Source organism: Aedes aegypti, chromosome 1, assembly GCF_002204515.2.
Source record: "Aedes aegypti strain LVP_AGWG chromosome 1, AaegL5.0 Primary Assembly, whole genome shotgun sequence".
Taxonomy (NCBI): Eukaryota; Metazoa; Arthropoda; class Insecta; order Diptera; family Culicidae; genus Aedes; species Aedes aegypti.
In genome coordinates, this window is record NC_035107.1 from 144,889,913 (window position 1) to 145,034,091 (window position 144,179).

The 144,179-nt window shown below is 39.7% G+C and overlaps 6 protein-coding genes and 1 long non-coding RNA gene across 9 annotated transcripts; 3 read left to right on the top strand and 4 right to left on the bottom strand.

The window, feature by feature from the left end:
- Positions 1–7,465: 7,465 nt before the first annotated feature.
- LOC5565039 (tRNA (guanine-N(7)-)-methyltransferase non-catalytic subunit wuho) lies at positions 7,466–9,359 on the bottom strand. Its single transcript, XM_001649348.2, has 2 exons — positions 8,725–9,359; positions 7,466–8,183 (listed from the first exon to the last, which is right to left on the bottom strand). Exons 1-2 carry the CDS (start codon positions 9,267–9,269, stop codon positions 7,520–7,522), a joined length of 1,209 nt encoding a protein of 402 aa, XP_001649398.2. The 5' UTR covers positions 9,270–9,359; the 3' UTR covers positions 7,466–7,519.
- A 1,969-nt stretch (positions 9,360–11,328) lies between these two features.
- LOC5565063 (putative OPA3-like protein CG13603) lies at positions 11,329–28,850 on the top strand. Of its 2 annotated transcripts, XM_001649347.2 has the most exons (4): positions 11,330–11,856; positions 11,919–12,061; positions 28,420–28,536; positions 28,595–28,850. In XM_001649347.2, exons 1-4 carry the CDS (start codon positions 11,546–11,548, stop codon positions 28,660–28,662), a joined length of 639 nt encoding a protein of 212 aa, XP_001649397.1. In that variant the 5' UTR covers positions 11,330–11,545; the 3' UTR covers positions 28,663–28,850. The 2 variants fall into 2 exon arrangements, with proteins under 2 accessions (XP_001649395.2, XP_001649397.1); XM_001649345.2 differs by having other exon boundaries at positions 11,329–11,856; positions 28,420–28,850.
- A 12,394-nt stretch (positions 28,851–41,244) lies between these two features.
- Positions 41,245–50,369, bottom strand: LOC5565067. The gene is made up of 2 exons (XM_001649343.2): positions 50,060–50,369; positions 41,245–42,021 (listed from the first exon to the last, which is right to left on the bottom strand). The coding sequence occupies exons 1-2, from the start codon at positions 50,201–50,203 to the stop codon at positions 41,557–41,559; spliced, it is 609 nt and encodes a 202-aa protein (XP_001649393.1). The 5' UTR covers positions 50,204–50,369; the 3' UTR covers positions 41,245–41,556.
- Positions 50,370–53,651: 3,282 nt separating this feature from the next.
- On the top strand, positions 53,652–82,413 carry LOC5565050 (coatomer subunit beta). Its single transcript, XM_001649342.2, has 7 exons — positions 53,652–53,780; positions 54,026–54,140; positions 71,250–72,759; positions 73,586–74,403; positions 80,823–81,096; positions 81,157–81,262; positions 81,996–82,413. The coding sequence occupies exons 2-7, from the start codon at positions 54,053–54,055 to the stop codon at positions 82,068–82,070; spliced, it is 2,871 nt and encodes a 956-aa protein (XP_001649392.1). The 5' UTR covers positions 53,652–53,780; positions 54,026–54,052; the 3' UTR covers positions 82,071–82,413.
- Positions 82,414–96,529: 14,116 nt separating this feature from the next.
- On the bottom strand, positions 96,530–102,774 carry LOC5565037 (bombyxin B-1 homolog). Of its 2 annotated transcripts, none has more exons than XM_001649341.2 (3): positions 102,339–102,774; positions 96,840–97,178; positions 96,530–96,795 (listed from the first exon to the last, which is right to left on the bottom strand). In XM_001649341.2, the coding sequence occupies exons 1-3, from the start codon at positions 102,345–102,347 to the stop codon at positions 96,697–96,699; spliced, it is 447 nt and encodes a 148-aa protein (XP_001649391.2). In that variant the 5' UTR covers positions 102,348–102,774; the 3' UTR covers positions 96,530–96,696. The 2 variants fall into 2 exon arrangements, with proteins under 2 accessions (XP_001649391.2, XP_001649390.2); XM_001649340.2 differs by having other exon boundaries at positions 96,530–96,779; positions 102,339–102,768.
- Positions 102,775–127,219: 24,445 nt separating this feature from the next.
- Positions 127,220–128,156, top strand: LOC110677896. Its single transcript, XR_002501270.1, has 4 exons — positions 127,220–127,516; positions 127,579–127,682; positions 127,747–127,860; positions 127,918–128,156. It is a non-coding gene; the product is annotated as an uncharacterized LOC110677896 (long non-coding RNA).
- LOC5565032 (glycolipid transfer protein) lies at positions 127,752–136,438 on the bottom strand. Its single transcript, XM_001649339.2, has 4 exons — positions 135,887–136,438; positions 135,738–135,793; positions 135,413–135,682; positions 127,752–128,409 (listed from the first exon to the last, which is right to left on the bottom strand). The coding sequence occupies exons 1-4, from the start codon at positions 136,017–136,019 to the stop codon at positions 128,242–128,244; spliced, it is 627 nt and encodes a 208-aa protein (XP_001649389.2). The 5' UTR covers positions 136,020–136,438; the 3' UTR covers positions 127,752–128,241.
- Positions 136,439–144,179: the final 7,741 nt, after the last annotated feature.

A 144,179-nucleotide genomic window follows, 5' to 3' on the forward strand; every position in this document is an offset into this window, starting at 1 on the left:
CTAGCTGAGTCTCCAACAGACACTTCATTTTTACTCAATGCATTTGATAAAAATATAAATCGCAAATGTTTGCCAAATGTAAAACTATTAGATGTTTCTGCCAATTTCATGGAATTCTAAGACAGTTCATCCAAAAACAAATTTATGAGCTTATTCAAAATTTATCAACAGTTTAATGTAATATTAAATATAAGGGAATACTCAAGCTTTAGCATGGTACTTCTTCAATGTTTTGGTAAAGTTTATATAGACATAGATGTAGTTTTTGAATTTTTAAAGAAACCTTTTGGTTTTTTATGGTATGTTTAACGCAATTTTGTTTCATGAAAAGAAATCGATAAATTTTGAATTTGACTTTGACAAGGGGGCGCCCAAATGGAGGTTCGCCAAGGGCGCCATGAGGTGACGCTACGGCTCTGCAGATACCACTGAATCAGCAATGTAATGCCATAATGCTCGGTTCGTGTCCGCATCTCTCCATCTACGGTTCTGCCTCACGCTCGCTAAACCGAGGGTTATTCTCATTGCGCAGTGCCGGGCCGGGAAGTTTGCATTTCGCGACGGGTCTTTTTCGCTCAGTTCACTCTGCAACCGTGCTTACCGGGCGTGTTTCGGGTTTTCATGATGCGAGTTTGAACGCACACTACGACGAAACTGTCAAATGGTTCTGTTTTTACAAATTTTGATTACGTCCTAAAATGTATGCTTCTGTGGAAATTCAGAGATAAATGAATTACTGCAGGATTTATTTATATAAGATTTAAGGTGCGGTTTTTGCATGTCAGGCGCACTTTTTTCTGGTATTCTTCAAAAATTTTTGGCAATGTAGTGCAATATTTTGGCAAAAAATACGTAGTTATTTGGTCAGGAAAACTATGTGGTGGTTGGTAGCGATTTATGCCTAGGTTAGTAGGTATTCCTTGTTCAATCTGATTTCCCTCTAGTTAGCACATACTGGATTATATAAGAAGGGCATACAACTTAACTTTTTCTGCAGTGAAACTTTTAGATTTTTTTTCCAAAGACATGCCAGCGTTCCTTTATAGAAATAATTAGGCGTCCCTAAAGTAGTATTTTGGGGGATTGTTCTAAGAAACCATGTGGAAATCCTTTCAAACTTTTTTGTTGGCGTACCAGTATATAATATCCTAGTAATACTTCTAGGCATTTCTACCCTTTCCCTTTCAAGAATTCGCCGAGAAATTACTTGAAACTTTTATTCAAATATACTTTAAAATTCAAAATAATAGTCGAAGATGATCCAGTAATTCTTACAATTGATCCTTATTTAATTTCTTAACTAATTATTTGATAAATTTTCCTAGTATTTATTAAAATAAATCTGAGAAACTTCTAGTGAAAATAAAAATATTATGTTGAATGCTTGTAGGAAAATTGGAAGGCATATATTTAAAAAATAATGAAACTTTTCCACGAGAAGAAATTTTGTGATTTCAATAATCAATCTATCTAAAAAAAATTGAAAGAACTCCTGAAATAATTTTGGGAAAATTCTTGTAAAAACGCGATTTTACTGATAAATTTCACTCATCGTATGTATGGGATAATGTATAACAACGCTTATACTATTATTATCATCATACTATAGTAATCCATGTTGGAATTTCATAAAGATCGTGTAGATACCATATACTTATTTGATGCTTGAGTTTTGCAAGGAACTTTAGAAAATTTCTGGAGCATTTTGGAACAAAACTCTTTAATCATACTTATTTTTTTAATCCTTGCAGTAATTTTGGACAGAAGCCAAGAGATTATGAGTGTTTGTACAGTCATGTTTGGTTTAGAGCCTGTAGTGGATGATCTTGTGGAGGAATACCTGGAATAATTTATGAATATTTGTATGGTGTAATGTTTAGTTGGATCAATTCTGAAAATATGAATGCAGTTATTTAAGGATGTTTGTAAGAATTTTAGGATAATGCCTTGAAAAATATCAAGTGAAGTGAACATTAGGGCGATTTAAATTTTAAAAATGTTTGAAAATCCAATCTCCCACATGCTCCTTACCATCCTTATCATAAAAATAGTATTCTGTGAAATTTTCAGCTTGCTAGATGGTGATTTAAAGGAGGCCCACGAAAATTACTGTAACGGGAATTACTATAGAGAAATTTTGAGAAACGTTCCAAATACGTTAGTACTGTAATGTAAGTAGAAACTTATCATATTGAAAACTCATTCTTCAAACTTTAATGAAGGATGTTGCTATGCATATGAGAGATTGGATTCTCAAACATTTTTACATACTATCAAATTAATTCACTACGTGATTTCTTGTAGCAATCCAGGACAAAAAATAGAATACTCAGTGGAATACTTGAACAATCCTTATGAGAAATTCTATGATTATCCCTCTAGAAGCCCATCTAAATCTCTACAAGGATATTTTTATTAATTTTCTTGATGGATTCCTCCGGAAATTCGACGAAAAATCCATCAAAAATTGCTACGGAAATCCTTCAAGGATTCCTACGAAAACCAAGAAGATTCTTCCGGGACAATCCTGCAGAGAAGCATTTAAATAATTTTCTGAGGATTCCCCCGAGAATTCTTTCTTCAGTGATTCTATCAGAAGTTGATCGTCTTCCAGGATTTTAGGAAATTCTGAAGGAATTCCTAGGGGAAATTTTGGAGGAACTCCTAGTAGTATCCCAGGAAGAACTCCTGGAGGAATCCATGTAGGAACTGTTCGAGGTGTTCCTGGTCAAATATATTTAGAGGAATGCATGTAGGAACTCCAGGAGGAATCCCTTAAGAAACTCCAGGATTCCCCATGAAGGGAATTTTTCATTAAGGAGGAATCCCTGATGGGAACTCTTGGAGAAATTCCTGAAGAAACTTCAGGAGGAATTGCTGAAGGGATTCCTGGGGCAAACCCTGAAAGAACTCCTGAAGAAACTGCTGAAGGAATTCTTGGATTATTTCCTTAATGAACTCCTGGAGGAATTCCTAAAGGAGTTCTTGGAGAAATTGCTGATGGAAATCCTGGAAAGAACTACTGAAGGAAGGAACTCCTGGGAGAATTCCTGAGAAAAATCCTGGATAAATTATTGAAGGAACTATTGGAAAAATTCGTCAAGAAACTCCTGAAGGACTTTTTGGAGCAATTCCTGAAGGAACTCTTGAAGGAATTGCTGAAGGAATTCCTGGTGGAATTACTGAAGAAACTCCTGGAGAATTTCTTGAAGGAACTCCTAGAGGAATTCCTGAACAAACTCCTGGAGGAATTCCTGAAGAAACTCCTGGGAAATTTCTGAAGAAACTCCTGTTAGAATTCGTTAATAAATTCCGGACGAGACTCTTGGAGAAATTCCTAAAGAAACTCCTGGAAAAAATTCTCAACCCTGGAGAAATTTCTAAAAGAAAACCTGGAGGAATTCCTGAAGGATTTCCTGGAGGAATTCCATGGGCAAATACTATAGAAACTTTTGAAGGAATTACTGAAGAAACTACTGGAGGAATTTCTGAAGGAAATCATGGTGGAATTCCTGAAGAAACTCCTGGAGAAATTTCTAAAGAAACTCCTGGAGGATTTCCTGAAGAAATTCTTAATAAAATTCTGTAGAAACTCCTAGAAAAATTCGTCAAGGAACTCCTGGAGGAATTTCTGATGGAACTCCTGGAGGAATTGCTTAAGGAAATCCTGGAAAAATTCGTGGAGAAACTCCTGGAGAAATTCCTGAAGGAATTTCTGGAGGACTTCCTGAAGGAACTTCTGGAGAAATTCCTAAAAGAAATTCCTTGAGGACTTTTTGGAGGAATTCTATGAGGAATTCCTAAAGGAACTCTTAAAGGAATTGCTGAAGAATATTCTGGTGGAATTCCTGAAGAAACTCCTGGTAAGTATCCTCAAGGAACTCCTGGAGGAATATCTGAAGAAACTCCTGGAGGAATTCTCGAAGGAACTCCTGGAGGAATTCTCGAAAAAACTCCTGGGAAATTTCTGAACAAACTCCTGTAACAATTCCTGACGAAACTCTTGGAGGAATTCCTGAAGAAACTGCTGGAAAAATTTCACAAGGACTCCTGGAGAAAATTCTTAAAGAAAACCTGGAGGAACTCTTGGAAGAATTCCATTGGGACTTACTGAAGGGACTTTTGAAGGAATTGCTGAACAAACTACTGGAGGAATTTCTGCAGGGAATCCTGATGAGATTCCTGAAGAAACTCATAAAAAAATTCCTGACTGAACTCTTGAAAGAATTTCTGAAGAAACTCCTGGAGGACTTCCTGAAGAAACTCCTGAAGAAATTCCTAATGAAACTGCTTGAAACAATCATCAAGGAACTCCTAGGGTAATTTCTGATGGAACTCCTGAAAATTTTGCGGAAGGAAATCCTGGAAGAATTCGTGGAGGTTCTCCTGGAGGAATTCCTGAAGGAACTTCTGGAGGAATTCCTGAAGGAATCACTGAAGGAATTTCTGGAGGAGTGCCTCAAGGAACTTCTGTAGAAATTCGTAAAAAAACTCCTGGCGAAATTCCTGACAGAACACTTAGAGGAATTCCTTAAGGAAATCCTGGAAAAAATCTTAAGGAACTCCTGGAGGAATTTCTAAAAGAACTCCTAAAGAAATTCCTGAAGGAACTCCTGGAGGAATTCTATGAGGAATTACTAAAGGAACTTGAGAAGGAATTCCTGAAGAATCTCCTGGAGGAATTTCTGAAGGAAATCCTCGTGGAATTTCTGGAAAAATTCCTGACGGATCTCTTGGAACAGTTCCTGAAGAAACACCTGAAGGACTTCGTAAAGGAATTCCTGTATTTCTGAAAAAACTCCTGCAAGAATTCCTGAAGAAATCCTTGGAGAAATTCTTGAAGAAACTCCTGAAAAAATTCCTTAAGGAGCTCCTGGAGGAATTTCTGATGGAACTCCTGGAGGAATTCCCGAAAGAACTCATAGAGGAATTTCTGATGGAACTCTGTAAGAATTCCTGAAGGAACTCCTGTAGGAATTCCATGCGGAATTGCTGAAGGAACTTTTGAAGGAATCCCTGGGGGAATTCCTGAAGGAATTTCTGAGGGGCTTCCTGAAGGAACTTCTGGAATAAATCGCGAAAGAACTCCTGCAGGACTTCCTGCAGAAATTCTATGAGGAATTACTAAAGGAATTGCTGCAGGGACTTCTGGATCCCTATAGGAGTTCTTCCAAGGATCATTCAAGGAGTATTTCGTCGGGATTCGAGGAACTATTGGAAGAATCCCTGGAGGAACTAGTAGAGGAACTCCTGGAAGATTTCCTGGAGGAAATCCTAGAAGAATCTATGGAGGAATTACTATTTGAATAGGGTCCTAAAATTTATAATGAATTTTTTTTTTAATTTTAATAATACGAAAGAGCATGTTCTTGCAACCACTTTGGCAATTTTTCCTGTTCAAATAATAGTTATATCACATTTAAAATTTAATTTTAAAAATAGGTTCAAATATGAACCTTGACACTTTAGATCATGTTTGACATTCACTGAGTAGGCAAAAACGCCACAGGGGCTCATCTTTTTAACACTGGGGTTGTTCCTATTTGACATTTTGGAAGGGACACGGGAAACGAAATACACCCTAAATTTGAGTTAAAACCGAGGGGTGTGACAAAATCTCAAAAATCAGAAAAAAATGTTTTTTGGCCTAAACCAACCAGTGTTGATAGACTCACACTCAAATCTCAATCAATACGCTCTCCCGTGAGAGCAAACTCAGTAGAGATCTGCTTCGCAAATCTCACGCTTGAGATTTTGATGCAAAATCACTCAATCAACTCAAACCGTAAAAAACGATTCAGTCGCAAAACCCGCCAAAAACTCGTAAAACCCAAATGGTGATGTTTATGTTAGAAAGGATTACTTTAATTTTAACAGGTTAACAAGAAATTATTGCGGTTTGTGCGTAAACTGTGGAAATACGAGGCAATGAGTCAAAAAGGTGAGCCAACTCATCCATGATTTTTTGACTGCTGAGTTGCGTGATTGACAACTCACGCATGAAAAATCTCAAGTGTGAGTTATGAGAAATTGAGTTTTTCACAACACTGAAACCAACGAATGGCATTCAAAAATTGTGTAAAAATGTGTTTCTGGCCTAAACTTAACCGTTTGGTACTAAAATTAGGACAGGGCTTTAGGACTCTATTCTTGGAGTAATCCCTGAAAGGCTGTTTGTAAAAAAATGAATGTTCTCAACCATGTTGGAACGACAACTAACTGAAACTGGGAACTGTACTTGCATTCATGAAATCTTAAGTTTTACTTCATTGTTTAAAAATACTTTATATTGATTAACTGAAAATGACTATAAAATTGAAGTACAAAACATCCTTTAATTAAATATTTACTTTTTGTGTCACAAAAAGGACATATTCTATTATGTAGGTATTACTAATTCGATTCCCTGAGAATTCCAAGTTGTTTCCAGGTTGAATAAAATTCCCTGATAATTCCAGGTTTTTCACATTTTTTCAGGTAGTAGACACCCTGAGATCTGTTCTTGTCCTTTAAGATTCATAGGTCTACGCGGTCGTTGATGCTGTCGTTAGCCGCCCTGCAAACGATGTGCATACAGGTGATGCGTTAGGAACTAGTATTTACGACGTTTTTGAAGGATTTGCCGTACAGTAAAGATCTAATCTGTTGTCAATTAGTTATGAACGAAGCCGGCTTGATAACTTCCTACGAACTCGTTTACTACAGATGACAGACGATGGAAGATGGTCTGCAATAATCGCATTTAGAATAGTGATCACTCGAAAGCTCTCACAATTCAACTTGTCGCCTTCCTAGTAGATCTTTTACCCCTGTCTTCCACTCTTCCGTTAGCTGTTCTGTATCCCAGTTTGTGCCTATCCGCCGATGCAGACAAATGGTGTTCATCGCTTCAGGTGCTTCCACCTTTCGATCTGCTTACGTTCGTCTGTCAAGATGCTCCCATCCGTATCCATGCACATTTCGGCTAGCAGCACTAAGCCATTGTGGAATGCGTTGAGCTTCTGGTAGAACTTACACGGTTCTTAATACCGGCACAGTTGATTCGTCTCCTCTGAGTGATGTTTCTCCAAAAAGAAAAGCGGGTCTGCCTTTGCCGTTCCACGTTCTGTCGGGTCCCTTGCTGTAGCTTGACCACTCGCGCTGTAAGAATCTGGCTACAATCTTCGCCGAACCACTCGTTCCGACGACTCTGTCCTACGTACCCGACGTCCCTCTTAACTGCATCGTTGATGGCTGATTTCACTGTACGCCAACAGTCCTCAAGAGACTACAATGCAGCTTCGAAAACCTCGAGAGAACTCGTAAACGCAGAAGTTAACCTGAATTCGATTTCAACTCAATACTCAAGAATTAGATGTCCATCCAAACACAACGCTTTCTTTTTTTAGATTTTCTGGAATTGTTAAAACTTCCACTCGGCTGGATAGCCGTAAACACGATAAATCATAATAAGGAAACAAAGTAGTTGTGGATTCAATCCGGTTTATTTCATCCATCATCGCATCCGTCCACCACAGTTCTATTTACCACCTTCCTCAATACGCCTTCTTTTACGTTCCTGGTAGTCTTTCAGATTGTCAAACTTCTTCTTGAACAGGAATGAAACTGAATCTACGTAAGAAATCTTATCGTTTTCCGTATTGTCGAAAAACAATTTCTCTAAAGGATTTGGAGTTAGATCGTTGAATTTACATTTTTCCTGCTCAAATTGATACCATTTTAAAGAAATCTTTTCAGTTACTTTATCTACAACTAACGACAATAAATTATTCCGCTCGTCAAAGGAAAAACTCGAAAATACTTCATTCTGGTTGGTCTTCAGAGTTTGTATAGTTTCAGAAGTTAGACTTCCAACTTCGGTCAGCTTATAGATCGCCATCTCTGTCGGTTCATAGAAAAGAACTGCCACGAGTAAGGTACCGTCCAACAATTGTTTTACAGCAAAGCGATTCCCTGGATGGCTCAGTTCTTTTCGAGCTACCTCTTTTCCAGTTTCGTAGTCCCATAATCGTAAGCTTTTATCTCCCGAAAGGGACAGTAGTCGCGATTTACCATCCTTAGCCGTCACGAATTCCAACTGCGATACAAACTCTCCATGGCCAAGACAAAACGTTTCGATAGAATGACAATCCGGATGGTTGGTCACCCGAATCTTCTCGTCGCGATCGCTTGTGATTATGAATCTGAAAACGGAACAAAATTTCAAACAGTTTGTTACTCAGCTACTCAACTCTTCGTCATTCAAGCAGGGATGCCAGGTGATTAATTTCAATGTCTTCCAGTTTAAAATGTTCTATTATTAGGGGAGCTCAACTCAGTGATCTAAGAAATAAAGTGCAAATTTTGGCATGTCAGGAAATCAAGCTATATTTAAGGTGAAACAGTTTGGAATCAACTTCTAAGATTGCACTAAAACTTCAAAGGCACAAATCTCGCGAAGATAGCATCCAACAGCAGTGCACTTTTTATTTTGGCTTTGTGCACTAGCAGAAAGCTTAAAATAAAATCAGAAACGTTTGCCTACTATTCTCCAGTTTAGTGCCTTTGAAAACGTGAGTAGGGGCACAAGTCGGCCATTGTGCCGGCCATCTTTGGATTCCAAGATGTTTCACCTTAAACGTGGTATTAGTTTTCACATTCGCCCTAATTCGGACTCTGTATTGATATGTCATTCAACCTGACATCCCAGAATCAAAGTGATAAGAAATCAAGATTTATCCTCACCTCTCATTGTCCGGAACCAGCACATCTAAGACCTGACTCATGTGTCCCAACAACCAACGGCCTGGTTTCTTGCAGTCATCGTCGTCGCAGTCGTACCGATAGCAATCGCCGCCTTTATCGCAAACGACCAGAAACTTCCCACTGGCGGCAAACTTCATACAACTGGAAGTGCGCGAAACCATCCTCCGGGATAGCAGCTTCAGCCTATCCTTATTCGTTTCATCGCCTTCGGGGTCAATCGCGAATAGGAATAAAGATTTGTCACTGGTGGCCACGGCTAGCAAAGATTTGCCCTCGTGCACTTCCAGGGCCACTATTTGTACGTTGTCCGCCGTTCCGTTACCGTTGGTGGGAGGTTTCTGCGGTTGCTGGGTGGATTCTTCATCGCTGTCACTGTCGGCGTCGAAATACTTTTTGGGGCGGCATTTCTCCAGCGGAAGATCCGGCTGGATCTCGTAGGACCAACAGGTCGTCTCGCTTAAGAACAGTAGTTTCTTGTTGAACCCAGTTACAACAAATTGCTTGAATAACTTTAAAAACGACATCGTTTTCTTTAAACACAGTGCAGCGCACGATTTCGAACAGGTGAATAATTCAAAATTATTTTTGTTTTGAAAATAATCGCGCTGCGGAGAGCACGCACGCGGTTCATATAGTATTGGGCATTTTGGGATAAATGGAAAATCTCGAGTAACTTCTGAAAAAGCCTAGCAGCGTTGTGAACCAAACGAATGCACCCACAAAACATGAACGGTAGGCGCACCTCGTTGCGTATACCCCCCCTGGTCGCGGTACCATTCAGTGAATGGAATAAACCTGAGAGAGACTCGCGAATAGGAAAAATATCAACGTCATATGCAGCCCAGATTCCCCTCTCACGAAACGTCAAATGCAGCCCACCGTTTTTATGGCTGAAAAAGTGAAAAGTATTGTGTTCAAAGTAAACTGTTATTAAAAACCTCAATCAGCGGAGCAGTTTTTTCCAAAGATGCTGATAAATCTAAGCAGAAGAGGTTATCTGCTACGTTTTCTGGCATGAAATTTCACTCAAACGGCTATTTATGATTCGATGTGATGCAAACTCAATCATTTTTTGCTGAGAGGTTCATGTAAGGATTTGAACAGCATGCGCATAATTGGTATAAACACAAAGTGGAATAAGAAAAAAACTCAGCAATCACAGAAAAAGAAGACCGTCTTCGCGAGTCTCGTCTCAGGAATAAACCAATAGGGCTCCACAGACAAACAGACGTAACACTTTAATTATTTCCATCGTACAGCAGAATAACGCCCAATTTCAATATTTGGTAGTTGGACGACTGGCCACTCGTGGCGCTCGCAACGCTTTTATTCGAGTTTGACGTTTGCTCACTACCGCCACCTAGTTCCACGGTTGGCCAAATGAAGTATTTTTAGCATTGGGCGTAAATGTTCACGTGACTATGTTTTAAATTGATATTTGTTCTAGCTGTTACGTCTGTTTGTCTGTGATTAAACGTACACTTGGCTGCAAATCGTTATATGCATACGTCACCAGTTCGTATAACCCCATAGGGATGTATCTTTATAGTTTTTCAGGGCCTCCAAGAGTATGAGTTGTTTTTAATCATATTTCTTATACAAATATCACTATCTCCCTCCAACCAATTTGGCAATAATTGAAATATGCTGCGTTAAACTGAACTGTGTGTAAAACCACCTAAAATAATCGGCCCTTTATTAAGACCACAGACAAACAGACGTCACACTCTCACCGATGTCTATCGACCACCTTTTTAACGGCTGATTCAAATATATGGTAGGTGGCCAATCCACCACCCGCAGCGCTCGCATCGTTTTTGTTCGCGTTTGACGTTTACACACTACCGCCATCTGTTGGCCCATCGGCCAAACACACCGATTTTAGCATTGGGTGTACATGTCATCGTGACTATGATTTTGATCGGGATTTGTTCTAAGTGTTACGTCTGTTTGTCTGTGTTAAGACCATTTTCGAAACCATATCCTTTTTGAACCAGCCTACGGTTATCCAACGTCAACATTGCGGTCGTGTCTTGCATAAAACCCCATCCAACTTTTTTTTTCAACCAGCGAATATCCAACCAAAAACGGCCCACTTTACCCTAACAGGCCTACACGGAGAAATCAGACTACCCAAAAAATAAGTTCTTTTTACTCAAATTTCGGTAAACTGCATTTAGTTTTTACCCACGGTTGGGTTGTTTTGCCTCTCTCGCAACAGCAATGTTGTCAAAAACAGAGAGAGACGCACCGACCCAGCGTCGAAGTTCAATGGAATAAGCCAAATTTGGGTTCTTTCGAGTTTACCTAACGTTAAGTTGTTTTAACTCATCATGAAGACTTTGAAAGCTAACGCTGGGTAGATTTTTTTTGCACTGAGTTGTTTTTTTTTTGCCGTTGTCAAATGAAAACAACCTAACGATAGGTAATTATCAGTTAACCCAAATTTGAGTTATCCCACGGAAGAGCCAAATTAAGTCAAAAGAAGTCAAAGTTGGGTTGATTAGCGGCTCCGTGTAGTCGATAAAATGCAAACTATTCGCCCAATGCTGCTAGTTGACAAACGAAGAAAAACGTCAACAGCACGGCGCACAGCTGCTCATCTGTCAGTTTACGCCAGACGGTGTGCAAAAAGTTGTGAAACGGTGATGGTGTTAAACAAAGTATTGCATAAATAGAACGTTCGTTCATAGTAATTCTTTATCGGATTCTTCGGTTCGGTTCGCGGATCTTGCTAGTCACAGGGAGGAGTTCCTCTTGTATTATTCAACGCGCGTGATAGCATACCAACTACGCCAAAATGGTCGTAGGGGCATTTCCGGCCGCCAAATTGGGCGTCCTTGCCATGAAACAAATCTCAAAACCGATCGCCGCTCTGCTAAAGGAACGAGCCAAGAATAGTCCATTCTTCCGGAAGTATGTCTGCATGCCACCGGCACAGTTCTACAACTGGATGGAAGTGAAAACCAAAATGTGGGCCATGAACCTCGGGAAACCCACCAACGTTCCGGTCCTGAACGAAGCCATGGCCATCGAACTGGGGGCCAATCTATTAGGTGAAATAGTGATCTTCACCATCGGTGCCGGTTTACTCCTGTTAGAGTATCAGAGGTTCGCAAATGGATAATTCTGTCCTTTGTATCTATAATCTAAAACTGACCCAATTATTGCAGGCAAGTCCGAAAGGAAGCTAATAAAGAGGAAATGGTCATGCAGGAGAAGCTGGAACTGCAGGCCACAATCAACGAACTAATTTTCCAGGTGCAGAGGCAGGACACACAGATCAGGGAGATGGCCAGAGTTGTGGCTGATTTAGGTAAGATTGGTTTCTTTTTAATTTCCAGGCATGATTGTTTTTCCAGGCGTGACAGTCCTTTCAGACGAAAAACTTTCAGGGTTGGCAGCAATTGGGTGTCTTGAAAATGGGAACTTTAAATTCCTCGTGATTCAGGATTTTTTCTAGTGATTTCTTCTGGAACACTTTCAGGGGCTCCTACAGGCATCCCTGTTAAAATTCTTTCGCATATTTAATAATCCAGACATTTTCCCTTCAGTCTTTCTACCGATTTCTCCAGTGACTGCTTTAGCAGATCTTTCAAAGACTTCTACATGAGTTCTTCCAAGAAAATCTTCAAAAGTTTATTATAAAGAAACTCGTAAATGGAATATAATAGGAAACTGCGAGAATTCCTCAACAAAACGAAGCTATTTTCATCAACTGTTTGTCTAAGAAATTTCTCCAAAATTCCTTCAGAGATTATTCCAGAAAATCTATTGAGAACTTTTTCCGGAATTCTCATTGGATTCCTTAAAAAAAAATCCAGGAATTTCTCCAACATTTCATTCGCTATTTTTGTTTCTAAGTAGAAAGTCTTGTTCCCGAAACTTAAAAAAATCCAGGGATTCGGGATTTTTATTTTTAAAATCCCGAGATACCGGAATTAAACTTATTTTTTTAAAAGCTAGATCAAAATGGTCGAAACTGTTGTGCGTTGATTCAAATCACGTGCAACGAAGCAACCTAGAATAAATTCAAAATAATCAAACCAATCATGTTAAATATCAGAAATAAATTTTCTCTTCAGTCTCTGTTCATTAGTCATCCAAACAAGTCGGTTTTTAATTATTACAACACCTGCAACAGGTTATGGGCCTGAGCGAGTATTTTTTCCATAAGCCGAATATTCTGGAAGCAAAATAAACGGAAGCCGATTCAGCCTGCAAAAGCTTAACAACGCCAATTATTCAAGCTGGCGCTTCAAGGTGGAACTTCTGCTGGTCCGGGAAGAGCTTTGGCATTACGCGACAGCAGGTGAGGAACCTGAAGCGGAAGCAGAAGCGGTTTGGGCCGCTGGAGATGCCAAGGCCGGAGCTACCATCGGGTTGCTGATCGAGGACAATCAACACGCATTGATCCGGTCGTCGAGAACCGCGAATGAAGCTTGGACGGCGCTTCAAAACCACCACCAGAAGGTCAGTCTAACGTCGAAGGTATCGATGTTGAAGCGAATCTGCGACAAGCGCTATTCGGAGGGAGTGGCGGAGCACATTATCGGCATGGAGGAGCTGTTGAGTAGCCTGGCGAATGCCGCACAGCAGCTGGAGGAAAATCTTATGGTCGCGATAATCCTGAGAAGCCCTCGAGAGCAGTTCGGACGACAAACTCACCTTGGAGCTTGTCAACCAGAAACTTCTGGTCGAAGCAGCAAAGAAAAACGGTTGCGGTTCGGATTCTGCGATGAAAGTTAGACAAGGTAAGAAGAAGAAGCCTTTGGCCTGCCACTACTGCAAGAAAGTGGGCCACATTCAAAAGGAATGTCTTCAGTATCTACGGGACACCGAGAGGGAAACGAAGCCAGGTAAACCAGTGAAGCCCACATCAAGACATGATTGTACCGTGTCGTTTGCGTTTCTGGCATGCGGAAGCGAAACTGAAAACGGAGTCAAGCCTTGGATCAAGCCACACCGCCGCGAGCCGAGAATTTTTCGTGAAGCTGCAAGAGAGCGATGTGAAGCACGTTACGTTGTCCGACGGGAAGAAAGCGATTGTGGAAGGAGAAGGTCCTGGCGTGATCCAGTGCTACGACGGAAAGGGTAAGCAAACCGAAATGAAGCTGTCCAAAGCGTTATACACACCTACATTGGCGAACCTTTTGTCCGTTCCGTCGTTGGCGCAGAAAAACGCAACTGTTATTTTACGGGTTATGGCAACCATGGCAACGCTCAAGCAAGGTTTGTACCTGAGACGAGACTCGCGAAGACGGTCTTCTTTTTCTGTGATTGCTGAGTTTTTTTCTTATTCCACTTTGTGTTTATACCAATTATGCGCATGCTGTTCAAATCCTCACATGAACCTCTCAGCAAAAAATGATTGAGTTTGCATCACATCGAATCATAAATAGCCGTTTGAGTGAAATTTCATGCCAGAAAACGTAGCAGATAACCTCTTCTGCTTAGATTTATCAGCATCTTTGGAAAAAACTGCTCCGCCGACTGAGGTTTTTAATAACAGTTTACTTTGAACACAATACTTTTCACTTTTTCAGCCATAAAAACGGTGGGCTGCATTTGACGTTTCGTGAGAGGGGAATCTGGGCTGCATATGACGTTGATATTTTTCCTCTTCGCGAGTCTCTCTCAGGTTTGTACTACTTGAAGCAACCAAGCGAAGTCATTCTCCTGGCGGACGGGAATTATCCGAAGGGCTGCATGCACGAATGGCATAGGAAGTTTGGGCATCGTGACCCCAATACCATCGTTCAAATGGAGAAGAAGCACCTGGTTGACGGTTTGCGTATTCGCAAATGTGAAGCAAACAAAATCTGCGAGTGCTGCTGTAATGGTCAAAGCACCCGTACGCCTTTCTCCAAGGAATCAAAATCTCGTTCGAAGGCGCCCCTGGATCTCGTGTACACAGATGTGTGTGGTCCGGTGGAAGTACCGTTGGTAAGTGGAAAACGATATTTCATGACCATTATCGACGATTTTTCGAAGTTCTGCGTGCTGTACTTGCTGAAGGAGAAATCAGAAGTGGCCGACAAGATCATTGAATTCGTGGAGGCGGCCAAGACCCAATTTGGCCGTGAACCGAAGGTGATACGCTCCGATCAAGGAGGAGAGTACAGCAGCGAGCGACTCTATTCGTTCTATCGACGAAAAGGCATCAAGGTACAATACACGGCGGTATACAGTCCGCAACAAAACGGTGTTGTTTTTTTTTTTTTCCTTCTAAGCAATGGGGGATAATCTGCTCAACAGACTCCGGACCGAGGTCCGGGAGTGTGGGGTTGGGGACCATTTACTACGTACAAGCAGTAAACAGGACTACACCCCCGACCCACTAAACCATTTCCATTGCCGCCAAACCCTTCGTCTCTCCGGGACCACCAAGAAGGCATTGCTTCGGAGAGGGGCTATTGCACATCGCATCCTCCAGGTTAGCTGCGTAGCCATGCAGCAACGAGCATCGATGACACGCTTATGGGGGTCCACCAAGGTAGCATGCTGGCGCATTGCCAGCTTCCCGGGTGGTCCTCACCTCCCGTTGTCCGCTGAAGGCGGGCAGGGTCGACCACTAAGCCCGCGCCCAGCTGCACCGCAGGTATCAAGAACTGATACTGCGGGCTTCGCAATTTGACCTACTGAAGGCTCAGGCCCTATCAGCTAGCATCAGCTGGGATTGCTGACGAAGGGGCCTCCACCTGCCCCGAACAACCAGAGGCTCGTATCCACCCAGTAGGCCGGCGCCACGACAGCAGCGCTACCAGGATGTTCTCCCGCGGCCACTTAATCGCTGTAAGGGTCGATCTCGACCGTAGGGCACCGGTATGACCTACGTAGCCGACTGCGAACCCTTGGACCACCTGTTGATTAGCGTCTGCACTAGTCACTCCTCGAGTCCACACGCCACCTCCTTTGGAGTTCCGAGACGATGTGGGTGATAGCCGATGAAACGGCATTCCAGCCAAACTCGTCTGCACACATCCTCTGGACCAAATTGTCCGGAGTCGTGTCCCGACCGCATGTGGCAAACATGCGGTCACGCATTGTGCGGAAACGCGGGCACACGAACAAAACGTGTTCCGCCGTTTCCTCTAAACCTGCACAAACTGGACATTCGGGAGAACCCGCATGACCGAAACGGTGTAGATATTGTCTAAAGCATCCATGACCCGAAAGGACCTGTGTTAGGTGGAATGTTAGTTCCCCATGGCGCCTATTGACCCAGATATCTAACCTCGGAATCAACCTGTGAGTCCACACTCCCTTGGTGGAACTGTCCCACGCACGCTGCCATTTGACCATGGAGGTCGTTCTGGCAGTCCTGCGTATGCCTCTTGTGCCGCGCCTTTCGAAACACTCTATGTCTTCCATGATAAGGATACCAATAGGCATCATACCGGTGATGACACAAAGTGCAGCGTGTGACACGGTACGGTACGCGCTCGCAACCCTCAGGCACATTAGCCTATAAGTACTCTCTAGCTTGCTACGGTAGCTATCGGTACTCAAAGCCGTGCCCCAAGCCGGGCCACCATACCTCAGTATGGACGAGGCGACACTGGCCAGAAGCTTACGCTTGCTGGCGTACACCGCAGAGCTATTGGACATCATCCGGGACAGTGCCACAATAGCTGTGGAGGTTCTCTTGCAGGCATAATCGACATGGCTACCGAAGGTAAGCTTGTCGTCGATCATCACCCCCAAGTGTTTGACGGAGCGCTTCGAAGTGATTGTGCAGTCGCCTACACTGATCACCGCTTGCTGCACCGACTTTCGGTTGTTGACAACAGCTGCCTCCGTTTTGTGGTGAGCCAATTCCAGTTTCCTGGAGCTCATCCACTCCTCCACAATTGCGATCGAGTGGGCTGCAGTCAATTCCACTTCTTCGATCGATTCACCGTAGACCTCCAGCGTAATATCGTCGGCAAAGCCAACGATGACCACACCCGCCGGGAATTTTAATCTCAACACCTCGTCGTACATGACATTCCATAACACCGGACCCAGGATGGAACCTTGCGGGACTCCTGAGGTTATGTGAAAGCACTTCCGACCCACCTCTGTGTCATAGACTAATACCCGATTCTGGAAGTAACTTCCGAGAATCTTAAACAGGTACTCGGGTATCCCCAGACGCAGGAGCGCATCAGCAATAGCCGCCCAACTGGCACTATTAAATGCATTCCTTACATCCAGAGTCACTACTGCGCAGTAGCGAATACCCCTCCTCTTACGCTGGAGTGCTATCTCAGCGGTTTTCTTAACCGTCAGAATAGCGTCTACAGTGGACCTCCCTTTCCGGAAGCCGAACTGGTTGCCTGAGAGACCATTTACACCCTCGGTGTACCTCGACAGTCTGTTGAGGATGATCTTCTCGAGCACTTTCCCCACCGTGTCAATCAAGCATATTGGTCTATACGCCGACGGGTCACCGGGTGGTTTCCCCGCCTTTGGCAATAGTACCAGGCTCTGCCTCTTCCACGCATCTGGAAATACTCCCTCGTCCAGGCATATCTGCATAGCAGATCTGAACATACCGGGAGCCTCCAAGATTGCGACTTTGAGGGCCAGGTTTGGAACTCCGTCCGGACCTGGTGCCTTCCCCATGCTTAGGGATTTTGCAATCCCTACAAGTTCCTCATCAGTTACTCTATCCTCATCACCAGCCCCAATCCCCGGCTGTCCTACAAAAGGAGGCCATGGGCTAGGGTTGTGGCGCGGGAAGAGCCCCTCGATGATCCCCTCCAGCATCTGTGGAGACTGCTCCGTAGGAGCAATTGCACCTCTTGTCTTCGCCATTACGATCCTGTAGGCATCACCCCACGGGTTCGCGTTGGCACTCTGACAGAGTCCCTCGAAGGAGGCCTTTTTGCTTGCCCTTATCTCGGACTTCAGCGCGACTTTGGCAGCGGTGAACACCGCCCGTCGTTCTTCACGCTCCTGCTCGGTACGTGCTCGCTGCATCCGTCTCCTGGCCCGTAGGCAGGCACGGCGCAGGTTCGCAATAGCTTGAGTCCACCAGTACGTCGGTGGTCTCCCATTCCTAGGGTGGACTTTTCTAGGCATGGTCGCATCGCATGCACGCGTAAGCACCGCTACCAGTTCGTCCCCGCTTAGGCCGAGTAGGTTACGCTCACGGCGGAGCGCCTCCCTAAGTACTTCATCATTGAAGTACGATGTCTTCCACCTACGAGGGCTTGGCCTTGACCTAGCCGCTTCCTCAACCCGCTGCCTGCTGTTGTTGTAGTCGATACTGTAGCGAACCGCCAGGTGGTCGCTGTGAGTGTAGGCATCGTCTACCCTCCAGTTCGAACTACTCGTTAGGCCAGGACTACAAAAAGTAACGTCGATAATCGACTCCGCTCCGTTACGGCTGAAGGTACTTTTGGCACCAACATTAGCCAGATCGACATCTAGCACGGCCAGTGCCTCTAGCAGGATTTGACCTCGCTGATTCGTGTTACGGCTTCCCCATTCCACGGCCCAGGCATTGAAGTCACCCGCTATTACAACTGGCCTTCGCCCTGTCAGCGCGGTCGTCATGCAGTCCAGCATCTGCGTGAACCGCTCGGTCGACCAACTCGGAGGCGCATAGCAGCTACAGAAGAGGACCCCGTTTACTTTGGCGATCACGAAGCCCTCGTAGGTAGTAGACACCAACTGCTGGACAGGGTATTTACCCGTTGTCCATATCGCCGCCATTTTTCCGGATCCATCCACGACCCAGTTGCCGTTGCCGGCGGGTACTCGGTATGGGTCCGATATGATGGCGATGTCCGTCCCCCACTCAGCAACTGACTGGTACAGCAGTTGCTGAGCTGCGTCACAGTGGTTCAGGTTCAGCTGCGTTACCTGCACTGTGATTTTTCGTTGATGGCTCGTTTGAAGGTCGGGCACCTTGAGCCTCCCGTTGGGTGATTGTTGTTCACGGACTTGCCGGAACAAATCAAGCACTTGGGAGGGTTCTTGCAGCCTAGTGCCTTATGACCTTCCTCACCACAACGCCTGCACAACTTAGTCCTATCAGGGCCTTTACAGCCCCAGGACTTGTGTCCAGGTTCCCTGCACCTAAAGCAGATCACTGGTTGCTCATGTATGTTCAGTGAACATACTGACCAACCAACCTTGATCTTATCTCGTCAAGGTTCATCACCTTCAGAGTCACTGACTGCGTCAGAGCCCTCACTTCAACACCAGCGCCAAGGACCTCTTCCGCCAAACTTTTGTAGGCGACGCCCTTGCGCTCCTTGTCGCGCTTAAGCTCGAGGATCATTTCACCTGTACGAGTGCGTCTGACACTGCGTACGTCGGCTCCTAGATCCGCAAGCTTCGCGTCACTGCGCATCGCCTTCAGGACTTCCGAGTACTTGGACTCTTCCGTCTTGATGATGATCGCATCACCCTTTTCGCGCTTGGCACCTACCCTCCTACCTTTCTTAGGTCTGGTATCCCTGCGCTCCTGTTTCTCCTGTTTCTTCTTCTTCTTCTTCTTCCTCACTACGGTTGTCCAGGGGGCGTCCCCCCCCTGCTCCGCCCTGACCTGTGGTGATGGAGGACCTCTCAAAGGTCGCAACCCCCTGTTCCCATCACTCCGTGAGGGGCCAGCCTTTTCGGGCCCACCCTTCTCGGCTTTCCGGGACGCCTGGCTGGGGTCCGATTTTCCGGCACTTCTGCCGGTTTTCGGGGTCAGTATCCGCCTGGCCTTACGAGCGCCGCCGGGTAGCTCCTCCCCTGACGGCTGCCTCGCGCGCTTCTGCGATTGCTTGCTGTAAGCATTCGCTTCCACGCTTTTGGGGCTGCCCGCGAAAACGAAGGGTTCCGTCTGGGTAGACTTCGGCACCTTCAGTTCCACGGGTTCTGCCGCAGCCACAGTCACCATGGGTTCAGCATGGTTCTGCTTGGCCGCCAACATTGACTTACGAAGTCTAAGCAAGGCCTGCTTGAGGTCCTTGCTGATGTTAGACTTCGAGGACGCAAAGTCAATTATGGAGTCGAGCTGCTGTGCAGCCACTTCCATCGCAGAGAGCCCATCTCTACTTTTATTGATGGCCCTCATCAACCACGCTCCATCCATAACTTCACCCGATGCGTTAGCCGGGGATGAAATATGGGTTCCAGCACTGGCACTACGTGCACTGCTGCCTCCTCCTGCTTCTACTCTCCTCAACGGAGATCTAGCTAGCCCACTTCTTGCGAAGGGGTTCGCTTCCCTACTACTGCTACTACCTGCACTACTACTATTGTTTTGATTAGATATTGTACTCATTTTTGAATCCCACGAGTAGCACGGGAAAAGAGGTCCACCACGCCAGAGCCCTGCATTAACGCGGTAAGGGACAAAATACTGTGAGGGGTGCCCAGGTGCCCCACAGGCTCCGTTAATGGCCGAACATCTTTTTCACCCCTTCGACCATTCATTCCTCAGCACGGTTTTTCGCATCACACCTTGAATTGGGGTTACCCCGTTTGGTGGACTCTTACCACCGGAACGGGTTGTCCGTAGTTCTATTCTGGACGCCGGAACTACACGGCCCACAAAAAAAACAAAACGGTGTTGTAGAACGACGAAACCGCTACCTCATCGAGATGAGTAGGTACCTCCTATTCGACGCCGAGCTGGAACAGTGCTACTGGGCGGGAGCGTTGAACACGGCGGTTTATCTACAAAACATTTCGCTATCAAGACCGGTTGCAGTCACGCCGTACGAGTTGTGGCACAATCGGAAACCGGATGTTAGTAACTTGCAAGTGTTCGGTTCCCGTGCACATACCGAAGCAAAAGAGGAAGAAGCTCAATCAACGACTAGAAGATCATCTTCGTAGGGTATTCGCAAGAACACAAGGCGTACAGGTTCCTGCATAAAGCAACGCGGAAGGTCTACATCAGTCGAGATGCGAGGTTTGGCGGGGGTGAAAGACAACCGAAAACATTCAGGAGGAGAATACCGTCGAGTACCAATCGTTGAGTGTCGTAGAGAGCGCACCGTCGAACGAGATTATCGATGACGACCGAAATGAAGACGACGACGGCTAAGGGTATAATACGGCTGCTGGTGAGTCGAATGAAAAATTCACTGATAGCGATGACGAGATCAGTGTGAAAATTGAATCTCCAATTGAACCTAAACGATCCATGAGAACAACGAAAGGAGTCCTACCATAGCGGTACCGGCAAGTAACTGGTTTGACCAGCGATTCCACGAGCGACCCCGGAGCTACACCGAAGCAATCCAGTGTCCGGAAAAGGAAGAATGGCAGAAAGCGATGAAGGAAGAAATCCTGTCATTGCAGGAACACCGAACGTGGGAGTTGGTACCCCTGCCGGAAAGAAGACCGTTGGTTTCAAGTGGACGTACAAGAAAAAGCAGGACGAAAGCGGCAATACAGTACGATACAAGGCCAGATTGGTCGCACAAGGTTTCACCCAACAATATGGTACAGACTACGACGAGGTGTTTGCCCCTGTTGCACGGCAAACCACCCTACGTATGCTTCTGACCATCGTCAGCCGAGACGACATGGTAGTGCAAAACTTGGACATCAAGACTGCCTACCTATATGCCGATCTGAAGGAAGAAGTCTACATGCGACCGCCTCCAGGTGTGAAGACGGATGACCAGGTTTGCCGGTTGAAACGCAGCATCTACGGGCTGAAGCAGTCAGCACGTGTCTGGAACCGGAAGATAGACGACATCTTCACGTCCGATCCCAGCCTGTACGTGAGAGAAGAAAATGGTAAGCGAAGTTACATTTTAGTTTATGTTGACGACATGGTCGTGTGCTGCCACTCGAAACGTGAGTTCGAAGCAATATCGAAAGCGCTGGCGAAGCAATTCAAGTTTTCCAGCCTGGGAGCAATTTGAACGTTTCTTGGAATCCGCATCGGCCACTACACCCTGAATCAAGCCGGGTCGACAAGATCGTGGAGCGGTTTGGACACGAAAACGCGAAACCATCCAAAACTCCACTTGACCCCGCTTGCGTAAAGCAGAAGGAGGAGAAAGAACTGTCCACCAATGAATCGTACCGCAGCTTGGTGGGAAGTCTGCTGTACGTTGCGGTCAACACGCGACCGGGCATCTGCCTTAAGATTTCGTTACTCGGCAGAAAGGTATCGAAGCCAACCATGACTGGACCGAAGCGAAGCGGGTACTGAGGAATCGACGAAGCAGTTCTGGGAACCAAAAATGATGACTTGGAATGTTTCGTCGATGCTGATTGGGCCGGAGACGAAGGAGACCGAAAATCCAACTCCGGGTTACTGATCAAGTTTGGCGGTGGTCTGGTAAGTTGGGGCACTCGCAAGCAAACCTGCGTTGCGCTTTCTTCTACAGAAGCTGAGTTCGTGGCCCTGGCAGAGGGATGCCAGGAACTGCTGTGGATGCGGAAGCTTTTGGAAGAACTCGACGAGCAACCAGGTTCTCCAATCGTTGTGTGGGAGGACAACCAATCCTGTAACACGGTATGTTCCGTAGAGCAATTTCAAAACAAAAAAAATTGGTATGTCTGAAATTTTGACACAAGAAAGCCATGATTGTCCCCTCTCATTCGCAACCAAAATCAAAATAATCGGTCGGGAGGTCTAGAACAATATATTTTTTTTTCATTTTTTTTTATTGGGTTTGGGATATAACTTAACCTTAGTAAGGACCTTGGGTCGTTTTCGACCCAATTCAAATCATTGATTAAAATAACCTAGCAATTTGAGGTTTTCTGACAATTAGGTATTTTTTTGTGGGAACATTTATTTTTGCGGAAACATAAGTTTTGAAAATAAAAGTTACAAATTGTGACTTAGGGTCGTTTTCGAAAAAATCAGTCTGTTGACCAAATTTAGTTCTGTTGGACTTAAATGAAAGGTACACATGTCGATTTTTGGAAACCCTTCGGGAGAACCGGAATTGCGTCACTGTGGCCACCGGGAACCTGCTACATCTGAAAGAGTATCTTTGGAGACCCTTACTTTGACAATTTGTAGTTTCGTAACTAAATCAGTAATCTAAACCGTTTCCATATTGTTGAATAGGTATTTACGTGGGCTGTAAATAGATATTCTCAAATCACTTAGTTATTCATACCCGGTTCCGGAAAACCGGAACATCCGAAAAGTTGGTTTCCATCGCAGTCTCGTATATGTAATTCACATCGGTATTATTCGGTTGATGGATATTTTAGCATAAAATTTCTCTGTAATAAGGAACCAATTACCGGTGCACATCCCTTGAAAAAACTCGGTCCAGTATGGTCCATGCGGATCCGGATCCTGGAGTCCTGGAAGCTGGCCAATCTGGGCAATTCGATGAAATTACTCGGATTCATGCCAAAAAAAAACAAATGAATTGTGTCTAACTCATAACGATTTATTATGTTTGAATGTATTTTGACAAAATAATGAATTGATGTTTATTCTGGTCCTTTTGGAGCACCGAAATGACCACCTGAAAACCCGTAATATGGAACCACTAATTCAATTATAGCGCCAGTTCGAACGTATTTTGATGGAAGATTAGCAACAAAAGTCTTTCAAGTTGGCGCTTTCATAAGTTTTGAACACAACATAGCTATACGAAACATACACACTTAAATAATTTTACGGATTCGTGTAAAATCTCAATAGCTGAACAGTTCGGTAAAATAAATTAACGGTATACGGTGAATTTTGACAGTAAAAGTTTCGACGGAATTGGGTCCTAAAATGTTTAATGAATTCTTGTTTTTATTTAATAATACGAAAGAGCATGTTTTTGCAACTACTTTAGCCATTTTTCTAGCTCAAATAACGGTCATAACATTTTTAAACTTCAATTTTAAAAATGGTTCCAAATATGAACCATGACACTTGTGATCATGTTTGACATTCACTGTTTCGACAAAAATGCCACAGGGCTGGGTTTGTTCCTATCTGAAATTTCGGAAGGGACACGGAAAACAAAATATACCCAATATTTGAGTTTAAACCAAGGGGTGAGACAAAATCTCAAAAATCATAGAAAAATGTTTTTTGGACTTAAACAAATGAAAATCATATAAAAATTGAGTAAACATGTGTTTTTGCCCTAAACTTAAGCGTTCGATACTAAAATTGGGACAGGGCTTTAAGACCCTATTACTGTGTTTTATTTCACCGAACTGTTCAGCTGTTCAGATTACGGTGAAATTCACCGATTTCCGGTAAAATGAGCTTAGTGTGTAGTATCTGAGATCTGCTTGATGTAAATAGCAAACAAGTCTGTATGCACTAAAGTTCACCATTTTTGGCTCCTTTTCGGCGTAATCGGAGACTTTTATGATTCACCTGATATTTTTGATTAAGCTTCGTATGATTTCATTATTAATTTAACAAAATCGTAAAGTTACTGAGTAACATTGGCAAAGCTGATTGAATTTATTTGTTTTATGAATTACTATAGAATTCCGTACAACTCTTATTAAACTATGTAAAACTAAACATTACAGTACTTATTAAGATCTCTAAGCAAAATGTTACGATCACACGATCAATCTTTCACAGGTAGATTTGTTATGAATGAAACCTATCGATGTTTGTATGAATTCATTAACTCTTTTTCTACCATCAATTTAAAAAGGAAGTGTGTTTTCGTCAGCATTATTAATAATATTCTTATCTTTATTCAATATATTTTTAGCCCTAGACTGGCTGCTAATCTGAGAATATTTGTCAGCAATTCTGTTTGTTTTACCATTGCAAACAAAAGCAATGTACTGTCAATTCTTACAACAAACACATGGACAATAGTGTCAACATTACACAGCTATTGCAATTGGGTTGGCATATTGGATTTATGAAATGTTATATTGCGTCTGTCATTGGCACAAATGTGAACTTGTCAATAATCTAGAATCTATGACCTAAGGTCGATAGGGATTTAATTTCCCATAATGCAAATCATTTTCAACCTTTTGTCCTTTTGACCTTTTGCATTTTCGACCATTTGTCTTGTCTTCTTTTTGTCTTTCGATTTGTTGTCATTTCGACCTTCTGTCTTTCGATCGATTGTTCATAAACCAAGTCAGAAAGATGAATATTGCTCTTGAGTTACAAACCAAAATTTAAAAGAAGTTGTTTGACATACTTAGTTGTAAAAGCAATGCAAATTTCAACAATGGATGAAAGCAAAGGAGAGGTAACTCAAAAATTTAAATTTCGGCCTCGGCCTGTAAATTTTTAGGTCTAGAGTTGTCTAGAATATAGTCTACATGATATTGACGCTAGATTTTTGCAACATTTTCATCTAAATCCGTTTCAACAGTTCACGTCACCAAAATTAATTAATTTATGGTGCATTTAAAATGATATTACAAACAACAAAATAAAAAAAAAAGTTGCTCTAGACCCCCCGATGGATTATTTTCATTTTAGCAGCAAATGAAAGAGGAAAGTCTTGTCTTTCGTTGGTCCAAATTTAAGACATGCCGAATTTTTGTTATAAAGTTACATGAAAAAGACACTGTGCTGTATCAAGATGGTCGAATCCGATCGTTTGCAGAAAAGGTCCAAGCATATCGTCACCAAACATGCCGTCACCCGGGATCTCCAGCAACAAGGCATCATCGGCCTACGTTATCTACCGACCGACAAAATGGAAGTCGATCTGATGACGAAGCCGTTGGAACGTGTGAAGTTAGAGCGACATCGGGATGTAATCGGAGTCCGAGGCAATCTGGACGCCGATGAACGTGCAATGAAGCAACCTAGAATAAATTCAAAATAATCAAAGCAATCATGTTAAATATCAGAAATAAATTTTCTCTTCAGTCTCTGTTTATTAGTCATCCAGTCGGTATTAGTCGGTTTTTAATTATTACAACACCTGCAACAGAAACTTCACCAAATTGTAAAGTGTGGATGCATTGATGAAAGTACTGATTCAAATATGTACTAAAGCTTTGGAAAATATTCTCAATATTGTGTTAGCGTAGTTACGGTATACTTCGTAGATTGGATACTAGCTATATTCATGTTTTTTCTCATCTAGACTGCTTTCAGGAACAAGGATTGGGAGTTAACTTGATCTAATTTGAAACAAGAATACCAAAAACAATAAATGTCGCTATTTTCGGCCACGCCCATCCTTACCATAACTTGGGATTGGGGAAGGAAATGTTGATGTAGCTCTTACTTAACGAGATGCCTCCGACTCAGTAATACCCTCATAAGTGCTACGGAATTGGGGGTTGGGAAAGGTAGTAGGTCGCTAGGATTCGCTTGAAAATCTGGCGATGGACACAGATCATTTTATATATACCGTGAGGGCCCCTAACTCTGCGCAGCTCCTAACTCTGCGCACTTTTACCAAAATCCACCAAAATCTGATAAAATACTTAAATTTTTGTTAACATTTTTTTTCATATATTGCTACAATAGTAATAAAAAAGTACGCGAAGAACTTTCTTGACAAATTTACGTTTATTACTTTAATAAAAAATAAAATAGCTTTAAAAATATTGAAAAACGTCCAAATTAACTGCCCGTTAGCAAAAATGCTAAGGGAGTACCTCATCACTTAAGTCATTTGAAGCAAATTAAAGATAATATATTTCAGATTTTTAGTACGTAGGCACTAGTTTATTTATCGAGCAATCATCACTGGTAAAGTGCAACTTGTTTTTTATTCATTTTCTTATTCTTCTTAAGTGCGCATAGTAAGGAACCATTTTTCAACTATGTTCCTTACTATGCGCAGCAGTTATAAAACGTTATTTTCAACAAACAATCAACCCTCCAGATGTCGATATTGAAGGGAACCATCGACTTGTCGACACCATCGTGATATTGAATAGAAATGCTTTGGAAAATGGTTTGAGAGGACCATCATAGTAAGGGAAGATTGAAAAATGACGTCCATCATATTTTAAAGATTTCTACATTCCATCCCCTCAATCCCTGTTGCGATTTTTTTACAGTACCTAATGCATGCATTGTCACATTTTCATAGACTCTTCCTCCCCTCAATGATGGACGTAATTTTTGAATGCTCCCTAACCATGCAATAAAAGTTTTAATTATTTAATAATTTAGATTTTTTGTATAGTTCCATGAGTCAATATCGAGTAATGGAACATCGAGGTTTAATCGTATTTGCTATATAGTAACGCCCATAAAGTACTGTTATTGATCTGCAATAGGAATCGTTCATTAATCGGACCCGAACCGAACCAAAGAAAATTTGGTTTTTATATTTTCTAGTGAGAATACATAAACAGTCCAAGCTAATTTTCCTTTACACGCCAAGGGTGAACGCAAAAAGACGTAGTTTGTACCCTTTTTGTATGTTGGTTTAGATTTTAGAAAACTAAGTTAATTACATGTTTTGGGAATCATATACACCCCCATTCTTGTTTACGTTCGAATGCGCTTTTGATCGAAAATATCGCATTCTCGTTTACGCTAGCAAAATCAAATGGGCCATGGATTCGATCGAAAGTTGGATCCGCCGTAAACAAGAATAAGGTTGATAATGATTTTGATTATTTTGAGAGTTGCACTTAAAGGCATTCATTAACAGAAATTATCATGGATTGAATTATAGATAAAATTCACTTAAATTAGTAAACTTCTATGTTAGAGACATTCCACGCTCCACTAGGGACGTAATGCCGGATAAATTAAGAAAATGAAGATTAATTCAGAGTTCAACTGCTAGTAATGCTTTTAGTAAAATACTTTAACTGTTATAAAGAATTTATCGAGTGCGCAGAGTTAGGAACCTAAATGCGCAGAATAAGGAGCATTGCAAAAATGAGTGCGCAGAGTTAGGAACACGGACACTCCTAAGAAAAATTAAAAATTTGCAATAAAAATCATTACTTAGTGAAGCTTTTATATTTTTTCCTTATACATAAGATCAATAAGTATTTGCTCCCAAAATTTCAGACTATTGTGTTTTGTTCTCAATTAATTACAGCTGTTTGAAATTTGAAAAGCCTTAACTGCGCAGAGTATGGGGCCTTCACGGTAATTGTTTTTAATTCAAACTTTTGAATGCCGGCAATAAAAATCCTTTATGCATGGCCAAACGAAACCGAACACGATTCCGTCTCCCGCTCCCCGTAAAGGCGCGGCCAGGGTAGACGAGAATTGCGAAGCGAAGCAAAAATTGCACGGGAAGGAATAACAATTATTAATAATGAAATGTAAAACTTTAAAGGATTTTCGCGTCGCTTCGCGTGACGCGTCTACCCTGGCCGACACCTAAGAGTATGCAACAGAATCGAATGACAAAACACTACTCCAAGCCTGGACCTCTTGATTCCGTGATCACAGTGACCAAGTCAATTTGATTTCATATTGTGTATGTTCTGATCGCGGTATGAGTTTCTAGGGATACTTCAGCACTCGCCTATTAAATACATACAGTACTGGACAGAATAAAGTACGAATTGACCATTTTTCATACAAAATGGACAAGTAAGGAGGTTTTTTTTGGCTTTTAGTGGTCTGATTGACCTGAAATAACCGTAACTCCGTAAGAAATAACACGAACTTAACTCAGCTTAAAAATCACAACACTTAAAACACAATCTTTTGAGTTCAATGTTCCATTTAATTTTGAATTAACAACTTAGCAACTTTTAAGTTATTTTCAGAGCGAGCTATATATTACACTTTTTGAATCGCCCTTTTTAACATACATAAATTCTACTTTGCAGAATCTAAATCATCGTGGAAGCCCAAAATTCTGACCGATCTGACCAGCAAGCGAAACAGTGCCGAACAACCGCTGTATATTCCGGATAATCCCACGGGTAGTTCATCCGCGAGCAGCGGTAATTCCGGAGTAGTAACAAAAGCATTGAATGTGATTGAAAATGAAGTCTTTTATAGAGAAAGTCAACCGAGCGACGAAGAAGACGATTCCGGACGACGATCGGGCGTCGTCACGAAAGCCTTAGTCTATCTGGTGGGTGAAACTACCAGCCAAAGAAGTAGATAAATCCATAGTCTTTCGTTTGTGTTGTCCGTATTGCTCTTAGGTTGTTGTTTTGTAAATAGGCATCGTGCGGTGTGCATAGCTATTGTAATGACTTTGAAAGGAATTGTTTGAATAAAAAGACATGCCACAGTTACTGCTTAGCACAAACTTGCTGCACATTAATTATATGTGAAATAATTCCTTACAAAACTTTCTGAAATAATGTTATAAAAAATCGGGCTCTTCTGGCGCGGTTATCCAGCGCCACGAGTTTCAGAACTAACAGAACGCTGCGCTTCAATATCCAACGCTGGTTGACTAGCTGCACAGTACCACCAGCAGCTAGACGAGCAGTTGGGAAGAATCAACGTTTTTTTGAGATGTCGACAGCTTGTGGGACCCTATCCACGAAGCTGTGACAACACGCGGAAAGTGATTAGCCCTGGACAACGACGAAGACGAAATCGACTGATTCGATGTGAGAGTGCCAGAGAGTGACAGACATCGAGAATGTCGCCAGAAGTCGTACCCGACTGTCGTGACCAGAGCAACATTCTTTCTCCTTTTGACGGCCGCAGTGAGGAAATCTCTCAAACCCTCACTGCTCGTCAGTTGCTCTGTTGCTGTTTCTCTTAACGCACCGACGAACAGAGGGCGGTGCCACCCAATGTGCTTTATACCACATTGGGTGCCTCCCGCTTACTCATCGTCGGAGTGGAGCTATCTCCACTGTTGATCTCTGCTGCTATTGTCGCTCCTCCGTCCAAAGTGTGTTTGTGAAGTGGCAGAATGCTGCCACAATCTCGCTGTTGTTGCTGCTCCTCCGTCCAAGCGATGTGTCGCTTACTGCATCCGTCAATAAACTGCAACTGACTACACGATGCGGTGCTCTTTTATACTCTCGCTTTCCGTTTATTTTCGACAACCGTCCGTCGATTGGCTCAGTCGATCAACCAATGAGCGGTCGCATGACGTGGAAGCTTGTAGCATATAAAAGCTTGAGCTTCTTTTTTTCCATTCATTACGACTCAATTTCTAATACTACACCGACATAGCAGAGAGCGGTGCAGGGCAGCGAGTGCCGAAGAAAAGCGAATCCACCGCAGAAAGAAAAGGCAGTACAAATAAAGTGTGGTAGCTGAATCTCTAAATAGCATGAATTGGAACGCTATGCGAAGATTTTATGCAACGGTCAATGGCGCGCGGCACAATTACCAGTGAACGCCATGTGCAATGATCGAGAAGGGGAAGTGCTGACCGATAACATGGCGGTGGCTGCCAGGTGCAAGGAGCACTTTCAGCAATTGTTGAATGGTGAAAATGCAAATATAGCAAGGAACATGATGAACATTGATTGTAACGATCAAACTGTGAACCCGCCGATCATAGAAGAAAAATCTTTAACAAAAAAAGGCTGTCAGCGAGCTGAAAAACTGTAAGGCTGTAAGGACAAAATCCCGGTCAAGCTTCTCAAGCTTTACAGGTTGATGCACCGAGTACTTCTGAAGGTATGGTAGGACAAATAATTGCCGGCTAGTTAAATGGCCTCATACGCCCAATCTACAAGAAAGGGCACAGTCTGGAGTGTGCCAATTACAGAATAATTACCCTGCTGAATTCGGCGTACAAAATTCTGTCATGCATCTTGTTTAACAGAGTGAAACCGCTCGAGGAGTCCCTCGTCGGCGCACACCAAGCAGGGTTTCGTGAGGGCCGCTGAACAACGGGCCAGATGTTTGGCTTGCGAATGATCCTAGATAAATTCCGGGAGTATAATTTGCAGACTCACCCTTCTGTTTAGGCTGATACAAATATTAAATTTCTTTTATGTCCGAGACCACTTGGAAGGTACGAGGGGGGGGATAAAAATAAATAAGGAACAAATAAATAAAAATGAAAAAAAAAGTTATTTTTTTCGAATTTTTATTTTTAATGATAGTTGTTAAACTGTTTTTAATCGTCCTCTGGATCATTACTTTACTTGTTTTTTACTTTGTAAATTGAAATAACCTAACTGATGTCAAAAAAATGATGAATCTTTTTTTTTCTCCCCTTCAAAATTTTCGGATTTTCCAAGGGGGGGGGGGGGGTGGGTGACATACAAGAAAATCAATATTTGTATCAGCCTTATTGATTTTAAGACGTCGCACGAATCAGTGAAAAGAAATGAGTTGTGGTAGATAATAGAATAGAAGTATCGCTAGTGCACATCGTACCTTCGTGTACGCACAGAATTCTCTCTGCAGTACTTCTCAGTGCTAAAATTAAAAACGGTACTTTTCAGTGCTACCAAAGCAGTACTTATCAGTACTATTTTTTCATCTATTGATCCCTTTACGACCCTTGTTTGGACCCGTGCCTTCAACTTTTCGGTGGACCCGTTGGCGAAAGCTAGCGGACACCGTCTTGGGAAAAAAACACTTAGGAGGTCTCGACTTCTCTCGTTTATTCACTAAACATGATTGCAACTACAAACAAAAGGAAGGGTGAATATCTGAATTCACAACTTCCTTCCAAAAAAGTGGGATTTAAAACTGTCACTAAACGTGGCAAAAATGGAAGAAAGGACGTTTCTCCGGAATGTAAACTTTCTTCCAAGGGTAAAATGAATAATGTTGATAATTGTTTCGAAATGAGCAATCAGTTCGATGCTCTAGACAAATTTTCCGAACACCAAATCGAATCCCCTATCGTATCAGAAGGTATCAGAAGGCCGGCTCCAGAGGCACGTTCCCCGCCTTTTGGGAGATTTGTGCCATCGCCATATTTGAGCCTATTTCATCATCTACCCGATGGGAGAGGAAAGGGAAGGGAAAGATGGGAGGAAATAGGAGTGGGGTCCCTTGAAGAGGGAAAATCTATCACCTATCGTGGTCATTTGTTCCGAATTTGGGGGAACTCCATTAGAGGAATCAAGATTTCCTTCCAAATCGCAAAGAAAGGAGACTGTCGCGTTTTGCCGTAAACTTTTAAAGATCGCGAGCTTCTTCTCAATCATCTTGAAGAGAAGAAGCACATTTTTGTACTTATGACGACAAAACTGAACGTTTGTTCAAAGGTCTCTCAAGTGACTATAAGTCACCTGAAGAGATCAAAAAAGGATTAAATGATTTACTTGTTTTTTTTCAGTCCAAGTAGTCGAATTCAACAATTTGTTTTCTAATCTTTTATTTATTTCGTTCTCTAGTTTGAAGAAGTAAGGACTAGGATTCTGATGCATGGACAATATCGGTGTAATTTCTTGGCTTTATCGAGGGATCCGATTTTGCCTGATAAAGGGGCGCGCCTGTGGAGAGTGCATGCTCCACACTCTTCGAAGGGTAGGATCCTTTCAGTTAGAATCCTTTCCTGTGATCAAGTTAGGAATTACAACTGTAATAAAACCGAATGCTTTATCACTTCTCGATAGTGACAAAGTAAAACGACATGCACTACACAAAGGACACGGGATATACTACAATAGATCAAATATTGGTCGCAGTGGTTTATGTTCCGAACAGAAAAAAAAAAAAATCATTATGAAAAATAGAACCCAATCTGGCATTGTTCGGAAATGGCTTTCTCAAGAATATTATTTGGTTCACTTTAACAAAAAAGACCTAAAAACCTAGACTCAGAAAAAGCTAGACTTATGTTCCATGTCCGTGTGACATGGGAACATTTCCAGAAACCTGGAGGAAATTACCAGAACCCAACTCAGTGCCGTCGGTGCCAAAAGTGGGGTTATGGTACAAAAAATTGTTGCATGGATGCTTAATGCATTTGAGGAGGTCACGCCAAGGACGTCTGTCCAGTGAAGGAAGATACTACCAAGTTTATATGCTCGAATTGTGGGGGCAATCATAAGTCCAATTTTCGGGATTGCCCTTCGCGAAGGAGAGTCTTCGAGGCTCGTGCCAGGCAGATGAAAGATAAGATCCGTTACGATAACGGTCGTTTCCGGAATTTGCCTGGTAGAGTATCGAACAATGCTCATTTTTCAGTTAAGGCGAAGTAGCCCGTCATTCGTTTTGGCAGCAATGATGACTTTGCTGCGTGCAATTTCAAAGTGATAAAACTCATTCTTGATAGTTTATATTGACTTGAAAAAGTATCACTGTACGCGCCAACATACATAAAGTATGCTGATACTTTTTCAGCTGTGTCAGTGCAAAACCAACTGATTTTCTTTGATTCTAAATCGTGAGATGAATTAGCAACAATCATCAACGGTGCGTACAAATTTCAATGACAGCCTACTTCGCCTTAACGATCGCTTGATTAGGAATCATACCCAGCAGGTAGATCATAACCCAAGTAACAATGATAGCTGAATAACAGAATATCCAGCTAAAATGCGGTTTATACAGCCTCTTTTCAGCTGAATAAACTGTTATTCAGCTACCAATGTTACCAGGGAATCATGCTCATTCACAAACTAATTTTAATCCGTCGGATAGCCGTTCGAATCTTTTAATTTCGAATGTATCTACCCACGGAACATCCTTTGCCGATATCGTAGCAGGTAAATTGAACTCCTCCCCTATTCGTACTATGAGTACCCATTCTACTTGCTTCAAATCAAATGGAAAAAACCCTGCCGTCACAGGTAACATCTACTCCGCATCTTCGTCTAGCGAAAATTCTAACGGAAAATCATCAAATGTACCCACTTCAAGTTATATGTCTGCCTCTGGTTTTAATGTTCTAACTGAACATATTGAATCTAATGATTGATGCAATGTTCAAAGCCGCCACTATGACTGAAGCAGTCCAGGTCGGTGTAAAATTTACTAATCAAATTGTTATTTCTAATGGATCCAATAAATAATAATTTAAATAATTTAAATTGGAATGCTCGTTCTTTGAATGGTAAAGAAGACAAGCTGTTTAATTTTCTTACAGCTAATAACGTGCAGAAAGCAGTTATTTCTGAAACATATTTAAAACCTGGATCCAAACTAAAAAGAGATCCTACCTTTTTTGTTTATCGTAATGATCGACTTGATGGGGCATATGGGGGAGTTGCAATCATCATTCATAGGCGTATAAAACATCAACTGTTTTCGTCATTTGAAACTTTAGGTGTTTCTGTTGAAACACAGCTTGGTAAATATACTTTCATAGCTGTCTATTTGCCTTTTCAATGCTCTGGACAGCAAGTTAATTTGCTCCAAACTGACTTGCGAAAATTGACTCGCAATAAGTCATTTTTTTGTCATTGATGACTTTTTTTTTACTTATCTCGTTTATTTGGCAGGCTCGTGCGCCGTATGACATAACAGAGCCGAAATCTTTTCTTTTTGTTTACATTATATACATTTTGAAATTTGTATTTATTTTAAAAACTATGTTAGTTTGGGGAAGTTTTAAGGTTAGGGAATACATTTGTACATCAGGAAAGGAAAGGATTTTTCGGGATATCTTAAGCTACTTAGACTACTATGCTGATGAAGCTTGAAGGGACAGGATGTCCAGATCTGTAACGAATCTAAACAAAAACGGTTTATGGGAGACACGACGAGAAGAGGACAATTTGAAGAGGAAAAAGAAAGACAGGGAACGAACGACAATCAAACTCGGACATTGATACGCTTCAAAAACAGATAGATAAAATTCATATATTCTAAATCAAGGCCCGCCAACACTTCCCTGACAGGTTTCTGCTGTTTTCCTCGGATCCGGAGAGTTTCAGTCAGTTCAGATCTGATGCCACGATGTTCACTGCATCCCCACACAACATGTTCGATATCCTGGTAAGCCACGCCGCAAACACAGAGATTGCTTTCTGAGAGCCCAATACGGTGGGTATGCGCGCTTAACGAATAGTGATTGGACATAAGCCGACACATGACACGAATGAAATCACGACTCATGCCCAACCCCTTAAACCATGGTTTTTTCGACACCTGTGCAGCCGAATGCAGCCATCTACCCATTTCTCCATCTCTCCATTTATGTTGCCAGCTGATCAAGGTCTCCCGACGGGCCAATGCAAAAAAATCATCGAAGGCGATTTGACGCTCGTAAACATCGCCTTCTTTAGCGCCTACCTTAGCCAGAAAGTCCGCTTTCTCATTGCCCGGAATGGAGCAATCGGAAGGGACCCAAGCTAGGGTAATAGTGTAAAAGCGATTTGACAAAGCACTCAATGCTTGGCGTATTTTATTCAGGAAGTACGCTGAGTGCTTCACCGGCTTCATTGACCTGACCGAACAGCCTCCAGAGAGCTTAGACTGTCGGAAAAAATGAAGAAGTGCTCGGGTGGGAGAGAACTGATCTACTCTAAGGCGTAATGTATAGCTGCTAGCTCAGCAACATATACAGAACATGGCTTTTGAAGCATGAAGAAGGCGCTATGAAAAACGTTGTAAACACCGAAACCAGTGATATCATCCATTTTTGACCCATCAGTGAAGAACTGCCGGTTCTCGCTGACATGCCCGAATTTACTTGCAAACATGGGAGGGATAAACTTTGAACGAAAGTGATCTGGAATACCATGGATATCTTGCTTCATGGACAAATCACATACTACAGAGGAACAGTCGAAGTCTAGGAAGCTATCACGATTGGTGTTAACCGAAGATGGACTAACCTCCAGCGTCATGTACCAGTAGTACACACTCATGAAACGAGTTTGAGGGTTATGTTCAAGCAGCTTTTCGTAGTTTTCAATAACCAATGGAATGAGAACCTCACAACGGATGAGGAACCTGAGTGTTAACTCCGCGAAACGATCTGTCAGGGGCTGTACTCCTGCAAGTACCTCTAAACTCATTGTGTGAGTCGAGTTCATGCAACCTAGCGCGATGCGAAGACAACGGTACTGAATCCTCTGTATCTTCAGCATATGTGTTTTCGCCGCGGATTGAAAACAAAAGCTACCGTACTCCAAGACCGACAAGATGGTCGTTTGGTACAGCTTGATCAGATCTTCCGGATGGGCTCCCCACCATGTTCCGGTTATAGTTCGCATGAAGTTGATTCGTTTTTGGCATTTCTGTGTCAGATACGCAATGTGTTTCCCCCAGGTGCATTTGGCGTCGAACCAGACCCCGAGATATTTAGAAGACAAGCTATGAGTGATTGTTTTACCCATGAGTGTAAGCGGAAACTTGGCAGGTTTGTGTTTCTTTGAAAAGACAACCATCTCAGTTTTCTTCGCAGAGAATTCGATACCCAGCTTTAAGGCCCAAGTAGACAAATTGTCCAGAGTATCTTGTAAGGGTCCTTGTAGTTCGGCTGCTGTTGGTCCTGTGACAGAAACAACACAGTCGTCTGCAAGCTGTCTTAACGAGCAATTTTCCATGAGACAGTCATCAATGTCTCTCACATAAAAATTATAAAGAAGGGGGCTCAGACATGAGCCTTGTGGTAGACCCATGTAGCTAATTCGTGAAACTGACAAGTTGCCATGAGTAAAACTCATATGCTTCTCGGACAACAAATTGTACAAAAAATTGTTCAAAATTGATGAAAGGCCACTTGCGTGGAGTTTATCTGAAAGAACATCAACACAAACTGAGTCAAAAGCACCCTTAATATCCAAAAACACTGAACCCATCTGTTTCTTTTGGGCAAAGGCAAGTTGAATTTCTGAAGAAAGCAGCGCAAGACAGTCGTTCGTTCCTTTGGCTCTGCGAAAACCAAACTGCGTATCTAACAGCATGCCATTCGATTCAACCCATTTATCCAGTCGAAAGAGAATCATCTTCTCTAACAACTTGCGAATACACGATAACATCGCAATTGGACGGTACGAATTATAGTTCGACGCGGGTTTCCCGGGTTTTTGGATGGCTATTACTCTCACCTGCCTCCAGTCATCCGGAACAATGTTACACTCCAGAAAGTGATTAAACAAGTTCAATAGGCGCCTCTTTGCGACGTCAGGTAGACCCTTAAGCAAATTGAACTTGATTCGATCCATTCCTGGAGCGGAATTGTTACATGAAAGGAGAGCAAATGAGAATTCAACCATCGAAAATGGTCTATCCATGGCGTCCCTATCCACCGGAATATCTCGTCGCACGCGATCAACAGGAACGGAATCCGGACAAACTTTCTTAGCGAAATCGATAATCCACCGAGGAGAGCTCTCTCGATCCTCATTAACCGACGATGTATTACGCATTCTTCTTCCGACGGTCCAAAGCGTTCTCAACGAGGTCTCACGTGATAATCCTTCCACAAAATGACGCCAATAACCGCTTTTCTTCGCTTTGACCAAGCTTTTAAACTTGCGTTCAAGTGAAGAATAGCGCTCATAGTTGTCAATTGAACCATGTTTCCGAAAGTATTTAAACGCGGCGGATTTCTCGCGATAGAGTTCCTTACACTCGTCATCCCACCACAGATTGGGAGGCTTCTTACGAACCGACGGACCTGGCACAGGACGGCGTTGTGCTTGAAGCGCGCTGTTGAGAATCAACTCGGATAAAAATCGATACTCTTCCAACGGAGGAAGTACTTCTACCGCTTGTTCTCCATCAATTATCGTTTCCGCGTACTTTCCCCAGTCAATGTGTTTCGTGAGGTCGTAGGCGAGATCGATAGATGAAGACTTTTGTGTTCCATTGGAAATTGTAAGTACGATCGGCAAGTGATCGCTACCATGGGGATCCTGGATTACCCTCCATGAACAATCCAGCGATAACGAGCTTGAACATATTGAGAGGTCTAAACGGCTATCCCTAGAACTTCCATCTTGAGCTGGAGGTGCCACTCGTGTAACTTCCCCATATATCAACGTTGATCTGTGGTCGTCATACAGTTCCCCCCAGCCTGTTCCGTGGGAGTTGAAATCCCCAATGAACAAACGTGGTTCAGGCATAACTGAGCAGATGTGAGAGAGATCTCTGCGAGATATCGCAGATCTCGGAGGAAGATCTATGGAGTCGACACTGAGGCTTTTGCCTCGGATAGTCACCTGACATGCAACGACTTCAATGCCTGACATCGGCGGCAGATCGACTCTGTAGAACGAGTGATGCTTTTTGATCCCCAAAAGCACTCCTCCATATGAGTCGGATCGATCCAGGCGAATAATATTAAAATCATGGAAAGGAAGGGTCACATCAGGTGTTAGCCATGTTTCTGATAATGCAAAAACATCACACTGTAAATTACTAACTAAAAATTTAAAACTATCTAATTTAGGCATAATACTACGACAGCTGAGGGTCGTGGGTTCGAATCCCACCGGTCGAGGATCTTTTCGGGTTGGAAATTTTCTCGACTTCCCAGGGCATAGAGTATCTTCGTACCTGCCACACGATATACGCATGCAAAAATGGTCATTGGCACAGTAAGCTCTCAGTTAATAACTGTGGAAGTGCTCATAAGAACACTAAGCTGAGCAGCAGGCTCTGTCCCAGTGGGGACGTAACGCCAGAAAGAAGAAGAACTACGACAGTTCCAGTGTAGAACAGAAATCATATCTTCGACCTCTGTGGATAATTTATCCATCAAAAGATATGATCGTTGCAAGAAGGGGCATTCTAGAAGCCAGCTGCTTCAAAAGAGGAGTCACGCACACTTAGATTTTTTTCACGAGCTCGGCTGTGCGAATCTCGGTTTCCCAATTTTAACCGAGACTCAGCTAACAAATTGCCCGGTTGCTTAGCAACGAAGCACGGTTTACTGATACTCGGCTTTTATTTCCTGAGATCTCAGTAAATTTGTTTGCCGACTACTCGGCTGTGCGGATCTCGGTTAAAATTAGCCGAGATTCGGCATTCTAAATTAAGTGTGCGCATGGAAGCAATCCTTTGACAATGTTCTTCACTGGGTCGGAAGCATTGAAGAAGTTAAGGATGATATCCACGATGCCAGAAAGCGTAAACATAGGAACATAGGAACATGAGGTTGTCCTAGGGGCTCCGAATGCAAACTTTCTTTTGGCTGAGCAGTCTGAAATTTTGGGATATTTGGGATTTTAGATTTTCCCGGTAGCGGCGGAAAGTCTCTTTCCTCTTGGAGTTTGAATCCAGGAGGTGAAAGCTTTGAGACTTTCGCGACAGCCTTAGTATTTTTCATGGCTGGTGGGTCATCACTGCTAGGCAGATTCCGAGGCATTGATGACTTTAATGCCAAACAACGTTCATGGAATAATTCTCAAAGTAATTCCAACGGCAAAATTTTATTTGATGAGTGCTCTTCATGATATTTCTCAATTCAATACCCTGATAGCCCTACATGTTTTTCCTCTTCTAGAAATCCATCTACGATTGACTTGGTCTTAACCGACTCTAGTCATCTTTGCAGCCAATTAGTTACTCATGCTGATTTCGATTCTGATCATGTCCCTATTACATTTCAAATATGCCATGAGGCGATTCTCAATCCTATCAGCTCCACTTTCAATTATTTTCGAGCTGACTGGAATATATATGAAACACATATTGACTGTAATCTTGATGTTAACATTTCTTTACAAACGAAACTTGATATTGACAATGCTCTTGAAACTTTAACAAATTCCATTGTTGAAGCCAAGAGCATTGCAATTCTAAAATGTGAAGAAAAATTTGAATTCGTGATTATAGATGATGATCTCAAACTCTTGATCCGCCTTAAAAACGTGAGGAGAAGGCAATTTCAACGAACTTGCGATCCTGCTATGAAAATTATATGGCAGCATCGGCAAAAAGAAATCAAGAAACGTTTTGCACAATTGAGAAACAAAAAATTTGAAAATAAAATTTCTGAATTGGATCCTGGCTCTAAACCATTTTGGAAATTATCTAAAATTTTGAAAAAAAACCTCAGATGCCAATACCGGCATTGAAAGAAGAAAACAAATTATTACTAACTAATTGCAAAAAAGCTCAAAAACTTGCTATGTGTGCACAATTTTAATTTAGTACTTACTAGTCCAATAGAAAATCAAGTTACTCAGGACTTCGAAAAGTTTCTCAATCAAGAGAACGTTTTTGAAAATTCCTGGGAGACTGATTTGGAAGAAGTGAGAGTATTTAAAAAAAATCAAAAATATGAAAGCTCCTGGAGATGATGGAATTTTCTACATCCTCATCAACAAACTTCCAGAGAGTAGCTTATCATTCTTAGTTGATATATTTAACAAATGTTTTCAATTAGCATATTTTCCGGACAAATGGAAAAATGCTAAGGTTGTTTCAATTTCCTGCCGCAGCTTCTAGCTATCATCCAATAAGTTTGCTTTCCTCCATCAGTAAACTTTTTGAAAAGGTCATTTTGAACAGAATCAACGAAAATTATTTTTTTACCAATGAACAGTTCGGATTCCGCCATGGACATTCGACCACTCATCAACTTTTATGTGTAACAAATTTGATCCGTTCCAACAAATCTGAAGGCTATTCTACTAGAAAAAGCATTCAACAGGTTTTGGCATGAAGGTTTGACCGTAAAATTAAAAACAAAACTTTAATTTTCTAACATACATTGTTAGAATAATTTAATGTTATCTATGAAATCGTAAACTTCATGTTAATTATCAAAACTCCAGGTCTGAATGACCTCCTTTAAAAACTGCTGCCTCAGGCAGCATTTTGGGACCAATACTATACGATATTTTCACATCTGACTTATCTGAGTTACCTCAGGGATGTCAAAAATCTTTGTTTGCGGATGACACAGGCCTCTCCGCCAAAGGACGAAGCCTGCGTGTCATCTGTAGTCGATTGCAAAAAAGTTTGGATATTTTTTCTTCATACTTGCAAAAATGGAATATTTCTCCTAATGCTTCCAAAACTCAACTAATAATATTCCCACATAAACCAAAAGCTCTTTATTTGAAACCTTCAAGTAGACATGTTGTCACGATGAGAGGGGTTCCAATAAATTGGTCAGATGAAGTTAAGTATCTAGGGCTCATGCTAGATATGAATTTAACTTTCAAAAATCACATTGAGGGCATTCAAGCCAAATGTAATAAATATGTAAAAGTCTCTATCCCCTTATTATTAGAAAATCAAAACTTTGTCTTAAGAACAAGCTTTTGATATTCAAACAAATTTTCAGGCCAGCCATGTTGTATACTGTACCAATATGGACTAGCTGTTGTAATACCAGGAAGAAAGCGCTACAGAGAATTCAAAATCAAATTTTGAAAATGATTCTGAAGCTTCCTCCCTGGTATAGTACCAATGAGTTACATAGAATATCCAATGTTGAAACATTGGAACAAATGTCAAATAAAATAATTAATAATGTCAGGCAAAAATCGTTATTACCACGATTAATGCGTTATATATTTAGGTTAAGTTAGGTTAAGTAAATTGAAAACGTGTTTTTTTTTCTTATAAGCAGGTGAAATCAAGTCACCTGTAAAAAATCTGAACTGCTACGGCAGATGAAATGTAATATATTGTTAACAAAATGTTAATAAAATCTCAAATTTGTTTTACCAAATTAGGATGATAGTGTTGTCTAATAGCACAGACCACCTAGATATAAGAAATGAATGTAATGTTTGGAAAGAAATTAAAAAAAGAGAAGTATCGCTCAAGACCGACGAAGATGGAGCTCTACAATACGTCTGGCAATCAAGGTAAGACCACAATGCAATGTGATATGTAATTATAAATCAAATGAGTAATATTACACTAATCGTAATTTATTATTACACTTCAGTTCAATTAAGAGTACAGTATTCAATCGCAATATACGATAGCTAGCAGTCCTTCTGTCCAGCGTTTCAAACGAAAGAGGGCTAGTGGAGCTCAGTGGTTTCATTTCTATGTCGAAAAGTAATACAGCCTTCCCAATTTTTTTTTCTTAAGTCGTCATGTGCAATTGTTCTCTTCTGACTGCCCTTGAACCCATGAGGACAATAATGCAATACGGCCAACGATGGTGGAAGGACTTTGACAAAATGAAACATTATAAAAGTTATGTTAATGGGTATCTAATTACCATCTCCGCTGTCGCTATCACTATCATCGTCCGATGATGGTGAACTGCTATCCATTGTTTCGATGTAATTATTTATATCATTGTGCAACTGCTGATGGATCCGAAGAGTCTGGCGAGTTATCCTACGGTTTGAACTAGGAGTGCTTAGCGAGGGCGATCCCGTAGAGCTACTGCCTGTTCGTTCTAAAGTGGCAGAAGCTGTTATTGGAGAGCTTGTATTACTGCCGACGCTATTGGTACGGATGCTGCTTCCACTCGCCGCAGAAGACGTACTGGAGGCTTGGTTGGCATTGACCGAATGCCTGTTCAGCTGCTGACGAATCAAGGTCTCTTCTTCCCGTAGTTTTTTGAACTTCTTCTGTGTTTCTGCAATTTTGCGAATCATGCCATGGTGTTGGATTACTTTATTCATACATCCTTCGCATACGGTCTTCGGGAGAGGATCGGAAGGTGCAATCTAGAGAAAAAAAAGGTTATGAATTACTTCATATTGCTATTACAAAATCGTGTTAAGGTGGATATGCATCGAAGCCGAACCTCGAATTTTCAAGGCATAAATCTAGAAAACCAAACAACCGTTCGTGCTGAAAAATTGATCGATTGGTCACTCGCTGGTGGTGACCAATCGGTGAAATTTTCAGTACGAACGGTTCTCTAGATTTGTGCTCTTGAAAATTCGATATTTGGCTTCGATGCATCTCCACCTTTAGCATTCAAAATAATCTATAAAATTGTTGAAGGGTCCATGGCCCCCGGGCCTCCATAAAACAACACGAAAAAAAAGTATAATTGAATGTGTAGGGAAGACAATTGATCGGTGTTCATACAGAACGGACTACATGTTATTTTGATCTCGCAGAGATGAGTCAAAAACTCAAATAATTCTGATCTTTTCAATGCAGTTTTGATACGGATGTTTCATCAAATAGATATGTCCCAATATTTCGACAAACAATGCAAATATTTTGTAATTCAGAATAACTGAAGTAATAAATAGCTTTTGATCCAGTCTGACTTACTACCGACCAATTATAAGTTGAATAATTTATTTTGGGAATATCCCTGGGCAAAGGCACAACCTTGTGATCAGCTTGATTGCTGTCAGGTCTCGGGGCTTAAATGTATCTTTACTCTGAAGAGAAAAATGCACACTAGTGATGCCAATGGTGATAATAATCAAAAGTGTTTTTTAATGAACACTATTGATTAACATCGCCGTGAACCGATACTTTACGTGGTCTATGATGAAGCGGCCCTTGTTTGTTTTTTCTATACGTTTTTTATTTATACTTCCAGACACTCTTCTTCTTTTTGGCATTAACCTCCTCACTGGGACAGAGCCTGCTTCTCAGCTTAGTGTTCCTTATGAGCACTTCCACAGTTATTTACTGAGAGCTTTCTTTGCTAAAGTTGCCATTTTCGCATTCGTATATCGTGTGGCAGGTACGATGATACTCTATGTCCAGGGAAGTCAAGGAAATTTCCATTACGAAAAGTTCCTGGACCGACCGGGAATTGAACCCAGACACCTTCAGCATGGCTTTGCTTTGTAGCCGCGGACTCTAACCACTCGGCTAAGGAAGGCCCCAGACACTCATCCGGAGCATTATTTTATTTGTTTTAATGTGCATCAAAATCTCCTAACATTAAAGAAATCGTGCTGAACAGGAACACGCATGGGCCGTACAAGGATACAACAGAATCTTTCTAAGGCTAAGTAGCCCGTCATTCATATTGGCAACAATGATTACTTTTCAGCGTGCATTTCAAAGTGATAAAACTCAATCTTGATAGTTTATATTGACTTGAAAAAGTATCACTGTACGCGCCAACATGCATAAAGTATGCTGATACTTTTTCAGCTGTGTCAGTGCCAAACCAACTGATTTTCTTTGATTCGAAATCGTGAGATGGATTAGCAACAATCATCAACGACGCGTACAAATTTCAATGACGGCCTACTTCGCCTTAAACCAGTTTCTTATACTAATAATATCACTATTTACTAATTTACTAATTATATCATTCTCTTCTCGTCAACTAGCGTCATTTCAGGATTAGGTTTTTCATTATAGCATTGAATATATTATAAAAATGCCGTCAGTCAAAAAAAAAAAACTTGTGACTAATCGCTATCTCTATTTATAGGTACCCGTAACCGTGAAAAGGAATAGTAACTCATTAGAAAAATACTAGAATATAAGTGAGTACGAACTAATCACTAACACCCCCAATACTGAAAAGGCAAGCACATATCATATTCCATTACCCTAAAACACCTGTACAAAGAAATAAAATTATCAGAGATTACTACAATTTAAAAAAAAAAACTGATAGTGTCGGTTAGAGTTTTCATACAACGTCAAGAACAAATATCTTCTTCTAACAGATCCTAGCAATGACATATTATCGGCGCGGTAAAAAAATAGAAACAGTTTATTCGCCGAGGTTGAATTTTTGTAAGTATAAGTGATTATAGTATAATCTGTACTTGTGATTGCTGTGTGATGCGCTTCATTGTTGCAGGACATTGTTCTCATTATTATACGGCCTTCAGCCCTCGGCGGGATCACCTTAAGAAGATATATGAATAATTCCGTTGCTGGTTTTGATCATGTTACTAAGAAAATAGTGATAATGTGATAATATAGTGAGATGACATTATTGTGTCGAATAATTTTGTGTGGTTAATGGTAGTAAGCTACTAAGATTGTGATTATTAGAGTGATGATAGTTTGTGATATTGTGAATATTAGTGATATAAGCAACAAGAATCCTACTTTTATTTTAATGAACATAATGACATTGAGTGTTGATGTGATTTATTTATTACAGTGATTATTTTTAATGAGAAGTTTTATATTTTAAACTTGATGAAGCAGTAGTATTGTGTTGTGGCTGGGTTATAGATGTGATGTTAATAACAAAATCGGTATAGATAATGGTGACGTTGTTATTCAAAATTCTGTTAATAATAAAGATGGTGATATCAATACCAGTGAATAGTGCTATGAAGTAATCTAATAGTTATATATATATATATATATATATATATATATATATATATATATATATATATATATATATATATATATATATATATATATATATATATATATATATATATATATATATATAAAAAAAAAAAAATTTGGGAATATTAAACAATTTGAAAAATTCAAGCCGATTTCAAATTCAAAGTTTTTTTAAGCGATTTACGGTTAGTGTTCTTATGAACAATTCCACAGTTCTTAACTAACTGAGAGCTTTCTTTGCATAAGTTCCCATTTTCACAATCGTATATAGTGTGGCAGGCACACCATATTATATAGGTTGAGGTGGTTCAAAAAATAGTTTTTGCTCCACACCGCTCATTCGATTCTAGACCAAATTCTGAGTGGCCTTCCAAAATTTTAGGTCTTTTGGAATGAAAACTGAGACTGCACAAGCCATTCAAAGTTAGTATGAGAATAATAATGGAAAAAGGAAACAATTCAGTCAATTGGTCATAGTATTTGTCCATGTGCTCACGATGATTAGAACTATGCTGATAGTGTTAGATACATTCGTCAGCTACAACTTTGAGAATCCAGCGTTGCGCGATCAGTGCGTGGAATACAAACATCAGTGTCGCTGCTCGGCGGCCAGTGAGAGAAACTGCATGTTCGAAAGGTTGCTGTCTGTATTTTTTGCCGCTGGCGCCAACTGTTAGCGATTATGAACGAAATAAACAGTCGTTACCCTATGTCAGAACGATCTTCAGCTAAGTTGTAGCTGCCGAATGTATCTAACTGTATCAGTGTAGCATTAACCCTCAAGAGCACATGTGCTAACATTATAACCATTGACTGAATTGCTTGTTTTACCATAGTAATTCCCATGTAGGGCAGTACACACTCAATCACGATTTGCTTGTTCGGTATTTTTTTTTATACTGGGTACGAATTGTAAACCATAAAAACTACCGAACTTTCAGCTTTTTGATTGAAAACTTCTGAGGTTCAGTAATAATTTTTACTTTTTAATGAACTACGGTAGCTGTCAGACCCAATTTTGCAACATTACCGAACAGGCCGATAAGTCAGTAAAAACAATTACCGACTATTCAGTACCCGACCAACCAGTCTTCATAATTCTTTATAGATCTTTGACCAACGATGGCGATCACTAACGGTTCAAAACGAATCTATATCGATCGCTATCGAAAATCACTGACTGGTTGACCGGGTAGTTGATGTTTTTTACTGACTTGTCGTCAAAATCAAATCAAAACAAACTGATGCGCTTGCGGGAATGTGTCAAATGAGAATCTCCTGCTGTAGAATCATCCGGCCGGCGCCAGGAGACACGTCTACGGCAACCAAACTTTTCCTGCGCCTATTTTGCGCTTTCTCGTGGTAAGTAGTCGACATTCAGTGACAAACTCAACTATTTTAAGCAGCCAAAAAGGCTCAGCACGATTTTAACTGCTCTTACGTTGGTAAATTCGGTTGGTTTCCATACAAGAGGTAAATTCATCTGCATCAATTAGTTTGCCTCTTGTATGCAAACCAACCAAATAATAATGATTTTGTCACACATTTTTCGATTACTTCCACTGAAATATGCGCGTACCTTAGATGTTTATTCACATGAAAAATGCTTAATAAGGGACATGTACATGTCCCTTGGGTTTTTATTTGCATTGTTTTTGGAGAAAGAAAAAAAAATAGAATCCGGAGAAGCAAAGCATGAAGCATGGGAAACTGGAAAGCCAGTAAAAACGTTCTACAATTTTACTGACTAAAGCGAAGTATGCACTTCAACAGAAAAGTAATCGCCTATCGATGCGTGAGAAATTTCTTGCAAGAAATGCTCAAAAAAAGCATTTTTCTTTGATCGCAGTACGCAGTTGAAAAGAAATGTCAATTCAAATGGAGCTCACGGTAGGAAACTTCTTTACCATTTCTTGGACAGAAATTTTTACTTTTCTTGAGCGGAACAGCATACCTAGCTTAAGTCAGTAATTTCCATCAATCAAAACATGTTTTGGTTTACTGAGTTTTTTCGGTAATCGTGTATCAGTTTTCATCCAAATGAGCTGTGTATCAGTTTTCATCCAAATGAGCTCAAATTTTAGGAGGATACTCAGAATTTGATCTAGAGCGGTGTGCAGCAAAACTGATTTTCTGAACCACCAAAAACTATACAAAAGGATTCATATCATCATTACTATGTATGTTCTAATCTCGATTACTTTTTCAAATCGACGCAAGTAACTTTCATACGGTTTTGAGAAAATTAATTCAGAAGAATCACAACCTGTCTTCTAAAACTGTTTTAAAATGAATCACCTTTTTAACATTTTTTCGCAGTGTATGCCACTTAAATTTTGCATACAATCAGCTCACGTTCAAAAACTACGTAGTTTCTATTATTTCCCAAAAAAAATAATTATAAAAAATCATAAGCCTTTTCATCAAGTTACTTTCGACGTTTTTCTACCAGTGTAAAACCGGCTCAAGTAGTGTTTTGTTTTGATTCGTGGTTAAGTCACTTTGTCTCTCCATACAGCGGGGCGGCGAAAGTAGTGGTTAGGTTGCGAAAGTTGAAAATCTTACTTTCGTTGTTTTGTAAATCCCGAAATTAAACGTTCTAAAAGTGAAAAGTTGAGTTGGTACAGAGCGGTACGTGTAGAATTCCACCTGCTTAACACGTAGGATCGATAAAGTAAGTTTGTATACTTTTTTGACTTGAGTCTGTATGAATAAGTTTTCGAGTAATATATAATGTGCTTCTTATTTATTTTTGGGGTTTCGTCAAGATATTATTTAGAAGTTTCATTCCTGGAGTAACGTCGAAAATAGGTAATTGTTTTAAAAATTAATAAAAATGCGCTTGGGAACAAGAGCATAATTCACTACGAATTTTGAAGCACTGCTTACTTAATAGCCATTTTTTCAGTGATACTCGGTGAATAGTTTACTAAAAGAAGATGGCAACTGTTCCAGAACCTCCAACACTTCCTCTTCTTGGGATTGGATTTCAGAATTGGATTGCCCAAATTTAAAGAGATGTAAGGAGGAAATCCACAAGAAACTCACTTTGCACCATGTGAAAGGCCTGTTCAGAGTTTCCTGTGGTGATAATTACACAATTAAATACATCATGTGTCTCTAGTAGCATGCAACTTTCATTTCATACAGAATTTGGTTGGAATTGCACGATAAAATTTAGATTGAATATATTTCACAACATGCTTGTAGTCTCCGTACAAAACTCGTTTTTTCTAATATTCCAAAACACCTAAATAGTTATTAAGGCAACAAGTTGCAAAATGATGATTTTTTCAGCACGAGTTGTACATTTATCCAGCGAGGCTTGCCGAGTTAGATAAATACGAAGAGTGCTGAAAACTTCGAGTTTTGCAACGAGTTGCGTACAACTTTTTTTGCAATTACGAAAAATGCCGTTATAGTTGGATTATTTATTTTTCGGAGCATAAACATATTTCAAGAAAACCCACATGAGCTTCCATGCGTAGTAACAGCACACTTTTCCTCAATCAGGTAGGCTGTGGAATGACTGTCACATATTTTCTCACTTCCATTTACAATCACTGATCAGGTAAAACGCTGCATACAATTTTCCCTCAATATCGAAATTATTATGTTGTGCTGAATTGCCTGCACGAACCGCCACATAAAGCTCCCGGCAAGAGTGAGCAAAATAAACTCCTCGTCCGCAAGACGATCCTATTCCAACTCAGAATCCATCACAGTCAACTAGCCCCTGACTTTATATTGATTGGATAATTCAATTCGACTCAATTCGGATCTTCAAACGGATGTACAATTTCTTTAACGGAGACGAACCAGCCGCGGGCTGAAAGTCTCGTGAATAAAGCTAATATGTAGTAATAACGAGTGTACAACCAGAACCTAGTTGACTAGGTTATTCAGAGATTCGGAGCAGTTCAATAAATGACGTACAGAGGCAATCAGATATTACTTTGACGTCTCCCAAAACAGTGCTGAAAAGTGCTACTTTTCGACACCGAAAAAAAAATCCAATGTTAGAGCCATATATTACAAAATAAATATATTCACTCTTAAGGTGAAACATCTCAGAATCCAAAGATGGCCGGCACAATGGCCGACTTGTGCCCCTACTCACGATTTCAAAAGCACAAAACTGGAGAAATAGTTGGCAAACGTTTCTGATCTTCTTATTTTAAGCTTTCTGCTAGTGCACAAAGCCAAAATAAAAAGTGCACGGTTGTTCGATGCTTTCTTTGCGAGATTTGTGCCTTTGAAGTTTTAGTGCAATCTTAAAAGTTGATTCAAAACTGTTTCACCTTAAGATGGCTAAAACCGGTGCTTCTGCTCTAACACTCATAAATTAAGTGCGAAAAATGTTTATTGAGCGATCCGAAAACATTTAGGGCAAGTGTACCATTAGTGGTGCACCTGAGGGAAAACTGCTAAAACACGGTGTTAAGATCATGAAATATATGATTTTAACGTATCATTCGATAGATCTCAAATCCTTCTATCATTCAAATGTATAAAAATCACGATTCATTTGAAATTTCCCTGCAAAAAGCCTTGCACCAATAATAGGAACACTGTTCCTTTAGTGGAGGTATATTTTAAGGATGGTTCCTTTAGTGGCGCAAACCATTGATTTCTTATGGGACCCTCCACTATGGGTACTGATGCACCACTATAGGTGCAAAGGAGCAAAAAAATTAAGCAAAATAATTGATTTAAATAGTTTTACGGTTAAATTTCATGAATATTATTCGATTACTTGTATCATTTTCGCATCGAACATAATACAAAAATATCACATAATCATTTATTAGCGCGAAACATGCCAAAACACACTACCTCCACTATTGGAACTACCTCCACTAAGGGAGCGTTTGCCCTAATTCGCATGATCGATTCGCAGAAGAGAGGATCGATGAAGAGAAATCGATCATGCGACTTACGCCCTTATTCCAACACACGCTTGAAATATTATTTTATAATCGATACTAAATTCGTTTATAATCTAAAACTATTTCTAAATTGAATATTCAATAACATGCAGAAAACTTACCAAACTTAACAATGGATTCAAGACTAATAAAAATAGCTAGTGATTCTAACGAATAAATAATCAAAAACCTAATGGATATGAAATAGATTATTTGATAAATTTGAAACAGGAGGCCTAAAGATAGACACATGATCAAAAAGTTCTGGTTAGCATAACCGAAGGAAATTTTGGAAAAATGTCTAAATTGATTTCTGATGGTATTCCTGGAGCATGATTTCTCCTAGAAAAATCGTAAAAACCTGAAATCCATCCATCGTTTAGCATCGATATAAATACATAATCAATACGCCAAAACTAGTCTGTTATGATCCTGATTTCCGGAACGGGTGAATATTTCGTTCTGTCCCACACAACACAAAATTTAATGAACCGGGGCCATTTTAGCCACTGCCTCGGGTCGGGGCACTTACCTTTACGGGGAGATAGTTGTTGATTTTCTGTTCCAGCTTGTGCTTGTCTCCTTCGGCGCCGTAAATGAAAATCACCGAACGATGGATTTGCGAGCACAGTCTGCACAGGAATCCGGTAATACAAGCCTCCTCTATGCTTCCCATGGTCCAAGTATGCCGGCAGCCGGTCGATGGTATCGGTTTTTGATCAACAAAAGCAGAATTTTTCTATCTAAATCGTTGAATCACAAAAATTTTTCGTGAAAACACAGAAAATATTTTGTTGTGACGGTTTTAGACTAATGACAGTGACACAACTCTCGGATGGGTGGAAGTTAGTACCCCCGATGCAAAAACGATGTGCAGCAGCTCAACACTGTCCCCACTGTCCCGAGTGACGAAAATACTATAAAATGAATATTGCGCATTTCTTCAAGTTTTTACCAAGGGTGGAGGGCGGCTGTCAAATGGGAGTAAAATAGGGTCCTAAAGACCTGTCCCAATTTTAGTGCCAAACGCTTAAGTTTAGGCCAAAAACACATGTTTACTCAATTTTTCCGTTGTTTTCCGTTGGTTTAAGCTCAATTTTTTTTTTAGATTTTGTCACATTCTTTGGCTTAAACTCAAATATTGGGTGTATTTTGTTTTCCGTGTTCCTTACGATATGTCAGATAGGAACAACCCCAGTGGTCGAACTAAAACCCCTGTGGTGTTTTTGTCGACTAAGCGAACGTCAAACATGATCAAAAGTGTCAAGGTTCATTAATGGACCAAATTTTTAAATTAAAGTTTAAACATGATATAGCCATTATTTGAGCGGGAAAAATTGCTAAAGTAGTTACAGTAACAGGCGCTTTCGTGTTCTTAAATAAAAACAAGATTTCATTAAAAATTTTAGGACCCAATTGAAAAGCCGCCAACCTAAGTCCAGAATCAGTTTTAAGGCTTAACGCGCAAAAGTGAAAATCATTATTCGCAAAATTACAGGTAAAAATGCGTTTGAAAGATATAGTTTGCAAGCAGTTATTTACTGCGTGCTACTGCAGTGCGCTGTTGGCAATTTAATCAGCAAAATCTGCTAAATTCCCAAAATGGATGTGTTCGAGAAAATTACGCCTGCATCATTGTTTGGTCGTTCTTTTGTATGGTTGTTTACATTTTAGAACCAGTGGCACTTTGGGGTAGCAATAAAGAGCTGCGATTACCTCCCTTGGTTTTTACAAGTGCGGAAACGCCATTAAAAGCGAGGGGGCGACACATAGGGCCCATTCACAAATTTCATAACGCTGGAGGGGGTGGGTGGGTGTCCTAACGATGTTACGGTCCATACAAAAACTGAATGATATTCATACAAAAAGCGTTACAAGGGGGTGGGTGGGTGTCAAAAATGGCCAATTTCAGCGTTATGAAATAAATGAATGAGCCCATAGTGCTTCGAACGTATGGCATAAATGACACATATTACATCAGTAATGGCATGAGTGGCTTATACGTCAAATTTTACATTTGACACCATAGAACAGTCACAGACAAACAGACGTAACATTTAGAACAAATCCCGATCAAAATCATAGTCACGATGACGTGTACGCCCAATGCTAAAATCGGTGTTTTTGGCCGATGGACCAACAGATGGCGGTAGTGTGTAAACGTCAAACGCGAACAATAACGATGCGAGCCCTGCGGGTGGTGGCCACCTACCATATAATTGAATCGGCCGTTAAAAAGGTGGTCGATGGACTTCGATGAGAGTGTGACGTCTATTTGTCTGTGAAACAGTGCTCGCTAGGAAAAAATGTTCAAAATAAAAATGTATGAAAAAGTACTTGAGTCGTTCGCATGAACGATGTATGTGACATGCGTAACCATAAAAGTGTCTCAATAGCCAACATTTTATAAAAATATTTAAGTACGGATTATTCCAATGAATAAAATGAAATCCAATAAAAAAAGGTTGAATAAAGTTTCTTTTTATTAGCAATACAATTCATTTTCTACCTATTAATCATTCGAGAACTGAATTATTGCTACAAAAGAAAATTGAAATGTCGTTTGACCAGAGGGTTTTATTTTCTTTTATTTCGATCATTTTCAATGGAACGTCGCAATGGTTGCGGTCAGCAAATTTTCATCCGATTTTCCTGCTTCCAAAATTGTTTGTTTGTATATGCTGTGTCCTGAACTTCCATCGAAGCCCCACTTGCAAACCAGTTTTACAGCAGTAGAACCGTCCAACGAAATATCCTTTATGATACTGGATACAGTATAATTCATGAGCTGTTGTAGAGCGACTATAGCAGCTGTTTCTGATGCAGAAATCGGTTTCGGAATTATGTTTTGTTTCTCTTGCTTTAGCGCATAAAGGCTAGGAAGCAAGTTCGGATGTGATTAGTTCAAAGTGGTTCGAAGCAAATTGTATTTTCGTTCCAACAGATCTAAATCAATGTTCAAAGCTATACCTGTGCTTCAGTCATGACCTGTACTTGATCCTCACTCGAAGAATTTGATCAGCATGGATCAGACAAAAAATGACCCGGAAAATTAACAAATCGATTCTTTCCCCCTATTCGCCTTCGTTCGTTCCTTGGCTTTATGATAACGTTTGACACGTGCCTTGCTTCGCACGCCACGGTACACATACAAATAGAGTTTGCTGCAGCTCCGCACTCTCAGCATACACAGCCAAACAACAAATCTGACCCGCTCACTTGCATACAAGCAGATGAAAGATTAGAGAAAAATTACACACGTGAATGGCAAAGCACATTTTGCTTCTTTCTTTTGGTTCGGGGCAGAGTCTATGAATGGAGAGTTGCGCGAAGAGTGAAACCAAATCTACCTATCGAACTGTCAAACCGTCTACCTATCGAGCAGCTCAGCAAAACAGATAGGAGCTATTTTTGAAGATGAAGAAGAATAACCATTCTAAGAAGTCTCTTCGCGCAACTCTTCATTCATAGACTCTGGTTCGGGGTAGGGCAAACCGGTTTTTTTTCGTTCGTTTTACCTTTGCAAGACGTTGAGCCACTGAACCGTTCAAAAGATCCGATTTACTAAAATGAGTGATTCGGATCGGATCCGTTCACTAAAATGAGCCGTTTTGCCCATCTCTAATGAGAACCATGAACAAGTTTTTAAATTTACTATTCCAATCACGATTGAGCTATCAAAAGCGCTTTTTATTTGCGTTTTGGTCCCTCTCGATCCAACCGCATCGATAGCTGAGCGGTAAGGGTTCGGGCTTGACAATCGCAAGATCCTCGGTTCGATTCTGGCTTGCTGCAAGTTTTTAACCATGATATAGTCATTTTTACTGTCGAAATGGTACCATGGTAAAATTGAATGCACAAACTATTTGAAATAAATACAAATTTAGTCTGCACAAATCAAGTGGCGTTGTGTATTTAATTTAACCCTCTAACATAGTATTTTCAACTGCAACGCTGTTCTCAGTGTATAAGTCATTTCATGAATTTCATTCTCTGAGTAGCTGTGTGTGGCACTTGACGCCCTTATTCTAGCACATGCTTGATACCAAAAAAAGCTATTAAATTCCATATTTTTTCCGCCGGGATCTCACGCAACGTCAACATGGCAAAAGTCATCGCCGACTGACTGGGTAGGTACTAAAAATGGTACTAAATTCGAGGTCTGTACACGTATTCTGGTTGTCATGAAGTGCAAAGATAATTTGGGAAAATAATTTACGAAATTTGGACTAGAAATTTATAGTTTATTACGGGTAAGTTGTCGTCGGTTCAAAGTGGAAAGTGCAGCGATCACAATAAGTTAAAAATCGGTCTGTTTGCGACCCGATTTAAAGGCTAAATCATCGATTGAAAATCGTGCCGTGGGCGAGAGAGCAAAAAGTGGAAGAAAGTTAGGGTGCCCTCTGTGCTTCGTAAAGCATTCTGTGTTTTCTTCGTGGAAGAACGCCGACCAAAAGCTGGAATTTCTTGATTCGTAATGGATATCTTTTTGTCTTAGGAATATTTGCGAATATAAGCATCAAAAATGTCGCTGTCGGAAGCATCTTGCTACACCATCATCAATGCTCAGGAAACGGAGCCATACAATGAGATGCAGCTCAAGTTGGATCTTGGTAAGATAAGAGTGAATAATCAGGGTGGCCACCCAGTCGGGATTTTTGTGAAAATCGGGAATATTGGTAGTCCACCGAAGGAATTTTGATCTTAGCCCGAAAATGTAAACAAATGTCTAAAATGTAAACAAATCGATTGTCTGCTGGTTTTTGCATATGAAAGACATAATCACTAAAAAAAATCAATAATTGACCACAAAAAGTTATTAAAGTATTTTTTCCAAGAAACTTTTTTTCACGAAAATGGTTACTATTTTCGGTCCCTGATTGTGGGGGACGGTCCAAATCCAGAGGAAGCGAAGGAATTCCTCTAAGTCGCAGAACGAGATCTAGTTTCCCAGATCCGTAAAAATTCTTTGACTATTCTCCCAAACAGGGAGCGGATTTGTATCTCTCGTAAAAGGTAGAAATTTCCTACCGGAGAGAGTCGACCACTTGTTTTTGGAGTTCGGATATTTCAAAGGTAGTAAAAAAGTTCCTTGGAACTCGTACCTTTTTCAGTAGTGATCATGAACTGATCTTGTATTGAAAACAACTTGTCTTAAATACTATCTGAAACTAATACAATTCGAGTTCGTTACAATACCAATGAAACTAGACTTCTATTCGATACATAATTATTCCAATAGGGCAAAAAACCTAATTCCTATCAAAAGGGAGAATGAGTCAGAACATTTTCTTCTCCCACATGTCCTTTTTTCTAGAAAATCTATGCTAGATTGTTTCCTTATCTTAACCACGCCTAATTATCATAACTATTCTATTTTCCTTTGCATCCTTCATCCTAACACCTCCCCGTCTCGATAAAGAAAGAGAGAAAGGACGCACACAAATCTAAGACAGGTCACAAACCTAAGACAGGTAAACATTTCCAGATTCTTGCAAGGCCTGTTTCTGCATCTTAGAATAACATCCTGTCGCTAAGGGTCTAAATTCATTAATTGCCTTACTTCGCAGCGCTTATCGCTTCATGCGCTTTGGTTAACCAGACTAAACATTGAGCAGAAATTTTATGACATGTTTCCGTTCTTACATCTAGCATATTTATTTGAACAGAGATAAATCTTAGTCTATCGCATTGGCGAGACAAAAATTAAACATTGGTGGCGACTGAGGCTTGTTTTGAAATGCTTAATGAAAACCCTAATGATAACTATGATTATTACAAATAATTTTTAAACCGCGAGATTATTATTTCAATCAGCGAAGCGACATCCCGGGGCCCGTAAATCTTCCCCATGATTTACTCATCGTTGAACTTATGCGAAATGTTTGGGTAGATCGAGCCGGTTGTATCGTCAGCGATCGCAATTTCTTCAACTTCTGTATTATTTTGTGTTCTTTTCATTACATTTCTATGAGACAGAAAATTTGTGAATGAGTCCCAAAATGATGCTAGCAATTGCCAACCTAATCCATATATTTCGTACAATATACGTCCATGCATAATCGTATCAATAGCGAATTTTACCAGTCTTCCAATCATATATATACCAATAAATGTAGACGTTATATTTCCTAGCCAAGATGACCACGAGAGTAACTTGGACCAGTATTTTTCGAAAACATTTTCAATCATCCGGTCAGATATTAATGCTTCAAAACGGAATCCTTGAAAATCAGGCTTTTGTCCAATCAAGATCTTATGAAGCACATTAGAAGCTATTCTTTTATCGCCTTGCTCATAAATCATGTTTCTCATTTTTTCTACACTTTCTGCGTCATACACCCCACTGTTCATCAAATTCGGAAGAGGAGTATATGACCATGTTGTTAGGATATCGGTTGTAAGTTTCAGAGGAGCAATAGTTTCTCTGATTCGACCGTCAGCCGTGTACCATCTACCCCCTATCTGAAACTTCGCCGGGAGAAGAGGAGTACAATCAATTTGTGTTCCTCGGTTCTGAAGGATATGAGTTACTGGTGCTATGAACATTGATTGGTTGTTATAAGAAACAGGTATTTCTTGATAACATAAATCCTCTGCTCTTGGTGTTACATAGACGGGTTTACATTCCAGAATATGTAAGACTTCACCTGCCACGACCGCTGTAAATCCAGACCGTTTTATAATACTGGTAACAAATTCGGTTGGGTTAAGTCTTGCCAACGTTAACTTCGTTTCCATCAATGTTTTATCCACCTTACACATCTCCGTCATTACGGTATTATATAGCTCCGTCATACTCTGTCCTATATAGTTTTCGACCAGAGTTATTTTTGAATTGAAATATGTGAATAAGTCGAAGTTTTTCCCTGATAGTGCTTTCCTTCTAAACGGAGAGTTGATAGTTCCTATCTCAACAATTATGATTCGAGGATGGTCAGTAGAAAATCCTATATGTCCACATACTTTAGTTTGTTCTTTTGCTCTGATAGAAAATAGATGCGTATTCGAGACCGTACTGTAAACAGCGTTTAAAGATTTATTATTTTCTCCTGGAATTTCATTGTTTGTCTTATTAACGGTTCCTTCGTAAATAATTTCAAAATCTGATTCTTCACATTTCAGGTTGTAATTAATATCCCAAGTAATATAGCCATCTTCCGAATCTAAACATCTCCCTTGAGAATACCTACATGTTAGACCATTCTTGAGATATATGGCATCATTTTCAGAATCCACCGTTACAATATAATCATGCAGAGTGATTTCATATTCATAATAAACTAATGCATCAACCCATGTGTAAATAGGTGTTCTGTATGTTCCACCCTTACAATTGCTTCCCCACACTGCTCCAACAATGAGAGCTTCTCCTCGTGTTGTTGCGTTTCGCTTAATTTCTCTTAACTGGTGGTCATGCGTTAGTTTCACAATTCCCATGGCTTGTGACTGACGGCATTCTTCGGAAGTAAAATCTTTTACGATGTATTCATATCCTCTTTCATAATCAGAAGTATGTGAATGCATCCCGCAGTGTTTAATACTTCTTTTAATTATAACTTTACATTGGTACGCTTTAGTTTCACTTTTGATACTCTTTTGAAGTACTTGGATTTGAACTTCTTTAGTCGTGATGTTATTTGTTGGTGGTACACACGATGCTACATCCATCAACGAATAACTGGTCATATTTATTTCGGGATTTCCGCAATCAAAGGCAATTAATCCCCGATTGTCGAAACAGAACACTTGGCCAAAAATCATTAGAAAATAATACAGTATTATGGACAGTTGTGTCCACGTATAAGCTCTAAATTTTTGGCGTTTAGGCGCTTTAATTTTCGAGCTCAACTCCTTCACTTTGTCGATATCAACAAATTTTCGTTTTCCCCATTCTGGATTTATTTTCTTCAGCTTGCGTCCACAAGATTTGTTCTTCTCCGAATGTACATGACCGACAAATTGGGTCGGTTTATATGTTTTATTTATATTAGAATCATTTACCGGGGGTTTTACATCTAAAACCGCTAACTTGCAAACAGGTCTTTTTGTTTCCCCATCAATAGTCTTCACAACAGCCGATCTTACTCGACCATCTGAAGCAGTGTGAACTTCTTTTATCACACCTTTTTTCCACTTTCCTTTACGATCCTCATCCATTATCATCACTATATCTCCTAGTTGAATAGGTGGAATATCTGAATTCCATTTTGATCGTTTTCCGAGAGTAGGTAGATATTCTTTTACCCATCGATCCCAGAGCGATTTTGCGTAATGTTGGATCTTTTTCCACTGTTGTCTAGTGGCTTCTGATATTGTGACGTCGTCTAATGAGGGTTCCGACGTTGCTGAACATCCCATTAGGAAATGATTAGGTGTTAGAGGTTCATCGTCATCATTTTCTAAATAAATATTCGTCAGGGGGCGACTGTTTACTAACTTTTCTGTTTCGGTTAAAAGTCCACGCAAAACATGCTCTGGCATGGTGTTATTAGGTAATAAGCTTTTTACTTCCTTTACCAATCTTTCCCAGGAGCCCCCAAAGTGGGGAGAAGCTGGAGGAATAAAATGCCATTGAATGCCTTTATTGGCTAAGCGATATTGAATGGCTTTCATCTCATTATGAGCTCCTACAAAATTCGTCCCATTATCGCTATACAATTCTGAAACTCTTCCTCTTCTACATTGTAAGCTATTTAGACAGATCATAAATGAGTCTGCACTTAAATCATTAGCCAATTCTAAATATATAGCCCTGGTAGTCATGCATGTAAAGAGCACTCCCCATCGTTTGTGGGATTGACGTCCTATTGATACAAAATAGGGTCCAAAATAATCCACTCCTGTGAAAGTGAATGGTTTATAATATGGTTGCATTCGACATTGCGGCAAATCTGCCATTTTTGGTATTTGCGGTTCAGCCTTTTTATTTTTACAATACTGACAGTTGGAGGTAACTTTTGTTAGCATTGATCTTAAATGCATAATGCGATATTTTTGGGTTATCTCCGTTAGCACTGTATTCGTTTTTTGATGTTTAAATGTCTCATGATAGTCTTTTATGATTAAGGTTGATACATGATGATTTTTTGGCAAAATGTATGGGTACTTCATTTCATAAGGACTACACTTTGCATTCTTAAAGCGAGTATCAGACCTTATTATGCCATCTGGAAACATTACTGGCGTATATTTAAGAATACGACTTTCCTTATCCAATGGAAGTCCATTACTTAAATTGAATATTTCTTCAGAGAATGCTTCCTTTTGGGCTTGTTTGATTAAATATTTTTCTGCCATATCCATGTCCTTGGATGTTATTGCATTATTGAAGGTCGATCCTTTGGATCTAGACTTCAACCAATCTATATATTTAATCCCAATACATACAGCTCTTTTCAAACGACTCCAATCGGAACACCAGTTGATGTTAAACAAAGTCTTGATCGGTTTATTCGGGTGTTGAATTAGGAAAATTGGCTTTATTTCCTCAGTCGTGTTACCCTTGATTTTTCTTGCCGGCCAACTTGATGCTGACTCTTTGAGAAAAGTTGGGCCAGTAATCCAAATGGAATTGTTTAGGATTATTTTTGTTCCTTCATCAGCTGGATTATTTTTTGAGTCCACATAACGCCACTGTCGTTCTGTAGTGGTTTCAAGAATTTCTCCTATTCTATGTTGAATGAAAGGTTTATATTTCCTGGCTTCAGAATTAATCCAACTTAAAACAGTAGTTGAGTCAGACCAAAAGATTGTTTCGTTTATTGATAATCTTAATTGTTCTGTCACGGTCTGTGCTAGCCTAGACCCCAGAACAGCAGCTTGTAATTCTAAACGTGGAATAGATAAAGGTTTAGTTGGAGCAACTCTAGATTTTGCAGCTACTAATGACACATCTACTCCGTGAACATGTGTAGTTACCAAATAAATGACACAGGCAAAGGCTAACTCTGAAGCGTCACAGAAGACATGTAAATCTCTTCTTACTATCTTATGGCCCGTCGAGTAACATCGTTTAAATTCGAGGTCTTTCAACGTGCCTAAGCGTTGTAACCAATTCATCCATTTTCGGTTTATATCCTCAGGAATTGGATCATCCCATGTGATCCCTGTTTTCCATAACTCTTGCATGATGATCCGAGACTCTATTGTAATGTTAGAAATAAGTCCCAACGGATCATAAACACTCATTGCCATCGAAAGTACCTTCCTTTTGGTAGGTATTTCTTCGTTGATATTAGGTAATTTTATATTTATTTTAATAACGTCGTTTTTGAAATCCCAATTTAAGCCAAGAATTTTTTCATACGCTTCTTCGGGATTTCCAAGCCAGACAAACTCTGAATGGGATAGACGATTCTCTGGGAGTTTTTTCATCACTTCAACCGAGTTAGACACAAAATCTCTGATACGGAAATTACCATATTCGTGAATATCAATAACGTCTGTAATGGTTTTGACTGCTTCATCTGAATGTTCAAAACTGTCTAGATAATTATCCACATAATGATTTCTTATGATTGCTCTCACTGCCACTGAATTCTGATCCGCAAATTTCGAAGCATTTAAGTTTTTTACATATTGTGCGCATGCTGGAGAACATGTAGCTCCGAAAGTCATAACATTCATGATATAAACATCGAGTCTTGCATTGGACTCATGTCTGAACAAAAATCTCTGAGACTCTTGGTCCTCTTTTCGAATCGAAATTCGGCTAAACATTTCTTGAATGTCTCCCGTGATAGCAAATCTATTCTCTCTGAATCTTATTAAAATTCCTAATAACGACTCGGTAGAATCAGGACCCGTGAGAAGTTTGGAATTTAAAGATTCACCTTGAACTTTAGCAGCTGCATCAAAGACCAGCCGGTGTTTTCTCTCTTGTTTGTTCGGGTTTACAACAACAAAATGGGGTAAGTAAAATGTTTTCTTTGTAGTTGTCATATACTCATGGGGACTTAATTTTCTGGCGTAACCTTTCTGAAGATATTCATCGATCTTCGAGTTGTACCATGTTCGTAAATCTGGGTTGGATTTCATCTTTTTCTCCTGAATCAGTAATCTTGATAAAGCTGATTGGAAGCTATCAGGAAATGAGGTGGTTTCATTTTTCCATAGTAATCCGATTTCATAGCCCTTCCCAATAGGTTTAGTAGTATTCTTCATGATCTCAATTGCTCGTTCATCTTGCTTAGATATCAATTGTTCCCCTGGAATTTTCACTCCGAATCCTTCAGTGGTAAAATACTTTGACATCATCTCCCTCATAGCCGCCTCGTTGTTTTTAGATTCAAAATCGTTAATCATAAAAATATGATTAACCTTGGTGGATCTAGGATGTTTGTTTAGTTGACCATGTACGACCCACCCTAATTTAGTTCTTCTAGCGATTGGTTCGTTAAAACCTCTTTACCTTCCTTCTGAGCCAATCATAAGGAAAGCATGTGGTTGTCCAATCAACAACCTTGGTTGAGCGTTAGAATATCCCTGAATATCAATGTCATTGAGGTATGGATATCGAATCATAATTTCTTCTTTATTTAACGATTGAATAGGCAAGGATAATTTATCAACTGTGTTAAGATTATTCAAGGTGTAAGTTTTGGTATTCAAACCACTAATTTGTATTTTAACTTCATGACTTCCTTTCTCTTGAATGGTTTTGCCATTTGTCCAAGCTAATGTCATAGGACTCTTGACGCCTACAACTCCTAGTTTATTTATTAAATCTTGCTGAATCAAACTAGCAGAAGATCCTGAATCCAAAAAGGCAAAAGTTCGTATTTCTTTGTCCTGGTGTTTCAAAATAACAGGAACTATTTCATAAAATATTTTGTTCTTCGGTCTAAGATGACAATTAACTGTTTCTTCCTTCCCACCTTTAGAAAAATCTTGATTCAAATGTAATAACGGATGATGTTTTCTACCACATCCATTAATTTTACAAGGTTTCGCATATTTACAATTTAATGCCATATGTGTAACTGAATTGCAACATGCAAAACACAATTTCTCCTTTGAGGCTATTTCACGTCGCTTAACAACATCAAACTGCTTAAACTTAAAACAATCTGTAAGTTTGTGAGCTGATTTACAAATTAAGCATTTGGTTGACAAAACTTTTTTATCGTGAAAATTAATTTGTTTTGTCTTTTCGGCTCTAGGTTCGCGTTCCGATATTAAAACCGTAGCTAAATTTTCATGTGGCACAAGCCAATCATAAAATTCCGAAATAGTTGGTGATGTGTATGGAGCTTGAAGTGTTGCCAAAGACTTCTGATCTTCTAGATACTCTAACCATCTTCCCTTTAAATTTCCTGGTAATTTTGAAGTTAAGTCTCGAAGTAATCTTTGGTCGTTTAGATACTCCGGCTTATTCAAACTCTTCATATTAGTAATTAAATTCCCAATTGCTCCAATAAAATCGACTATTGTATGAGGGTTGTCGTATCGAGGGGTTTTAATTTGAAATATATCTTTTAAGAGCCCTGCATATACCATCTCGGCTCTCCCAAATCTATTTTCAAGGCGTTCCATTATCACCTTGATATTATTGGGATCTAACATAAGAGAGCTCACGGCTTTTAAAGCAGACGATTCAAATTCTCAAGATCACCAAAACCACCTGCAGTGGTTGTTTGATCAAATGTCATTTTAAATCTTGGCCACACCTTGTGTGATCCGTCAAAATAAGGAAGCTCCATCAGAGAAGGTCTACATAGAGATTTATTTAAGTGCTTATATGGATCACTATCGATAGACTTTGAACTCTGTGCTACATTAATGTCCGCCTTCAAAGTGAGGCCTTTTATTAAGGTTTCCATGTCCGAACATTTCACACAGACCCAACGTTCAGTTTTTTGTGGAGCCTGTGTAAGCCCAACACAGGTTCCGTGGAACCAGCGATCGCATTCATCACAGGCTACCATAAATAAGTCTTCATTGTCCGGTTTGTCACAAAGTCGACAGTGACCAACTCTGTTCTTAATAAAATATGATTTCTTCATTTCTTTAGTTTAAAAATAAGATAAAGGGTATAAACTTCTTACTCTGAATTTGTTCTTATCTGCTATCCCTTGGGATGATATACGCACCGTCTGGCCGGCCTGCTCTGAGGCGGGAGCCCAAGACGATCACGAATCTCAGCAGAACCGTCCCAAACTAGGCCCTCTCGGAAGGGCGGATAGTCGACGGATTTGAATTTCTTTCGATCAGATGTTTTATGCACCGTCTGGCTGGCCTGCTCTGAGGCGGGAGCCCAAGACGATCACGAATCTCAGCAGAACCGTCCCAAACTAGGCCCTCTCGGAAGGGCGGATAGTCGACGGATTTGAATTTCTTTCGATCAGATGCTTTATGCACCGTCTGGCTGGCCTGCTCTGAGGCGGGAGCCCAAGACGATCACGAATCTCAGCAGAACCGTCCCAAACTAGGCCCTCTCGGAAGGGCGGATAGTCGACGGATTTGAATTTCTTTCGATCAGATGCTTTATGCACCGTCTGGCTGGCCTGCTCTGAGGCGGGAGCCCAAGACGATCACGAATCTCAGCAGAACCGTCCCAAACTAGGCCCTCTCGGAAGGGCGGATAGTCGACGGATTTGAATTTCCTTTGATTATTGACGCCTGATTGGCAGTCTTCTAAGATCATCCTTCTGCTCCAAGATTCAAATAAGCATGCTTTGAATTCAGCTCAATGAGCGGAATCGTTTTGAATCCTGAATTTTTCAATCTCAGCGTGCGGGATTTGTACCAGGATTCAATCTCAGGATTGAATCATTAAAGCGCACTGGAGATTGATTGAATACAAGAATACAGCACCCTCCCCGAATGAAATAGTACAAAATGTTCCTCGTGTCCAATATGAATATTCGACGTTTCTATGGGGATTGGGAAGCACCGAGCCTATGGAACGAGAAGCGCAGTAGTAAGGATAGCAATAAAATTATATCGGTCATCTGAAACGCCCAAGAGTTGTATCAAACCACCCTACTAGTTGGCTCTACTGAAGGTCATTACCAGCCTTGGTTAAGTGTAATATTTGACCATCACAGCACTATGATTGGTAAATTAAGTCGTGGTCTTGTGAATGTCAATTCTAAAATTCTGATACCATTTTATTCATATTCTCTGATTAAAAGCAAGCGGTCCCATCTAAATGTGAAGTCATTTCAGTACATATGTTTAGGTCAGAAGGCTGTCAGAAATTGACGATAGACTCATCCCAAACGTCCTGTCTGGCAGGAATTTTCAGTTAACATTGCCAGAAATATCAATGCTGGCTCGATTCATTTCACCATCAAACAATTGATCAAGGATTGAATCCTGGGATTCAATCCTCCCATACACGTGGCATGATTCATTGCATGCCTGGATTTGAACCAAAAATGCGCGCGAAACAAATCTTGCTCTGGTGATTTTAAATCTCAGCAGCTCTTGGAAAGGGATTTTTTGAAGACTGCTGATTGGTCCTATCCTTCTAGTTGCTTTGAGGGGAACAATCTTTGTGACGCTTTGATTGATGGTCCGTTCCTTGGGTGTTCCGACCCAAAGGTTTATGGAGAAGGCTTTCGACGAATGAATTACTCCAATGGGCAAGTCGGATTTAGCCCAGTTTTGATATTTTATCGTTTTTTTGGTTTTCTCGAATTGTTTGTCAATTTCGTTAAAGTACTCAACCATATGATTTATCTCGTCATCCAAGGTGGTCATGATCGAGAAATGGTGAGCTAAGAGTAGTCTTTTGGATCTCCTATGCGGACTACTCCTGGTGGCACTTATGACCCAATGGGAGCAGCTTCACTGGCTTGACTCCTTTTCTGGCTCCAATGGCCCAATCGGCGTTCCTATCGTGGATTGCCTTCTGTATCCTTCCCTTTGAAGGATATCAATTCTTTTGAATTGATTTTTGGAGTTCCTATGCGGACTACTCCTGGTGGCACTTATGACCCAATGGGAGCAGCTTCACTGGCTTGACTCCTTTTCTGGCTCCAATGGCCCAATCGGCGTTCCTATCGTGGATTGCCTTCTGTATCCTTCCCTTTGAAGGATATCAATTCTTTTGAATTGATTTTTGGAGTTCCTATGCGGACTACTCCTGGTGGCACTTATGACCCAATGGGAGCAGCTTCACTGGCTTGACTCCTTTTCTGGCTCCAATGGCCCAATCGGCATTCCTCGTTCACGTCCTCTCTGGGTTTGCACTAATCCCTTGTGGGATTGTCTTCTTTGCTGACTTATTGTAAGGCGTCAGCACACCTATTCAAACAAATTTTCCAAAACAAAACTCCAAGTCCTCTCTGGAGCCACCAAAATGTGGGGGACGGTCCAAATCCAGAGGAAGCGAAGGAATTCCTCTAAGTCGCAGAACGAGATCTAGTTTCCCAGATCCGTAAAAATTCTTTGACTATTCTCCCAAACAGGGAGCGGATTTGTATCTCTCGTAAAAGGTAGAAATTTCCTACCGGAGAGAGTCGACCACTTGTTTTTGGAGTTCGGATATTTCAAAGGTAGTAAAAAAGTTCCTTGGAACTCGTACCTTTTTCAGTAGTGATCATGAACTGATCTTGTATTGAAAACAACTTGCCTTAAATACTATCTGAAACTAATACAATTCGAGTTCGTTACAATACCAATGAAACTAGACTTCTATTCGATACATAATTATTCCAATAGGGCAAAAAACCTAATTCCTATCAAAAGGGAGAATGAGTCAGAACATTTTCTTCTCCCACGTGTCCTTTTTTCTAGAAAATCTATGCTAGATTGTTTCCTTATCTTAACCACGCCTAATTATCATAACTATTCTATTTTCCTTTGCATCCTTCATCCTGACACCTCCCCGTCTCGATAAAGAAAGAGAGAAAGGACGCACACAAATCTAAGACAGGTCACAAACCTAAGACAGGTAAACATTTCCAGATTCTTGCAAGGCCTGTTTCTGCATCTTAGAATAACATCCTGTCGCTAAGGGTCTAAATTCATTAATTGCCTTACTTCGCAGCGCTTATCGCTTCATGCGCTTTGGTTAACCAGACTAAACATTGAGCAGAAATTTTATGACATGTTTCCGTTCTTACATCTAGCATATTTATTTGAACAGAGATAAATCTTAGTCTATCGCATTGGCGAGACAAAAATTAAACATTGGTGGCGACTGAGGCTTGTTTTGAAATGCTTAATGAAAACCCTAATGATAACTATGATTATTACAAATAATTTTTAAACCGCGAGATTATTATTTCAATCAGCGAAGCGACACTGATGATAAAAAAAAACAAATATATGGATGAGCTATTTAAACTTAAAGAGCAAGACAAATCACGCTGGATTTAATCCCAGGTCTCCTGTCAATTGACGCCGTTTCGGCGATCAGCTTATAAGCCATTTTACGAAGCCTGGTCAAATGACAGGAGACCTGGGATTTTTCAATCATCGGCGTCAGTTTTCGCGATGATGATGGTTGATGACTGTGCGCATTTCTAGCGTAGCTTTTCATCCAGGCGAAAACTTAAATGGAGAAAAATTATTAAAATATTTCTGATCACAAAAGTGCTTTTTTATGTGCAATATGGGTAACAAAGAGGTAGCTGATACAATAACTAGGTGTAATGTTGCAGTAACGAACATGTTTGGATCTCATTTTTGTCATTTTCTCCATGTCCTCGTTTGGTAAGATGAGGCGTTAGTGAAAATCACGCAGGATTTAATCCCAGGTCTCCTGTCAATTGACGCCGTTGCGGCGATCAGCTGTTCCGAAACGTCTTGTAAAATGGCTCATTGCTTGTTCTGAAGTTCCCCCTCACGGTGTCCGGCCGTTTGGTCGAACGCCGTTTGGCCGAACGCCATTCAAAATAATCAAATTGTTTCAACGCTTATGAGTATAGTTCATAAGTGTGGCTCAATAGCTGATCAGCTAATATTTTTTTTTTTTTGATTTATATGATGTGTACCGAACGACATGTTTGTCGCTTTATTAGTGCTCCAAGAGATTAATTAAAACGACCCGTTAATTCAGGACGAAGTTATGAACTCGCGTCAAGACTCTAAGCTAATGGTTGGTTCGTTTCTGAGTTACCAACGGTATACTAGGGTTTGAAGTGATTTTCATCAGAAATTTTTCCTTCCTTTAAACATTGGCTATTCTTTCGATTTGTACTGGTTGCATAGATACTGGCAATAATTAAGCTTATTCTTGATTGTAAATTTTACCTTCTTTAAATCATCGGCAATTCTTTGTAGTTATACTGATACAGTAATGACCCGATTTTGTCAGCCCCCGGTTTTGTCTACCCCCGATTATATCTACCCCCGATTTAAGCACCCTTTTTGACCCGATTTTGTCTACCCCTGATTTTAGCATCTTTTTTGCCCGATTTTGTCAGCCTAAAATTAATACAGTGAAACCTCCATGAGTCGATATTGAAGGGACCATCGACTCATGGAAATATCGAGCAATGGAACAGCAATCCTTTGGAAAGCTGCTTCTAGGGACCATCATAGTAACCATGAAATTTTCTTTTTAGTATGGTTCCATGAGTCGATATCGAGTCATGGAACATCGACTCATGGAGGTATCACTGTATTTATTTTAATCAGAGTAAACACGTCTATACTGCACGCTATGTCTGAACCAGACGATTATAAAAATCGAATGTACATCGGATTTTTTCTCGCAAGAAATCAGTATTTGGTCTATATTTTCAAAATCGGAAGGTTTTAAAATATTCTATCGGTGAATTTTTTCTCATACATTTTGTATGGGTGGAAATGCGTCGAAAACGTGATTTTCAAGGGATTTAGTATGAAAAATGGCTAAAAAACAATGACTATTTTTAAAAAATCAAAAAACTAAGTCCGTAAGTTAAAATAAAACTTGAAACCCATCGAAAAAAAAATTCCCGATTTTAGCTCTTTTCCGATTTTGTCAACCATAAATGCAGCATGGGGCTGACAAAATCGGGACATTACTGTATCATCATTATTTGCATTATATATTTGAATATTTTTCGTAGTTTATTGGAATTATGGATTATAATACGCTCACAAAGAGTCTTATTAAAAAACTTTTTTTAGCGCAAGGGTTAACTTAACTGAGATGTTATTGTTCTCCAAGATTAATTCTCACTGTTTTTCCGTTGTGAAAAGAAGCAGTTTAAACTCGTGGTTGCTGGAACTATGAATTAATTTACTTAGTACGATTCGAAGCATCAAAGCAAATCGATGTTACAGAAGAACGAATAAGTCGTGAACCGTTTTATTTACTGTCATAAGCTGACTACAAATGCAATGCAAAAACCTCTGCTGGCAGCTATGACCGCAAGCAGAAGAGTGGAATAAGGTACCGTGGGGCAAGTGGGTAATGGAATTCGCATAGTTGAGATTCTTCAAATTCTAGAGACTTTAAATTGAAACAAATGAGGTCGTGTATATTTTTTAGCTTGACTCCCACCAAATATAAGCAGCATGCTGAAATTGATTTTTATGAAAAATTAATACCCAAATTTTTATTTTCGATCTAAATATCATTTTTCGTTATCTAAAATCGTTCTAAACACGTTTTGGACAATGATTTATTTTTATTTGCAAATCTATGAATTTTGGTTTTTGATTTTTATATTTTTATTTTTGAACATCCCTATCCTTTTTCATTTTTTCTTGAAGCCTCTTCTAGTTACTGATTTTTGGCAATAATAAAAATTCAAGTTTTTAAGATACTTTTAAAAATAATAAATTTTGAATATTTTTCTGAAAATATTTTTATTTTCCGTGTAATTAACGGAAAAAACAGGTTTGAAATTATTTTAATACCACCAAGCATTTCTACTGTTATAGGTTTATAGTAGAAAAATATAAGAGGACGATTTTTTATATTACACGTTAAATAAACCCCAGGCATTTGTAGGTTATATAAGAATACAATTTTTCAAACAATTTTTAAAAATACAAAAAAGTTTCAAAAGTAAAAAATAACCTTTCTCATATGCGTGTTATGAGTCAAGGCTCAAGCCAAAAATAAAATCTTTTTGATTTCCAAGCTACGAAAAAATACACAAAATTCCAAAGTGTACCCCGTCTAAAGGCGGGGTTGGGTATTAGAGGGTTAAAGAAAAAATACAGAAAAAGTTTTTGAAAAATGTCTCCTTACTTTTCACCTGCCCCAAAAGTGGGGCAAGTGAAAAGTTTACCGTTTTGAATAATCAATTCAAAAATAAACAGTTATATCCACGATTTCTATAAGCTTTAACATTTGTTAAGGCTTCCCAATGAACAATAACATAAGTAATATTTAAACAAAGAAAATGTTATTCTTTTCACTTGAATTTTCTTCTGTTCAGTTATGTTAGTTGAAATGATTCGACAACATTATAACTGCAACATTTCCAATGTTAGTTCTTACATTATAGTACAGCAATTGCATTTCTGCTCTGTATAATTCCCACCGCTCGTTATTTGTTTTTGAGAAAGTCGGATATGACGTCGGATAACTCTTCCGGAGAAATCAAACGGAATCCTTCAATAACGTATTTAGAATCTTTTTTATGTGGATAGACCTATATCCCATTTTTATGTTTTGAACTAGCTTTACATAGACATTCCACGAGATTTCCGTGTGTTCTCTAATATTGCAACTTTTCAGTCAACGTCTTCCTTTTAATTGGCTGCCCGAAGTAGACATATTAATATTTTTATGTTTGGCAACATCTTTTAGAGAAGTTCCATGATTTCTAATAGCTTTTAACGCTTGAGTATAGTGTTTCTTGAATTATCAGCACGTTATGTTTTTCTATGATAATTGCGAACCATGTTTACTTATGGCGACTTAAAGAGAAAACACAAATTCAATCTCTAATGATAAACTTTTCACTTGCCCCACCTGATAAGAAAATTGACGGAGTTTAAATTTAGTTATTTTTAGGTCTACGTCGAATTAATTCTAAAACTTTTTTTATTGCGGTTTAAAACTGTCACAGAGGACAACTAAGCAGTGGTACAGGAAATTGTTTTCCGCAACTTTTTTCCACTGAAAATATTAAAATAAGATTGTACGCTGCCAACTTGTTACGGAGTAACAGTTGACAGATTAACAATTTTTCACTCTATTATGCAATAATGGCTGAAAAATCTCAGAAATATCTTACCTATCGTAATGTTCTCAATGGCCTCAAAGGTTTACGCATGAGTTCAAAACGTTATTTCACATATTCAGTGAAATATTGTTTTCACTTACCCCATTTACCCACTTGCCCCGCGGTACCTTACACTTAGATTTTTTTCACGAGCTCGGCTGTGCGAATCTCGGTTTCCCGATTTTAACCGAGACTCAGCTAACAATTTGTCCGGTTGCTTAGCAACGAAGCACGATTTACTGATACTCGGCTTTTATTTACTGAGATCCCAGGAAATTCGTTTGCCGACTTCTCGGCTGTGCGGATCTCGGTTAAAATTAGCCGAGATTCGGCATTCTAATTTAAGTGTGAACAATTGCTTAAATTAAGGATTTTCTTCTTTCACCATTGCATGCCAACTGAAGTTCACTATTGTTTTCAATTTCGGCCAAACGGAATTCGGCCAAATGGCCATTCGGTCAAATGATCCTTTCGTCCAAATGGCGTTCGGCCAAACGGCATTTGGTCAAATGGCATTCGGCCAAACGGCATTCGGTCAAATAGAATTCGGCCAAATGACCCGGAACCCCACTCACAGTCACGAACTAAACTAGTCATAGCCTAACTCGATCTGAATTACATGAACGAATCGTTGTATCTCCTTAGACTTTACGTCTATGACTTCAGATTCTTCTGGTGTAGGATAAGCAGACTGCATCTTATGCGCTTTCTTCATTTTTTTCACCACTACTCACTCTTCGATGGTAATTTGACTTTTTGTAGCAGCATAGATTTTCTCAACTATTTACAAAATCTAAGGTTTACTTTGCCTCTAAGAGTTACTCATACTTTATACTAAATACATAATACATTTTTTTGAGACCAAACGATTTTTTGTTGTTCAATTTATCGCAACTCTATAAAGTATGAAAGTTTAAAAACTAGTAGTATTTGTAGTATTGGGGCCTTCCTTAGCCGAATGGTTAGAGTCCGCGACTACAAAGCAAACCATGCTGAAAATGTCTTGGTTCGATTCCCGGTCGGTCCAGGTTCTTTTCGTAATGGAAATTTCCTTGACCCTCCTGGGCATGGAGTATCATCGTACCTGCCACACGATATACGAATGCGAAAATGGCAACTATGGCAAAGAAAGCTTTCAGTTACTAACTGTAGAAGTGCTTTTGGAACGCTACGCTGAGTAACCGGCTCTGTCCCAGTTGGGACGTTAATGCCAAGCAGAAGAAGAAGTATTTAAAATTTATTTTTTTGAAATCAGGTCACATCATGTTTCGAATAGCAAAATTTGGCATAAATCTCAAATCTAGGAATTTTGAATAAATCCTGAAATTAATCATAACTTCACGAGTTTATTGAGGAAAACTATAACGTTTCCTAATCAACTTTCTTAAATAGCAATTAAATCCAATCCAATTATCAAAAAAAAAATGCTTGTTTTAAGAATTTCATTTGAACAAAAAACATCTGTTTTCTCTATCCCGACCGAGACCGAGACCGAAAACCGGGAAATACTCTAGAGCTTCCTTTCTACTTTTGAGTGGCCATCCTGATTTATGTAGAACCGTATTATACAAGCATTAATATCTCATTCTGTTTCAGAAAAGGGCGAGTTGAATGTGAAAATTGATACCCTGAAGAGAGTAATCCAGCTTCTGTTGAATGGTGAACGTCTGCCGAGTTTGTTGATGACCATCATCCGATTCGTGCTTCCGTTGCAGAACCATACGATCAAGAAGCTGCTGCTGATCTATTGGGAAATCGTCCCGAAGACTTCTCCCGATGGCAAGCTGCTGCAGGAGATGATTCTGGTATGCGACGCCTATCGGAAGGACCTCCAGCATCCCAACGAGTTTCTCCGAGGATCTACATTGCGGTTTTTGTGCAAACTGAAAGAGCCGGAACTTTTGGAACCCCTGATGCCGGCTATCCGGGCTTGTCTGGAGCATCGCCATTCGTATGTCAGACGGAATGCCGTGCTTGCTATTTTCACCATCTACAAAAACTTCGAATGGCTGGTTCCTGACGGGCCGGAATTGATTGCCAACTTTTTGGATACACAGCAGGATATGTCCTGCAAGCGAAATGCTTTCCTCATGTTGCTGCATGCCGATCAGGAGAGGGCTTTGAACTATTTGGCCTCGTGTCTGGATCAGGTGAACAATTTCGGTGACATCTTGCAATTGGTCATCGTGGAGCTCATCTACAAAGTGTGTCATGCCAATCCGGCCGAAAGATCTCGCTTTATTCGATGCATTTACAATTTGCTGAATTCTTCTTCGAATGCGGTTCGTTACGAAGCAGCTGGAACACTGGTCACGCTTTCAACGGCACCGACAGCCATCAAAGCTGCCGTCAGCTGTTACATCGAGTTGATTATCAAGGAAAGCGATAACAATGTAAAGCTGATTGTACTTGACCGCCTAATCGCATTGAAGGAAAACGAAAACATGGAGCGAGTTATGCAGGAATTGGTGATGGACATCCTCCGAGTTTTGTCTGCAACTGATATTGAGGTCCGTCGTAAAACGCTTACTCTTGCCATGGAGCTAGTTTCGTCAAGAAACATAGAAGAAATGGTGTTGGTTCTGAAGAAGGAGGTTTCCAAGACACACAATATCGAACACGAAGACACGGGAAAGTATCGCCAGCTGTTGGTTAGAACTCTTCATAGTTGCTGCATCAAATTCCCCGATGTCGCTGCCACCGTAATTCCAGTACTGGTGGAATTCCTTTCCGATTCCAATGAGCTAGCTGCCGCGGATGTTCTCATTTTCGTACGGGAAGCCATTCAAAAGTTCCCACATCTTCAGGAACTCGTTATCGAAAAGCTACTGGAAGCTTTCCCGGCTATCAAGTCTTCGAAAATCCAACGGGCCGCCCTGTGGATCCTGGGAGAGTATGCCACCTCTGCGAAGGACATTATGGATGTGATTGCAATTGTCAATCAAACACTGGGTGAGGTGCCCATTGTTGAAGCCGAGCAGAGAAGGCTGGCAGGCGATGAGAGCGAAAACGATGAAAATAAGACTCCGAATGCTGGCGCTGTTCCGAACAATAAGGTCACCTCGGATGGAACGTACGCTACGCAGAGCGCTTTCAGTGTTGCTCCGTGAGTATTTTTTGATCGTGTAACATACCTCTGTAAACTTTTTCTCCGAAAAATGTTTGCCAGTTTTTCACTTCCCAGAATAAACCGTTTCCCAGATAAGTATTTACAGAGCTGGTAGTAGATCTCTTTTTAATGCCATCTTTATGAAAATTCCTGTTTCTGGAAGGAAAGAACCACTAGATGAATCCCTGAGGAACTACGAATTGTACAGTCATCAATGCATATGCTTATTCTTACTCTTACTCTGCGGCATATGATTTCATATACACTAAAGTCTTTTTTTACACGGTTTTTTTTGCTCGCTTTATTTTTACACGGCTTTTTTTACACGCCTTTCGGAATTAACACGGTACTTTTTTTGCACAAAATTCGGAAATAACACGGTTTTTTTACTTATTTACACGGATTTCGGAATTAACACGGCTTTTTTTTCCTATTCACACGGATTTCAGAATTACCATTACGGTACCTTTTCCACGGATTCTAGAGTTACCACGGTTTATTTTAACACAAATTCCATAATTAGCACGGTTTTTTTTGCACGGAATTTTTTTGCACGGCACGGGGGACCGTGTAAAAAAACCTTAGTGTACATTGTAACTTAACAGTATGACTCGATTCTATAGTTGTTTATTAAAACATGTTTATACTTTATACTTGAATGAGCAGTGATCTGATGCAGTGATGCTATCCAGTTTTTTTAGGGATGGTACAGTCTGGGGAACGGAATTCTGGGGAATGTTGCAGAATCAGTATTTTGACTTTACAATGCATTTTCTGTGAATAATATTCCTAATGTTTATTATTTTCATGTACCTAATTTCAGTGTCTCTAAAAAGGTGGAACGTCCGCCACTGCGCCAGTACTTGATGGATGGCGACTTCTTCATCGGGGCAACGCTCGCCTCTACCTTGACTAAATTGGTGCTGCGATTCATCGATCTGGAACCAAATGAAAAGAAGCAGAATCGTCTTTGCACAAGCGCTATGCTGATTATGAGCTCGATTCTTCACCTGGGAAAATCTGGATTGCCAACGAAGGCCATCACCAACGACGATATGGACAGGATTTTCCTCTGCCTGAAAACTCTTAGCCAGCGTACGCCCGAAGTTGTGCACATCTTCAAGCAGTCTTGCCGAGACGCTTTGGCTGGTATGTTGAACGCTCAGAATGCCGAGGAGCAACAGACGCAGAAGGATAAGCAAAAAACGGCCGCCAAAATCCAGCCGGACGACCCGATTGCTTTTACACAATTGGCCAACGGAAAGAACGACCAGCTGGGAGAGAACGTTTTCGAATCGAGTTTGAACCAAGCCCTTGCCGGCACGAAGAACACCACTCTCTCCGATGTGGCTTCACCCAACAACAAGTTGAACAAAGTGACCCAACTGACTGGATTCTCGGATCCGGTGTACGCCGAAGCCTATGTCCACGTCAATCAGTATGATATCGTTCTGGATGTGCTGATTGTGAACCAGACGAGTGATACACTACAAAACTGCACCCTAGAGTTGGCCACGGTTGGAGACTTGAAGCTGGTGGAACGGCCGCATCCCGTTGTCTTGGCGCCGCACGATTTCTGCAACATCAAGGCCAATGTCAAGGTGTCGTCAACGGAAAACGGAATAATTTTTGGAAACATTGGTAAGTAGTCTACATAAAGCTGGACGTGTGCCATTTTCGTCGGGTTTGAGTTGAATGTATTGAAAATATTACATAGGAAAAGTGTACCAGTAATGGCTATAGTGGTCTCTATTTGGCCATATGTGTTTTCTCGAAAACTTTCACATTTTGAATGTTTTAACATCAAGATTCAGTTGATATCAAACTATACTACTGAAACACTTAGAATGAGCTTGAGCTTGATTGGCCGCTTGTGGTTGCTACACCAGTATCGCCAGATCAGCTGCACTTAACAAGGAACCAACCAGATGACTGCTTGGGATTAACAGACACCCTCAGTGTATAAGTGCTGGTGATCTTCTATTTTTAGGCAACAATGGTGCCTGCTACGTCAGAATGCTGACCAATGAGGGGAAGGGGAAGGAGTTGAGGATGCATTCACTGGCTCCCACGGTAGACCGTATATACCACTACATCTACGCCAGTTCATGCGGGAAGGATGAAGGGGTGAGTCCGTATTTTTTATGGCAGAGAGGCTTGCTGTTTGGTTAGCAGACTGCCTATGTATCAGGCGTAAGGAAAGGTGCTATAGTGATGGAAGAATGGAAGCGTAGGGAATCGGTTTTTTTTTGTCCGTCTCGGGTTCTAGCAAATGCTATGAACTGTGATACAGTGGCCCAATTTCATAATCGTACAGGATACAGTTTTTAGATCAAGTTAGTAAAAAACTGTTAAATTATGTATTGATTTTAGAATACTTTATCCACATTAAATGTAATAGGTGTCATCTATTACTTGCCAATCACAAAATGTTTCCATTTACATTCAGCTTTGGAATCATGGAAAAGTATTAAATTTATGTCTAAAATTCACCCAATTCCATATTCGTACACCTACCAAAACTCAAAGATACAACATTCAAAGCTAAATTTAATAGCTCTGTTTGATTGCTGAAGTGTTTTATTATGATGCTCAGATATAGTGAAGTACATTTAGACAATTTATTAGCGAATATATATGAAATTTAGGTATAATTATGAGAAATGCCAGTTTTCCAAAGATGTTTGCTATAAAATCCAATAATTCCAACCATAGCGTCCATTTTTGTCATTGAATCCAATATATTAATTATATTCGTGAGCTCTGATAGAAATTTACAATTTACAATATTTACAATAAAGTACCCTAAACTACGCTGTACATACCTCCACATAATTGATGTTATCGCAATATTCAATTATCTTTGAATTAATATTCAAATTAGCACACTATTTTGCAATTTATTGATTTTATAAGAAAAATACAAAATAATTTGAACGAGCAAAGAGCATTGGTATATATTTTACTAGAATATATCCTGTTGTTTTCATCATTTTAAAAAAGGTTTGTGTTGCGGTTACGGCAATAATATTAATTTTATAAATCTCTATAATCATGTTTGGTAGTAAAATGTTTTGATAGAAACATTAACTATGGATTATGTATTTCCATTTAGGAGTCATACATAAAGAAATTGACTAAATTTTTGGTTTTGGATTTGTTATAAATGTTATAGTACCTAAGATTCAAAAGTATAATTTGTCGATATCTACTCCTAGCTACCGTCAAACGGGGTAACTTGCAACACTTTTCGATTTCAATTCAATATTTCTCAAAGTATTTCAGCTTTCAATGAAAAGTAAAAATGTGTTGTGTACTAATTACGGTTAGTTTAAAACTGTAGGACACTATTTTTTTTCATATATCGTACTTTGTTTACTCAGAAAAATCTAAAAATATGCGTTCTGCAAGTTACCCCACATAAGGGGTAACATGCAACAATACGATAAAATGATTTTCGATTACAGTTCTTTATTATTTCTATTGAAAATTGTTTTTAAACGATTAGAAAATGAATAACTTGTTTGATACCGTAAAACATATATTAGGGGCCGTCCTTTAATTACGTAAGGCCATTTTGAGAGTTGTTCAACCTCACCTTCCTCCGTTTGAAAATTAAAAATAATTTGTAAGGCATCTAAGGAATCTCAACCTCCCCTCCCACATAATCCTTTAAGTAATTGATGGACAGCCCCTATCGTAACTTATTGTAAGCTCAATCCTTCCACGCACAAGGTAGGGTAAATAACTACTTGAGCACCTCCACGATTCACTTTGGCATGGACGGTTTCCTTCTATTGAAACTTTGCAATAAGAAGCACTTCAATACGATGCAAATTTTGGCCAGATATGAGCTCAGTAACTTTTGGAAAAACACCTTCCGAAGTGTATCAAAATGCCAAGAATATGACATAATGTTCATTTTCTTTTTTTGGAACCAACAAAGGATCCTCCTTGCTTGAATTGCCAGTAGATGGTTTCTTATCTTCGTTGCTGGACTCCTTGTTCGTTGATGAAAGAATATCCTCAACCTTAACGGTCTGGCCAGGTTCAACTTGGATCCTTTTCTTGCGTTTTTGGGTGACTGACTCATTTCCAAATCGAGCTTCTTTTAGAACATCGACGAAAGCAGCTGACCACGACTCGTCTGCGTTCTTACCTGCCTCGCTCTCAGTCGATGGCAGCTTCTTAAGGACTTGAAAACGATTCAACGGATAAATACCTGATGCTCTAAATCCTGCCCGCATATTGTCGCTGGCCTTGTCCATTCTATCGAGGGCTTTTTTAAGGAGTCCTGGGAATACGAATTTCGGAACCGTTCCCTTATGTTTGGTCTTGTATTCAACCAACACTTCCTTCCATTTGATCTTAAGCGGCCGAAAATATGCAACATTAAGAGGCTGGCAAAAGTGTGTGCTGTTAGGAGGCAGGAACACAAACCGGATGTTGTGATCTCGACAAGCTTTGATCACTGAAATTGAGAGGTGACTGGCCAAATTATCTACATTGAGCAATTTGGGGACTGTTTCCCCAGCTTTTGAGTCAGCATCCTTGAAATGTTTCAGAGCAATTTTAAAAAACCACACAAGCGCACAAGAGAGCAATAAAGCGATTTCAGGCTGTAAACATCTGAGAAATTCTTGGCGATTCTGAAGATGAAACCGAGAGTTGTCGAAGCTTTACTGACCGTGTACGAAATATGTTGTTTGAATGATAATTGTGAATCAAGGAAAACACCTAGGTCCTTGATGTGATCCACACGTTCGAGACTCGTCCCGAGCAAACTATAAGGGAACGCTATTGATCGCTTTTTCCTGGAAAACGTTATGATGGAGCACTTTGTTGGATTCACCACCATACCATTTAGAGAGCACCAGCTGGCAAACAAGTCAAGTTGTTGTTGCAGGTACAAACAATCAGCAGTTGAGCGTATTCGTAAGAACAATTTCAGATCATCCGCGTAAGATAACCGAGGGGCTTAGTAGTGAATAGTATATAGTAGTTATAGATTCAAAAGTATAATTTGTCCTCCTAGCTACTTACTCTAAAACTGATTATAATTTTTTGAAACTTGTGCAATATTCGCAGTAATTATTCTTAAGGAAGTGATGTTGAAAAAATGTAAGTTATTGTTCGACTTACCGAATATTTTAGCAAAAAAAAAGGGAAAAAGGATATTTTTCTTAAATTTACTTAAGTTTCAAATATGTCCGCTTATAAATTTTCCAAATGTACGCTACTACATCTGAACAACACAACGAAGAACTTAAGCAATCATCTAGTCCATTAAAATTTAGTTTTGAATGTTGTCTATTTATTTTTTGTTAGGTGTACGAATATGGAATTGGGTCAATTATAGACATAAACTCAATAAGTAGATGAAAAAACCGAATTTAATACTATACCATTTAATTCCACTAGAGTTTGTATCCTTTGACAGATACGCGTATTTCGACCTCAACCATTTAACCCTCTAATACCCAACCCCGCCTTTAGACGGGGTACACTTTGGAATTTTGTGTATTTTTTCGTAGCTCGGAAATCAAAATGATTTTATTTATGGCATAAACCTTGACTCATAACACGCATATAAGAAAAGTTTTTTATGACTTTTGAAACTTTTTTGTATTTTTTAAAATTGTTTGAAAAATTGTATTCTTATATAACCTACAAATGCCTGAGGTTCATTTAACGTGTAATATAAAAAATCGTACATATTATATTTTTCTACGATCAATCTATCTCAAAAGAAGAGCTTTATGGTATTCAAATAATTTCAACACTGTTTTTTTTCCGTTAATTACAAGGAGAATAAAAAAAAGTCCAGAAAAAAATTAAAAATTTTATATTTTTAAAAGTACCGTAAAAACTTGAATTTTTATTATTACTTAAAATCAGTAACTAGAAGAGGCTTCAAGAAAGAATGAAAAAGGATAAGGATGTTCAAAAATAAAAATTATAAAAATCAAAAACCAAAATTCATAGATTTGCGAATAAAAATAAATCATTACCCAAAACGTGTTTAAAACGATTTTAGATAACTGAAAATGATATTTAGATCGAAAATAAAAATTTGGGTAGGTATTAGAGGGTTAATAGTTTTAATACCAACAGTGCCCCGTACGAAAATGAATTTGAGTAACTGTAGATCAACTGTGATATATTAAGAGTGGTAGATAGAAGCAAGTGAAAGATACAATTACAAAGTACGAGGAAATGAACGGGCCTGGAATTGAACCCATGACCTTCTGCGTATGAAGCAGAAGCGGTAGCCATTGGACCACCAACCCCGTCTGATACTTCTAAACTTTTCGCACGAAAAACGACGTTATTGTTCAACCATACCATTTAATACCATCTCGACTGTGATGGTAGCTTCAGAAATTTACAGAACCTTTGAGCGATGGAATGAACGGCAAAATTCTATTCGATTGTAAATTAGTTCATTTTGTTGCTCTTGTGATAAACACCAAAAATGTGTTTCTTCCATAGCCAAATCATCTACTTGCAAGTGAATTTATCTCCGAAATCCTATTTAAAATTATCCCAACCTGCACCCAACCTACGTCTTGTATATTATATTTATTCATTCGAAATTTGTAAATTCAAGATTTTTTGCGATCATTTCTCCCGACTACCCTTGTGTTTCGGCGTAATTCTCTCACGTCTATCTCGTTCCATCTATTTTTTACCACTGTTCCGGACCAAAAGGTTTAAATAAGTCTCTCGTTATATAACAACTAGAAGCAAGCCATTAATTAAAAAGAAGCGGACAAATACTAAGTGGAACAGACTTCATACCTGTTTGTCTGAAGTATTTTTAAAATTTCTTCATTTTTTTGTCAAAGTGTATATTACATAATAAGTCAAATGATAAGGCTGATACAAATATTAATTTTCTTTTATGTCACCCCCCCCCCCTTCAAAAATCCGAAAATTTGGAAGGGGAGAAAAAAAAATCCATATTTAATTTTTAGGGTAAAAACCAGGTAAAATAATGATCTAGATGACAATTGGAAAAAGTTTAACAACTATCGTTAAAAATAAAATTTGAAAAAATAACTTTATTTCCATTTTTATTTTTTTGTTCCTTATTTATTTTTATCCCCTCCTCGTAGATGACTTAAATCATGAAAGAATTGATAATCCTGTATAGAAATTTTAGCGATTTTCTTCAAAAATCGAGTGTTTGGAATGTTTGGAATCATGATCGGAATTTGAGTACAAAACTTAGTTTGACTGTCAAACTTTGACAAAACGAAAAAGTTGCAAATGTTTAGTAATTATTTGATTTATTATTTGACTTATAAAAGCAAGCAGCTGGAGAATTTATTTAAATCTTCTAAGAGTTAGTGATTAGATTCAAATAACCCTCTATTCTGTTTAATTCAATATTTATGGAATTGCAATTACATAGCTAATGTTTTCCAATATTTGAAACTATAGCATATAAATGAAATGCTGTTTTGACGTTATCAAACTGCCTAGAATACATCTTCGAGCGGTTTAGTGGAATACCTATAAATAAATGAAAAACTAAAGTCGGGTTTTCATTTACTGCATAAAATGATGTTATATAATTTATCGATGAAAAAAAGCTTATGTATTTGAAGACATTGCTTCAAAATCCATAGTTTGAAAACTCAAATTTTTTAAAGCCAGATAAAATATCAAAACTTTTTGTTGAAAAAGTCCAACAACATCCGGTTTTAAACTTTTAGGCATCCGGGAAAAATCCGAGAATTGGAAAACTGATTTTAAATGGACACCCTGTATTTAAATTACCTGCTAATAAGAATTATTTAGAGACCGTACATTACAAGTTCATAACCATTATAATGCGGCTGGTTTGAGCCACGGCGCCGGTGAAGAGTGAGGGAGGAGACGATCTGGCTATGGACGCACAATGTCGACAAGCCTTGACGAAGTCGACGATGTCAACATCCAAACTGGGCTAATAGACGTAGCTTCTGGCGAAGGCCTTCAAAAATGCGTTGTACAGTTGTAATGTTTAAGAATATGTGACGATAAAGCCTGATTTTATTCATTTTTATTTTCAGTTTACGACACCACCGGATCATCAAACGTTGTAGTGCTCAACACTATCCACATTGACATTATGGATTATATTCTACCCGCCAGCTGCACCGACACCGAGTTCCGCTCGATGTGGGTTGAGTTTGAGTGGGAGAACAAAGTATCGGTGAACACCACCCTTACCGATCTACACGAATATCTGAAAATGCTTCTCAAATCAACCAACATGAAGTGTCTGACGCCGGAAAAAGCCCTTTCTGGACAGTGCGGTTTCATGGCTGCTAATATGTATGCTAGGTATGATCGACGGTTGGAACTTCAGGCAGAATTCTTCTTGAATATATCTTTCTATTTCAGATCGATCTTTGGAGAAGATGCTCTGGCCAATTTGAGCATTGAGAAGCCACTGGATCGTCCCGACGCACCTGTCACTGGACACATTAGGATACGTGCCAAGAGTCAGGTATGAATCCACCTTGCAATCGCTATCACTGCGGAACACGTTTTTGTCTCAAGCACCAAAATACCGCGATTTACTAAATTAAGGGTTGCTGAATCCATTGCCGTTTTCAAAAAAATCATAGCACATCTAGTTTTTGGAATATGCACTGTTGAAAATGCTGAATTTGCTTATTTCAGCCAACTTGCGTGCAAGTTTGCCAGCTTGTATGGCAATTTATTCGCTTAATTTGCCGCAGAATTCAAACTTCATGTGTATAACAATTATTATCAACAAAGTTCATGATACTTCCGATGCTCAAAAATTATTTTTTGATAGTTTCGAAAAGTATTTTTTTGTCATATAAGAAAAAAGTAGAATTTTGTATTAAGACTGCAAACATGTTCAAAAATTCGATTTAATCTAAATTTATTCGTACAAGTTCAACCAAATTTTACCTCAAATGAAAGTTGAAGTCCTATTACATGCTTGATGGCTTAGATCACTCAAACGTTTGACAAACCATACTTTAAATTTCATATAAACATCAATTAAAACAGTGTTTTATACAACTTTGGCAAGCTGTAGCTAAAAATTGTGACGTGCTGGAACATTTCTGAGAACGGCATCAGATACAGCAACCCTAAATCTACTAGAGACAGATAGTTTGATCCTTGAGACACACAAAAATGTCATTTTTGTTTCGCTGTGTATCCATTCATAAATCAGCATTATATTTTTTTCTTTCACTTACCAGGGAATGGCTCTCAGCTTGGGCGACAAAATCAACCATACACAAAAGTGTCTACAGGAAAAACCAGTTGCGGCTTAGGATTTGTTTTCCTTTAAACTTTAAATTTTATCTCTTGCTCGGAATGCGCTGTTATACCGGTATTCCAAATTTGAACGATTGCACTTGCGAGGGACAAAGAGCGGAACATAGTGTGTAGAATCCCATTCCTATACAATATGCCTAGTATTAGAACAACTTTCGGATGACGTGCAAAGAGACTATTACGCAAAAAGTAACTTACAGCTATAAATACACACCGTTCTATCACAAACATAGCGATGCAGATATACAAATTGAACATCCTGGTAATAAGAAACTCATGCATGAAGTTATTGTTTACGCAAACTATTTGACTATTAATATATATTCCACAATATGCGAACCAGTTCAATGTGTATCGAAAGAAATGCCATGGTAGCAGGTGTCTTTTTATAGACTTGGTCTTTAAAAAGTCTACTTTTGGTCTGCAAAGTTTCTTGTTTTATGCATCAAGCTTACTTTTTTACCTTTTCGATTTCCAGTAAATCCTGATGTACATTTTTGAGACCGCAGAGATTACTGCGCGACTATTACATAAGTTCTACAGAAATCCTCGGATTGCAATGGCCGTGATCATTATGCAAAGAACAAACGGACAATGCTGTATCTTGTCAGCACCGAGGAGGCAATCAATCTAGCACGATGCAGGTAGCGCAACCCTGGTGAGGTGGACGTTTGAAGGCTCTTCACCGATCAAGAAGAGCAAAAGTAGAGCACACTGATTGATTTTACGACAACAGACCCGGCAACAATCAAAGGACAATGATTGGAAAGTTGGTTCTTGGAGCTTGAGAACCCGCGCGCGTTGGGCTCCTGGTTCGTCAACTGCTGGAAGTCGCGTGAACGTGCCAGCTATTCAGGAAATACCCTGACCCAAAACCGTGTAACCAGTGGTGTGTTGAAGTGTCCAAGATTTTTGAGATTATCGTGATTTTGTGTATCGTTTTGTTATCAAATTACAAACGAAGAAAATATTAAAATATTAGAAACTGGAGACCACCCAAGGGGCCGTCCATAAATGACGTAGCATTTTTTCACTGATTTTTTACACCCCCTCCCCCCTCGTAGCATTTGGTCACAAATGCTGGTACTCCCCCCTGGAAAATACGTAGCATATCATGCACCCCCCCCCCCCCCCTATATGTTTTTTAATTCTTTTTCTTAGTGACTGGGTTGAAACAAAAAATTGGAATTGAGAAGTTCAATTCAAAGTTTGATGTTAATTACTGACTGAAATGTAAGGATAATCTAATCTAACAGTTTGATATACAGTAGCGCTCAAAAGTAATTTGAAAATGTTTTAAATAAATTTTTTCCTTGGTTTTGGTTTCCAGTTTCATATAGGTTTTATTATATTACTTTTGCTGTTCTTACTATGAAAAACAAGTTTACTATAAAAAAAAGTGAAAAAAAATTTTGATTGGGTTGATGAAGCTCGTTACTGTTGAGTAAGGGTCCAATATATTTTATAATTTATTGAACAAAAATTTCGTTATATTAGAATATTGTTTTTTTTTTTTAAATTATTCGTTGTTAGGAAATAGATTCAATAAAGATGATCAAGAAAATATATTAATTTGAAAAGAATCATCGTTAATATTATCCAATTTCAAATCATTTTTGCAAACAGTGGCCAGATACATAAAAGATTGCACTTGAAATATTTGGAATGTTTAGAAAATTTTAGCGATTATTATACAAAAACAATAATCTCTATTTATATTTCAGTTGAATTTCATTATCGTTTCCATACTGAAATAATCTTACACACCTATAATTAAACAGTTAAATAATAAAAATTCTTCAAATTGCCGAGTTATTAATAAAATTTAATGAAAGGGAAATTTTGATAACATTCGAATCTATTATCCTCATCAATATTCAGGCTATTCCAGCAAGAGCATTGATATATCAAAACAAATGATGAGTTGATTTGGTGGAGATCTCCTGCAACATTGAAGGCATAATTCACGGTAGTTAGTAATATTTGCCAAGAATATCATGTTTTATTTCTTGAAGAAATAAAGCCCCAACAGAAAATATGGATAATACTAAAATGGCTGACTTTATGTCATGTTAACAAATGGCAAAAAAATGTACACCAAGTAGTTAGAGCATTGATTTTAAATCAATTTATTAAACTTTTATTTTGTTTATTTATAAATTTATTAATCATAATTTTATAACCCAAGTTTATAAGTAAAAAAAAGAAGTTTGATAAAAAATAATTGTATGTATTTTTTTTTCAGCGCCTTTCTTTTTACGGACTTGATTCAAAATGCTACGTCCACTAGTTAGGACCCCTCCCTCCCCCTCGTCACACTTCGTCACAAATTCGTAAATACCCCCCTCCCCCTAAAAAGCTACGTCATTTATGGACGACCCCCAACATCCACTGTGAAGAACGCAGCCGCATCGTAATCAGTTTCGCTACCCACCACCAGATGTCGCAGGAGTATAAGGATGGGCGGTCATTGTAGGTGGTGTAAAAGTGTTAATGATGAGGCAAAATGGGATGGGCGGAAAAATGCTTCAACGGTCGCGATCGTGGAACCGCATCGTGCCTCCAGGAGATAGGCCAGTTATTTTCTTCCAAATTCGTCAGCGTATTCAGCGACGTTTAAATAAGTAATGAACAAGTCGTGGTAGCAGCCATCAATGCTCCTCTAGCTGGACAATTTCGATGGTGACGACAATGCCATTTCCAGGGCCGCATTACAACTCAAGTCATCCCCAAGGAACAATTGGTAGCTTTTAAGATACTTACGTGTTTAATACAAGCTGCATAGCAGCAACCATTGCTGAACAAATTTCTAGTTGAATCATTAATTGAATAATATTAATTTCCGCTTATAAAAAAGCTGTTATTCCACTTGCAGTTTGTGTTTTGAATAAGAGCTGAATAAACCTCCGAAAATGCAAATATAGTAGTTTTTGTTCTACAACACATAAGAAGTTTAACAATTGACTGATTAAAAGCTTCTATAGGTTGTAGCCATCATTTTAGTAGCATATTGAACATTTGATTAACAACAAATCGTACAAAAGTTTCAGTGTCTAATACTTAAAATGTTGACCAGCATGATTAGTAAAACTTATAAACATTGTGAATAACAGTATATGAGTATGCTCTTAATCAATCAAACATATTATGTCTTTTTATGTTATTTTCAAATGTTTCAAATGTTTTTCAAATCAAATCCAAGACGTGTATGCGATGGATGGATTAACGTAATGGACGTAATAGCGACGTAATGGATCAACGAGGGTAAAGTTCGAATCACATTGGATTAAAAATATCAAAATTTAAATTTTCCAAATGTAGTGATCATCATCTGCGACGTTATTGATATCGGAAAAAGTTACTAATAATAACATTTTTAATGATAATCGAAGTATAAATAATAATTTAACAATAGTTACATGAAAGTGGTTACCCAACTTACAGTCAAGTGTCACAAATAAACATACATAGTTAATTATTGTTGAATAATGGTGACAGCTGAAAAAATGCCCTACAAAGAGCTGAGACGATGGTATTTAGATCCAAATTTAAGTCAATGTTCAACATTTTTCATTGGAATGAATAATAGTAGAATCAACACTTATTAAACTTCTCCATAGAATCTCTGCCGACTTGTCAAGATTGTTTTACTAATGAGTTGAACAAGTCATTTTTCCTTCTATTAAAGAGCCAATATACCACCAAACAAATATAATTGTGTAAACAGATGTACAGGAGACGAACTAACGTTTCGGTTGCTTCGCACTTCAACTGCTTGCATGTTTAACATGAACATGATTTAAAGCTGAATAGGTATTTTATAAAATCCTAATACAACATAGATATATCATCCGAGCAGGTCATCCAAAGAAGTCCAAAATAACGATTACTAAACACATTGTTCAGCAACAAAGAAGCCTTACAAAAGAGGTCACACCATAACCAAATTTTTGAAAAATGGACAAAATATCTTAAAATTGCGTTGTATTCCTAATGTATTGCAATGTTCAACTTACTAATATTATTATTATTTATCTTTATTTGAGTGGCTTTTCGCTCTTGGCGAATTCGCCATTAACTTACTAATATATAAAAACATGTTGGATACAATAATAACTGATGCTTTCTCAATACAACATTTAAAACGTTTAGAATGTTTGCTGTTTAGAAAATATTTTGAATCAGTCTTCTGACATAGGATTATTGATTGAAATATATTTTATATTTGTATAATGTTTAATACATGGAAAAAGTACGACAAATAATTAAAATATTAACCTAGTAGAAATATTATACATTTAATAAATGAATTTTAGTATAGTTAAATGAACAATTCAATTAAAGTTTTAACAAGTTAAAACTTATTATGAAATTCGATTGATCATTTCAGACTGTTTTTACTTTGTGAATAAACTTCATTTTTGACCAGCATTGAAATAAATTTTCTCACTGTGCGCTATAAATAGCCCTCTGAGTTCAGCTCGCATCAGTACTGAACAGCAGCAGAAGTAATGCGCATATTCAGTTGTTGATCAGCATAGCACGTGTTGATTAGTTATTGTTGAATAGAAGCTCAAGCATGATCAATAATAAGCTACAAGAGGTTTATATTGGGCACTGGAAGGCTGATACATGAATTCAAGGATGACGCAGATGGCAAGGTATTCCGCTGACGATGGGAAGGTCTCGAGTTTGAATCCAGTATTCAGGTAATTATTAAAAGTGTGGTTATTTTATTCATGGTAAAGGTATACAATGCATTTGATGTGTACAGTGTTAGCTATTTTTAGTCATTTATTTGTTTTCAAACAATTTTGTGGCAGTTGAATAAAAGCTGAGATGAATGCTTATAAAGCGATTTTGAAGTTGTAGAATAAAGTCAATATACAACGACACACTTTATAACTTCTCCAAATTTGTGTGAACAACGCCTGAACAAAGGCTTCACTTGGAAATAATTAAAATGTTGTTAAACATGATGCTGAATTAAACTGCAATAATGTAGTTTGTTAAACTAGCGTTGTTAAATCATCAATTCTTATTAAGCTAAGTGAAACCTGAATAAACATCATTACAATATATGATTACAGTCACTAAATGATAAGGAGCTTAATAATTTCGCCAGATTTGCTTGAACAATGTGTGCGTTGCAGCTGCAAAGTAATATAATAAAGCAACTATTCAGTATGTAGTTGTGAAAAATTGCTTAATAAATGATTATAAAATAGGCAAATGTTTCTTGGGTCGTATAACCCTAGACCAGATAGAATTCCGTCAGTGGTCCTCAAGAAGCATATCGACAGTCTGCTTACTCCGCTGCACAGTTTATTTCGTCTATAACCATAAGAAAAGGAGAAAACGTGACGTAGATAATTATCGTGGTATCACATCTCTGAACTCAGTTTCGAAGCTATTAGAACTCGTTGTTATAAAACCATTGCTATCACTCTGTAAGTTTCAGCTTGACACCGATCAATACGCTTCATCACTGATCGCTCACTACTAATCTACTGCTTCACATCGTACATAACCGATAGTAAGGAGTGTATCGAAAAGTAGTCGCAAACTTTCAAAATAGTCTAAAAATAATGGGTTGAACCTAAAAACAATGTTTTGATCAGAAATGCTTTACAATGTATTTAATAATGATGATGAGGTGATATTGTTTCAATAAAGTGACATTTTGTATGCAAATTACTAACAGATGTCGTTGAAAATCTTGCACACCTCTGAAAAAATGATATGTTACAAAATGTGTTTAATTTTAAGAAAAAATGGTTTTTGTTTATGCTAATATATTCTGTGCCACAACTCTCATGACATAGCGTAAAAAATATTTTGAGAAATTCATTAACAAGCATTTGAGAGCAAATACAAAAATCAAAAATAGTCGATTTTTAAGGACCCCTTTTTGATTTTTTATTTCTACACGGTAATGATAATATCGAACGATTGTAATGAATAAAAAATTGTTTTTTGATTGGAAAAGTCTCTTTGCATATTTATGAAGTAACGTAAGCAAAAAATGTTACTCTATGTAATCACCGCTGTATATGACAGAGTTGCAAAAGTTGATTAAACAAAAGTGACTTTCTAAAACCGACCTTGTTCCAATAATTTAGCTTTTTTAGAGCAATAATTTTTTGTTTTGAATTTCTTTTTACGTGCTGTGTGAAGTAAACATATTTTCCGATAGAATAAACTTTTCATCCTATTTTGTTTGATAAACATGTTGTTCAATACAAATCTCGCGTAACTTTTCAAAACGACCTATCTAACAATTCACACATTTCGAGAAAATCGAGCTTGAAGGTATTGAAAACATATTTTTAAACTGTATCAAACTGAAACATTTTTTCCCCACTGTATTGCCTTCAGAGGAAAGCATTGTAATAGAGTTCAACGTAAGGATGGACATTTTGACAATTTGTTAGCAAATTGCAGTGAAATCTGCAAAAACATCAGATAGGACGTTTTGACCAAAAAAATGTACATAGGATGAATTACATAGGTCGTTTTGTTCCAACAATTGTTACATTGGACATTCACTTTGGTCATTTTGTTTCAGTTATAGGTACATCGGACATTTTAAATTGTTCACAAAACAATCTTGTTTTATAGAATTTGATATTGATTACCGTTAGAATTGATTACCCGATCAACCAATGTTACAATTTCTTTATAGATCTTTGTCCAGCGATGACGATCGCCAACGATTCAAAACGAATCGATATAGAAATCTCGCGTAACTTTTCAAAACGGCCTATCTAACAATTCACACATTTCGAGTAAATCGAGCTTGAAGGTTGTGAAAATATATTTTGAAACTTTATCAAAATGAAACAATTTTGCCCCACTGTGTTGCTTGTAGAGGAAAGCAGTGTAATAGAGTTCAACGTATGAAATGAAATTTTGGCAATTTATTTGGAAATTACACTGAAATCTATAAAAACATCAGATAGGACGTTTTGACCAAAAATATGTACATAGGAAAAATCACATAGGTCGTTTTGTTTCAACAATTGTTACTTTGGACATTCATTTCGCCCATTTTGTTTCAGTTATAGTAACATCGGACATTTTGATTTGAGCACACAACAAGCATGTTTTGTTTCATTTTGTATCCACGTGCGTTGAACTGCTTCAACATTCAAGTTGAAGTGCTCATTTTGTTGCGGTGTGATAATCGCAGCCACCAGCTGTGCTTTGTTTTGATTCATTTGAAGAAGGGACGAATGACCTTCGGGTTAAAGTCTCTCTCGAACAACAACAATTTGATTCATTCAATGCCACGCCGTCACTTTTTCCCCTACGTCTATGTGTCCTATGCAGTGGACTGACACGGCTGTCATCCGGCATATATTTCGGCTCTTCCTCACATCGTTTTGGTACTTCGCGTTTTGGTACCCACTTTCTGGTCGGTTTGCCCTAACCTTGCTCCTGATTTTCGAGTATACGGCTCATACGCTGCTAGTGCTAGATTCTGTCATTTAAACATATCGCATTGAATTGTCGTATTTGATGTGCTTTTCACTTGTTCATCATTTTGTTTAATGTTTTACGCATCAGCGAAGTATCATTGATGTCTCCTACCCATAAAAACATATGTTTTGTTTATCCCAAAACAATCTAAACAAGAACACTGGACGCCATGTTGATTTGATGTTGGGTTGGTAAATATTGGCTCATGCCACCCCCCTGGTCCTATGTAACAACAGAAGGAGGGGAAACGTTGAGCTGTATTTGGGACTTTTTGCTTTCTCGCTGTTTCTCTCTCAATATTCCCCCCGTTTCAATGCTGGTTTCGCCCACACTTGTTCGTGTGTGAGTTACCCACTGCATGACGGGTGGTGACGACTGTGTTGCATTCGGCACCAGCCGTCGGCGCAAACAAGAAATAGCGGTGGGAAATGATGACGATGACGGCGCCGTCGATTGTGTTGTAGGAAACCAATGCCAAACAAATACATACAGCTTCTCCGCTCTTCGGTGAATGATTGCTCTGCAAATATATGTGCGCAAGTCGCGCATGCACGTTGCTCGTGTTGCTGCCGTGAAGCATATGTATATGCTTCATTGACCATGGATCTGTATCGGATTGATACAATAAGATCATGATGCTGAATATCATTTCCCTACTCAATACGCTGATAACATGAAAAGAGCTGAGCGAATGCTGATCCAATCCAGCGTAAGCCTAAAACATGATTTGGCAAAAAGACCAAAATACAGTTTTGTGAACCTCGTTCTCTTTTTGTTATTTGAGCGTATTCAATATTGCGAGGCAGAGCGACTCTGAAAATATCGTCATTTTGTTGCGGTGTGCTAATCGGAGACACCAGCTGTGCTTTGTTTTGATTCATTCAATCCCACGACGTCACTTCTTCCCCTCCGTCTATGTGTCCTATGTAACAACAGAAGGAGGGGAAACGTTGAACTGTATGTAGGACATTTTGCTCTCTCACTGATTTTCCCTCAATTTTCCCCCCGTTTTTATGACGGTTTCGCCCACATGATCATGTGTGAGTTTCCCACTGCATGACGTGGTGGTGGTGACGGCTGTGTTGTAATCAGCACCAGCCGTCGGTTGAAACAAGAAATTGCGGTGGGGAATGATGACGATGACGACGCCGTCCATCTTGTTGTAGGAACTCGAGAAAGAAGCCCACGCCTAACAAATACATACAGCTTCTCCTCTCTTCGGTGATTCATCGCTCTGCAAATATGTGTGAGCAAGTCGCGCATGTACGTTGCTCGTGTTGCTGCCGGGAAGCATATTTATATGCTTGATCGACCATGCATCTGAATCAGATTGATACAATGACATCATGATGCTCAATCTTGTGCTCAATATCATTCCCCTATATGCACACAATGCGCTAATAATATGAAAAGAGAAGTTGCAGCTGATCCAATCCAGCGAAACGGTAAAACATGGTTTGGCAAAACGACCAAAATACAGTTTTGTGTAACTCATTCTCTTTTTGTCACTTGAGCGTTTTCAATTTTGCGAGGCAGTGCGAGTCTGAAAATATCGACTGAAATGATTGAGAAGCAGTTATTATTACATCTAAGTAGTGTCTCAGACACGCTTCTACAAATCATTCTACCTTTTAAACTCCATTCCAAAGTTTTATTCAGAAATGTCCAATGTAACATTAGAATCGTGTTTATTCATAAATGTTACATAGGACATGTGGTTGGTTCTCTGATCAAAGGTCCAATGTAACAATTGATTAAAAGCGATGCAGTTTTGAACATTGGCCATTTTGTTAAGCTTTTAATAGATTAATTTGTTGTTAATATATCAGTACGAGTGTTCTAGTGTGCTGCTGAGTGGTGCAACGCAAATGATTTGCAATGATAATCTCGATTTGTTTACATTTGTTACTTAGGACGTTTTGAAAAGTTACGCGAGAAATGATTGAATCTTCAGAAGACACTTCAAAAATGTAATTTTGTGCAAGATTTTATTTTCCATGCTTTATAAACCTTGTTGTATTTATATTAAGACTGCATATTATTCAATTTACCGATATATTTAGAGATATACCGTTTTGAATGTTTGCGACTACTTTTCGATACACTCCTTATGGTCGGTGCTTTTGGCAAGTTGGACCACAACATCGCCATTGCTAAGCTCGACAGGTTCGGTGTCTGCGGTAACTTGCTGCGCTGTTTCAGATCGTATCTCACCGATCGTCTGTTAAAAGTCGTGATAGGGGACTGCAGCTCCGATAGCTTTTTTGCTACTTCCGATATATTGTAATTTTCACGAATGATTAGACTTTCATGACGAAATTGAGAAGCTGCCAATAATGTACTGATGGTACATTTTCAAACACCATTTACCTTTCATCCTTGATTTCTGTCACTATCAGCTGGTTTCGACACACCAGCTGGATGTTAGAACAATGACGATGACTGTAAACATCAGAAGACCAGCTGGTTTTGTTATGTAAACCAGACCAGCTGGTGAGTCGAGAACAAAGAGAAAATGGTAAACACTGAGCCGGCCGGAGTGAACTGTCATGAACATCAGGATAATTGCATGGGCGGCGGTGATCGAAAAGGGGCAGCGAAATCGAAGGCGAAATCTGAGAAAGACGAAATTCAGATCATCAAAGTCTAAGTGGTAAAAAGTAAGAGGTTGTTTCCGAGATACGACCGCCAAGTTGACGTTGGATAACGTTAGCTTCTTCTATTTGCTGGCTTGAGACAGTCACAAACTTATGAAACATTTCTTTTGCTAAAAATCCAATTAATTTTCACACTATTTGTTGCATGTCAATTCTGATTTATTATAGACATTGTGTGTTATTATTTTGTGTTAATACAAAATAATCACTTTACATGTATTCAGAAGCTTGAGCGATTATATTGAAGAATTGTTTTTCAAATGAATTAATTCAAAATAACTCTTTTTCATTGATTTTGTGGCCCTGAAAAGGGGAAATTAGGGAATATTACACAATCAACTCTTTAAAACACATTTGTTGGCTCTGAAAAGGGCCGATTGATGAATTGTTGAATTTGCGTAACACGGACACATTTTGACGGCGCACTGGTTTCAATCCTCCTCGCCCGATGAGATTTGCGGTGCGGATGACGATGTGCGCTTCAACAAGCGGCTTTGGTCGATTTTCTTCAGCCATCTCGTACAACAGCTTGCCTCTGGTGGCGAGGAGCTGAGCAGGTTTGGAGGAGCTCTTACCAGCTCGAAAGCGAAAACAGAATGAAACCAGATTCAACAAAGGAGGGATGCTTTATACCCTTAGAATAGCAGATGATGCTCCTCCTTTCATATTCTTCGTTTTCTTATCTGGGAAATAGGCTATATGAAACTGATGTCTGGGTAAGGGATGTACAGATTAGCATTGTGCTGTTATTGCAACCCGACGGCATTGCAGCAGCATCCTCGGAAACAGCTTCAAATTGCCGTATTGTCAATTATTCGTAATAAATCAATTATTGTATGATGCTATGAGATGAATTAAGAGATTATAGCAAGTATGTGGTAAACACATTAGGGAATATTATACAAATAACTCTTTAAAACACATTTGTTGGCTCTCAAAAGAGCCGATTGAATTGTTGAATTTGCGTAACACGGACACATTTTGACGGTGCACTGGTTTCAATCTGCATCGCCCGATGAGATTTGCGGTGCGGATGACGATGTGCGCTTCAACAAGCGGCTTTGGTCGATTTTCTTCAGCCATCTCGTACAAATTAGGGAATATTGATGACGGTGACGGCTGCGCCGCTCGATCTAATGAACCAGAATGACCGCGCTAGCCTCCCGCATGGCAATGACAGCGGAGCACTGGCTGGTAGCGACGATTTCTGGCCGAAAACGATTATGCTGGCTGGTGCACTCAAATGAGCGGCTTCAGTTGCTGCGGCTCCGAAATGCGTGGTTCTTCGGTTCTAATGCGTGTTGTATTCGCGTCCTATTGAAAACTGAACTGAGGACGCGAATGACTCTCGAAATTTGCTCGCCGACCGTGTTCACAGTCTGACGGCAAAAAGAAGAATGAGGGAAGAAGCAGGGTGCGGTGCGCTTTTATAGTGGGAAGCGGAACCGAAAAATGTGCTTGAACGTGATTGGTTAGATAAGAAAGGGGTCAACGTTTTACGATGGATAAATATTGAAAATCTATCGATAAATGACTGAGTTATTAGCGGTCAAAACCTGACCATTTTTCGTTACATGCTCAATTTTTCGTTTTTCTGAGTTGTACCCCCATATGTTGCCGTAAGACGTTATCCAACGTCAAAAAAATCGCAATAATTATTTCATTTTTATTTATTTTTATTTTTATTTATTTATTCCATCTTCAGTAAAATACTGCACTGATGTTTAAATTTAATTTGTTCATAAACCTACTACAAATAACATATACCACAACACAAAATTGGCATCGTATAAATTCGTTACAAATATCATACAATTCAACAAAAATAATTTAAAACTCAGTACAAAACATAAACAAAGCATTTGACATTACAGAATCAGCGTTGTGGTCGCCACGTAGCTCCGGTATGATCCTTAAACTCGCGGTATCATGTACCCTTCGGCCAATTTGTTGAGCTCAAAGCCTTCGTACGGTGCTTCTCATCGATTTCTACATTAAACGAAATGAAATCCATCGTATACGTATCTCTCCAGGTTGACTTAAGGCAATTGATTGCATGTATTTTATCAATGCAGAGGACTTCGCATATCATTTCTTCGGTGACATCGGTAGCAATGTTGGACAAGTAGAGATTGAAGGTATCTTCACGTCTATTCCTGTGTTCACGAAGCTCGGCACTCGATGAAGCGGTCACAATTTCCGCTGAGGACAACAACGGAACATCTACAGGCGGCGAAAATAATGCAGCGTTCAGTGATGTAGAGGAAGCGTTTGTCAATGAACCGATCGTTTCATCTATTTGATTGAGTTTTGCACTCATTTTAGCTATTTCCCATTTGATTGATTCGACTTCTGATACAACGGGTTTCTTCAGCGACTTGATTGAATTAATGGAAGAACGAAAGTGCACATTTTCCATCAAGTCCCGACAGTCATCGCACATCCATAGTATGTTTCGGTACAAGCACACATCACCTTCTTCGTTGGACAGTCCAACACAAGCTGCATGGAAACGGCGAACGTCTTCACAAAATCCTTCGCAGACGACAACGGTTTCTCCTGGACAACAAATAGTTTTACATTTCTGGCAAGTGTAATCCATTTTGATCCACCCTACTTCAAAACGATGTTCAGCTTATCACAGATAGATGACGCGCAACGCAGACAGAAGCAAAAATCGTGTATACACAAATGGAACGAAGAATACACAATAAAGTTTTGCTCTGGTGAGATTGCCGTAGGAGTTGAACTTTTGCACGTAATTTCTGCAGTTATAGCAGTTTATTTCAATCGACTTGAATTGTCCACACTATCAAGGAGCATTTGCGAGCTTAAAACAGATATAGAATCGAAAAGAGAGTAATAATCGAACACTTATTGGCACAGGAGTATCAACACAACCAACAACAAATGATTCACGTTCACGTTCACGTCACCACAAGGAAGTCACCTGGATCCCAGGGATGGGGTGTGACTCCAATCTCTTTCGGTGCTACACGCGCTGCTACGAGATAGCACCCTAAATTCGAAAGAGACGTGCACGAGTAATTTTTCTGGACTGCACCCTGGCAGTGCTGACTCGCAAAGTGCTTTGGGCTGCGCGGTATCGAGTTGTCTATTTTCACTCTTTGCGTTTCGTACACGCGTAAAAAGTTTTACTTGAATTCATTTCATTAATATGTGAGTGTCAAAACTCTTAAACACGATGAACATAATTCATCGCCACCTTATGTTTATGACTTTACCAAATATATTAAGATCCACAACTATAAGTTTAAGTAAAGCACTTATGAAGCTTGTCTATTTTCAAAGTATACTTTTATGAAATTTTTCTAGAGTGAATTTTTGTGCTTTCACGAAAGAGACTGAAAGAGTAGAGATTGTGCTTTGCTTTGTCACGCACAAAAACAAATTGTCTCCTGCATTTTGCTTTGAGTATACTGCTTTGCGTTGAAAAATGGGTTAACCAACGTGCGAAGTTTGATTTTTGATCAACTTCGCCGCGTCGCATTCGCTTCTCATTAGTGCGCATAATGCACACGGCGGAGGGCATAGATGCACTCTATAGCGCAGCGACCCGCGACGCGGCGAAGTTGGTGAAAAATCGAACTTCGCACGTAGGTTCACCTATTTTTAGTTGCGAAGCAGTATATACTCGCAAAGAATCGGAGACGCACAAATAATTTCTGAGTGACACGCATGTTTTTGACACAGCACTGAGTTTTCAGACAATCACTGGCTTTATTTCAATGACGTTCATTACGTATACGTATATTAAAAGCGTATGTTAAAAGCCTCTCGATTTTCTTACGCCGACGATCTGAAATTGTACTTACGAATACGTTCAATTGCTGATTGTTTGTACTTGCAAGCAACAACAACCTGACTTGTTTGCCGGCTAGCCAGCTGGTGCTCTCTAAGTGGTATGGTGGTGAATCCAACTAAGTGCTCCATCATAACGTTTTTTTCTACGGACATGAAGCGTGGTATTAAGTGGGCTGATTACTTAAAGCGAATATCCCAAGAAAAAGTCGCTCAAATTATAATCATCAGAGAACCAGCTATAGGTCGGTAACTTCGTGGAAGGCTACCAATACGTTAACTGCATTCAGAAGAGGAGGACATTTGGGGAACTTTGAGGAATAACAGCCAAGACCGACGAAGATGGAGCTCTATAATACGCCCGACAATTGTGTGATGCTACGCTGTACCCAAGGAGGCATGCAGTAGGTACTACAAGCTTCAACACAGATTAATTGATCTTTTGAATATCATCTAGAATGGATATCTTTCAATTAGAAAACAAGCTATTGAAATATGTTTTAATATTCATAGTTGTTGACTAGAAATGACTTATTTTCAATCACAGCCTAAGGATTTCTCCCTTTTTAGTGTTTCAGTTCTTTTTGAACGTTTTGTCCATCGTTCGCATTTGTACATTTAGTAAAAACGGTAGTATTGTTTTCGTCTGCTGCCCAAGTATTTAGCATTTATTCTGTTGAACTCCGGCCGCACAGTTCCAAATTCCATCGGAACGGTGTTGAAGGGAAATCTCGTCGTGAATGGCTGCAAAAGTATAAAGCTATTAAAAAGTTCGGTTGTTCAAGCATATTCCATAATACTCACGAGTTGATTGACGGACCTCTCCGTTGTTGCTGGAGTTGTAGATTTGCTCTCTTCGTTGGACGCCATAACATCATCGGGTTGTTCTACTTGCTCCATACAGTACTGCATCAGAATGGTATCGGTGCAACTTTGATGGCAGCATTCTTCGACTATCCCTCGTTTTGAACGGCGGTGTGATCGTCGTTCGCTTTCCACAGAGGTTAGTTGGGAATAGCCACCTCGAGCTTTGCATAGATCTGAGATACGATCTGCTAAGTACTTTCCGCATGATTTTCGCACGGCTCTTGCGTCAACAGTTTTTGGAATCAGAAGTATTAGAAGGAAAACGACAACGTATGTCTGTAAATACAACGGGAGAAGAAAACATGCGTTTCAGTATTTAGTGATTCAGTAATTTATTTTTCTGTTTGAGTCATTTTATCAGATAGTAAAATATATTCAACAGCATGTTTGATTGAACTGCACTAGATACTTTATGTACCCGGTGGATAAAATAGTTTTCACTGAGTGGTCACGAAACGATATGCGACGGTTCTACGAATATGTCGATGGTGTGCTGTGAAAACAGCTTCGTCTCTGGCCACGTGCAACAACCGCGAAGTGCTTGCAGATCCTCCTCGAGCATCGTCCACGTTTCATGCCCGTAGAGGACTACCGAGTGTTTGAGCCTTATGAGTGTTTTGTACATGGTACATTTGGTGCGGATGTGAATCTTTTTTGACCACAGTTTCTTGCCAACCAGTATTGCAACCACACTGGTTTGTTATCGATCGATTTACATAAAAATTTGATGATGGTCGAATGTCATTTTGCCGAAACGTCATGTAAAAAAAATGTAGTATGTGTTATCATCACCAAAAATTACGAATAATCGAAAAAAAATATGATTTCTAAAATGTTATCAAAACCATTCAACTGAATGCAGGAAAACAAGTACGGCGGTGAACCTCATTGGCTCATGTACCAAAATTTCCTAACAAATTTGATGTTATTGCTAAAAATCATCTCTTAAATAAAAACAAAATCCCATTTCGGAGTGAAATTGATCACTTGTCAATGTGATTATTGTTAGTTTTGAAATCAACTCTACACACTGAATTTGAGCTTCCTGAATCCGAATATGCTTGCCAAATTCTTATGAAGACACTTTATTTGAAAACAATGATTAAATTTCCAGAATTCTGCGAATAACGCCTAAATTTAGGCATTTCCAAAAGGTTTTCGTAACATTCAACAGAAATTCAATTATTTCATCAAAACGAGCAAATTGCTAAGAATTTTTATGGTAAAATCTTGAAGTAGTTATTGAAAAACAGTGGTCAAACGAGGAACTTCTTATATTTAGGTCTTTACAGGACGAAGGTTGGATTGGGATTGAACAGAATTTTCACTTGTTAGTCTGTCTAAACAATTGGGTAACTAAGGAGATGTGTTGATCGGGTAACTAGCGTAAACTCAAAAAGATGATTACATCGATCTTCAACACCCCCTCTAAATCAGATTATCCACACATCTTTAATCTACATAATTGCACATTGTTGACGACGATCTCTTCAACTGAGTTCATAAGCTGGGGTACCAAAACCATTTCCGGTTCGACGTATCCATTTTGGCTTCTTGTGATCCGGTGGTCTTTTCCCGTGATTATACCTGTATGTTGGTAACGAGTTGTCGGACGACCCTTTCATAACATTCATGCGTGTTGATTCGTCAGTTTGAGCATTATTTCCAGAGAACACCAAAACCACATCCGGATGAGGACACATTACTTCCAAGCGTTTCGCAGACCTGTCCAAGGGAAACTTGTGCTTCGGTTCGATGCATTGCTTTCGATCTTGATGCCAGTAAAACGCAACTGGAACGTCTTGAGCAGAATCATGAGTTGATTGAAGTTTATTCTCATTCGTCGCTACACCGCTTCCTTGGTTTTCTTCGAAAACTAGATCAACTAGATTAATTCTGTCATCAGGACCATCTCCATCGCCGCTTGATCTTTCATCCTTGGATGGTCTAGCTGCCGGTTCCAAGAACTAGCGTTTTCTTCCGGTACACATTTCATCTCCATATGACATCTCGTACAAATCGTCTCTAATGGGACATACTAATCTATCGATTAATCTTGTTGATCCATCTTCAACTTCTTTTCACAAATGACTTAGATAAAATGAAAAGAGTGTTATTTACATCAAGCTTAAATAGTTAATTACAATTACAATTACAATCAAGCTTAAATAGTTATCTGCATAGGTAGAATGACAATTGTAAGTTAAATATCTATCTTTCTATACACTTACGTGGTGGTTGTTGAGTAACTCAGGTCGTTAATGGAAATTTTAGGTAGATAACAATACAAATATATTCATTTGGCGTGTAACGCAGGTACGTTTAGTAAGTTTTTTTTTCACAAAACTTTTTCTAGAAGAGAATTTAATGGGGTATAGATAAGGTTGTTTCTTTTCAATGTTTGCAATACTGTTGTGATATCTTTCAAACCATAAAAATCTGTCGGATTGTTAGACGGAGTTGATTTTCTCATAAGCGGTATGGTGCGAGATCAATTGGTCGGTGTTCAGACAGACTGGACTAGACGATATTTTGGCCTTGCAAAGATTAGTCAAGGACTCCATCAATTCTGATTTTTCCGATGCTATTTTGATACAGTTGGTTCATCAAATAGATAAGTTACATTATTACAGCAAATAATGCCAATATTTGGTTATTCCGAACGCTTGGGGTACGTTTTCCTGAAATCATTCAAAAAACACTTGGTTCAGTCTGTCTGAACACCGACCAATTGAATTTATAAAAAAACAAACTCTGTATAATTCCGTTTTATTTCTTTTAACTACTCCCAATAAAACAAATATAATCTATTTTGTGATTAAAACTAATTTATCACTTGAAAATATGATCATACTAGACTATTTAAAGCGAAATAAAAATAAAATAAAAAATCATTTTCGACTTAAAAAATTCGATGTTAGAAAAAAAATTTTTCTTTAAAATATGCCCAATTTGAAATGTATGGACGACTTTTAGTAAATTTAATTACGAAACCTTTTGCTTAAGGATGATCAAAATCTGAAGCGGCCGTTTTTTTTAAATCAACTTTGAAGTTTAGTAGAAAATGTTTTTATTTTTTTGCATATGTTTTCTAAAATTTTACGACAGTCCCCCATACAACACTGTTTTGTAGGTCTTACCGTATTTGAGTTATACGGGTTTAAAAAAAACTAAAAAAACTTTGACCCCTTCCAAATGTTAGTATAGATCGATTCTGAAAAAAAAAAACAAAATATGTAAAGTATCTTAGTTTCACATAGTTTTCACACCCAGAAAGTTTCATTGAGTTCTGAAGGGGTACTGCCAATCCCTTTGTCGAGTTGGCGTGAAATCCGTCAGTGATTGGAAGGCAGTAGTCAAACGAGGAACTTCTTATATTTAGGTCTTTACAGGACGAAGGTTGGATTGGAAATGAACAGAATTTTCACTTGTTAGTCTGTCTAAACAATTGGGTAACTAGAAAGATGATTACTCCGATCTTCAACATAAAATCTGTCTTGAGGATATATTTGAGGCATCCTCACAAACTTTCAGGCTGACACCATGTCCACATTCTTGTTCAGAACTAGAAGTATATGGATGTCTATCAACACCACACCAAACATGATTCGGGAATTTTACATTATTTTCATAGAAATAAACATTCTTTGACGCAAAAAACTTCACTACATATGCACAAAATATTTTACTACATGTGCACAAAATATTTGCCAACGTTTGTCCTATCCATGGTTTCGAACGTGGGCGCGCCTCTGGAAACTAATTATACCATGGAAAACAGGCTGTATAGCAAATGTTTGATAGACAGTTGAAGGATTCTTCCCACAACAATCGAATATTGCCAAGGTCATATATGATACATTTCTGATTTATTCTGTGAACTCAATTTTGAATTCGCATTGAGAATAACTATTGGTTTTCAAAGAAAATTCTTTTTATGAACATGATTTTTATTCAATGGATCATTAAAATAGCAGAATGGCTGCTATGAAATGCATAGCGCCACTGTAGTCTTGTATGTTTGACAGAACTGCAATGCTGTTACAATGTTAAATCCCATATACAGTGGTGCCGCTGTTTTGATGCGCTTAGTGCCAAATGTGTGAACTTCAATTATCCATTTCAAATAAAATTGCCTACATTTAGGCGTTTAATGTGAGTTATTTTGTAATTCATAAAATTTATCCTTTATCCACAAATTTTAAGATTTTTGAGACTTGATACGATAAACATCCAACCTCAGTACTGGTTAAAAAAATATTTGGATGATGATACATGAATATTGAAAATAATCGCTCAAACGTGATTCACCCCATATTACGGTACATATGCTTATTTATCGTCAAATTAGGCAAAGATATAACGGAAGTGGTTACTTAAATTTTTTGATCATTATGGGCCACCCTAGTGCACACAGAATAACTATTACGTTTATGTAATTTTTCAAAAAACAGATTTTATAAAAGACAAGGGGTCTTCTATAGTGTTCCTTTATACACAGACTAACAGACGTAACAGCTAGAACAATTATCAATTCAAAATATAGTCACGTGAACATTTACGCCCAATGCTAAAAATACTTCATTTGGCCAACCGTGAACTAGGTGGCGGTAGTGAGCTAACGTCAAACTCGAACAAAAGTGATGCAAGCGCCACGAGTGGCTTGTCGGCCAACTACCAAATATTAGAATTGGGCGCTATTCTGCTGTGTGATGAAAATAATTAGAGTGTTACGTCTGTTTGTCCGTGCTTTATACTTGATAGTTACGAAGACAATAATCCTAGATAAGAACAGTAAAAGCTCGAACAAGAGAGAGAATATCCTAAAAAAGCAACAAAACAAATTCCAACAATTTATTTTGTGAACATAAAGCATAGTGGAAATCACTCTCTTGACAATACAATTATAAAGAACAGCCAGAACAGAAGATAGACCTATGCTACCTTGGCAAAAAAGTTCTTAGTTGATATACAACACTAGTCTCAGAAACATGCTCAGTACCAACGAGGATGTGAAGTGAACGATGAAAACTTGCATCTCGACATGCAAAAATTCTACCATTATTCCATTTCGTCCGTTTCACTCACGAAAAAAAAAAGAAAAAAAAAAACGATTATGTTGCTTTCGCCCTTATTGTAGCACACGCTAGAATTGTGTACGCATGAAAAGGAATATCTCATATCCGTTCACGATTACAGTTGGCACATAAAATTCACCTTACTTGTTAAGTCTGATACCATGTTCTAACGGTTGCCACCCTGCTCAGTTGGATCAGTAAAAACAGACGTGATTTGTGTGACCTTTCAGGCTATCATGCTCGGTTGTTGCTTTTTTATTTGTTTGAAAATACCGGACCTTACTAGAACAGTCAATATTCGCATAGGAATGATTTACTATGCTGATTGTGAACCCTTCTGTCTTAGAATTCGACGTACCAGTTTCATGATCCTGTTTGCTCAATTTGCTGACACGCCGTTGTCGTATACCGTGATTGATGATCCACGTGAGATGCTTTCTTTGATACTTTTCATGCACGATTTAATTCAAATCACACATCGGACAAATCCTGATGAAATTCAGTGCACTATATGGTCACATTCCACTTTTCATTGACCTTAATCCGTTGAAACCAGATATTCTAGAACGCTTTGACAAGCTGTTGAACGCGACACTGTCCATGATGATCCGTGTTGCACTTTGAATGACAAATAATTTCGCGCTTTTTCACATTTCTACGGACGAGGTGTTTTCCCGGGCGGAATGTACTGAAATATGAAACGGTATTCGCGAAACTTGGTCATTTTTATACTGCCGGCGCCGAACACGGCAGTAGTCAACCGACCCATTCAGTGTCTTGTCTTGCTCCAACTGAATACAGGCTGAGAGATGAAACCATTCGTCAGAGCTAGACTTTCACGGCGGTCCCAGACTGTTTTTCGCGCGGGGATCTGACTGGCGATGCTGCAGCGAAAAATAAGGCTAATTTGTACTCAGCGGCGTGCGGAGAGTTCGTACACTGGGCAATGTTTTGCATGACCAAGCTATACCATGTACGGAAATTTTCTTATCCTTAGAAGGTTATTGCAATTAATACTGTGATTTATCAGCCAGTGATAAGAATTTAGGCGCTCGTCCTGGAGTCGGCTGCAGAGGATTAGCGCTGACGAGGCTAGTTCCCTTTAACATTGTTTAACACCGCTAGCGCATGACGGCCGCATGAATGTCCGAAAGAACTTGAAACTATTGTGAACCAGAGCTACAGGTCCAAAACCCTGATAAAGGTGGATGGTTGTGATGGCTATGATCGTGGTCATCATGTAAAGAACAAACGAACATTGCTGTATCGTGTCAGCACCGAGGAGGCAGCCCCTCTAGCACGATGTAGGTAGCGCAACCCTGGTTAGATGGCCTATCGAAGACTCTTCACCAACTAAGAAAGGCAAAAGTAGAGCAAACGGATTGATTTTGCGGCAACAGACCCGGCAACAAATAAAGGACAACGATTGGAAAGTTGGATCTTGGAACGTGAGAACTTTGAATGAACCCGCGCGTGTTGGGCTCCTGGCTCGTGAACTGCGGAATGTCAGCGTGAACGTGGCAGCTATCCAGGAGATACGCTGGCCGAGAACCGGAGAACGCGAATTCCGAGCGGTGGACCCAATTACCAACACTTCATTCAAGTACCACACCTACTACAGCGGTAGCGACAGAGCAGAACGTGGAGTTGGCTTCATAGTGATTGGGAAGCAGATGAAGCGAATTATTCGGTGGAAACCGGTAAGCGACCGAATCTGTATGTTGAGAATGAAGGGCAAGTTCTTCAACTACAGCCTGATCAGCATAAATGCGCTAACGAACGATAAGCCCGATGACATGAAGGATGAGTTCTATGAGAGCCTGGCCTACGGAGAGTGCCCAAAACAAGACGTCAAGATAGTCATCGGCGACGCAAATAGTCATCGGCGACGCAAATCTTCCGACCCGTCATTGGAACGGATAGCCTTCATTCCGTAACCAATGATAATGGCCTGCGGCTAGTAACCTTCGCTGCTGCTAGAGGGATGGCAATCAGCAGTACCTACTTCGAAAGAATATCCGCAAACACACCTAGTGACACCCGAGTGGCGATGCCTGCTCCCAAATAGACCACGTGCTGGTTGATGGGCGACATTTCTCAGATGTCATGGATGTCAGGACTTCCCGAGGCCCTAATATCGACTCGGATCATTATCTCGTTGTAGCTAATATTCGGGCGAGGTTATCCAGCGTCACGAGTTTCACAACAAACAGAACGCTGCGCTTCAATATACACCGTTTGTCGACTGATGGGGTAGCTGCGCAGTACCGTCAGCAACTAGACGATCAGTTGGGAAGAATTACGGTGCTGGAGACGGAGACCCTATCCACGAAGCTGTGTAACAAAGGCGTGGGAAGTGATCGGCACTGGTCAACGACAAAGACGAAACGACTGGTTCGATGAAGAGTGTCAGAGAGTGACAGACATGAAGAATGTCGCCAGAAGCCGTATGCTTGTGGCCGGTACCCGACAGAACACAGAGCGGTACAGGGCAGCGAGAGCCGAATAAAAGCGAATCCACCGCAGAAAGAAAAGGTATCACGAAGAAAATGTGGTAGCTGATGCTCAATAAAGCATGAACCGGAATGATATGCGGAGATTCTATGCAACGGTCAATGGTGCGCGGCACAATACCGTACCAGTGCTAGCCATGTGCAATGATCGAGAAGGGAATTTGCTGACCGATAAAACGGCGGTGGCTGCCAGGTGGAAGGAGCACTTTCAGCAATTTTTGAACGGTTGAAATGGAAATGTAGCGAGGAACAGGATGAACATAGATGATGACGATCAAGCTGTGGACCCACCGACCATATGAGAGGTTAAAAAGGCTATCAGCGAGCTGAAGAACTGTAAGGCTGCTGGGTAGGACGAGATCCCGATCGAGCTTCTCAAGCGCGGAAGCGAGCAGCTTTACCAGTCGATCCACCGAGTACTTCTGAAGGTATGGGAGAACAAAGAATTGCCCACCGGCTGGTTGGATGGCCTCATCCGCCTTATCTACAAGAAAGGGCACAGACTGGAGTGTGCCAATTACAGAGGAATTACCCTGATGAATTTGGCGTACAAAATTCTGTCGCGCATCCTGTTTAACAGACGCGACCGCTCGAGGAGTCCTTTGTTGGCGAATACCAAGCTGGTTTTCGTGAGAGCCGTTCGACAACGGACCAGATGTTTAGCTTGCAAATGATCCTAGACAAATTCTGGGAGTATAAGTTGCAGACTTACCATCTGCTTATTGATTTCAAGGCGGCGTACGACTCAGTGGAAAGAAATGAGCTTTGGCAGATAATGTCTGAAAATGGTTTTCCGGCAAAACTAATTAGGCTGATACGTGCTACGCTGGATGGTTCGAAATCAAGTGTTCGGATCGCAGACGAGGTGTCAACCTCGTTCGTGACGTTAGACGGATTGAAGCAGGGAGACGCACTTTCGAATTAACTGTTCAACATTGCACTGGAGGGTGCTATTAGGAGATCTGGCGTGCAGAGAAATGGCACTATTATCACAAGGTCGGACATGCTCCTTTGCTTTGCGGACGATATAGACCTGATTAGAATCGATCGCAGGTCAGTTCAAGAGGCCTTCGTGCCTCTGAAGAGGAAGACAGCGAGTATAGGGCTGATCATTAATTCTACCAATACGAAGTACATGGTTGCAGGTAGAGATAGAGTCAGGCATGGTGGTGTAGGTGCTGAGGCAGTGTTGGATGGGTATGTGTTTGAAGTTGTTGAAGAATTTGTTGGAACACTTGTGACATGTGACAACGCGTTTCCTAGCGTAAAGTGCTGCGGACAATACTCGGTGGGAAACTCGAAAATGGTGTGTGGCGCAGAAGCATGAATCACGAGTTGTATCAAGTGTACAAAGATGCGAATATTATCAAGCGTGTAAAATACAGCAGACTTCAGTGGGCTGGTCACTTAGTGCGAATGTCGGAAGAAAGAATTGCGAAAATAATATTCAGCAGGGAACCAGGTAGAGGTCGGCGGCTTCGGGGAAGACCACGAATACGCTGGCTGTACGCAGTGGAAGAGGACCTGGCGACCCTAAACGTTCGGGGCAACTAGAGAAGTTTCGCCCAAGACCGACGAAGATGGAGCTCTACAATACGCCCGGCAATGGCGTGACGCTACGCTGTAGTCATCAAGGTAAAGATAGGTAAGTCGGCTAAGAGAAGTAGTTTGCTTAGGCGACTTCTGCTACATGTGTTGTGCTATATGTAATGTACAGTTTGAAATACAGTTAGGTGGTTCAGGAGAGAAAAGGGTCTGAGATCAAGGGTAATGTCTGTTCATTCTGTACACCACTGGAGCAATTCAGTGAGAATGGCTCACTGGGCTGGTTGTAGTGGGTCGTCGGTGGTGCGGCATCCCATACTCCTCTGGGGTTTGATTCCAGATTTTCACATTGTAAAAAATAAAAAAAAATCTTTCTTGATGAAGTCCGATGAGCGTCATTTCGATGCACTCTAGCACTTTGGAAACCGCTCGGTATGCGCTTGCTATTCTATAAGATATTGACTGGTCCTAAATATGATACATTTGCGTGACTGTTGTAAAGTTTCCAAAAACGCTCATATACCCTAAATTCCACGCAGCGAATCGTTCAGGAAAAGTCTCAGAGCCAGAAGGAAAGGAGCGAAGGACGGCTTTTCGAGAAGCTAGAGCTGCACTTAAACGGGAGATCAAGCTTAGTAATTCTAATTGCTACAAGAAGCTGTGCCGAGATACAGACACCAATCCGTGGGGTAATGCGTATCGAGTCGTTATGGCAAAGATCAAGAGCCCTTCGACACCAGCTGAGATATGTCCAGGCAAGCTGAAGTTGATCGGGGAGGGTCTCTGCCCAAAGCATGATCCAACGTCCTGGCCACCAACGCCGTACGGTGAAGCCGTAGAAGCAATCGCTGAGGAACGGCAAGTATCTAACAATGAGCTTTTAGATGCGGCGAAACGACTAAAATCGAAGAAAGCTACTGGTCCAGATGGAAAAAGCTGCTGAAAGCTGCATTTCAGGCATATACGAACATGTTCAACAAGGGGTTGCAGAAGTGCCTTGACGATCCAGGAAAGCCACCGGGAGATCCAGCCTCGTTTAGGCCCATTTGCCTGCTGTTTACGCTCGGAAGACTCCTGGAAAGAATTATCCTTAACAGGCTAGTGAAGTACACGGAGAGTGAGCGCGGGTTGTCGTGAATGCAGTTTGGATTCCGGAACACAGCACCGTGGACACGATAGATGTGAAAAATGCATTGAACAGCGCCAGCTGAGAGGCCATCTCCGCAGCACTGCACATAATGCAGGTTCCCGACTATATGTGCAAGATCCTGAAGAGCTACTTCCAGGGCAGAATCCTGGTGTACGAAACAAATGACGGGCAGAAGTCAACGCAAGCGACAGCGGGCGTCCCTCAAGGTTTCATTCTCGCTCCAATTCTTTGGAACGGGATGTACGACTGAGTCTTGACACTGCGGCTACCCATGAAGGTGATGGGCGAGACGCTGAAAAAAGTGGAGATGTCAATGATGGAAACAATCGACGCAATCGAGGGCTGGATGAGCGGAGTCAAACTGCAGACAGCTCCCCACAAAACGTAGGTACTGTTAGTCCGCAACTGCAAGGCGGTTCAGCAGATGGAGGACCCGGAACCAAAAGAGGTCTTGCACACCCACCCAGCACACGGCCGTGGCTTAGACCAGCTGTCTTGGGTTTGAGCCGGTTCCCTTCTGGAACCAAGAGGTCGATAATTTAGAGCACAGAGAAACAGACGTAACACTTAGAACAAATCGCGACCAAAATCATAGTCGCGAAAACTTGTGCGCCCAATGCTAAAAACACTGTAGTTGGCCGATGGACCAACAGGTGGCGGTATTGTGTAAACGTCAAACACAAACAAAAACGACGCGAGCGCTGCGGGTGGTCGATTGACCACCTACCAGATATTCGAATCGATCGTTAAAAAGTTGGTCGATGGACAGCGATGAGAGTGTGACGTCTGTTTGTCTGTGTTTAGAGTCTTATAACACTCGAGAAGTGCATCCGTAATAGACCGTTGAGTGAGAACCACAGAGCCTAAGCCCCATTAGCATCCCAGATAGCCAGGTAGGTGAAAGTTTCTAGCTTTGCTAGAAGTGCGAAAATTCTATTAAAAAGTGCCTTTTGCTCAGACTTACGGTTGTTGATCACTACTATCTCAGTCTTATGGTGAGCTAGTCTCATTTTTCAAGATCTCATTCATAGCTTAACTATGAGAATAGAGTGCGCTGCGATCAACTTTTATTTTCTCCATCGATCCGCTATAGACCACTAAGGCGATCTATTGAACGACATTTATATTCACAAGACCTAATTGTCAATGATCATTGATGATAGAACTCGCGCTGTGTATCTGAATATTAAAGAGTATTCCCCAAATTGCAAGTATCGTAAGTTGTTCGATTCATAAAACAATTACTATTGAATTTATTGTTAACGATTATTAGGTTTGGTTTCACCAACAGCGCTTGAGCCCTAACCGGAATTGATCATATTTGTGGGATTTACGCTCTAATAGAAAGAAGGGCGACCAAATTGTTAGTGAACTGAACTCTAAATATGAACATCTACTTAAAATCTACTTAATAAATCACTTTCTACGATTTACTGCCCAAATGAACTCAGTGCGTTTTCTGTAAAGAGGTCTGAAATCGAAATCTAATATACGGATTACGTAACCATCTTAGGTCACGCAACTTGCAAACGGAAACAAAATTAGGGAAGTTAAGGATGCCATTCATCAGCTCAAGAACTGAACAACATGGCAGATGGTAAGAATTGTATTTGCGCTGTACTTTACAATATGAGCTCGGAGAATGTGTCCGTCGGTCTGCGTCTGGTTGATATTAAGTATCTAGGAACCGAAGGAGCGCAAACAATAGGTAGTATGCTCTATCTACAGATAAGGGAAGGTTAAAACATCGTGCGATCACTACCCTAAATGCCGCCTTCAAAGAGCAAGTATGCTGAGAAATGTGTTTAAAATTGTGTTTAAAAGTATTCACAAGATTCAGTCAAATTGTTTGCTTTGCGATTGTTTTGCAAAATTATTCAGAAAATTCAAAACAATGGTAGATCTGTACACCCACCTGAAAAGTGTAGGATTAAAACAAAGTGCATGCTAACCAAGCACAACAAGGCTCCCTACAAAAATAGTAGAAGGAAAATTCTTACGTTTTAAAGCCAAGCCACCTACTCCCGGGCATTGTGTACGCCCCTGTATGCTCTGTAATTAGTAACTGATAGGAAGAGCCGAGCGCTCAAATGTTTGACTTAGGTTGGCAGTGATTGCTCCCTCACCATATGGGTTTAGAAGTAGTGTCCGAACGATTTTGCCAGAAAGGGGTATCAATTTGTAACCTTTCAATTATCGCGCAACAATAACAGCTCACTTGGTATCAAGGATGCGGTGTTAATCGTTCGTTTTCTGCATTTCTCGGCTTGTTTTGAATCGCTCAGGAATCTCCTTCGGTGAGCGTGTTACGTCATAATATTCGCCACATTTTTTGAGTACATCCAAATGTTACTTGTTTGTTGGCACACGTTGCCCATGAACTTATAACGACATTATTAGAATTGTTATAGGGTTTTTGCACTCAATAAAAAATGCTGAAAACTTTCGCCTATCCCGGGCAAACTATATGCCAAAGGGATTTGGGCTCTGTGGATTTCAATAGCCGGTTCGCTCATAATCCAAATGAGTCTGCTGTTGGATGAGCTTCTCGGATGTGGTGGTTCAGGAACCGTCTCACTATATTGAAGTTTCTTGAAACCATCGCTTTTTGGATGATGTGTAGGTCCTTCTTCAATTTCAGGTTATCTTAGGACCTAAGGAGAGATTTTGGGGCAATTCCGATTGATGAGAGGACTAACGAAACTATACGAACTTTTCCGCCATGTCATGGTACTTTGGTATCTTGTTAGAGAACATTGATTGCACATTGGGATCCAGCAGTACAGCGATGTCGATGAGTGTTACTATGTAGTTTTATCCTTTTGCTGTAGTCTACAATATAACTGCTTCGTGAAAGTCCGGTGGAATGGAAAATGGTTATTAGTTCTTGTGCTCATTTTATTCTATGCTACCTATAGACCACATAAGTGATACGTAAAAAATACTTAGGTAACTTTGACGTGTGGATCATTTTGAGCGTACGATGAAGATTTCGAATCTCAGTATCCAACAATAACTTGCCCGATGGAATAAAAAATAAAAGGGGAAATTATAAGAAATCGTTTTCGATAGTCTTGTATTGATTGATAAGTTGAAACGTTAAAGATCTGACATGTTTTTTAGTGTAGCATGATGAACACATCATCATCCGAATGGGGTTTTGTCTGATTCCCTAGGTTCGACGTTCCACTAACGGTAGACTGCGCGTTTTGTCACTCGTTGAGAGAGTGAATGGTCAAAGTCCTAGCTCAGGTCTTGCCTGTTCAATCGGTTTGTTATTTATTTGCAATGATGCGATAGCAGGGCATCGATTAATATCAACATCTTTCCATCATAGACAACAAGAGCTACGATGTCTTTTTTTGTTTAGTTTCTTTCATATAGCATGTGAGCGAGAGTCATAAAACAGACGTGCTGTGAAAGTGGAAAAATCTTTAAGGTGATTGTAGAACGAAGCCACATCTCAAATTTTCAAGAGCACAAGACTTGAGAACCAGACAGCGATCCGCATTGAAAATGTATCCCATTGGTCACAACCAGCAAGCAAGTAATTTGATTGATTTTCAACGAAAACTGTTGTCAGATTATCCAGTATTGTGCACTTGAAAATTCAAAGTTTGGCTTCGTTTTATAATTACCTTAAACCACAGATAACTTAAACGGTCATTGTAGCCAATAGATGGTTGAACAAACATAGTATTTCAATTCTCTTATATCAAGTAACAAATGCTTCAAACAATACAAGTGTATCAACACAGTTAAAAACTATGAAGATTACACGTCGTGTAAACTTTATTTATGCGATGTAAACATGACGTCATGTAAATTTATGTCTGAAATCATGTAAAAATGTGTTATATGTCATGTAACCACAGAGGATCCTGCTGGATTACATCACATATAATTGAAGTTTACATGACATATCATGTAAATAACCATGATACTCCACGCTCCAATTATGTGCATTATATGTCTCAGAAATTCACACGTTTCGTTCGAACTGTGAACTGCCTTCAAGCTGAAACAGTTTGGAACAATCTTCTAAAATTGCACTAAAACTTCAAAGGCACAAATCTCGCGAAGATCGCATCCAACAACAGTGAACTTTTTATTTTGGCTTTGTGCTCTAGCAGAAAGCTTAAAATAAGAAGATCAGAAACGTTTGCCAACTATTTCTCCAGATTAGTGCCTTTGAAAACGTGAGTAGGGGCACAAGTCGGCCATTGTGACGGCCATTTTTGGATTCCGAGATGTTTCACCTTAAGCTAGAATTTTAAAGATTTTGAAGCTCTTTCACAGCAGAGTAACGGTCGTATTTTGGACCCCCTAAGGAAGGATCCAAAAAACGTCAAAAATAATCAAATTGTGAAGTACTGCTTTTTATTATTTTGGACACACCAATACATTTTGGACCCTCAAAGTATATATTTCGGACACTCGGCATTTTTAAACGTTTGGCGACAAAGTCCACGATACTGGTTGTATAATATGCTTGCCCATAGTCTAATCAATCGATTGACAATGGAAAACCGAAGAAATTCTACGCATTTAGTTTAGAAATTTGGAAAGAGATTTTGTTTACTTTTGAAAAATTTCTGACGGCTTCAATTGCTGTGTGTAACGTGTTGTAACAGTTGCATGGATGAACCGAATAATTTAATTTCGGATAAAATAAACACATTTTCTATGTACAAACGGTTGATGCAAGTGCGGAATGGTCCTATCTTTCCAAATGGCATGCGAATTGAGTTGGTCTTTCGATTTAAACTGGGAAATTTGCGAAAAATGGCCCAGGGGGTTCGAAATATATAGGGGTCCAACATATATTGGTTACCCTAAATATTTAGGGTGGAATTAATAGGTACAAAACTCATATCTACTTCTTCTTCTTCGATCCTCTATATTGAGATTTTACTCAGAGGGTTCGAACACATAAAAGAGAATGCAGTAACCATTTTAATGAAAGAATTTCCCGTTAAGAAGTCATAAGTATCTACATTATATAAAGCTAAAAACGAACTTCATCGAACTCAGTTTTCTCATGAGTACAATCGATTGAACAACATCAAGGAAAACAACTTAATAAATAAATATTTGTGAAGGTCTCCCGGGCCCCTCGACCAACTTTAAAGTATTAAAAATAAGAGATAGGGTCGGTGTTCCCTTAGTGGACAGTCCCCTATAGTCGCACTAGTGGCTTTTTACGGCCGTTTTGCTATAAATCTTTTCAAAATATTTTTTGACATAAGGGTCAGGAGCTATCAATCTAAGTACCATTTATACACAGCTTGATTTTTTTCAAAAAATGATCGAAATAATTAGTTTTGCTTAAAATTTGAGCTCCCTTGCGCCTATAGTTAACCTATTGTTCCTATAGTAGCACTACTGAGAGAAACTATTTTTTATTATACAAAATAATTGATGAAATAAGAACTGTTTTTACATCAATCGGAAGCTTTTGATCCACACTGTGTAGGAAAAATATAAAAGTTTTGTAAAAATACGATTTTGATAAGTATTTTTCCAACGCCGTGATGCTAGTGCTACTATAGGAACAGGAATTAGAAATGGTGCTACTATAGGCACATGTATTCCTATAGTGGCACACGCGATAATAAATACAAACATTTGAGTTTTCGTAGTTTTCATATTTTTCCCATGAAACCAAGATAAAAAGCTTTCAGATGATGTAAAAATAATGACGCTAGCGTTATTTTTCGATTTTCTATGAATTTTTGTTCTTAGCTATGCGGCTATTGGTACATTGACCCTAATCAAGGGGCTTTTTTTTTTTCTGTTCGGAACATAAACCACTGCGACCAATATTTGATCTATTGTAGTATATCCCGTGTCCTTTGTGTAGTGCATGTCGTTTTACTTTGTCACTATCGAGAAGTGATAAAGCATTCGGTTTCTTACAGTTGTAATTCCTAACTTGATCACAGGAAAGGATTCTAACTGAAAGGTTCCTACCCTTCGAAGAGTGTGGTGCATGCACTCTCCACAGGCGCGCCCCTTTATCAGGCAAAATAGGATCCCTCGATAAAGCCAAGAAATTACACCGATATTGTCCATGCATCAGAATCCTAGTCCTTACTTCTTCAAACTAGAGAACGAAATAAATAAAAGATTAGAAAACAAATTGTTGAATTCGACTCATTTTTTTTCCTTGTCTCAAGATCATTCTCGGCAACCGGGAAAACCGAGACTTTGTAACCGCTCGCGTAGCGAAGCCTTAGAAGTGGTCCGAAGCAATCCAGCCCAAAGCGCTTCATAACTCAATCTGGATTAATTGAGCGTTACCTCACGTAACGCGTCCAAATTAGTCCGACTGTTATTCTAGCACGGACAGAAACCAAGCCACGCGAACCGTTTGCTTTTATTTTTGAGCACAGAAATGCTACTCTCAGAATTCTCTCAAATTAATTAACTGGATTAACCAATCAGGAGGCGACACACTTTGGCGCAATCCTTTCCAGAGGTCTACTGAAACCTCAAAGGCAGGCATACGATCATTCCAAAATCGACCCTATAGTGAGTGAGTTCAAACAATAGAAAATATTCCAAATCTATAATTCAATTGTGCGGTGTGATAGTTAAATTGCAACGGTAAATCACTTGTGAATTTGAATTAGAAAATTATATTAAATTTAATTCTTTTCCATAGTGGCACAGTGAGTGCATTTGCAAAGAAAAAATATAAGCCAGCTAAAAAGTGAGCTTTAATAGTACAGGTAATATAGTGATGCTAGTATCCACACAATGTGATTCTAAATCGAAAATGTGTTTCTGTTCGAAGGCCAAAACCTTCGAACGAAGGTTTTTATTACGGGCAGGTCCAAATCGGAAGTGGCCACGAGAAAAGACGGCACTCCCGTCGAACAAGCCGCCGCCTCGTGGGCGTTGGTCCCAAGCTCCATTTTGGACCACGCTCCCCATTCCACCCCATTGTTGGGGGAACAATACCGGTGCGTCGCCACATGCTTCGTAGGGGTCCCAGCAAACACCCTGAGTAAGTGAAGCCTATCATTCGCACGTTTCTCGAATCGCCTGCAATTTTCCGCTAGACGTGACTGGCCCTACGCGATCCTTCACCGGCGCCGTCGCGCTAGCCCCGCTGCAACCAGGTGTGCAGTGAGACGTGTGAAGACCAGCGTTCATCCGATCTCGTGGTTCCGCTGACCACAGCCAGTCCGTTCACAATCGAACGGCTTACAGTGACTCCACTGTAGCGGGTACCAACCGCCAGCCATTGTTCGCCAGCTGGACCGAATTAAAGTCGCCATCTTCATCAACATCCTCAAGCCTCCGCCAGCGTCACTAGCGTCACCGACATTGCCTGACACCTGCAGCAACAGCATCGAGCAACCTAGTTGCGATTGAAGGTTAGACAAAATAGTTAATAAGTAAACCATTGTATGCACACTACTAACACCCTAATGAACACAACAAGTCGAATACAAAATCCCAATGAATACCGTACAAACTGTAGTGATTTGGTAAAGTCAGTTCCGTTAAATTGAGAGTCTTTTGAGTTTGGTTCCGCGATCGATAGACCCGCCCTGGGTAAGTTAGTCGGGCACATTTTAAAACGTGCACTGTCGCATCACGCTGCAAAGCGTGTTGGCGCTTAAGCGACAGTGTTTCTCAAATCCCTTAGGGTATTGGTTCACTCTGTCCGTAACAGAAGAGCAATCTAGTTCGAATTGAGTTCCGTTGGAGTTGGTCGTTGAGAACTGCTCCTCTTCTGTTACCGAATCCGGTTTTCAGGATATCTACGGCGCAGGCGTACCGAAAACACAGGTTTCGTATCGTTTCGTCTAGTTTTTGCATCTTTAAGGGTTTGCCCCGTATTTATCCTGTTACATATTGGCGCCCAACTCAAAAGCTCGAGTACGATCTTTTGTATTGAATAGTTACATGATCAGTTTAAATTTGTAGAATAGTAATTTTTGAATTTTTGCTTTGATTCTGTACATTTTTTTCCGCCTTAAATTTTTGAATTAGGATAAAGTCAAAAAAAAAAAAAAAAAATAACAGTATCGGTCATTGAATCACATCTTCGTAGTAAGTAGTACTATCAAATCAGAATGGACATGTACAATTACCACGCCGACGATTTAGAAGAAGACGAAGTAAATTATGAGCTCGGAATCCGCGGTATCGTGTCGAACAATAATTTAGAAAACAAACGCCGCGAACTTAGATCGTTAATCAACGAAGATAGAAGAAATCCTAAACTTTATACAACGACTGTTCCACTCGAACAGGAGGCAGAATGGATCGCCGGTAGGATCCGTTCTATTCAAGATGAATTAAAGCGAAAAATATCACTGAAGGCCCAATCAAGATTGATCAGTTTGAGAAATAGGGTTCTTAGAGCACCATCTTCAGATGTTCTCTCCAAAACCACGTTCATTGACTTGATCGACGCCATCAGAAACGCGCATTTCACCTCAAATCCCAATCAAAATACCGAGCAATCGTTACAACAGCAAGTTCAGCGGTTCTCCGACTATCCACGAGCGCAGCCGCTGACCAATACTCTGAACCCTCGCGCGACTCCTTATCAACCAAATTCATTGAATCAACCAGAGCTACCACCAGCTAATGCAAGCCCAAGTAACTCATTCTCTATTCCGGTATGACATCGTCCCCAGGTCAAAATCTGAGGACCTTAGGCAATGTGAATCTACCAATGATGCCCCCTCAGGGAAATCAGGCTTGTGCTAACTTGAATTTTCCTGGACCTCCGCCGTTAGCTCATGGTCAAGAAAATCAACATAATAATTTAAATTCACCAAGAGGCCAAATTTGGCAACAACCGCAGGCAAATCAAGCTGGTATTAATTTGGGAACCCCTGTCGAACCACCAGTGGCACCGCAAGGTAACCCAACTGATGCCGCAACAGGCCACAATCAAAACATGAGTTTTTTAACAAATGAGTTGAAAAGTTTTATCAAAGAAGCAGTAAAAGATGCGGTTAGAGATTTTATTGACGATCGCGCCAATCTTCCTACACCTACTTTTTCAAGCATTTTTCGTAATAACCAACCAGTTACAAACGACGTTGGCGTTAACACTTCAAATCAACAATTTGAGGTTCCGCCTAATGCTTTCCAGCAAAATAATAGTCAACAATATGACCACACTCGCCATGGAAACCAGCAAGCATTTCCTCCAAATTATTACAATAATTTGAGAACTAAGATAGAAAAGTGGCAGGTTTTCTTTAACGGAGAAGTTGGACCAAAATCTCCGTCGGTGTCCGAATTTATTAGACAAGTTACAATTCTGGCAAAATCAAATCACGTTAGCGATGCAGAGCTTCTTCAACAAGCCTACGTTTTCTTTACAGGCGAAGCGCGTAGATGGTACTTCACGTACTGGGAGAAATTTGTAACTTGGCAACATTTGATCCATTACCTTACTATGACTTTTGAGAATCCTAATAAGGACAAAGCCATAGAAGATGAGATGCGGGAACGTAAACAACGTCCTAATGAACGTTTCAGTGCTTATTTGGCAGACATGGAAAGGCTTTCTCAAAGTCTTACCCGTAAAATGGATCCAAACTTGAAATTCAAACTCATATTCGATAACACAAAATTATCGTACAGACGTCGTCTAGCGCTAATACCAGTTGGTTCTATAAACGAGTTAGCAGAATATTGTTATCAATTTGATGCGCTCGAACCAAGCTTGTTTGCACATAACATTTACAAAGCACACACTCAGACAGTTCATCAAATGAATCTAGAAGAGTTCGAGGACCTCAAGTTAGAGGACTCTGAGTCTGAAGAGATTAATGCTTTAAACAGTGGCAATAAATATACAAACAGAAGTCATTTCCATAGAAAAGAATTTAAGGGGAACTCAACGGCTAATACAACACCAAAGCCAGAGTGCTCAAACGAAGACGATGAAAATATAGTTCGATGCTGGAACTGTAAGAATACAGGACATTTTGCTAAGGCATGCGAACAACCACGACGTGTTTATTGCTACGCTTGTGGCGAGCCTAACGTAAGCAAGACAACTTGTCCTAAAAACCATTTCAAATCAGCCGATTCAAAAAACGAAAATTAGGAGAAGAAATTGGGGAACCTCTTACTCCTGAACGAAATGTTTCCAATGTCCCCAATTACGACTACTTCAACCAAGTGTTCACCATGAATCTAAACCCAATTACCTGTCCGCATATTACGGTTCACATACTCGGAACTCCGATTCGAGGGCTTCTAGACTCAGGAGCTAGTATTTCCGTTATTAGTTCTTTAGATCTGGTGAAGCGATGGAACCTAAAAATCGAGAAAATTGAGTTAAAAATACAAACAGCAAACGGGGAAAAGCTTCAATGTGTTGGAGTTGTATACGTACCGTTTACTTTCCATGAAATAACCAAAGTCATTCCCACGGTGATCATTCCCGATGTGTCGAAAGACTTGATATGCGGCTACGACTTTTGGCAAGCTTTTAACATACGACCCACAATAGGCGACAATAAAGATGTTGATTGCAGCAACTTGAACGGCGATCCGATCACCGATCGTTCGATCCAGATGCTAGATATCGAGTTCTTTAGCCCAATCGTTTTCAGCATTTCGCAGATTGATGCCACACGTGCCAGTGAACCAATAGAGGACGAGAGTTTGGACATTCCATCACTGGAGCTCCCAAACGAAGAACAGGTCACATCAGAATCCATTATAACCGAACATTTATTGTCACCTAAAGATAAACAGAAATTGGTAAACGTTATTAACACATTCCCAAAATCCTACAATGGGAAAATAGGAAGAACAACACTGTTAACTCATAACATAGAATTGTTACCAGATTCCAAACCACGCAAAATACCCTCGTACAAATATTCTCCCAAAATTGAAGAGGAAGTTGACAAGGAAATCAATAGGTTACTTGAAATGGATGCTATTGAAGAATGCAACAGCGACTTTGTCAATCCACTACTTCCCGTAAAAAAACCCAATGGGAAATGGAGATTATGTCTCGACGCTCGCAGGCTAAATCAAATGACCAAAAGGGACGAGTACCCTTTCCCAAATATGGTCAACATTCTGGAACGATTAGAAAAGTCGAAATACTTTTCGATCATCGACTTAAAAGATGCATACCATCAAGTAATCCTTGAACCCGACTGCAGAGATTACACGGCGTTTAGAACCCGAAAGGGTTTATTTAGATACAAAACTATGCCCTTTGGCCTACTCAACAGTGGTGCCACATTATGCCGCCTTATGAACAAAGTCTTAAAATTTGATTTACAGCCGCATATTTTTGTATATCTCGATGATATAATCATCACCTCAAATACACTAGAGGAACACTTCAAATTATTATCGATTGTGGCACAGAGATTACGAGATGCAAATCTCACAATCAGCATAGAAAAATCTAAATTTTGCCAAAAGTCAGTTCGTTACCTCGGTTATATTTTGAGCAAAGATGGCATTTCAGTGGACAGTGCAAAAATAGACCCTATTTTAAACTATCCGGCTCCAAAATCAGTAAAAGAAATAAGAAGGATTCTCGGTCTGGCAGGATTCTATCAAAGATTCATCGCGAATTACAGTAGAATTGTATCTCCAATTTCTGACTTACTGAAGAAAAATAAGGGAAAATTTCGGTGGACTGAAGCGGCTGACAAAGCTTTGTTAGAGCTGAAAGCAGCGTTGACGTCACCTCCTATTCTATGCAACCCAGATTTTGATCTTCCTTTCGCCATTGAGACAGATAGCTCAGACTTAGCTGTCGGGGCGGTTCTCACACAGCACATAAATGGAGAAAGAAGATGTATAGCCTATTTTTCCAAAAAGCTTTCATCGACACAAAAGAAGTATAGCGCCACAGAGCGCGAGTGCCTCGCAATGCTAATGGCGATAAATAATTTCAAGCATTTTGTAGAAGGAACTAAATTTACCATCATAACGGATGCAATGAGCCTTACCTTCTTAAAATCTATGTCGATAGATAGTAGAAGTCCACGTCTCGCACGATGGGCGATGAAAATACAAGGCTATGACATCGAATTCCAATACCGAAAGGGAAAAGACAATGTCAGTGCAGATGCTCTATCAAGATCATTGGGCTTTATTTCTGGCAACATCGCTGATGCTCCTCATGAAGAGCTCAAAGAATTGATTAAAAAATATCCTGAAAAATATAAAGATCATAAAATTGTCGACGACAAAATTTACAAATTCGTCACTAATGCAGCCAAACACGATGATCACACTTTCAGATGGAAATATGTGCCAACAAGCATAGAGAAAGCTAAAATTATTGAAGATACCCATAGTCAAGCTCATTTCGGTTTCGAGAAGACGTTTCAAGCGGTGGCGCAAAAATATTTCTGGCCAAAAATGAGTGCAGATGTTCTCCGCTACTGCAAAGAATGCATCACTTGTAAGAGGGCTAAAACAGATAACGTTAACGCGAACCCGCCCTGCGGAAAGCCAAAAATGAGCAATCGACCTTGGGAAATGATTTCGGTTGACTTTTTAGGACCTTATACTAGGTCACGATCAGGCAACGCCTGGGTATTAGTAGTCACTGATCACTTCTCTAAATTCACAATGGTGCAGGTAATGCGACAAGCTAAAACCTCCGCAGTAATCACTTTTCTGGAAAACAACGTATTTCTTCTGTTCGGTGTACCAGCCGTTCTGATTTCAGACAACGGTGCACAGTTTCGTTCAAAAGAATTTGAAAAATTCCTTTCCACCTACAATGTGCAACATTGGTCCCTTGCTGCCTACCATCCAGGCCCAAACCCTACCGAAAGAGCAAATAGGGTCATAACAACAGCCATTAGGGCTTCATTGATGGACAAATCTCAAAAAGACTGGGACAAAGGTATACAGCATATCGCATGTGCGATTCGCAATAACGTTCACAGTTCTACAGGGTACTCACCATACTTTGTTAATTTTGGTAAACAAATGATCAGTTCGGGTGACGAATATACGCGGTTGCGTGATACAAACCCAAACATTGATCACTTCGATCCACCAAAACTATCTGACGATCTTAAGCACTTGTATGAAGCAGTGCGCATCAACCTCAAGCGCGCATATGATCGATATTCGACGTACTATAACCTGCGATCGAAGCGCGACATTCACTTTGAGGAAGGCGAAGTCGTACTCAAGAAAAACTTCTTCCTTTCCGACAAGTCTAAAGATTTCACGGCGAAACTTGCCCCACGATATAACGAAGCAGTCGTCAGCAAGAAAATCGGCACTAATTGCTATGAACTTAAGGACCCGAAAACAAACAAAACACTGGGCGTTTTCCATTCGTCGAAACTTAAGAAGAAATAGTGTGAGAAGGAATGATGGAGCAAAACAAAACACCAAAATCAAACCTCTTCCTTCCCACCACAACCGCAAACAAAAATCACTGATGATAAAGCTATGACAACCGAAACACCATAGTAGGTTTACAATACATCCACAAAACACCTTCTTGTTAGTTGGCAGGTAAAATAAAAACAACTTTCACTGCTATGAGGGCTGCAGCGCTTGTGCCTACCAGATTGAACAAACACCACTCTAGCACTGCTGGACCGTTGGGTATGTACTTCTTCCACATACGTACCATTTCGGTTATGTACGAAACCCCTTTGGAACGCTAACAATAATAGGTTCTCAAGGCCATCGAGACAATTTTTCTTCACAGCACAATAACCGAGAACAAAATGATTCACCGAGGGCGTAGTCACTAAAAAGAAAACTTATTTCGCGCGAGATAATCGATAGTCACAGTCGCGGAACCCTCCTTCAGATTAAATCGAAGGCGCTTAGAATAATAAATTTTAACACCAACTTAGAATATGAAAATTAAATTCCGTACCGAATTGCGAGTCGAAAAATACGCGTCGTCGCCGTCGTCGCGGTCGCGGTAGACTTTCGATAACTGTCTGTCAAAAGACGTGACAGCTATCATGGTTTCGTCAAGTCCCGTAGTAAATAATATGGTTGCGCCGGTAGAGGAATGGAATCCCGAATAAAAGATTCCTCGCAGAAAAGCGTGAGAATTATTTCGCAAAACATTTTTTGCGTCGTTATCGTTTGAATAGAATAATAAATTAAATTGGAATCCTTAAAAAGATACTTATTAGTATCGTAAAGTACAGACATTGTACTTATATCGTCCGTATTACTAGCTATAATCCGCATCAAATATAGTTGAAAGAAAAGTGTTTTTAGTAACACTGTTTTCGTTAAGTTTGATATCGGTCGTGTTTTGATTGTATGCGTGAACTCGCAACAATCGCGTTGATTTAAGACGTGGAACAGTTTTCGCAGTTCCTCCGTCGAATTGACGTCGTAAATTTTTACTCCGGTTCGAAATGTTGTCCCGTGCGCGTAAAAGTTTGCAAATACCCATTATCCCGTGTTTTAAGTACCGCCGCAAGTTTCTCAACATGTTTGAGGTAAATACCGTTCCGTTCCGTATAAGTGCCGTTTGGATAAAGATTATTACCATCAATTTCTACAATAAAATTGTGGAGATGAAAAATATATCGTATCGTCTGGAAAATCAAAATGGCGGCGTACTTGAATTGCATGAGAAGCCATGATTAGTGAAAATTTTGCTGAAATTAAATAAAAAAACCAAATTTATGATGATGTTTAAAGGATATGTGATGATGTGATCGATACAGTTAATGTTCGAAATAGATAAATGTATGTGTTATGACCTGATCATGTTGAAGTAAAGTGAGCAAAGAAATTTAGTGAAAATAGGATAATTGAATTCCAGAAATAATAGAGAGCATTTATGTGAAGACATTTAAAACGATAAGTGACCACAGTATTCTGAAAAATTTAATAAAATTTTTGCAATGAAAATTTTATTAAATTTTTCATCGCCTAAACAGGGGGTATATGTAACCGCTCGCGTAGCGAAGCCTTAGAAGTGGTCCGAAGCAATCCAGCCCAAAGCGCTTCATAACTCAATCTGGATTAATTGAGCGTTACCTCACGTAACGCGTCCAAATTAGTCCGACTGTTATTCTAGCACGGACAGAAACCAAGCCACGCGAACCGTTTTCTTTTATTTTTGAGCACAGAAATGCTACTCTCAGAATTCTCTCAAATTAATTAACTGGATTAACCAATCAGGAGGCGACACACTTTGGCGCAATCCTTTCCAGAGGTCTACTGAAACCTCAAAGGCAGGCATACGATCATTCCAAAATCGACCCTATAGTGAGTGAGTTCAAACAATAGAAAATATTCCAAATCTATAATTCAATTGTGCGGTGTGATAGTTAAATTGCAACGGTAAATCACTTGTGAATTTGAATTAGAAAATTATATTAAATTTAATTCTTTTCCATAGTGGCACAGTGAGTGCATTTGCAAAGAAAAAATATAAGCCAGCTAAAAAGTGAGCTTTAATAGTACAGGTAATATAGTGATGCTAGTATCCACACAATGTGATTCTAAATCGAAAATGTGTTTCTGTTCGAAGGCCAAAACCTTCGAACGAAGGTTTTTATTACGGGCAGGTCCAAATCGGAAGTGGCCACGAGAAAAGACGGCACTCCCGTCGAACAAGCCGCCGCCTCGTGGGCGTTGGTCCCAAGCTCCATTTTGGACCACGCTCCCCATTCCACCCCATTGTTGGGGGAACAATACCGGTGCGTCGCCACATGCTTCGTAGGGGTCCCAGCAAACACCCTGAGTAAGTGAAGCCTATCATTCGCACGTTTCTCGAATCGCCTGCAATTTTCCGCTAGACGTAACTGGCCCTACGCGATCCTTCACCGGCGCCGTCGCGCTAGCCCCGCTGCAACCAGGTGTGCAGTGAGACGTGTGAAGAACAGCGTTCATCCGATCTCGTGGTTCCGCTGACCACAGCCAGTCCGTTCACAATCGAACGGCTTACAGTGACTCCACTGTAGCGGGTACCAACCGCCAGCCATTGTTCGCCAGCTGGACCGAATTAAAGTCGCCATCTTCATCAACATCCTCAAGCCTCCGCCAGCGTCACTAGCGTCACCAGCGTCACCGACATTGCCTGACACCTGCAGCAACAGCATCGAGCAACCTAGTTGCGATTGAAGGTTAGACAAAATAGTTAATAAGTAAACCATTGTATGCACACTACTAACACCCTAATGAACACAACAAGTCGAATACAAAATCCCAATGAATACCGTACAAACTGTAGTGATTTGGTAAAGTCAGTTCCGTTAAATTGAGAGTCTTTTGAGTTTGGTTCCGCGATCGATAGACCCGCCCTGGGTAAGTTAGTCGGGCACATTTTAAAACGTGCACTGTCGCATCACGCTGCAAAGCGTGTTGGCGCTTAAGCGACAGTGTTTCTCAAATCCCTTAGGGTATTGGTTCACTCTGTCCGTAACAGAAGAGCAGTCTAGTTCGAATTGAGTTCCGTTGGAGTTGGTCGTTGAGAACTGCTCCTCTTCTGTTACCGAATCCGGTTTTCAGGATATCTACGGCGCAGGCGTACCGAAAACACAGGTTTCGTATCGTTTCGTCTAGTTTTTGCATCTTTAAGGGTTTGCCCCGTATTTATCCTGTTACAACTTGTCACTTTCAACAAGGTTTAAAATGTAACAAGGACTAAAAGTGTTCCTTTGATTACTATAACATCCTGTTCTCTTCGTTTGAAGCAGTCAGGACCAGGGTTCACTGGTAGATCTTTACCCCATAACGCACCACGAAAAGGTGATCTACCCGCGTTATGGGGGTTAATCAAAGGACTACTTATGCTTGCCATGCTCATTATATTTTTGGTATCTTACAAATTGTCAGTTTCCTACAAGCTATGTCGAACTTTTAATGTTATGAGAAATCCACCCTGCGATTTTGGGGCCCCCAAGAATGTGTGTGCGAAATAGAATGAAGTGCACGTAGAGCTCTAGTAGTGACGCGAAATGCTTTTTTAACGCGTAGGATCAATCAGTTAAATCCCTACAAGCTGTGCGATATTCAGATAATATTGTAGCCTAATCGTTATCGGTATTGTTGATACAATTGGTAACGTAATTAATCCCTAAAATCAACTTTTGTATGAGAAACGCTACAATCAGTGAGATAGCACTACTTACGTGAATCTCGCTCTTCAGTGGACATGGAGATCAATGATCTGGCTGACCTGGCTGACCCTGCCCTGCTGCACTCTCGGATAAGCGAATATCAACAGTGCACAAGAGGCAATAATGTACACATGGAATCCAGTTTGGGTCTACAAATCAGAGCATTTTACTCAGATCTAACTACATATGTACACAGGCTTAGAAATGAAAACTCGCGAACCACGGATGCGTTAAAAGCAGCCATCAATGATATTGAGAGACGCATACGTAATTCTGTGGAGAGGTTGAATCGTCAAAACAACCTTCTACTCACTGGAGTGCCTTACGTGAGAGGGGAGTGCTTGATGAGTTACTACTATGCCTGGTACGATACTCTCGGCTATACGAGGTGCTGTGTTCCTTTGACCACGATAAAACGGTTGTCTAGAAGAAATGCTCGGTCATCGGTTATAAGGTTGAGTTTCGCATTGAGATCTCAGAGGAACGATTTTTTTCTCCCGTTATCTACGAACGTGTACGCTATCTCTGAAGAGCATCGGGTTTCCATCGGTTAAACGGATTTATGTGAATGAGGACCTTGGACCAAACGATAGAAAACTGCGAACGAGAGCGCTCAAGCTGAGGAGAAACGGGAACATTCACAGCGTATTCACTCGCAAAGGTGTCGTCTATGTCAGACCCACACCAACTCACTGAGGAATTGCTGTGACGTCATCTGATACGCTGGATCGATATTAGAAAAACAGATCACCCTTTCCTTAAAAGCTACTCACTTATCCCTCCATTCCATTCCCAAGCTTTCCCATGTCTCCTTCCTAAAATGAAATATTTAATACCTATCCTTGTACAAGCTCTTTTTCCTTCCAATCCTATCATTAACTCCTATGTAGCCACTAGCCTCGCTGGCTGGAACTGTTTGCTGCAACGTTGTTGCTGTTGGGCTAAGAAGCTTGGGACTGATTTTGTTGCTGTTGCTGTTGCTGTTACGCTGCTGTTGGGCCCGGAAAGCTCTGCTGCTTGCTGCCACTGTATTAGCTGTACTACGTATGAGGATAAGTCCGCCTTGATCTTTAAACTTTTGCTTTGTCTATATTTCGCGTCATTAGTAAAGTTATGATGAGAGACATTATGTATGTTAGGGATGGGATAGTGCTCTTATGTTTCTTTCGACAAGCTGCCTTCGAATATGTAGATAATGGCTAGCAATTCCGCGTGACGTGAAAATCGTTGTTGGCGACATGAACCCACAAGGTAGGACGAGAGAAAATGTACAGACCGGTGATCGGGCGGAATAGTCTGCACGCCGTATCTAACGACAACGGCCAACGATGCGTCAACTTAATTAACGTACTTAGATAAATATCTCCTGACCTTCATGTCAAAAAAATGTTTTGAAAAGATTTATAGCAAAACGGCCGGGGGACTGTCCACTAAGGGAACACCGACCCTAATGCAAATTTCGGCAGATACTTTAAACCGTTTGAGGATTGCACTGAACGCTTGTTTGAGGTATGTTTTCAAACTATCGCGTTTTTCTCATGTTTACAACATCTACTGTTAGGCTGTTCTTTTGAAAATTTTTGTAAACTACGATGCTGTCAACTAGTGTTTAAGCGAACAAAAAAGCCTGACTATATGCCAAACTAAATAGTTTACGAAGCGCAAGATCAAAAAAACTTGCTATATCAAGGCATTATACTGCCAAGTACGGTAATAGCTTTTTCGTTAGAGGTGTTTCTATTTGGAATTCTTTACCAAACGATTTAACGCTAATAAATTCGAGGTTAATTTTCAGAAAGAAATGTATAGAGCACTTTAGGTAGTTGAATATGAATTAAATGCAAGTTAAAGTACAATGAAATATCTTGAGGGACAGATCGGTACTTGGAAGTGGCCGAACACGGATTTACAAGAAAACTAACTCTTTAATGAATGTTCGAATCCTCTGAGCAGAATCTCAAATAGAGAAACTTTAAAGTAGATGGAGTACCGTGTACCTTTTAATTCCGCTCCTAAATGCTTATCTTTGACAGATACGCGTATTTCGACTACCACTTGCAGTCTTCTTCAGTGTCAGTTACTCGTATCCACTGGTAACTGACGAGTAACTGACACTGAAGAAGACTGCAAGTGGTAGTCGAAATACTCGTATCCACTGGTAACTGACGAGTAACTGACACTGAAGAAGACTGCAAGTGGTAGTCGAAATACGCGTATCTGTCAAAGATAAGCATTTAGGAGCGGAATTAAAAGGTACACGGTACTCCATCTACTTTAAAGAAAACTAAGATTATTGGGAAACGATCTTGACTGCACGGTGTGCGGAATACAACTGATGCATAGATATTAATTTTCACAGACAGCTTGTGTACGTTGCTAGGGGTTCCTAACAACTTGGAGTGACATGGAAACTACGGCTGATTGCCTACTATTCCAACAAAATACTAAAAAGCGGCACTTCTTCTATAGAATTTACATTGTAAAGCCTGATTCGCTGCTGACAAGTAATTTTTCGGCCTATCTTGATGCATGGAAAATTTCTGCAAGGAATCGATCAAGAATGCGCCTTTTTCTGATCGCAGTACGCAGTTGAAAAGAAATGTCAATTCAAATGGAGCTCACTGTAGAAAATTTCTTGACCATTTCTTCCGCAGAAATTTTTACTTTTCTTGAGCGGAGCAGCATACTTAGCTTAACACTTGAAAAGACGATTGTCTTAAGTTACTTATTGATAAATAAATGAAATGAAGAGCTCGGGGCCCGGTGCGGACCGCAGCCCCTAGCTACGCTACTGGTGGTGGCTGTATGTACATCGCTTCATTCAAATATATTTATGGTAACTAAGCAGTCATCATGAAACTGTAAAAAAAAGCATTTGAAAGTGCTCAGCTCCATATTTCCTAATAGCGCATAAGCCAAATAAATGAACAATCAAATAAAAAAGATGGGTAATAAACGTGAGAGAAACACTATTAGACATTAAAGTTGGCATCAATTGGCAACTGTTTCACCCTTACCCTACAACTTATCGAGCATGGGGTTTGTTGTATGGTTCGTTTCCATGACAACGTAGGCCAATGCCTGCTTGTTTGTTATTGGTGGCAGATTCGAAATCATATAAATTTTGCTTTATATGGGATGGAGACTTCCACGGATCAAGTATTTTCCAGTGCTATTATTGGTAGTAGTACTGCAAAGCAGAAATCGAGATTGTCTCAATTTTCTGAATATCGAGGTATATGCTGTAAAGATTTAATCTATAACTAACTAACTGTGTTTCGAACTGATCTTTCTTAGAGGAACGATACTTTGCAAACGTATGGGTTCAGCTTCTTCTGTATATAAATGTACACTTTTGTGTTATCTGGATAACAAGCAGTATAGTTACATTATATTATCAGGTATTTCTTTTATGGTCTACTTAGAAAAACTACATGTTTCTAAAATGTTATTTTTAATTTTTAGTACAGGAACTTATCAACTATTCACCGTGTTTTATCGATATTGTCTTTAGTCATTGCTGCTCCAATAGAATGTCTTCGATTGTATCTTGGGTATTCCGGAAATCTTCTAGACAAGGTGATATTCTTCAAGTTCCTATATACATACTAGTTCCATTATGTCCTTTCCTTCCAGATTCCAGATTTTGCAGGCTTTTGGATATTGTCAGTTTTTATACAAACTCCATTGCAAATATATCTGATGACCAGTGAGCAAATTTTAAAATACAGAACTAGTACTGTTTTGCAGGCAATTCAATGTATGTTGTTGCTGCTACAGATTATATCTAGTTTCACTGCAATTCGCAGAGCTTCCCGATTTCGACGTCAACAATTCCAGGCCGAAAAAGCTTGCTATGATATGGACAACCCTCGAACAAGACAAGCTATGGGCAGTAATATTTCCGTTATAAGCTAATAAAAATGTTAAGGTTCTACTATGTGTAACAAACCGATGAGACTAGACTTTGTAGGTTCTGTTTAACTTATTATCTTCGAAAAAGTTGTTCAAGTGATCCAAATTTGCTCGGAATGTCACCAAAAAGTTTTTCAATGCGATAACATTGTCCTGATTACCTTCCTCTGGACCAAGAAGCGTCGTTCTCGTGGGAACATAGTGATGCAAAAACTGAAAATAAATAAAAATGATTAATTTTATATGCTTATAACGAGAAGCTGGTTAATGGCTAATTAATGATAGTGTTTTTGACACTATTCCCTACAATACACTGAGATGACATACAATGTTGCTTTATCAACAAATTACCACTTATCAATTTATGTCATAGATTTTGTTACTTTTTTAGTACCCATAAAAATCTACAGAGTCTAGAACTATCAGTTTCAAGGATCATGGAGCTTTTAGTGTCATCACCTATAGCGATTATCTTCGTTAGCTACAGCATGAGTGTTACAAATGATGCAATAATTATCAAGCATTGCAAAGAATTTCCAACTAGAGATATTTGAAGATTATCATGTATACAAGAAAAATGAGTTCAAATACCTGTACAGCAAAGTAAAAGTGATACAGTCAACTCTCCCGTTAGGGGCATTATGAACACGGGCGAAATGAACACCCCCTAGTTCTCTGAAAATATGTATATTTCATTAAAATTTCGTACACTGTATGAAATCTGTATTATATATGGACTGTTTGACAAAATAAAAGTTCATATTTTGCTTGAATTGTCCTTTAAAATTAGGAATTAAGTTTTTCTAAGTCTCAAACTGGAATATAAGCAAGGACATGGAAGAATCTAAATTTTGAGCAAAATAACGAACAAAATTAAGTTTTTCTTTCTGTTGTATATGAGGAGGAGTCCTTTTACGTATCTAAATGATGGACTCTCATAAAAAAAAGTTGTATTTACTAATTTCCACGCAACTGTTCATTTTCCCCGATACAATTATACCTGCCTTGTTTTCGACCCAATTTTCTATCTCGTTTTAATGATATTTGATGAGATTTTTGCCATCATGAATTGCTGCATTCATTAATGGTGGCAAAAATCTCTACTAATCGTACTAATATGAAGCTTGAAAGCTAACATAGGGAAACTGGAAAGTATTGTCGTTTTATGGCCATAAACAAAGCATTTGCTTGATGTGTCCATTATGCCCATAATTCTCTTACTCGATATTTCGTATCTCGATATCTAGTTAGAGAACCATAGTAAAAGTTGGCTTTCATTGCTACCTCGATGATTCCTTGAGTCGCATTTGCGTTTTGTAACTCGATACCTCCCTAACTCGGTGGTCACTGAAATATCGAGTTATGATAATGTCCATTCAAGGCAATCATTAAGAAACCATAAAGTTGTACAAAAGTAGAACCAGAGCACGTAAAAGAAGCGACTCTTTCACGAGCCTTTTCGTGAATAAAAGTAAAATTCTTAAATGACATTGTAAAACGTCAGTACCGTAATCCGGGGTATCATTGATCAGCGGGGTAACATTGATCGGAAAGACTCATCTCGTAAACAGTTGCTATCGTCATTTATTGATGAAACATTTCCAAAGCATGATTGTTGCTTCTCTTTCTTATACTTATAAGCTATTGAAAATTAAGATTTTTGCAAAAATTGCGTTAACTTTATGCGTAAATTTGTCAAGTTTGCGAAACAATGATTTCAATGGTTGAGGATGACATTACCAAAGATTCATGTCTCACATAAGTTCTGCAAGCGATATGAGCAATGAAAATGCGGTTCTCACTAAAAATGGCATCGCCAAAAACGATTCCGTTGTCAAAAATTTTATAAGTATGTTCAATTAGGCAACATTAACGAATTACTGTTAAGAATGTAGAATTCCCTTAGGAAATTGCCTACCTTTAGGCGTATTCCGCTGTTAGAGGTGCTTTTAATTTTAAAATAACTCAAAAAGTAAATAAGATGTAAGCGTTTCGACATCATATTCGGCTTCAGGGGCCATGATTTATGTAAGTAACGACATTTTGAATATTACCGAACGTTGTTTACATGGATGATCAATGTTACCCCATATCAGCTAAATGAAAAAATCACATAAAACATTTTTGTAAACATACTTAAATCTTTCAAAAAACAAACTACAGTGTATAATGACGAGCTATGGGTGGCAGTACTTGTTTTAAAAATAAAAAACTCACAAAATTTACATTTTTGGATGAATTATTCAAGAAATATCCTAAAATATCAATGTTATCCCGGATTACGGTACCGTCAAACGTAACTTGCAACAGTGGTGAAACTTGCAATACATCAACATGGCCCCGATCAGTGCGTATCGTACCCTTGTGCTGTGCATACAAAACATTCTTTTGGTTTCGGAAGTTTTCAGAACCACTTTAAGTAATAAAACAATACCTACTTCTCAGTGCTATAAGAATAGTATTTTTCAGTGCTACAAAAACAGTACTTTTTAGTGCTACTTTTTTGTACCTATTGATCCTTTTTCGGTCTTTGTTTGGACCCGTGACTTCGATTTTTCGTTGGACACGTTTGGGAAAGCTACACGCAAAAAAATTGTGCGGTAAAAACTACCATTTGAGGGGGTTAACTTAAGGTGATTATAGAACGAAGCCACACCTCAAATTTTCAAGAGCACAAGACTTGTGAACCGAACAGCGCTCCACGTTGAAAATCTATCCCATTGGTCACCACCAGCAAGCAAGCAATTTGATTGGTTTTCAACGCGGAAATATTGTCAAATTCACCAGTCTTGTGCACTTGAAAATTCCAATTTTGGCTTCGCTTTATAATCACCTTAAGCGCTCGCACCGGCAATTTTCAGCAGACCAGAAATGCGCTTGATTTTACCATGTCTGTTGTCGAAATCAGATTGTTGTAATTTATTCCTGTCAAACGTACCAGTAATGTGGTGGGCTGTACCGTAAACATGGTAAATTGGTCTGAAATTCCATGGTAGTTTCAAGAATGGGCGTAGTCAGCTACAATAGTATTTTTTACCACAGATTTTTTTCCCGTGTAGCAGTGGTAATTCTTCTTGGACTGCGTCTTGGAAAAAAAAAACTCTTAGAAGATCTCGTCATTTAACCATATTCAGTTGCTATCACAAACAAAATGAAGAGTGATTCTCTGAATTCACAACTTAGTTCCAACAAAGTGGGTTTTAATATGTCACTACACTTGGCCAAAATTGAAAAAAGGACTTTGCTCCGGAATGCGCGGTGAAATGGTTAATGTTGATAATAAGGCTATCCATGAGGACTTTCCGCGATAGGACTGACTGCTAAAAGTGTGCATGCAAACGAAACAGAAGGGTAAACAAAACATGCGATTGTTACTAGAGCTTAACATTTTCCTTTGTAATCGAACGGTCACCCCGATCGCGAACCATAAGTCCAACTTTTGGGATTGCCCTTCTCACAAACGAATCGTTGAGGCTCGTACCAGGCAAACAAATGGCAATGTTTTTTCGTAGTCGGAACTCCCCAGGCAGAGTCTCTAACAATTCTCATTTTTCAGTAAACGATCGTTTGTTTAAGCGGAGCCGTACTCCGCTTAGAGCTTAGAACTCAAGTAAAATTTCTCCTTTTCACCAAAATAATTTTAACAGCTGATCCAGTATGAGCGAAATTACACTTTTACTTGCGTGACACATTTTTCCGTACGAAAAAGTGATACCGTTGAGTCACCAGTCACCGTGCGGCCTCCATTCACCGTGCACATATACAAATTCCTACAGAATATTCATACAATTTTCACAAATTATTCTTTTGTCAGCAAAATAAGATAAAACTGATGAAATGAAGTAGTTTTAGTCACAAAGCATTTTGAAAACCCTAGCTTATGTAGTCAAAATCATGTGAATTCTGTTTGATAATGAGATTTCTCAACACTCTTAATAGGAACACCAAAAAATCACGTTTTTCATTTTAACGATAGAGCATGAAATTTTTCAAAATTTCAATAAGTTTTCACTGTGGATACTTCAAGTAAGATGTATTTCATCGTATGAGCAATGAGATTTCATGCAAATTAGAATTTTTTTATTGTGTTTCAGTCAAAACCCAAATGCACGGTGAATGGTTCCTTTTCAATATATATGGTTCCTATTACCGTGCATTAGTGTAAAAGGCATGAAATTATTCGCTAATATTAGATTTATTGTTATGTCGTCATTAAACTACTTCATATTTAGTTTTTGAGTGAATGTGTAATGGTTTGGACAATACAGTCAAACCTTCTATAACGATTTTGATAAAAAAATATTTTTTTATCAATTTTTAAACTTTTTATGGTTTTTATTGTAAATGAAGATTTAAATACTCTTAAAAATGAGTGCGGACTCTACTAGCAACATAGTTGCTCCATCCACAACGTTTCTTCAAGATACAAAATTAAATCATGGCGAAAACTATACGCACGGTGAATGGTGCACTAGTGTGCACGGTAAATGGTGACATAGAACGGTACGAGGCGACCTTAACATGACATTTTCAAACATAATTTTTGAGTATATTTTTGTTATCTATCATTAGTTTTAGATTTTTCCCTGAACCATTATATAATTGCACGCTACGTAGTGGTATTCTAGTACGCTTAAAATAATTTGGAAAAGTTATGTTATTTTTTGAAGTTTATTTTTTTCTTAAATGCACGGTGAATGGTAGCTTGACGGTACCTCCATTTGATTTAGACGGCAGGCGTTACTGACGTTATGAAATCAGCTCTACTTCTTAGCAGCGTTGCGTACAGTTCAAGTAATTTCGGTAGCGGAATCATTCATTTGACCTCATTCCTGTCTTTTTGCACACAATGAACAGCATACCACCCATTGATTGTCATACTTATCAGGTAAATTATAATTATGCTCATTCACAAGCTATTTTTTCCGTCGGGTAGCCGTTGGAATGGATATACAGTGACCCCACGCAGTTGAATCACCCACAAGACAAAATTATTATCAAACTTGTCACAAAACATCATAGAATTATTTTTACACATAGTTTCTTATCAGTAATGTAAAAATGTACTTAACTCTAGTAATATGTCTCTCATTTCGATTTTTTAACCGAACAATTTAATCGAATAATTGATGCAACGTTTAAAACCACAACTATGCATGAAGCAGTTCAAGTTGGTGTAAAATATACTATTAATTTTTTATTGGAATACGTTTCTCTAATGGATCCAAATATTTTGAATTGGAATGGTAAAGAGGCCGAGTTGTTTAATTTTCTAACAGCTGATAACATACGTACACTACCCTCCAAAAGTATGGAATCGTTGCAATACCGTGTATTGCAGCACTTTTAAGTTCAGCATCTGCCAAAATCCAGTGGTAAAACTTTTTTTTCAACAAAAATAAATTCGCAGGGGCTTAAAGATATATTTTAAACATGACTTCAAAATTACATAAATCTAGCACCTCAAAATCACGAGATAATATTCATTTAAGGTGTAATAATCTTTTAAGGTGCTGTAATATTCAGTATTAGTGTTGCAATACGCGATTCCATACTTATGATGGGTAGTGTATACTAATTATTACTGAAACTTATTTGAAACCTGAATGTAGATAAGAATGTAACTTTCAAAAATCACATTGGGGGCATTCAAGCCAAATGTAACAAATTTATAAATTAACAAAAAAAAAACAAAAGAAATATCTTAAGAACAAGATTTTGTTCTTTAAAAAAAATATCAGACCAGCCATGTTGTAGGGGAAGGGGTGGTAAAATGAACACCTTAAGGAAATCATCTTGTTTCTGATAGAAAAACGAGGAATTTGTATAGTTCTATCGCACAACATCAAAAACAGGTATGTAATCTATAGCTGCGACATAGATTCAGACTAAAATGACTAAATTTTTACATATTTTCATCGCTATCAAAAAGTGATACAAATGTTCATTTTACCTGCACTATGTGGGTAAAATGAACAGCTGTTGGTGGTAAAATGAACACCACGCAAAAAACGTGAGCAAAACAAATATTTCTGATAATTTTCATTGTCCCACCGAAAATATAGCCCTTAATGAATGCAACCCATTCAAAAAAAATTCTAAAGGTATCAGATTTGACATCATATCATAACGATATTCACCTCTTTGAAAAACCTCAAGTCTACCGAGCTAAATGTAACGTCAGTTCTAATTTTTAAATGTGGTTTTCTAAAATCATAGTTTTCGTTGATATTTTCACTTCAATTGACCTACGTATCAACTCGAACACGCAGATTTATGCTCTAAATCGTCCGTGCGTGATAAAAATTCATCGAAATTTGTTTTTTCTCGGTAAAAGGCACGGTGTTCATTTTACCACCTCTGTTCATTTTACCACCACTTCCCCTATGCTGTACCAATATGGGCTAGATGTTGTAATACCAGAAGGAAAGCTCTGTAGAGGACTCAAAAAAAAAAATTGAAAATGATGATGAGCTCCCTCCCTGGTACAGTACTAATGCGTTACATAGAATATCCAATGTTGATATATTGGTTAGGGGGCAGATAGCCGTAGCGGTAAACGCGCAGCTATTCAGCAAGACCAAGCTGAGGGTCGTGGGTTCGAATCCCACCGGTCGAGGATCTTTTCGGGTTGGAAATTTTCTCGACTTCCCAGGGCATAGAGTATCTTCGTACCTGCCACACGATATGCGCATGCAAAAATGGTCATTGGCATAGTAAGCTCTCAGTTAATAACTGTGGAAGTGCACATAAGAACACTAAGCTGAGAAGCAGGCTATGTCCCAGTGGGGACGTAACGCCAGAAAAGAAGAAGATATTGGATCAAATGCCAAAAGTTAATTGAAAACGATTTTTAGTTCATCAAATTAGGATGATAGTGTTTTCTAACACAGAAAACCTAGATATAAGAAATGAATGTAATGTTTGGAATGATACTAATAAATGAATGAAAAAAAAGAGTGTAAGATTTTCCATTTGGATAATAATTTTCATACATGCTTCAAAGAGCTTGTGCAGCCTCAATTTTCATACAAATGAGCTCCAATTTTGGGACGACACTCAGAATTTATCAGAAAGAGTCGACTAGGACATGTCCTAGCTGTCTTACCCAATTCTTGCGCCACTGTGTATTGGTATGCCTTCATCAACAAGTAAATAGTGAATCCGTACATTGATGAAACATAAAACTTCCACACTTTATGATTAGTGCGCCTACCTGAAATCCCTTCTGCGCCAAGAAGCCGTGGTAAGGCAATAACGTGCTATCGTATGCCTGCTTCAGATGATGTTTCACGTTGTCGCTGCGGCTTTCGTCCTCGAGCATGTTTCTGAAGAACATTTCAATCATTTCCAGAGCACGTTTCAGCCACAAAAGTCCCTCTGTCACCGAATCGAAAGTGTTTTCGTTTCCATCCTTGTCCAGCAGAATGAGGTCTTCGAGATAACAGAATACTTGTTCATTTTCCTTGTATTTGGCTTCCAGTCGCTGGCGGGAATGTTAAATGAATATTGATGTTAAGTGATATTCTATTCAGACTGACCTTAACATTGCCTCTCATGTCCTTCACTATTGGTGAGAATAGGCGCCCAAACGATTCTACAGGTTGAGATGAGATCAGATCAATTAATTGCATATAGTTGTATATATTGTTCATCATCATCGTCGCTCATTGACAAAACGGTGACCTACCTATACTTTCAACCACTTGATACGCTGAGTCGAGGAACGCTTTGGTGATTATTTTATTGTTGTTATTTTGAGTGTCTGTCTCAGGAAAATGCTTCAACTTTGAAAAATCTATCTTGGCTTCCGTTTCACTCATGGTTGGTGGGAGCGTCCAGGTGTTGATGATGTCACGAAGAGACTGTGTTAGCACTTATTACCTTCAATGTGGAAACACCTGATGTCAGGAAACTACGGAAACGAACCACTCTCGATGGCAGCACCTCACTGATTGCCACAAGTCATGATTCATTCTCGATTCCAGCCGGTTAACCCATCCTCACAGCCAGAGAGTATGTACGTATCACCAATCAGCACATTTTATCAGCCTCGGTCGTAAGGCTTCTGCAAATCACTGATATTAGTTTATCGCATGGGACACTTATCTGTTTGCCATATCAGTCAGTGATGGGCTGGTAAGTCAACACGGTGCTGTTAGGTGTAGGTAAAAGAGGCACTTTTTTTCGTTTTTGTCACACTGGCGCAAGCTGGGCGTTGATGCGGCAAAGTTGGTGAAAGTGGAATTGGCAAAATGTGTTCTACCCGTGTCATGTCACACCACAAACCGACATTTCGTTGTCGAGTGCAAATGTAGCGTGCAGTACAGTCACCCCACAGTTATGGATCAGCTAAGGGACATTTTTTAGAATAAAATTTGATTACAAATCATGATGACCTTGTACAAAACAAAATTACCCGCCTGACAATGCCAAATATGGTTGTTTTCCAGAATACACATAAAAAATCGCAATTATCTACGAAAAAGTGTCGATTTCGATAGAAATTTCAAAAGTTGTCCATCCCACAGATGTGGATCAGTGGAACAGGAGGGCCCTTATTATGGATCAAATCGACTCATATTATGGATCAGAACACTATAAAAGCAATTTATCTGTGAAGTAAACGAATGGTGTGTTAGTGAAAGTATACGTTTCGGCGTTTCTTTCGGTCTCGTCTTATCGCTGATTCATAACTGTGGTACGTGTTTCAATGCCCCACAGTTATGAATCAACGATTCTATGAATACGGATAACATTTTATTTCATACAGACAAATAAAATATGCTAGAAGATGTTATGATTGATTTCAATGTTGTACAGTTTTATGGTTCACGTAGATAAAATGTGTTCTGCGTAATCGCAACTCTATTTGATGAGATATTCTCCGTTAAAGCCAACATTGATCCATATCTGTGTGCTATCCATAACTGTGGGATGACTGTACATACGACCACGTGCGATGAATGCTAGCAAACGTATGTAAAGTAGTGCTGGATAAGTTTGATTGTTGTAAAATTATTCGTGTTAGTTCCGTGTTGATTTCGTGCATCTAAAATAATCCGCACATAATTATTGATAAAGATACAAATGTTTTGGCGAGATAACATCTACTCTACAGGGTTGTTACGGGACGTCCAAATTTCCTTTTCGCGCCGAATCCGCGCCAAATTCGCGTCGAATGAAATTTAATTTGAACAAAATGAAAAACATTTTTTCTGCAATTCCATTGCATATCAGCCTACTTTTTATCAAGAGAATGGACCGGTTCCATTCCATTGCCCAGAATGCCACTTCCTCGAATAGATCAAAACCCCAAATAGTCCATAATGCAAACTGGTACTCCAGGGTGCGTAAAATACGAAGTACAATCAACTTTCTACATCTCGATATACTATAACTCGATGGGTTTGTTGGTCCCTTTATATTTTCATACATCGTGCTCTCCATAAGTCTTTATTTCTATAACTCGATATCTCCACTAACCGATGTCACGTTAGCGGTAATTATCTCTCCATACTAAGTATACTACCATCGTTGGGGGTGAGAATGGGTCAAAAAAGGATATGTACGATTTATTTATTGAATAACTTTCGCAATTTAACTTCAATAAACTTCAAATTTTGTGTGTATGTACTTTGATGATACTTTTACAACTGTCCAAAAAATTGAGCATGAGCATGAGCATAGATGACCGCACAATTTGTAGTTGCTACTCCGTGATTGACCAGAACAATCGAAGTTGCACAGGGAATTTATGAATGGGGCTTGGGATTAGCTTACCATTCTTCAATGTGCACAAATCGAGAGCTCAAATTTTAAAAGTCAATAACGGCGCCGGCCACGTCCTTACGGTCATCGGGAAGAGAAGGAATGTTAGTTAGACAACCGTTGTTTCTAGAGACCGAGTATACCTCTGCATCTCCACAGTTGTCATGGAAAGGATATTGGGTTAGTAGGATAAGGTAAAGATCTGGGAGTCACCAATGGTTGGTGATGCGATCCTTGATATAATCACGCCTAATCGGATTCGCGTTATAATTCGATATACGCATTGTATCCCGAACAAGTGTTCATCACTCGCCCACGCAAGAACAAGCGACTCGATCAATAGATCAAACACTACTAACGATCCGCGGCGCTTTTTCATTTCACTACTCGACCCACACGGAGACGGAATTCAACTCAATTTTGGGTTGTTTCAACGCAATTCCGTAGTTGAGCCCAATAACTCAATTTTGGCTAAATTTCCAAGGTCCCCACTAGGTAGTTTGGCTTTAATTCCATTAGAAAAATATACTCAATTTTGAGTTGATTTAACGCAAAATTGAGTTTTTTCGACCCAAACATAAGAAAAGTTGCATTTACCCAAATTTGGCTTATTGAGCCAAAGTACCCCCATTGGGTAGATGCAGCTCTCTCTATTTTTGACAACATTCGTGTGGGAGAAAGAGAAAACCGAGAGATTTTGGGTTGAAACTATAATCGATATACTTAATTTTGGATAAAGTAAACTCAAAAATTAGGTAAAAATATTTCTCCGTGCACGCTCGACATGTTTACATGTTTGATCCAGAGTCTATGAAAAGAGAGTTGCGCGAAGAGTGAAACCAAATCTACCTATCGAACTGTCAAACCGTCTACCTATCGAGCAGACCAGCAAAACAGATAGGGGCTATTTTCGAAGACGAGGAAGAACAACCATTCAAAGAAGTCTCTTCGCGCAACTCTCTGTATATAGACTCTGGTTTGATCCTGCCCCCGTCACCCGCCCCCGCAGGAGCAAGCGTCAAGGTCGAAAGATCAAACAGAACTCCAAATAATCAATCCAGCTAAAATAAACAGAAATGCTTTGTAAGAGACGCAATGGTGCCATGATTAAAAACATTGTCTTTTGGACTTCTTCTTCTTCTTGGAATTACGTCCTCACTGTGACAGAGCCTGCTTCTCAGCTTAGTGTTCAATAAGCACTTCCACAGTTATTAACATCACATTAATAGGATTTCAGGAGTACCGTAATTTCGGTTGAAATGGATAATTTTTCCCGGTTGGTTTTATCTGTTTTTTTTTTCAATGTTGACAATTTAAAACAACTGAATACATGAAAACAAGTACGACGGTAAACCTCACGGACTCATGTACAGAAATTTTCTAACAAATGTGGTTTTAGTGCTGAAAAAAATCTCTTGAATAAAAACTGGGGGGATTCCGTTTCGGGGTGAAATTGATCACTTGTCAATCCGATTATTGTAAGTTTTTGAAATTACTCTACATACTGAACTCCGGCTCCCTGAATACGAATATACTTTCAATGCCTCAATGTAGGCAATTTAGAAAAAATAAATTCCTGATTTCTAACCGATACTGAATTATTTCAACAAAATGAGCTCATTGGTACGAGTTTGGTTCATAGAAAACAAACAAACAAACTTTTAGGCTATTTTTGAATGTATGTTGATATAGTACCATACATGATTCTTGAAAAACAATTCTTCACAACTCTCGATCCTCCAAAAGTCATCAACTTTCATTCACACCATTGTTTGAAAAAAAAAAAATCCACAGTATTATACGCATAAAAGTCCGTTTCATCGAGGATTGTGGTAACAACTTTCAGAAATGACGGGTATCTAAAGGATTCTCAATGGATTTGAAATTTTTGTGTGAAAATTGGATGAATTAACCAATAAATGTCGTCGGGAGACCTTGATCAGCTGGCAACATAAATGGAGAGACGGAGAAATGGGTTGATGGCTGCATTCCATATTTCCACAGGTGTCGAAAAAACCATGGTTTAGGGGGTTGACATGAGCCGTGATTTCATTCGTGTCATGTGTCGGCTTATGTCCAATCACTATTCGTTAAGCGCGCATACCCACCGGATTGGGCTCTCTGAAAGCAATCTCTGTGTTTGCGGCGTGGCTTACCAGGATATCGAACATGTTGTGTGGGGATGCAGCTTCGTGGCATCAGATCTGAGCTGACTGAAACTCTCCGGATCCGAGGAAAATAGCAGAAACCTGTCAGGGAAGTGTTGGCGGGCCTTGATTTAGAATATATGAATTTTATATATACTGCTTCGCGTTAGAAAATGGGTTAACCAACGTGCGAAGTTTGATTTTTGACCAACTTCGCCGCGTCGCAACTCGATTCTCAATAGTGCGCATAATGCACACGGTGACGGGCATAGATGCGCACTATAGCGAAGTGACTCGCGACGCGGCGAAGTTGGTCAAAAATCGAACTTCGCACGTTGGTTCATCCATTTTTAGTCGCGAAGCAGTATAGCTGTTTTTGAAGCGTATAAATATCCGAGTTTGATTGTCGTTCGTTCCCTGTCTCTCTTTTTCCCCTTCAAATTGTCCTCTTCTCGTCGTGTCTCCCACAAACCGCTTTTGTTTAGATTCGTTACAGATCTGGACATCCTGTCCCTTCAAGCTCCATCAGCATAGTAGTCTAAGTAACTTTAGAAATCCCGAAAAATCCTTTCCTTTCCTGTTGTACAAATGTATTCCCTAACCTTAAAACTTCCCCAAACTAGCATAGTTTTTAAAATAAATACAAATTTTCAAATGTAAATAATGGAATAAAAAAGAAAACGATTTCGGCTCTGTTATGCCATACGGCGCCCGAGCATGCCATATAAATGAGATAAATAAATCAATAAATGTCATGATTTTATATTCATAGGAATAGGAGTTGTTCCAGCTGTTAAATTTTTACCTGATTACGCTGTCAAATTTTCATCTAATCATGAAATAATTCTACTTTTTCATTAAAATTTTAAGACTGATGGGCTTCGGCTGACTCCTAGTTTTGTTGATGCGATTCACATTTACAAAATATAGAGAGTCAAAATAATCCAAAGAAATTTTTGGATCAGATTTTTTGTACAAATAAGGCATGCATTAATTTTTTGCAAAAGGCATAGAGAAAGCGTTCCAGATAAAACATACCAGTCAATTTTATCATTCCATTAAAAAGAAATTTGATTTGAAAATCCAATAACTGTTAAAATTCTAATTATTCATCGATTGCTTATCCTCTTGGCGAGCTAGATGCGCATCAATTTATGACGTACAAATCTATTTTCCATCTGTTGGTAGATCAAAATTAACTCAAAAACTGTTTGTCTTCAATGGTATTTTTTTTTCGATACGGTTACTCACTGATATGTGGATAATTGTCCTGAAACGGTTCGAAATTAATCCTAATAGAGTTTTTGCTATTATCGGAATTCAGTTAGAGAATTTCCCATACCAAAGCTATTTTTTCGCTGTGATGTAGGTGGAACGTCGTCGTGATTTCATACTTGTGTCGATACTTGCACATGCGTTCCAGCGTTCGATGCCAAAATAACTTATCCCTTGCCAAAATCAGTCACTTTGATTGTATGTGTTTCTTGATATGTTGAGCTAAATGTCAAAGGATCCAGAAGAATAAGTTGACTTATTGAAAGCACACTACATTGAAATATTTCAAAATATTCAATTGAAACGGTAACTTAAAAGATATGGTCTTATATTTTTAGTAATACAAATTTCAATTTCCTCAGTCGGTATAATGGCACATATATTGGCAGTGGTTCAGAACCAACGGGCATCTGCAAATACTGTGTACCATATCCTGGACGGATACTTCTTTTTGAGCCTGAGCGAAGCCAAACTTTCTGTGCTGTACAAGAAACACAAGTCTACTATTTCGAGCTGGATTTCACGATAGGATAAAGATGGCTATTTTTCAAGCAGGAGGTTATTATTTATTTGGTTTTACATCAATTAGCTTGATAAAACTTCGCCAACAATATTTAACCAATTTACTCGATTCATGGCCGCTTCTCTCTATCCTCGACTGCGACCCGCGCTCTCCAGGTCCTGGTGCACCTGGTCAATCCACCTAGCTCGCTGCGCCCCACGCCTTCTTGTTCCGACCGGATTCATAGCGAACACCATCTTTACCATGCCCTGCCCAGCGTATCCTTCCAGCTTTAGTCACGTTCAGTATAGTGGGTTCGCCGTAGGGTTGAGCGAGCTCGTGGTTCATCCTTCGCCGCCACACGCCGTTCTTTTGCACGCCGCCGAAGATCGTCCTTAGCACTCAGCGTTCGAAAACCCCAAGTGCTTGCAAGTCCTCCTCGAGCATGGTCCACGTCCCATGCCCGTAGAGGACTACCAGTCTTATGAGCGTTTTGTACATCGTGCATTTGGTGCGGGGTGAATCTTTTTTGATTGCAGTTTCTTCTGGAGCCCATAGTAGGCGTATTTTCCGACTAACATTGTTGTCAGCCGTCAGCAAGGATCTGAGGTAGACGAACTCGTCCCACCTCGAAAGTCTATCGTGACACTGCTTCCTAGGCGGGCTCTGTCGCGCTCAATTCCGCCTACCTGCATGTACTTTGTTTTTGACGCATTCACTATTAGCCCAACTCTTGTTGCATCGCATTTCAGGCGAGTGAACAAATCTGCCACCGTTTCAAATTTTCTCCCAATAATATCCATATCGTCCGCGAAGCAAACAAATTGTCCGGATCTCGTGGAAATCGTGCCTCGACTGTTAAGTCCGGCTCTCCGCATGACACCTTCAAGCGCAATATTGAACTTCAGGCACGTCGATGGCTGGAGTGTTCGCCAGAGATCTTCACGCAGTTTTGCGCACCGTCCATAGTTACTCTAATAAATCTTCTGAGCTACCCGGGAAAGCTGTTTGCGTCCATGATCTTCCATAGCCGGTACTCACAGCATTTCTGGAGGATTTGCCGCACGGAAAAGACCTGGTCAGTTGTCGAGCGGCCGTCGATGAAACCTGCTTGATAACTTCCCACGAACTCGTTTGCTATAGGTGATAGAAGACGGAAGAGAATCTGGGATGGCACTTTGTAGGCGGCTTTTAGGATAGTGATTCCACGATAATTTTCACAGACCAGTTTGTCGCCCTTTTTGTAGACAGGGCCTATAACGCTTTGCTTCCACTCCTCTGGTTGCTGTTCAGTTTCCCAGATTCTGACTATCAGCCGGTGCAGACAAGCGGCCAACCTGTCCGGGCCCATCTTGATATCCTATTCTTGATACAACAATTCTACTCTGCAACAACAGTGTATCACCACATGATTAGAATATGACAATGATCATTCACCGGGTGCCCAGCGATTTTCAAGGCTGCAATTTTTGAGAACTTTCTCCGTGTTGGTAAACATTGCCAAATTGCCAGCATCCATAAAATAAATTCGATTTAGTGTTCAAAATAATAGATTGAAAAGGTTGCAACAATGTTGCCTTCTGTGATTGTTACGACAATTTTTTTTTTCAATTGTTTCTCGATCCGCAAAAGTTGGGACAAACGGTTGTGAGCGCGCTTGCTATGTTGTTTGTTTTTCGCCTGTCCCGATGCCAATTTAATGCACTGGTTGAATGGCATCCTTAACTTCCCCCATCGTGGGAGCTGGTTGGTTTCCACTGTTCGCTGTGCTGACGTAGCAATCGCTTTCTCTGTCCTGACCTTCTGTGCCTGTGTTCTCTGCGCCATTCGGGTGTTTATCGTAGTACTGCTTCCACCTTTCGATCACCTTGCGTCCGTCCGTCAAGATGCTCCCATCCTTATCCCGGCACATTTCAGCTTGCGGCCTGAAGCCTTTGCGGTAGTTTCAGTCGGACGTCTGTACCGTACATTGTTGATGACGGATAGTTTTGGGCGCAGATTCACCATCACCAGGTAGTGAGAGTCAATGTTAGCGCCACGATAGGTTTTGACGTCGGTGATCTCCAGGTATACCGATACGGGAGGCTGTGTTGGAAATAGGTGCTACGAATGGCCATATTCTTGGAGGCGGCAAATCTATCAGTCGTAGGCCGTTCTCGTTCGTTAGCCGGTAGGCGTTGAACTTTCCAATCGTCGGTCTGAACTCCTCCTCCTGGCCAACCTGAGCGTTTAGATCTCCTATGATGATTTTGACGTCGAGGCTTGGGCAGCGGTCGTACTCGCGTTCG

Coding starts and splice junctions, on each gene's coding strand:
- LOC5565039 (XM_001649348.2), bottom strand. CDS start 9,269: ATGTCGTTTTTAAAGTTATTCAAGCAATTTGTTGTAACTGGGTTCAAC. Junction 8,184..8,724: donor CTGGTTCCGGACAATGAGAG/GTGAGGATAAAT, acceptor TTCCGTTTTCAG/ATTCATAATCACAAGCGATC.
- LOC5565063 (XM_001649345.2), top strand. CDS start 11,546: ATGGTCGTAGGGGCATTTCCGGCCGCCAAATTGGGCGTCCTTGCCATG. Junction 11,857..11,918: donor CTCCTGTTAGAGTATCAGAG/GTTCGCAAATGG, acceptor CAATTATTGCAG/GCAAGTCCGAAAGGAAGCTA. Junction 12,062..28,419: donor CAGAGTTGTGGCTGATTTAG/GTAAGATTGGTT, acceptor TCTACTTTGCAG/AATCTAAATCATCGTGGAAG.
- LOC5565067 (XM_001649343.2), bottom strand. CDS start 50,203: ATGGGAAGCATAGAGGAGGCTTGTATTACCGGATTCCTGTGCAGACTG. Junction 42,022..50,059: donor ACAACTATCTCCCCGTAAAG/GTAAGTGCCCCG, acceptor TTTTTTCTCTAG/ATTGCACCTTCCGATCCTCT.
- LOC5565050 (XM_001649342.2), top strand. CDS start 54,053: ATGTCGCTGTCGGAAGCATCTTGCTACACCATCATCAATGCTCAGGAA. Junction 74,404..80,822: donor AATAATTTTTGGAAACATTG/GTAAGTAGTCTA, acceptor TTTTATTTTCAG/TTTACGACACCACCGGATCA. Junction 81,263..81,995: donor GGATACGTGCCAAGAGTCAG/GTATGAATCCAC, acceptor TTCACTTACCAG/GGAATGGCTCTCAGCTTGGG.
- LOC5565037 (XM_001649340.2), bottom strand. Junction 96,780..96,839: donor AGAGGTCCGTCAATCAACTC/GTGAGTATTATG, acceptor ATACTTTTGCAG/CCATTCACGACGAGATTTCC.
- LOC5565032 (XM_001649339.2), bottom strand. CDS start 136,019: ATGAGTGAAACGGAAGCCAAGATAGATTTTTCAAAGTTGAAGCATTTT. Junction 135,794..135,886: donor TCAAGTGGTTGAAAGTATAG/GTAGGTCACCGT, acceptor CTCAACCTGTAG/AATCGTTTGGGCGCCTATTC. Junction 135,683..135,737: donor ACATGAGAGGCAATGTTAAG/GTCAGTCTGAAT, acceptor CATTCCCGCCAG/CGACTGGAAGCCAAATACAA.